Source organism: Triticum urartu, chromosome 5 (assembly GCF_003073215.2).
Source record: "Triticum urartu cultivar G1812 chromosome 5, Tu2.1, whole genome shotgun sequence".
Taxonomy (NCBI): domain Eukaryota; kingdom Viridiplantae; phylum Streptophyta; class Magnoliopsida; order Poales; family Poaceae; genus Triticum; species Triticum urartu.
Genome location: NC_053026.1, coordinates 619450719 through 619558471, shown reverse-complemented (window position 1 = coordinate 619558471; position 107753 = coordinate 619450719). Strand labels below are relative to the sequence as shown.

Below are 107753 nucleotides of genomic sequence, written 5' to 3'. Positions count from 1 at the left end.
TATGTCATAAGAGAGTGCCATAAAAGCTAAAAGGCGGGTTCCATAAGACAACGATTTAACCTACGATGTTGTATTATGCAAAATGTTGGCCAACTAAAATACGATGTCCAAGTGTTAGATGTAGCAGAGATACACATGTTGAGATGGATATGTGGCCACACAAGAAAGGATCGGATCCCGAATGATGATATACATGATAGAGTTGGTGTAGCACTGCCTGAAGAGAATTTTGTCTAACATTGTCTAAGATGGTTTGTGCACATAGAACTCATGCCTCCAGAAGCGTCAGTGCATAGCGGATGGATAAAGAGTGCCGATAATGTTAAGAGGTCGGGGTAGACCAAACTTAACATATGGGGGGAGTATGTAAAAAGAGATTTGAAGGACTGAAATATCACCAAAGAACTAGAGATTGATAGAGGTGTGTGGATGTTAGCAACCCATGTGCAGAACCATGACTTTATTTCAAGACCTTATGGGTTTCAACTCTAGTCTACCCCAACTTGTTTGGGATTGAAAGGCTCCATTGTTCTCAAATATGTTTGTGTTTAAAAAAAGTTATTCACAATTTTTTATAAGTATTAATGTATTTAAAATTTTGTTTAGAAATATAAAAATGTTCTCCGATTAAATAATGTTTGTGTATTTATAAAATATTGTTCATGAATTTAAAAATTCTTAAATTCTAAAAAAGTTTGATTATTTCATAAGTATTTGTGAATTTAAAAAAATGTTCTTGAGTTTTGGTAGAAATGGTGTAAAAAAAGAAGATAACGAGAAAAAATCGTACAAAATTTATACTAGCAGAAAAACCCATGAAATAAAATAAAAATGAAGAAGACCACTAGAACCGAACTGATGGAGATAAGCCGAATGAATATAGGGTAAAAAATTGGCTTGATGGGCCGACCCATGTAGCGTGCGTGGTGTGCGGTTTCCTGACACTTTTCTGGAATGAGCCGGAAATAGGATTCCCCTTGAAAGAACTAACAAGTTTAGGGTATCTTACTCTCGTGAGCCATGTGGCAACTCGAGAGACAGAGTGGGCAACGTGGCAAAACTCTAGAGTGTAATGCCGATGGTGATGACTGACGAGTGCTTGCTCAAAAGGAGTTGTAGGCTGTGTATTGTCGCTTCTAGGAGTTGTGAGTGATGATGCAGAGACCATTGCGGTGGATGGCAAAGCAATGAAGAGCAAGGACTATCATGGAGGCGATGTATGCCATGCTTAAAGGGCACCTTGGACGCCACCTAGGATATATGTGCCTTTGAAGATTAGCAAGACAGGAAGAAGTAGACCGCTGTATGATTTAAGATTCGTGTTCCCATGTGCCATGGCCTAAGTAGAGTCCAATATAATTTGGAAAAATACCCGGTTTCATAGGATTTTTCCATGAAAATTGTTTACAAACAAACTTCATTCCTAAAACACAAACATATCCCCTTACTAAACTCGAAACATGTGACGTCCAGCTTGAACCATAGTATCACATTGTAGTGGAACTCTCCTGAGAGTATTAGTTAGTGTGACAAGGTTCCACTCAACCCACCTATGTTTGGAGTCTCCTCACCTCTAAGAAAACAAACAAAAAATATTAATCACAATCAAAAATTCATAACAAATTTCTACTAAAACCCTTTCCTTTAACGAAAACCCCCTAATGAATCTCTCCTCACTTGAATCTTTGGTATTGTGCTACATTTAGAGTACATTACTACTATGATTTGGCCGACTTAGGGTTCTTTGATATTCTATTGGTTGCTTGGTTTTTGCAATAGAGGAGGAACAATGTGCAAGATGTTAGTCACAACGTGCTGGAAGTCACACGAGCGCCATGCTTGAAACTTCACGTAGCCCCATGTGTGCTACAGTAAAACGGTGAACGTACGTGGACCAGCAAAACAATGGCACATCACCTCGGGTTACAAAATGGACACACGGCACAAGCTTTACCCAGGTTCGGGGCCTCGTCTGTCAAGTAATAAGCCCACTTTTGCTTATACTAAACACAAGTTAGAATGGGGTGCACACTGGTTAGGCATTTGAGTTTGGAGAAATTGTTATTGGTTTTCATGATTCAGAAAGACTTACACTATAGCTTTGGGATTAGCCTTTCGTTAAATGGAGAATTTGCAGATTTACTCTAGGGCTTCAGAAAAGTTTGTGCAATTTGCCTCCATCATTCTAGCCGGGCTCAATTAGCCAAACTAAATTAATTCTAGTGTTAACCATAAGCAATAAAGATTTCATTAGACTTGAATCATGTTAATTAGGAGTTGACCAAAATTAATAGACTTTACCATTACAATTACCCAAAATCAATTAAGCACGTGATCATAATCATTTGCATGAGCTGAAAACTTTTAGGGATTAATCATGACCAAAAAAATTATTAGCATTAACTGAACACAATTAGCATTAAACGTGTTCATTGGGTGCTAACAAAAACACTTTAGATCTGAATCATGAACAATTAGCACCAATGAGCTATTAAGATTAAAATATGGGCTAATTGAGCATCTTTCTGAGATTATGTGATAGAATCAATACCAAGGGGTTACTTTTGAGAAAAAAATTACAACTAGATGCTTCATGTTGTATCTTATGTGATGATTGCCCAATTGAGGATGTTCAACAACGATTTTTTAACGTTCCTTGAATCAAGAATTCTGGTGGAGAATTGGTGTTGACTAGAACAATGGTTTAAATATAATAGACGCTATTAAAGTTGTTAAGAGGAGATATGAACACAAAAACGTTTCATGAAGATCTTAATTGTTGGCTGCCGGAGCATTTGGCTGGAAAGAAACGAACACAACTTTGAGCATATTCCACTCAATATTAATTCATGCATTGAATACTTCAAAGTTTATTTTACTTTTTTTGAGAAGAAAGTTTCTTTTACTTGGTTATGCATATTGCTAGATCCAACTTTAGAGGAGGCATGCAATCTTGTGTTGACTCTTTGCAATTATTTATGGAGTTTGTCTCTATCTGTACATCACCACCATCATTTATAAGAAAGACACGATAGGGGTTTCCCTACTGTTTTTGCTATAGGAAGTGAGATTATGATGGCTATGGTACCAATGTTAACACATCATCTTAGGATTACCATTAAATATGCACTTAATCTTGTGATTAGAACACACCTTATGTGAAAGAATATGGACAAACCAAAATTATCAGAAAATATTAGGGAACAACCCATTGCAGAGACCATAGGTCACCGACAGTAATGATTTTATTGGTTTAGACGTGTAAGGTGTGACCAACACTAACTTGGAAGTGGCGGACATTGGTGAACAGTCTTATCTTGCATCGACACCTCTTTAGGATCGATAGTTAGGGGTGAAACCTACCTTACCGCTTAGATTGTTAGATCAAAATGAGATGGGGTCTAATTCCTTACACATCATGTGCTTAGGAGTCGAGGCGAAACGAAGTCATTGGTTTGGTGCCCCTAGACATGTGTCTGTGTGTGGTCATGCCCCCTAGACAACCCCTTTTGGCAGAACTCCGCCATAAGAGCTATAATCTAGCCACTTATATGTGATTGCAAGAATACCCAATGAGCCACCAAGCCATAGCAACCTCTTGGGGGATTTACAAGCACCACATTGCAAATGCACGAGATCAAATAAATCTAGCGAAGCTATGGATGGTTTAAACTTCACAACTTAACTAAAATGCTCAAATGGATCTCAAAATGTGGCACTCGGCCTCTATACATTATATATCTTGCTGCTATCACTTGCACATACTATTTCATTTGTTATTTTTTCAACTAATCTAAAAAGTGATCGTGTCATTTCGGACATATTAGTTTGACAAATTGGACAAAGATAGAGCATCCACTGTTAGCTCAAGGAACAAGTAGAGCTTCAAGACTTGGAGAAATCATCATTTGGTTTCATGATTGAGAAAGACTGACATTATGATTTTGGGATTAGTGTTTCGTCAAATGGAGAATTTGCGGATTTACTCTAGGGTTTAATAAAGTTGTATGTAATGTTCCTCCTTCATGCTAACTGGCTCAATTAGCTAAAATACATTAATTCTAGTGCTAACCATAAAAACAGAGAGTTCATTGGACTCAAATTATGTTAATAGGAGTTGACTAAAACTAATAGAGTTTACCATACAATTACCTAAAGAAATTAAGCACATGGCCATTTGCATCAACATAAAACCTTTAGGGATTAATCATAACCAACATAACATTATTAGCATTAGCTGAACACATTTAGCATTAAACATGTTCACCGGGTTCTAATGGAATCACTTTAGATCCTAATCATGAACAATTAGCACCAATGAGCGATTAATATTAAAACATGGGCTAATTGGGGTACTAACCGAGATTATGTGATAGAATCAATACCAATGGACTACTTTTGAAGAAAATTTCCACCCAAATGCTTCATGTTGTATCTGATGTGATGATTGCCATGTTGAGGATGTTCAACATCAGTTTTTTGAATGTTCCTTTAGTCAAGGATTTTTGTGGGGAATTGGCATTGACTAGAACAATGGTTTGAATATAATGGACACTATTGAGGATGCTAAGAGGAGATATGAACACAACCATTTCATGGAGATCTTAATTGTTGGCTGCTGGAGCATTTGGCTGGAAAGGAACAAACATATCATTGAGCATGTTCAGCTCAATATTAACTCATCCATTGAATCCTTCAAAGTTTCTTTTACTTTGATTATGCATATAGCTAGACCTAGGCTTAGAGAAGGCATGGATCTTGGCTTGACTCTGTAACTATTTATGGAGTTTGTCTCTATATGTACATTACCACCATCATTTACAAAAAAAAATACACAATAGGGTTTTCCGTGCTGTTTTTGCTAAAAAAATGAGATCATGATGGCTCCGGTACCAATGTTAACCCATTTTCTTAGGATTAACACTAAACATGCTCTTAATCTCATGATTAGAACACATTTTATGCAGAATATTTTTGACTAACCCGGAATTATCAGAAAACATTGGTAATGAGTGGTCAGATGCGTAAGATATGACCAGCACTTACCTGGATCGAGGTGATGGGTGGTGGTGAAGGGTCTAGCTTGCTTCAACACCTCTTTAGGATCCATAGTTAGGGGGTGAAACCTACCTTACGGTGTACTCCCTCCGTTCCGAATTACTTGTCTTTGATTTGTCTAGATACGGATGTATCTAGCACTAAAATGAGTCTAGATACATCCGTATCTAGATAAATCCAAGACAAGTAATTCGGAACGGAGGGAGTAGATCTTTAGATCAAAACGGGATGAAGCCTAATTCCTCCTTTTCTCTCAATTTACGGTGCTCAGGAGTCTGGGAGATGTTGCTCCTCCTTTTCTCTCAATTTGTTAGAACCAAAGATAAAAAATACGGATATGAAATGTACGATGTGGTCTGAATGAAAATGAAACTATATGGCAACTGGGTGTACTGTAGCGCTAGTGCTGCTCTGATTGAAGAATGAAGAAACGGTTTCTTGCTGCTGAGAAGTGGAGGCACTACCCTTCATCGATCGCACATCCGAGCAGCTCCTCGAGGTAGTCCGCTCCCAGGTCCTCCAGTTCCAGCACGCACGAAGCCGATGCAGCAGCTGAACCCTGCAGGCCCTGCTTCCTCGCTGCAACAGGCGCGCTCGTCTGGTTCTTCTTCTTGGGTTTGCGCTTCCTGATGCAGTGCCGGCGCTTGAGCGCTAGGGCAGGTGAGTCCCCCGCGGCGGCGGAGGTGGCGCCCAAGCCCAGCACGTCGAGCGACTCCTGCACGCGGTTGACAGGGAAGTTGAGCACGGCGGCGGGGCCGCGCAAGGCCAATGCGGCCTGGTCGTACGCGAGCGCGGCGGCTTGCGGGGTGTCAAAGGTTCCGAGCCAGACGCGGGCGCCGTTGCGCGTGGAGTCCCGGATCTCCGCCGCGTACTTGCCCCACGGCCGCTTGCGCACTCCGATGAGTGGATCCTGCTCCACCGCGCCGCCGCCGCTCGGCTCAACTGCCGTCACAGCACAACGATGAGTCATGGGCTCGCCGCCGCGCTGGTTGTTGGTGACGTCCTGCTCCTCCCATCCGGTGTTTGTTGTTGGTGCAGCAGAGGCGGCTAGATGCATGACGGCGCTGAGCTGGTCCATGTCATAATCATGGTAGTCAATGCCGCCGCCGCCGCCGAAACGAAGCTGCTGCTGGTGCGCGAAAGAGGAGGAGGACGGCTGGTCGCCGTAGTTGCACGACGGCGAGTAGGTTGACTGGTCATGATAGTGCGAAAGAGGATGTGGCTGAGGGAGGGTGAGGCTGCCGTATTGCTGTGGTGTATAGGTCAAGTCGTTGTAGGTGTAGTCGTAGTGAGGCTCCATGGAGTACGTACTGCACAACCTAGCAAATAAGAAGTATGGTAGGCCGGCCGGCGCTCCAGATCCTTATAATACAGTGGCGCGGCGCGGCGCAGGAGATCGATGGAAGGAAAAGTCGCCGGTCGTTACAAGTACTGAGGGCGTCTCCAACGGGGGACCTCAAATTTCCTATCGCATCTGTCCACGAATAGAGAGGGCCGCGGACACGAATACAGGAGGCTGTTATCTAATGTGAATTTTCATATAAACCGGATTAGGTTCATGCAAACATGAGAGATTTCATATAAACATGACGAAATTCATTACATTTGGCACATATTGCAACTAAAAAGAAGCTCGTCGGGCTCTAGAGTTATATACCTAAATTAAATGATCACCGGCACCCGTTCCCCATGTCCAGCACGGACGAGGAGGGGTGTGTCGGCTCGTCGCCGGCCGCATACTACATTTGGACATTGTTGTTCTCTAGCTGCCCACCGGCAATGGAAACCATCTCCTTCTTCTGCTCTGGCATTAGCCCATCCCAGAGAAAGCTTTGGCACGAGAGGAATCCATGATGGAAGTGGTGCGGAGATGAGAAAGATATCAGAAGCGGATGACTACGGGTATGGCCGGGACAACAGTTTATATAACAATGGTGGACAATAGAGAGACGGACAGGTGGCGTGGGAGTAGCCACCTTGGCAACTGCTTGTCATTATTGTGAGTGGTAGACGGACGGACGGACGTCCGTTGTGTCGCTTCGGATGGAAAAGGCGCATGGGCGAGGAAGGGGGTTTGGATGGGTCAGGGCGGTCAGACGCGGGCGTGACTCAAGATGGCAATGGTGCCCTGAAACCCGCGTCCCTGTGGGTTTTTACCCTATTAGGGGACGGGGATAGGCATCTTTTCATCCCCGCGGGGCTGTTGTTGGGCACATTATACAACCCGACACGTTTCGTGGGTTTACACCCGTTTCGGTAGTCCCCGAACCCGAAACCCGGCAATACCCGCGAAATTACATTATTTTTTTTACCACCGTAGTCATCTTACCCCTGAAATCTTAGAGGCCCTGATGTGTTCACAAGATTGGATTAGAAACAAATATAAAGGTGTGTCTTTCTTTACATATCAACATAAAGTTTATCATTATCATGTTGCAATATTTCATAAGATGTTCATTACTACTTATCTGATTCTCATAGATGCTGACAATGAATAAGGACAAAGCTTTTGGAGTTGTCTTCAAGACATTCAAGAGGGAATGCAGGTGAAGTACAGGTACTTGCAAATTTCATATACTAATCTGCATATTTTTCTCATGTTTAACTTTAGCTTGAGCGAATTTTGATCTTCCCTAGGACTTGGCACTTTGATTTTGCATTGGAAGATTTGAAGATGGTCGTTTGGAGGCTTGGAGATGTGAAAGATGCCATGATGATTCCAACTTTAAAGTGATTTGTGAACTATAAGTTTTATTTTAGAACTTATATAGCTGTTGAACCATCTACTATTGTTTTTTGTTGAAATTTACTCAAGTTATGCAGCTGAAATGTTCTTGTTTTGCTTTTGAAATGTTATTCTTTGTCGCCACTATGTTTGTTTAAATATTTTGATTTTATCGCGGGTTCCTCGTGGGTTCCCCAAAACCCGATGGGTTTAGGGGACGGGCAAAAAACTAGCCCCGCACACGGTGATGGGGACGGGGACGGGTTTGCAATTTTCTCGTGGGGATGGGTTTTGAGAAGGCAAAGCCCGATGGGTTTCGTCCCCGTTGCCATCTTGAGGCGTGACAGTGGTTCAGACGCTCGCAAAGCCTTATGTTTATCTTTGATTTACGGGAGAAAGTACGTTCAAACCATTATACGAATAAATACAAGATCATATTGGTGATTTTTACGGTCCCAACAACGCGATCCATAGTATACGGGCGGTTTGAGATGGCCCTGAGCTCCATCAGGTTTCTTTTCTGTTTCCTCAATGTTATCTAGCTGTAGGATCTAGCGCTGCCCTGCGTGGATGGGAAATTGGGAACACTCCAGCTATGCGCACACATGCATTGACGCTCCCCTCTCCCCCCGTCTCTCTGTCCGCAGATAGAAAATAATTGCAGGTATAAATGGGCGCATGACGTAGGGCGGCTGAATACGACAAACCTGCCAGACGTCATCAAATTACTGCACCTATATACTCCTATAGTACACCGAGTGGTTCTTGTTCTGGGTTTACCAATGACGACGGAATCATACCAAAAGGTGTTTTTTGGCCTTATTGTCTTCCATCTTACTCTCTCTCCGTTTTCACAATTATAAGATGATCTAATTATAAAATGAGTATTCAAAACTATGTAAACGCATTTTAGTATGTTTGTTCACTCATTTTAGTACGTAGTTTATATTGTAATATTTAAAACATCTTATATTTGTGAAAGGAAGGAGTACTTGCTAATGTGATGGTTTTGTACATCCATGGATGCAAAGCCTCATAGGATTAACGTTCCTTTGAAAACATACCGCGTTGAAAATCGTGGCCAATTGACTTGGTGGTACATTAGCATAGGTTTCTCCCATAAATAAAACAAAAGCTATGTCCATCGGAATCGGTTATTTTATAAAAATCATAGTCATTGCCTTGGGAAAATTCCATAACAGCTACCACCACTATTTCCACATTTGCTCTCTTTTACTTAATTTCAACTTTAAATTTCGTAAGTACATACTCCCACCGCTCCATAATATAAGTGCATTTTTTACATTACATTAGAGTCAAAAACACTCTTATATTATGGAACCATGGGAGTAGCTTTTATTTACTTTTTTACTTGTTGCACACTATCTCTTTGCACTTGCAAATTATCTTTTGTTATAGAATTTAGGTAAAGCAAATGTTTGATGTACACAAGGTTGTATCATTGTGATACGTCTTCCACGTATCTATTATGATTGTCATGTTCATTCTACTTCTATAGTACTATCTTTTATACATACTTTAGGCACCCTTTTAGGGGGAGTGAGCCTAGCTTCACTGGTTATGGGAGTGGATGTACAAACCGAATACTTGGGGTTCAAATCCTCACGAAGGCAAATTTAGATTCCTATTTATTCTTGAGGACCAAACTTTCCTGGTACTCACGCATTTATCCTTGAGGACCAGGCTTGGTGCATAACCAAAATTAAAAATCGTAGTAACTCATACTTAAAAGACTATGTGCATCCCTAGTTGGTGCAGAGGCTGGGGAATTAAAAATTGTAGCAAGTGCCGCATGTAATTAAATTGCAGAAGATAAGATTCATGCAGCACATGTATTCCAAATCAGGACATCCAGACGTTTGAGCATTATGAGGGTGATCTTTCCAAGTTGTAGCGAGCTGCTTGTTGATAGCTAGGTAGTTTTCCCCCTCCCCCTCCCCCTCCCCCTCCCGAGTCGCCCCGCGTGCGACCGGGAGGAACCCCTAGCTGCCGCCAGCCGGGTCCCCCCTCCCCCCTCGCTGCCGCCAGAGGGCCCAGCTAGGCGAAGCCTGGTCGGCGGCAGCGGGGAGTCCTTGTCCCCTTGTGTGTCAATCTTGGGGCGGGCCGGGGCAGACGGGTCGGGGGTGCCACGCTTGACGGCGGGCATGGCAGCGCGGCGGAGCGTCGGCGTGACGGGCGTCGTGCAGAGGGGCGTGCCTAGGAATGGGATGCAGTGGCGGCTTGACCGGATCTGGCCCTCCAGGCGGCGCGGATTGTAGGCGGCTGCCTCTACCGTGGCCATCCTGGCTGGTGGAGGTGGTGGCGCAAGTGTGGTGGTGTCACGGCGGGCTGCCAGGGCGTGTTGGTCTGGTTCTGGTCCGGACCCTCTAGTTGCCGCTTCCAGACAATGGCGGGTGGCGCGGGAAGACCCCTCCGATGAGCTTTCCTGGTTGTTGGTTTTGGATTTGTTTGGTGTCCCTCACTACAGGAATCAGCTACTTTGCCGTCCGCCACGGCGGACGGCAAAGGCATGAACGGCGGACGGCAAAGGCCTTTGCCGTCAGCCGCGGACGGCAAAAGGCTCTGGCAAAGTAGGCTTCGGTAAACAGCTACTTTGCCGTCTGCTACTGATGGCAAAGTCTTTGCCGTCCGCCGCAGACGGCAAAGAGAGAGCGGCAGACGGCAAAGAAGGCGGACGGCAATAATTGCGCTGTCAGTCCGTTAAGTGGCTAACGGCAGGCCTTTGCCGTCCGCCGCTGATGGCAAACTTTCTAGTGTCTTTGCCGTCCGCCGTATGATGTCATCTACACGTCACTACATGGCAGGTTCTTTGCCGTCTGCCACTGATGTTAGATACTGCCTCTTTGCCGTCCGCCCCTCTTTGCCGTCCGCCCTTTTGCCTCTTTGCCGTCCGCTGGCAGACGGCAAAGAGGTGGGCCGTTAAGTTTTTCCCAAACGGGCGGGGGGTGGGGGCCACCTTTCTCTTTGCCGTCTGCCAGCTGACGGCAAAGATTCTTTGCCGTCTGCTGGCGGACGGCAAAGATCTGGCGGACGGCAAAGATCTTCTTTGCCGTCAGCCTGATCTTTGCCGTCTGCTTTTTGGTAGCTGATGGCAAAGAGCTTCTTTGCCGTCAGCTAGCAGACGGCAAAGAGCTGGCAGATGGCAAATTAGCTGATTCCAGTAGTGCCTCGTCGATGGGTGCGCGGTTGCTGGTGGCTTCGCGTCACTCTGCTCCAGCTACCGTGGTGAGGCGACACGGGGTATGTGTCAAGTAGGAAGGTTGGTGGAGGGATGAGAGGTGCCGACGTGGTCGGGCCACCCGTCGCCGGCACGGGGGTTTACCGGCCGTTGATGCTTCCGCTCACCAGTCTCCCTAATTCCTCGCTGGAGTGCAGGCTAGGGCCGATCTGACATTGTTCTGGACATAGCGACTACCGGTAGCTTCGTCGGTCGCGGGCTGCCGGTCGGTCCAAAGCCATGGCCTTTGGCTGGTCCGGAGGGTGTCTGGTGCAGGGGCGGCGGCCCTAGCGGCGGGAGACACGTTGCTTGTGGGTGGGGAGCGTGCCTTGGGTGCGGGCGGGCAAGCATGGCCACGCGGGTGGCGTGGTTGTTGGTGTTCGGCAGAGCATGGAGGAGGGGTATGAGTTCTAGGGTTCATTACCTGTCTGGCTGTTGCCTGGCCGATGGTGGTGGCGTCCACGGGCGTGGACTCCTTCCTGAAGGCTCCATCGCGGCCTCTCCTCCTCTCCGTGTTGCTCCGGGTAAGTGTCGGTGTCAAAACCGGCGGATCTCGGGTAGGGGGTCCCGAACTGTGCGTCTAAGGTCGATGGTAACAGGAGACAGGGGACATGATGTTTACCTAGGTTCGGGCCCTCTCTATGGAGGTAATACCCTACTTCCTGCTTGATTGATCTTGATGTATATGGGTATTACAAGAGTTGATCTACCACGAGATCGTAATGGCTAAACCCTAGAATTCTAGCATGTATGACTATGGTAATGAGTATCTGTCCTTTCCGGACTAAGTCCTCCAGTTTATATAAGCACCGGGAGGATCTAGGGTTACACAAGGTCGGTTACAAAGGAAAGGAATCTACATATTCGGTCGCCCAGCTTGCCTTCCACGCCAAGGAGAGTCCCATCCGGACACGGGTGCAGTCTGTTGTTTTAGCATCTTCACAACCCATCAGTCCAGCCCATGGTTAACAGGCCGTACGTCCGAGGACCCCTTAGTCCAGGACTCCCTCAGTAAGAACTTGATCTTCGCGATCGGGCGGTGGCAGCACCTTGGTGTCATGTCCTTCTTGGAGGCACCGTCGAGGAGCCCATGCTTCATCCTTGTCCGGCTTCACTTCTTCACGGTGACTTGTGTTCCATGGAGGTCTCCGACGACTTCAAAGGGTCTTAGTTAGCTTGATTGTAGTTCGGTTGGTGTGTCGGTGTCCGGCACCTTTGTATATGTCTTGGGTGCGTGTGTTATGTGCGGTGTTGTGTGTTTGTATCGGCTTGCTCAAAATTAATGTGGTATTGGTTGCTTTATGTATAAAGCGGGAACCCTTTTTCGTCATAGCTAGGTAGTTTTGGTCCCTAATTGTTCAGCATGCAACATGACGACGAGATGGCATAGAGACTGTCCTTGGCAGAGCTAGTAGAGAATTTTCACTACTAGGAAAAGGGCTATAGATAGGATTAACACTAATGGCGTACTAGGGAAATAGTGCGCCACTATGGCGCACCAGTTGGTGATCTAGAAAACTGATGCGCCACTAGTGATAATTTTTTTTTATTTTTACATACATATTAATGGCGCATCCTACCTCTGGTGCGCCATTACTAGTTCTAACTAGTAATGACGCACCAGATATGAAGTGCGCCAATACTAAATTTTTTTTATTCTTTTTTTGCAAAACTACTAATGGCGCACCGCCTCACAGTGCGCCATTACTAGTTTTAAACTACTAATGGCGCACCCTGTAGAAGTGCGTCATTAGTATATATTTTGATATCATGAATATTTTTAAATATCATGGGCACTTTTTGATATCATGAATATTTTTAAATTTTATGGGCACTTTTTGAATTCATGAATATTTTTTCAAATTTGATGATATTTTTTCATATTCAATATGATAAAATATTGAATATTCATGAGGACACTCGATCTCGATCCCCCTCCATCTCGATCTCGATTCCCCCTCCATCTCGATCTCGATCCCACCCGCGCCTCCTCTCCCCTCTTCATTTTTAAAAAAATAATAATAAAAAAGTGTAGACTACAATTGTTGTTAAACAATAATTATTACTGTTTTTATAAAAAAAATATTACTGTTTCATATTCATATTCATTTTCTAAAAAATTATTACATGCAACAAAAAAAATTACTTATGGCGCACCTCTGGCTGGTGCGTCATTGCTATATATAAAAAAAAGATTACTAATGGCGCACCTCTGCCCGATGCGCTATTGCTATGTAAAAAAAAGATTACTAATGGCGCACCGACCGCTTGTGCGCCATTAGTAAGATTCCTCCTAGCTAATTCCGTCCCTCTCGCCAGATCCCCTTCATCCCTCTCCCTCGCCCCCTAGCTAATTCCCCCCGCTGCCCCGACCCACGCCTTCGCCGACGACCCCCCGCCCCCCCCCCCGCCCCACCGCCGCCGCCGACCCCCTGCACCCTCCCCCGGCCCGCTCCACCGCGGCCGCCGACACCCCGCACCCTCCCCCGCTTTTTGATAATATTTTCAAATAACAAATTTGATGATATTTTCAAATAACAAATTTGATGATATTTTCAATTAAAAATAAAAACAAATTTGATGATATTAAAAAAACAAATTTGATGATATTTGATGATATATTTTGTTCTAGTCCTCATGAAAATAACAAATTTGATAAAAAAACAAATTATTAGATGCAACAAGAAATAATGAAAAAAAGAAGTTACTAATGGCGCACCAGAGGAGGGTGCGCCATTGCTATCAGAAAAAAAAAGTTACTAATGGCGCACCAGAAAATGGTGCGCCATTGCTATGAGTGTTTTTATGGCGCACCCCTCGACGGTGCGCCATTACTAACATTCCCCCCTCTATAGCTGGATACCCGGCCCTTCGCCCGATACCTCCTTCCCTCCCCCTCGCCAGATCCCCTTCCATCCCTCGCCACACCCGCTCCGGCTCCCCCGCGCCGCCGCCCCCGTGCCCCCCGACCCGCGAAGCACGTGGCCGCTGGCCTCCCCACGACCAACCGAGGCGCCCAGGAGGACCGCCGTCGTCTTGCTCTTCGACTACGAGGACCCGGACGAGCTCGGACGCCCTCGAACCACCCCTTCGACGCCGCCGCCGACCCCGACCCCTCCGGCGACTGGCCACGCCCGCCCAGGTACCTCTCCTCCTTCCTCCCTCTCCACCCTTCCTCCCCATTCCCTCCCTCCCTAGTTCTTCTTGCTATATGGATCAGAACATATGGAGCATTACTATTGCTATATGGAGCATTACTATTGTTCTTCTCTGAACCATTACCATTCCCTCCCTCCCTAGTTCTTCCTCCCCATTAATTTGCAGGATCAGAACAAGTTTGTAACAGGATGCTCTACGATGTTGATTAGGTGCATTACTATTGCTATATGGAGCAGCAATTTACTATTGCTATATGCTCTAGTTTGTATCAATGTGATTGTAGTTTTTCCTGTCATCAAGTTTAGTTGATGTTTATTTAAATATAGCTTATATGATCAGCCACTCTATGTATGATTGTGGCTTAAAGGTTCTGGAAGAACGTTTTTCCTTCAAATTCTATCTGGTGGCATTGTCCTAGACTCCCTAGTTGTGTTGTTAATTGTGCTTCTATTAAAATAATTGGGAGTTACTCACTGTACTAGAACTCTGTAGGTTGAATTTTGGTTAACTAATACTGACGTTATGAGAATGTAAGCACCTATTATTGCTACTGATATCATTGGCTCATTGCTGCCTTTGTGCAATGCAGAACTGTTAAGAGTGATTTGGAGGATTCAAGATTCGGTGAAGCTCTTTTGACATTTAAAACTCAGAACTGAAGGTACTTAATAAACTCAAAAGCATTGATGATAACTCTTGTTGCCTAGAAACAGAGGTAGTTTACATATTGCATTGCTGGTGTTTGTTTATGTTCAGAGTTTAAGCATGTGTAGTGTAGTGTAGTGTAGTGAGCTTGTTCTAGTGTAGTGAGGTCTGAACCATTGCACGATGTAGTGTAGTGTAGTGAGCTCTGAACCATGTTTAGTGTTGAGTACTTCAAGTTTACTAAACCTATTCATTTTTGTGGACTTAGTGAACATGATAAGACAAGCCAGATGCTCTATTTTTAATTAACAGTAATCCACGATCAGCAACAGTTTCTTTCACTAATTTTCAGTTAACAACAATCCATGATTTTTTTTCAGCTAAAACTATTCATGATTTTTTGTTGGGTGACCTATTAGATCTGGAATGGAAGCTCACATAAGTTGAGCTGATTTTTGTCCATATGAAAGCAGAGGACCATATGGTCTGTGGCCTTTTCATCCATATGAAAGTAGAGGCACATTGTGGTGCTAGTTTGCTGGGTTTTGTCTCCGACCATCGTGTCGTGATGATTTTGCAGGTACCCCGAGAGGGCCTTGAGTTTGCCGGAATGTCGATTAACTTCCGTTCCGGAAAATTCGGTTACTCCATATGTCTTATTTTCAGCAAAGGTCATGCTGAAATTTTCCGTGAATTTTAGCATGACTTTGCTAAAAATCGGACATATGGGGTACTTGCTACTAATGCATGGGCCGGGGTATCTTAGTGCTTAATTAAGTAGGATCAACTGCCCCGCCATTCTTGCTGCATTAAACCATAGGTGGCAATAGAGCTAAGTGATTAGGCCCAACTTAGAATTCTCGTTAGCATCGATAAACCCTAGATGATAAACCCAACATAGGTGGCAATAGAGCCAAGTGATTAGTGCCAAGTGATTAGGCCCAACCTAGGGTGCCTCGGCATCGATAAACCCTAAATGATGAAAACTTAACTTTGCTTCTATAGGGTGCCTCAGTGTCGATGAGAACCTAAATGATGTACGCTTAGGCTTTTAGGGTGCCTCGACGTCGACAAAACCTAAATGATGAAAGCTTAGGCTTTTAGGGTGCCTCGACGTCGACAAACCCTAAATGATAAAACCTTGGCTTTTAGGGTGCCTCGGTGTCGATAAGAACCTAAATGATGAAAGCTTAGGCTTTTAGGGTGCCTCAGTGTCGACAAACCCTAAATGATAAAAGCTTAGCTTTTAGGATGCCTTGGTGTCAACAAACCCTAAATGATGTAGTTTTGAATTATGAACGTAGGATATGTCATCATCATCATCGGACGACGAAAGGGACGACGAAAGTCTCCCGGCGGAGTGCGACTGGTGCCACGACGATCGAGGTCTGTGCGACATGCCTCACCTGGACGACGATCGGCGCTTCAACATTAAGCTCGAGGAGACCTTCGAAGTTGAAACGGTACACAACGACGACAAGTGTTATTTTCATAATTAAGCATGACTTCAACTATTTCAACGTGTAATTTTCATCTTGTACAATTCGAGTATAGCTTATCCCATGCAAGACGCTATGTCTTGGAGAGGATGGATTTTGAAGACCATGAAATTTCTGAAACAAAGAAAATTCACCTAAGGACTCATCACGATGTGGACTTTGAAGTAAATCTATATAATTTTGAGAGCGTAACCCATTTTGGTTGCAAAAATTGGGAAGCATTTTGCAAGATGTATGGTTTTGATGAGGGTATGCTTATCACCATGGATCTTGGTAATCCTGACATCAACCAAGACAATATGGACATTTGGGTCCTTGTTGATACGCCTCCAGTTCTACCGCTATGTGAGTTTCTCAAACATAGTTATTAGCTAATTTATATTGTTTATTTCAAAATAGTTGACATCTTATTTCCATTGACAGCTTATTTTATTGTTCAAAGAATGTGCGGGAGATGGTAGACAAAACCCACTACACCGATGGCTCCGAATTAACAACTTACAAGGAGAAAAATCATTTGGTCGGATTTTGTACTGACATTGAGAATTACAATATCTACAATCAAACTCCTCAATATTATGGTAAATACATGCCACTAGTGCATGTGTTCAACTACGGTAACTACCATGGAGATACCCTGGTAAGATTTTTACTATTACGACATCCGTGCATCTTTTGCATACTTCTAAAATTAGTACATCATTGCTAACTATGAAGTTATTACTATGTTTTTCAACAGATAATCCCAGAGAATTGTGTGCCTCATATGATGTATCTGAAAGGTAGTGTTAATGTTTTGAACATACAGCCAGGTCGTCCTACGAATCTCAACTGTCCATACGAGATTTCTAAAAGAAGTGGAGACATGAAAATGAAAGGATGGAAAAATGTATGGACAGTCGTAAGGAGCTTCTTGGAAGCAAAAGGAAGCGAAACGCAAGAATTGGAGACAGGATGATCTCCATTCTCCATAATGGAGAGTCAGGGTCTATATTGTTTTATGCTATTTTAGCTTAAATAGGGTATTTAGGTCCTGCCTAATACTGATGATCATGTGCTAAGAACAATTAAGTAGGGTTGGTTCGAAGACTATCAAGATGATGATCGTATGACTTGTTATGAATAACGAGTAGAAGTTGTATGATGATGATTAGTAGGACTTGTTAGGATTAGTATTACTTCCGACAAACTCGATACTCGTGGTCTCGAGACTTGTAATGTTTTATCTTTGTTCGGTCTTTTGAATTCGGAGACTAATATGATGAATTGTATTCGGAGACTAATCTTCTATTGTATTCGATGAATCTGCTGTTGCTGTGTGCTACTGTCTATATTCTGTCAAATAATATATTTTGTAACATGTGCAAAAATCAGAAAAGTAAAAAAATAAAACCTAATATTCATACTAATGGCGCATCACTACAGAGTGCGCCATTAGTATGCCAAGTATACTAATGGCGCATCCATCCGCAGTGCGCCATTAGTATGCCAAAGCACATGGTTAAATATGGCCCCTGGGAGGCACACTAATGGCGCACTGGATGGTGCGCCATTAGTATACCAGATACTAATACTGGTGCGCCATTAGTAAAAATTACTAGTGGTGTGCTACTAATGGCGCACCGGTGATGCGCCATTAGTAGGCAAAACCGGTGCGCCATTAGTAGGCCTTTTCCTAATAGTGTTTATTTATGCTAATCGACCGTGCGGATAGGTAATCTCAACACACTGGATGGTAGCTACCTTACCGCATCTCTAAAGTAGACTCTCAAACCATCCGCATTCATCTTAACTGACTTGTCTGAACATAGTCTTACATCCAACATGATACCCCATCGGTTCGTCGATGCATCAGGATGTCCGTTTCCCCGCAAACTGGAAGTAAACCAAGGGGCTTTGCGGGAGTCAGGACATCCACTGATCCACATGACGAATAAAAATCCACCACGTACCCCTCTCCTCTCGGTCAGATGGCGGAAGGCTGCTGATGCGGTTTGATGGAGGGATTAGCATGGTTGGCATTTGGCGGAAGCCACTAATCATTTTGTTTCAAAAAAAAAATCCTTCCTTTTTTTTTCTTGAAATGCTCATTTGGCGGAAGCAACCAGGCTGGCTACTAGTTCATTTGGTGGAAGCTACTTGCTTCATTTGGCGGAAGCTAGTTAAAATGCTTAAGCAAGCTACTAGTTCGTGCTTCATTTGGCGGAACCTACTTGCTTCATTTGGTGGAAGCTAGTTCAAATGTTGAAGTACTTGACGGAAGCTGTGCTAGCACATGGATTAGTAGTCTTCCGCCAGACAAAAGGCTACTAATTATCGTTGTTATTTTTTAAGAGAATCACATGGTTATTTTCACATGTTTGGCAAAAGATATTTGGCGAAAGGTTATTTAGCCGAGCATGGATTAGGTTTAATAGAAGCGGATATTTGAGGTACAAGGTTGGATGACCGGTTTCCGTATCAGTGTTCGTGGACTGGTCCTCACCTGTCTGCAAACAGATGCAGTGTCCGATTTGAAGGTCAGCGTTGGAGATGCCCTTATGCTTAATTTGATTTCGGACTGGGTGTCATAAGTAACAAAGGGGATCCTTCTCATCTATCAATTATCCTGAATGATTTGACCATGTTTGCGAGTTAAAGTAAATCCTATGGTGTTGTAAAGAAACCATTTAATACTTACATCATTATCTTGTTATCACATGATTTGCATGGGCAAGTGGTCTTCATAACTTTTCGCTTATGAACCTCATATTTTATTGAAATTAGTGCAGGAGACAAGCATAGGCTTGGGCCCAATGATTCCAACAGAAACACCGCCAACTATTTATGGTGGTGAACCCGTGATTGAAGCAAGTTGCCAGGAATGTTTTTACTCCACATGGACGGCGTGATTCTGCGGGTTGGCCCTCCCCAACCGACGTCTTAGCATAGTTTTGTGTCTTCCGTGACTTCACTAATTCTTGATGCATATTGTTGTGTATGTGTGCGTCTCTGATGGTTGTGTGCATCTTAATTATACAGAGATCAAGTGTGTGCTTATTATGTTTGCATTATCTTGGGGTGACATTATGAGTCAATGTCATTTAAGAAAAATAACAGCAGCATCCCCTGCACTAAACCATCATTTTGGTGTAAAGAGGTCATCTTATTTTCTTTCTCTTACTACCTAGCCCTATAGTGATAAAATGGGAAGTCAAAACATCGTTTTTGAGGAACACAATTATCTCTTGAAATATGCTTTATCTCACTTTATAAATAAAGCAGCCACTGCATCAGTACAAGAGGTGTTGTGCCGGGGTGCCAATATCGAGGCCGAGCTTTCGCAACGTGAGGGGGTTATCCTAGGCAGATCTAGATAGTGGATGTGGCGTCTGTCTTACCGCTGAGGAGTGGCTTCAACGCTACGCTCCTACAAGGGCGAGTATGTATTTTGGTGGTAGCGAACTCGCGAGAAGTGCTAACATTGCCTACTTCCATACCATGGAGAATGGATGACGACCGAAGTGCTATATACCGTGTGTGTCTATGGGAAGGGGAGGTTGTTTTGCGGGATGCGAGGAACACAATTACATACGAGTACTATTATTCAGCTTTGAGGGACGAGGCGGCTTCCTCTTGTGCATTGTTATTGACAAGTGGTTACAACACCCAAAATTATGCGGATTAATGCTCGAGTCCACGGGTCGTCGCCGGTCCTTTGATCTTGTCGTCGTCGATGCATGCTTGCCGTGAGTGGTTTCCGCCTTGTTTCGCGCCTTGGCTCGTCGTACATATGCGTCATATCCTGAGGTTTTGATTTAGTTAGTACTAGTAGCGAGTACGGTCTAGTACTACTAATATGATGTACGCTAGCTTATTCAATTTAGGTGCCGAATAACATGATGTATCGAGGCAGGTTTCGACCCACTCCACTTGATACTACCACCACGAGGGCAAGTTGGCGAGTGGGCATTAGGTATACCCACTTGATCACGGATGCAGTTATTCATATACCACGAGCTTGCGTTACCTGATGTACGTGCCCTCTATAAAAGGTGAGGCCAACGTGCTGCTCATCACATCCATTGCTACTTCTCCAAACATCAGCAACCACCACCTAGAGCTACCGCGACCTAGCGAGCATGGCGCAGCTCGTCATGACGGCCACCCTCCTGCCCAAGCTGGCCAGCCTGCTCTCGCCGGAGTACAGCCTCCACCGGGCAGCCAGGGGCGAGATCATGTTCCTCAAAGTCGAGATGGAGAGCATGCAGGCGGCCCTCGTCAAGGTCTCGCAGGCGCCAATCGACCAGCCGCCGGACGTCCAGGTCAAGCTCTGGGCCAAGGAGGTGCGGGACCTGTCGCACGATCTCGAGGACAGCGTCGACAAGTTCATGGTGCGTATACGCACCGACGGGCTAGACAAGTCGCACACCTTCATGGGCTTCATCGATAGGAGCCTCAACCTCTTGACGAAAGCCAAGATCCGCCACACGATACTCACCGATGTCAGGGACATCAAGAGCCGCGTCAAGGAGGTCAGTAAACGGCGTGAGACATACAAGGTCGACACAGTTCCTGCTAGGCCAACCACCACAACCACCGATAGCCTTCGCCAATTAGCCTTATACAAAAAGGCTACTGAGCTCATTGGCACCGAAGAGAAGAGCAATGAGCTGGTGGAGATGTTGAGAAAGGGCGATGAGGCGTCGGCCAAGCAACTCAAGATGGTCTCCGTCGTCGGTTTCGGAGGATTGGGCAAGACAACTCTTGCAAATGCGGTGTATCAGAAGCTTAAAGGGGATTTTGATTGTGGAGCTTTTGTCTCGGTGTCTTTTACTCCTAATATTGAGAAGATCTTGAAGAGCTTACTCCATCAACTTGACAAGAACTGGTATCATAATATCAACGAGTCAAACTGGGGAGAAGCAGAACTCATTACTGAAATCAGAGAATACCTTCGGAACAAGAGGTATGTGTTTATCATGCTCCTTGGATTTTTTATATGTTCTTCGTGAGTTCTAATTACCTCCTTAAATTGATGTTTGTGGTTAAAACGTAAGCTAGTATCCTAACCAACATTTCCTCGGTTACTTACAACTAATTGTGAGCATGTTCCTCGTAAGGCTAGATGTTTAAGAAATCAAATAAACAGCACGGGTAGTTAAGACTAATGGCCTATATGTAATCATGGTCGTTTGTATCATTGGCCGCAATATTATTCGTATTAGTCTTTCAGGCCAAACCGATATGAGCCTACTAACGTCTATTTTGAACCTTTGTGTGTGCTAGGCTAACTGTAACAAACATTGTGAGAACATAATTTACATAACTATGTACTTCTTATTTTTGCTAAAACCATTAGTATTGATTTAACAATTGTATTATATTGTTCTTTAAACACTTTTAGATAATTCTTTTCTAGTTCATCCATTTCCTGCCCCTGTGATCATCTTTTTTTTAATATAATATCATATCCATAACTCCAAAGCAAGTAATCTTTGTACACTAATTCTTGTAGAATTATAATATAAAAAGTAACCTAACTGTTTGAATTTCTACATTGTATTTAATGAATGCTTTCAGAAAGAGAAAATTTAAATTCCCTAAATATTGTGAAATCTTCAAAATTGAAAAATGTAGGCATAATTTATAATATTGTCATGTATTTTCGAATTTTAGGGACAAGTCTCGCTCAAGTCTAGGCTAGAATTGAATACATGTGCTTCTGTTTCTCAACACTTAACATAATTCATTGATTTTATTCTGGTATGTCATGATGTGTTATTAAATTTTACCAAGTGGATCTTAGATGTGTCAAGATGAAAAAAACGGTTCAATAGGTAAATGTAGGAGAATGAGCTACTTAGATTGTAAAAGACTAAATTAAAGTTTAAAATGGGTTATCTATAGCACGTCAGCAACAAAATTACAGGGTAAAATTAGTCACTTGGAACAAGGCTCTTATTGCGTGCCTTGCTAGCCTGACACTTCTAAACCGCACGAATAAAAAAGAATACACTCCGTGTCCATAGTACATTGATATTTTTCTCTTCTGTGGTGAAAGCCATCTGTGAACAAATTTTTGATTCATATAGGTGGTACCGTCACTAAAGTCCTAATTGCACCCTTTTGTATTAACATGTTTTGCTTAAAATATCTCAATGGTGTTCAAATAACGAGAACATATAAAAATACAACCACTAATATATATGATCATTTGGTATTTTCTCATAGGTACATCATTGTTATAGACGACATATGGGATAAATCAGCCTGGAAAAATATTAGATGTGCTTTGATTGAGAATGAGTGTGGAAGTAGAGTAATCACCACAACCCGCATTCTAGATGTTGCCAAAGAAGATGGTGATGTTTATGAGATGAAACCTCTTTCTATTACGGACTCAAAAATATTATTCTACCAAATAATATTTGGAAAGGAATATGAAAGCCCTCATAAACAGTTGATCGAAGTATCAGAGAAAATTTTAATGAAATGTGGTGGAGTACCATTAGCTATCATTACGATATCCAGCTTGTTGGCAGAAAAACATGACAGTGCACACTGGTCCAAAGTGTACCGGTCAATGGGCACCGGGCTGGAAAATAATCCAGATGTGAATGGCATGAGAAGGATATTATATGTTAGCTACTATGATCTGCCTGCTCCTCTCAAGATTTGCTTATTATATCTAAGTTTGTATCCAGAGGATTGCATATTCAAGAGAAAATATTTAATATGGAAGTGGGTGGGTGAAGGTTTTATTCAGCCAAAACAAGGGGAGAGCTTGTATGAAGTAGGAGAGCAATATTTCGATGAACTTATTAACAAAAGCTTGATCCAGACAATGAATAGTAAATGGTATGGTGGTTTTGGTTTTTCAAAAAAGAAGGCAAGTCATTGTCGTGTACATGACATGGTTCTTGATCTCATCACTTGTTTGTCACAAGAAGAGAATTTTATGACAACATTAGGTGGTCATCAGTATGAGTCTTTGCCAGTAAAGGTCCGCCGACTATCCCTCCATACCAGCAAGCAAGAAGATGCCAAGGTGCTCTCTACAATGAACATGTCCCATGTGAGGTCACTTACAGTGTTCAAAAAATCATTTTCTTTGTTGCCACCACTTTCAAGCTTTCCACTCTTAAGTGCATTGGATTTAACCAACTGTAAGCAGGTGGATGATCACCACTCTATGCTTATATGCAGTATGTTTCACCTGAGGTACTTGTGGCTATATGGAACCTATATCACCGAGATCCCAAGAGAGATTGCAAATCTTCAACTTTTGCAGGTATTGGACATAGGCGAGACTGAAATAGAGGAGTTGCCATCAACTTTTGAACAGTTGTGTCATCTGGTGTACCTGCGTGTTAATAGTTGGATAAGAGTACCATATGGCTCTAAGAATCTGAAATCTCTACAAGAGTTGAAATCGGTGATTGTCATGTCTCCATCTGTCCTGATTGATCTGTCTGGGCTGACCGAGCTAAGGTGCCTTGATATGAAAGTCATTGAATGGAACAAGAGTTTTGAGGAGCCCTTCCGTCGCTGTCTATCTGGCCTCATCAATCTCCAAAGCTTAAAAGTAAATGGTTGTCATATCACCGAGGATCCTGAATGTGGAAATTTATTACTACCAGGACCTCAACAGCTTCGTCGCTTCATTGCACCATATTGCAGGGCTTCTTCGGTTCCAAGATGGATGTCCTCACTCTCCTGTCTTTCATACATTGTAATCATGTTGAACACACTGGGCGAGGAGGACCTTCATGTCCTTGGTTGCTTACCATCCCTCCGTCATCTCAACATGGATGTGTGCAGACACACACCACGACAGAGACAAGCATGGCCAGTCATCGGTGCTACTGGCTATCCGTTCAGGTGTCTAACAGAGTTGAGGTACGTTCAACACGCGGAGGTGGTTTTTGCACCGGGAGCCATGCAGAAGCTCCAGATTCTCGAGCTGCATCTCGGAACGCCGGATACCTTGCATCAGTCTGGGTATTTCGATTTGGGCTTGGAGAACCTCTCTTCGCTTCAACAGATAACTATCATGTTGAGTTTTTCTAAGGATCGGATGGGGGAGATGGAGGCTGCGGAGGCGACGCTTCGTAAAGCTCTCGACATGAATCCCAACAAGCCCACGCTGAATAAGGTAACTCAAACTACTACTGGACATCGAATTTTTTGAACTACTACTTAATTTGATCGAACTCTAATTTTTTTTAAAAGAGCTCTAGTTAATTACCTTATGGTTAACTACTAATTGCTTTGAAAAATTTCAATGTAATACTGTTTTACATTCCATATACATCAACTTATAGTTCATGTAAGTACATACACTGGCAGTTTAGGTTGAAGCATGGCACAGCTAAGTCAGTTGATTACTACAGTATAATGTTATTTCTCTACCATTTCGCTTTATTAGGTCACCGGTTGATTACTCATCCTTAAAATACCTTGTCTTTTTTTCCTTCAGTGGTAGTGTCCCTTTGCATAGCGTTGTCGATTCATTTCGAGCTACAACTATCACCGAGGTGTGCAATTTTGGATTTGGCATCGCGCGCAAAGTGTTGCCATTGTTGCTTGAAAGGGTCGTGGTGACGTAGTCAGATCTCCTGGCGATGGTCGTGCGAAGCTGGGTGGTGGCGGTGGTGGTCCGTTGCTGCTCACGGGGGCGTAGTGCTGGTTATTTCCTGGGATTTGATATGTTTGATGTTTTCACCTGTAATAAGTAGTGACCTTGAGCTTTTATCCAATGCTAGCAGGTTTTTGCCCCGTAGGGAATGTTCGAATTTGGGCATCTCTAGCGGGTTTCCTGCTAGTGCACCAACTCGTTTTTCGCCGGCTCGGATTGAAACTGGTGTCGGCGGATCCAGACCGAACCCAGCGCCCTGCGGGGCGCCTGGGGCGCCGGCACAAGAGAAAGGTCGCGTGGGTCCGCCCTTTCGGCGAGTCAAGCGTCTCTTCCCGCTGTTTCATTCCGCTTTTCTCCCACTTCTCTCCCATTCTCTTCATTCCTCCCGCCAATCTTCCGACCGCCTTCGCCGCCATGCCACCGAAGAAGTACGTCGCCCCCCGCGTCGCGGCAACCGCGACCGCCCCCGTCGCCCAGCCGAAGCAGAGGAAGCCGAGGGCACCGCCATCCAAGCCACCGAGCATGACGAACGTCGAATGGAGGGTGGAAGTTCAGCGACGAGAGGCGGTCATCGCCGACCAGCAGAACCGGGCGATCGCCAAGAAGGCCCGTGACAAAGCAGCGCGGGCGGCGGCGGCGGCTTAGGCGGACCAAGCCGAGGCCGACACGACTCGCGCGGGGATGAGGAACCCACCCGGCAACCACGCCCAGTACGCGCTCTGGGGCCAGCAAGGCGTTGGTTCTCCGTCGCCGCAGCCATGGGGATGAACGCCCTCACCGGGCTACGCCGACGAGGATGCGCACGGTGGGTTCAACCCCAACGTCACCTTCCCCATGGACACCCGGCCCAGCGGACGCCCACGCCCGCTTTCACCGGCGTGCAGTACCCTCCATACAACTACTCGCCGCCCGCCTACGCGTCCTCCCCGACGCCCCCTCTCCGCTGTGGCGCGCTGCCCTTCTCGCACCTCGGCGACACCTACGAGACCGAGACCGACATGGATGACATCATCGCGACAGGCTCGGCCGCGGCCGCCGCGTCTCCCGGGTTCGCCACCCCGGACAACACCGTGGATCTGAGCAGCGGCATGGAAGACGAGCTCGACTACGTCTACGGCGAGGAGGAGCAGGAGGAGCAGGAGGAGGAGGAGGAGGAGCCAGCGACTGTTCCGGCGAGGAGGAGCAAGAAGAAGAAGCGGGCGGCCAGGTCCGGCGAGCCGCGCATCAAGTGGGCGTCCAAGGAGGAGGAATGCCTCGCCGAAGCATGGAAAGTCGTCTGCCTCGACCCGACCACCGGCACAAACCAGAGCATCGAGACGTACTGGGAGCGCATCAAGGCCGAGTTCGACGAGCGCCAGCTCATCGACCCCTACTTCAAAGGCGTCTACATGCAGCGCGGGTCGAAGGCGATGGCAAACCATTGGGGGCGTATCCAGGGGGCGTGCAACAAATGGCATGGGATCGCCGAGGAGGTCGCGGCTCGCCCGGAGAGCGGCGCCAGCGTTGAGGATCAGGTATGCCACGCCGGTCTTCCGCCTCTCCTCGCCGTGTGCGCCCGCCAACTGTTTGTTCCTCCGCGCATTTGCTGCGCATGTTCGCCTTGTATCGGCAGGGCAACAACGACGCCGAATTCAAGTACCTCTACGTCTACAAGCGCATAGACATGTGCGAGAAGTGGGTGGAAGTTCGGCACACCCTCGACAAGGCCAAGGAGACCTGTAAGCCGGACGCGCCGACTGTGGACGCGTCAGAAGGGCAGCCGGACGGCAACAAAGGTGCCAAGAAGGGGAAACACGCCGACGCGGCCACGCTCTCGAGTGCAGGAGTCCATCGAGCACTGCCTCGCCGACGCGCAAGCCCGGGCTGTCCTTCGTGAAGAGAAGACTGAGGCGCGGTGGTCGGCGTTGATGTCAAGCAGCGCCATCAAGCTCGACCTACTCCGGACCAACGTCACCATGAAGAAGAGAAACACCGACCTGGCTTTCTTGCTGGGCGGAGCGGACATACTTCAGAGCACCGACGAGGCGGTCAAGGCGTGGTACTTGATGGAGCGGGGCCTCATCCTGAACCAGCTTCCATCGACGACGACGCCCACGCCAAGCCCGACTGATGATGAGGCCGCCGAGAACACCCGCAGCACAGAAGCCACGCCGACGCCGTCCAGCGCAGAGACCCCGCCAAGCCCGCGCACGCCGACGCCGCCGACGCCGGAGGCCGACCTCGCCGTCTGATGCGCACACGCGTCCTTTCTGTTTGTTGTACGCCAAACTTGTGACCGCGTGATCGCCGGATTTGTGGCGTCTATTTTATGAGCGGGAATGATCTATGTTTGAATTTGCCACGGCTGGGGGGCGGCGCCTGGGGGGCGTGGCTGGGAGCTAGGTCACCCCTAGGGGCCAACCTAGCGCCGATTCGCCCCAGGCCGCTCTTTTTCTGCGCCCTGAGGGGCTGAACGGTTGGAGATGCTCTAAGTGTGCAATCAGACAAACATCGGAATATTTCATAGCAAGCAACCATCGGCTTCAAGGTAATGTGACTGGCAGTCTGGCACCATCTTAGTAGTAAGTGGTGTGGGACTGTGAGTGCCATGTACACCGATCGGATGAATTCCTTTTGCAGATAGGGTGCTCAATTTGCCCACTATAATACCGAGAGTTGATTTTCGCTATCCGGCTCCATGGAGCCTGAAATTTTCAAAAAATCAACTACTTAAATTTCATAAAAATCTGAGAATAAATACACATATACTTATAGATGTATATTACATGTGCATAAATTTCATCACAAAATACGTTTTGATGTGAACTGTGCAAAAAAAAATCATTTGTATAATATACTCCATGTAGCTCGAGCTCCATTAGCAATTTCATAAGCTGTTGGAAATTGATCAGGCTCGGCAGAGGTAGAAGAGGTGGTAATCATGGTATCATGTGATGATGCATGTGGGGTCAATGGATGACGGTCGTTAGCAGAAGATGTTGTTGTCTGGAGTTGAATGTACACTGACGCCATTTTTTGTTCCCAACAGTGCATCCTATTTTGACGAGGCCACATCAGGTAATGCCACGCTAGCTAGCATTCAGCTGCTGCTGTCTGCTCCTCTGTTTCTTCAGTTCAGAGTTCTCCACGGTTCCCACTGCGATGTACTCAAGAAAAAACATAGCGCGCTATAAAAAATGGGTCCGCCCCTTAAATTATGCTATTAGCAAAACATTTGTACACTAATTTATTTAACAAGACAATTCTCTACACATTATAACATGCTATTAACGGTGCTATAGCGCGCTATTTTTCTTTCAATGGATGTACTCCCTCCGTCTCAAATGCTTGTCTTAGATTTGTGAGGTAATACCATGGAAACCAATATCCCTCTAACTGGAACGACCAAGGAAAATACGACGCGCGCGCACATCGTACTCACCCAATGTTCACGTTTGAAAAAATGCTGGCATGGCATGCTCCGTCAGAGTCAGACCAACAGGCAACAGCCATGTTCCAGTTATATCTGATTACGCGCAAGTACTCTGACTGGTGTGTGTGATCGAGCTGCGTGTCAATCGCAAGCTTGTGAGACAGAGACAACGGAAGATGTGATGGATGTATCTGTGACATGCAACCTGCAGAAGATAAGATTCCTAGCTACGTACTTAGCTAGACAGGCACCAAATCAGGTCAAGACGTCTGCATTATTAGCTGGGGAGATCTTGACAAGTGTTGACAGCGAGCTTATGTAGCCTAACTGTGACATACCAACTGCCAAGTCCTCTCCCGTTATGATCTGCAGGTGGGTACGTAGGATAGCCTTGGGCAGTTAAGGATGCTGTGAGCAAAGCTCAGTTCCTGCTCTATTTTTTATTTTCCTTTGTATTTGGTCTCTGACCTTCTCTATGTACTTGGCCGTTCTTCTTCAATGGAGTCATGCAGTCATCCTGCTGTCTTTAGCCACAATGGGAGTAACTTTAGCAGTAACTTCAAGTCCAACTCAACAAATTTATGTATGTGGCAATGAGTTAATGAAGAGAGAGGTAGTTGTAGTAACTTAGCTAGTTACTGTAACACCACATGTCCCAATGCAGTATGAGTCTATAACCTAATAAATGAAGCTTTGCATGACACCACACCTATATTACTACTCACTATGAAGGCAGTAACATAGTCTAGAAATATGTATGTGTTACTAGTGTATGTTACTTGGACAAGATGAGGAGCGGGCAGATTCTGCCTAGCTTTGCCAATCGATCGAGCATGCTGACGAGATCCCAGAGCTACGCTATGCCGGCAGGAATGATGCACACATCTCTCTAGAGATCGACCGTTGCAGTTGCAGACGATGACCTCTCGCTGATCCTGAGTTTCTGATCCCATGACGGGACACCCATGGCATCCACCACGCACAACCAAAATTTTGGAGCAAACTGACCCTCACACAAGCATATCAAGAGCGGGTAGGTAGTTTTGGGCCCAAGCTGTTGAGCATGGAACATGAGGACGAGAGTCCTTGGCAAAGCAAGTAGCATGCATGAGGATCCCAACATGTGAAAGTATTCCGCAGGATCGAACATTTCACTTGCAACTAGTGCTATCACATAGAGCTGTGTCCTCCTTTGGTCCACAAATAATTCTGATTTGTTTCTCTCTTTATTCCTCCTGCGTTCTTCTTTTCCAAGATCTATATCTTTCGCTTTATGATCAACTTTTCGTTGCCTATGTAAGCAGACTGCAGATTGGATTGGATAACAAAGAAAATGAGATCATGCATAAACCTTTCTCCGAGAAACAAGATGCGTGTGGACCGTTGAGAAGCGGATACTCCAGAAGAAGTGCATAACACGGATATAAATACTTCGCCGACTTTTGCATGCCAAGACACCTTCTGGCCAAAGGTAATCCAACTCGTTGGGAAGATAATCTAGCTGAATAGACACCACCGCCAAGAAGAGGCATTATATATAGTGGACCGTGAGATGCTCCTTTACGGTGCTTGATTACCCAAGATATGTTGTTTTCGAGAATGATTACCTAGGATATATGACCCTTGTCTTCCTTGTGTTCGGCCTTAAGTGAAGTTGCGCATGCACGTAGTTTTCATGACCTAACCTTGCCTCAAATGCTATTCCACGGCCGGATCGGTCATCAGTGAGCTTATAGCTTTATCACGATTCTTGTTTAAGCAAACATTGGGGGAGGGTAGGCTCCCCACCTGAATGTACATTACTTTGAAAGAATGTTAGGTTTACAATTACGGATGGCTTATTTGGCGTGAGGACAGGTAATCTTGACACTGGGTGATAGCTATCTTATGCTTAATTCAATTTCGGACCTTGTGCCATAAGTAGCAAGGGGGAGGGGGTCATCTACCAGTTCACATGAATGATTTGACATTGTTTGCAAGTTAAGTTAATAAATCCTATGGTGTTGTAAAAAATTATTGAACACTTCCGTCGTTGTCATCTTTTCACATGTTTTGCATGGGCAAGCCGTCTTCATAACTTTTGGCTTCTCGCCATTTAGTAGAGACTCCCACATTTTACAAAAATTGGCCTCAGGAGTCAAGAGAACGATGCTCCATTACGCTTGCAGATTTTGGTAGTGCGGTTCTCTTATGTTGGTCGATATGGTTGTGTAGAAATGTCGTCTTTGCTACCTATTTTTAATTAGCATGCATGAATAGGCTAAAATTGTGCACTTTACTATACTGCAGTAGTACATGAAGAGGGGGAAGGCTTTCTTTTACTTTGAAGATAGCATGGGTTCCCCCCAAGAAAATGAAACAAGGAAAAAACTTTGCTTTCTCATTAATTAAGGAGTAAAATGCATAAGCAAAGGCCCAAGCCAGAATACAACTACTCTCTCCAATCAGAGCCCCTGAATGCTTTGCCTCAGTGGTAAATCACAAACTTGCCTCCGTTTTAATGTTGTGAAGGATAATCCCGCTTCCGAAAGACTCGAGCATTACGGCCGTTCAAATTTCTCACGTTACAAGCATGAGAAGCGAAGTCATTGCCTTCTTAACACCTTCATTTAGGTTAACCATTTCGATCCACCAAGAAGCATGGAGTTGACCTCATGGGAACCATGTTCCGGAGCACCCCTCCCATCCACAACAAATGTATTTTACCAGTCAAGGAAAACCCTCGGATGATCTCTTTATTTTTTTTTGCGGGTGTAGAAATCGAACCCAAGACCAACATTTCGAACACTACATGGTTTGGGGTCATTTCATTCTTCTAAAATATATCGATCGAATTCAGAATTCAACGTGATTAAGTAGGCGGCACTAATGTAAACCCTGGTTAAATATGTCACGCCAAAGCGCTGGGTGTGTGGAAACAAAACAGCCTCCATTTTTTTTCTTCCTTTTGCACATACGAGTATATGCTGGGTTTAGCCTCCCGGGTCGCTTCGAGCGACTCCGGAGGCGCCGCCGCAGCTACCTTCGGAGGCCCTTCCACGCAGCCCCGTTTACCTTGCCGTCGCCGGAGGAGGCCGGCCGCCCGGCGGCGTGGTGTCCCAACCCGTTTTTTTCTATTCTTTCCCCAGGTGATTGCCTTCCGATCTGGCTGTCGTTGTCCCATGCCGCTCGCTTCCTGATTTGTCCATGGCATGGTGTCTCCCGATCTGGCCGTCGTCGTCCCATGTTGCTAGTTTTCCGATCTTTTCAGATCTGGCAGCTAACAGGTGATTCAGGCTGCGATCTGAATGATCTCTATGGCTTGGAGTATGATCAGGGGAAGCACACGGGGCTGGTTCATGGAGGCATATGCATACACATGTGTGGACATGCATGCACATGATCGGCGGCCGCCCAGGTTGCCGGCTAGCTACAACCCATGGTGCTGGCTGTTGGTGTCCACCTAGGACTATGTCATGGGAGATTGGATCTGAGACAGCGGCGGCCTCGCCGTGGATTATGGCCTCCATCAAAAGTTTATGAGAGTTTCATCTCTGCAGATGTGATGGCTGACTTCGGCGGCGAAATGCAAATTGTGGACGATGTCTTGATGCAGAGGGATTGTTGTGCGGTGGCGGCGGGCATATCGCCTGTAGCTACTGGGATCGTGGAAAAGTGGTGGCGACAACACATGAATGACCTCGACGGTGGTGCTACTTGAGCACCCAGTCTAGAGCTCCGGGGTGAAAGCCTTGGTCTCGCCCGTGTTGGGTATACCTGACAATGGCGATGTTTTTACATCGTTACCTTGTTGAAGGCATTGTTCGGAATGCTCGGACTGATTCTTCAGGGTGAAAACCTAGATTCTAGTCTTGGATGGCTGGATCCGGTGACGGTGACACTTGAGTGTCGCTCCCTTCCTTAAGGCGTTGCTGTTGAAGAACGTCGTCGTCCGCGTGGTGTCATGAGATTGTCGGTGCAGATATGGTCATTGTTATAGTTTGCCGATCGTGATCTGATCGCTTGGGGGCTTTTTTCTTTTTTCCTCGCCTACGCATAGCTTTGGTCTAGTATGACTTCGCTATTTGTCGGTTTGTTTTGTGTGCGTGCGTTGGTGTTGGTTGTGTGCATTTTAGCTATGCAGAGGTCGGGTGTGTACTCGTTTGTTTGTATCCTCTTGATGCTTTACTTTGAGTCAATAAAATCCACCCTTTATCGAAAAAATATGCTGGGTTTTACCGGAAAGGAATGCATACTTTGAACAAAAGGGGCCGGAACACTCCCTTTCGACAAATCTTAACCGAACAAGAAATCAAAGGTCACATGACCACACCATTTGTCGACTGAGACGCACAAGAATGGTGTCCTTTCCTGCCGGCAATGGCCGGGGCAGCATCGACGGGCAGATCAAAATAAATACATATCATTTTCTCCTGCAGCAACGCATCATCTCCAGCGTCACCAACCACAGCACGCTCCGCCCCAAGCTCTGTGACCATGCGTGAGGAGAATAATATGCCGGCTCCTGGAACCATTATTTAACATCAGTAAAATGCATATCACGCCGTCGCGCACCGAGAAGAAGCAGAGAATCAGGGCTAGTATTCCTATGCGAAGATGGATGGTCAAAGCCTGCAGGGCTGGTGGGTGATGGTGTGTGTCTGATCCTGCTCAATCATGCATGCAATAATAGACGTAATTCTTTAGCTTCGGGAGTCTTAAGTCTTAACTAAACATTCATGCGTACTCCGTATTATATAGTTCTCGTAATCCTAACTGGCCGCTTCAACATACGGAGGTATATATGTAGTGTACGTACTGGATGTTAATCGCCAAGGAAGTTCACCGTCACTTTCACGTGAACAAGCTAGCAGGTTCAGTGTTCCCTTGTGCAACGTCCGTAACAAGATGAAGCAGGATGGAGCACCCAGCTGATACTCCGCTTGCAGCTCTGGCGGAGCACACGGAGATTATAGTTGACCAGCGGAGTATAGTGTTCTGTTCTGACCTACACAGTTGCACTACGTTCCGTCTGAAGTTACCGAAAAGAAATGGCGCACGCTTCCAACGAGACGACTGCGCATAGCCGCCAGAGCTACTACCTGCTGAACCTGTCGAGATCACCACGGTGTAACAGTCGATCTCCGAGCCAACACGTTGCTGTCAGAGCTCTTACGCCAGGAGATCAGTCATACGATTTGTTGTCATTTGGCGGGCACCAACGCTTTGTCCTTCCCGAGGACCCTGTGTGTCAGCGCCCACAAGGACAGAGCCAGTCATCTAGAAGCGCGAGGTGACGAGGACTCGACTCGTGGGCCAGCAGCCTCGCGGCCCACTCGCGATCGACGACTTCCCCAGTGGCTTGCAGGCCTAAATTGAGCCCGTTAAGGGTGTATGCTGATATATGCGGTGTGTGTGCGTTGCGTGTGGATTGGGAAAGGAGTTGATGGCTTCGGCCATGGCTAGCATGTGGCGTGCGTGAGCTTGTGCATACATTCATGATGAATTAGCCACAGATCTGAGATCAAATACAAGTTATATCCTCACATCTGGTATCAGAGCCGTTCCACCCTGGAGATTCCCCACCACCCACACCACACCAGATTCAGCGAATTGCGACGGCGGCAGGCCATGGAGGGGTTGTCGGCAGAGGGGCGCAACATCCACGAGCTCGTCAAATCCGCCATCTCTGATGATCTTGATCAGCGCCTCAAGGTACACAGCGAATACCTCCTCAAATCCATGACCAAATTGCTCCAGGAATCGACCAAAACCTTGGATGGCCTTATCACGGCACGCGTTGATGGTGCCCGCTCCGAGCTCCTCCTCGACATCGACCAGATCCGCCTGGAATTGGAGCGAGGGGACAAGGCCGACGGTGACGGCCGGATTGGAAGGCCCCCCTCATCAAGCAGAGATGCCGGAGAAGGCCGGGACACGTTCCTTCCTGGAAGGCCCCCCTCATCAAGCAGAGACGCCGGAGAAGGTCGGGACACACTTCTTCCTGATTCTCATGGAGCTGGCAGGTTCAATAAGTCCAAGGCCCATAGCATCTACGTCCCACCTCCGGCCAAGAACAGGCGTGAATTACCTTCTCCTTGGGAGTTTCAGTCTCCTCGTGATCTCATTACATTGGATCAGGGTGAGCAGTACAGTTCAGGGCCGAGAGTTGAGCTGCCGCGTTTCGATGGCTCGAATCCCAGATTGTGGCAAGCGAGATGCGAGGACTATTTCAAGCTATGGGGCACGCACCATAGCCAGTGGATTTCGTATGCCACAGCTCAATTCGAGGGGGCAGCTGCTCGTTGGTTGGAGTCTATACAGAGGAGAACATCGGGGTTACAGTGGACTGAATTTTGCAATCTACTGCAATCGAGATTTGGCCGCAACCAACACCAGAATTTGCTGAGGAAAATGTTCAGAATCCGTCAGACTGGTACTATCGAAGAATATGTAGATCAATTCTCTGAACTGTATGACCAACTCACTGCTTATGAGATCAATTCCGACCCACTGCATTATACCACCAGGTTTATTGATGGGTTGAAACCAGGAGTCTGTATGGCCATTGCAATGCAAAAACCCAGAGATTTGGACATTGCATATGAACTAGCTCTGCTACACGAAGAGTTGGGAGAAGTGTCATACCACCAAGCCAATCCTATGACAAGGAGGAGTTCTGCATCAGCCGGACAGTGTGCTTATAAGTCCAAGAATGCAGAAGAGCGACGGCCATCAGATACTCACAGACCAGCAACAACTGAAGATAAGTGGGTATCCTTGAGGAACTTCAGGAAAGCAAAGGGGTTGTGTTTCATTTGTGGTGAAAAATGGTCCAAGGACCATCAGTGCAAGTCTACTGTACAGTTACAAGTTGTTCAGGAACTCATTGAGCAACTACAAAGCCCTGCTACCTCTCTGGATGAATCTGACAGTGATACTGATAATTTGATGATGCTATCAGCAGCTGCTGTAAGTAACAGTGCGTCGAAGTTGTCCCTCACCTTACCAGTACTTCTACAAGGTGTTGAGCTCAGGTTCCTAGTTTACTCTGGAAGCACTCACTCATTCTTGGACAGTTCTCATCAGCATGTGCTTCCAACAGTAACTGCAATTAAGGCTGTCTCTGTCAAGATTGCAGGAGGAGGGAAGTTGAGCTGTACACAACAAGCTAAACACTGCCAATGGAGTTGTCAGAGTCAAAACTATGTGCACGATTTCAGAATCCTAACTCTTGGGGGCTATGATGGTATTCTGGGCCTCGACTGGCTAGCCAAGCATAGCCCAATGTACATCGATTGGGAACAGAAATGGCTCTCCTTCCAGTATAAAGGCACTGCTGTTACCCTACAAGGTGAATTACCTGAAGAGTGTGCATTCACTGCCATGGCAATTTTCCAAAACAGCACTGCTGGGAACAGAGAGCAGTTACCAGAGATACAAGCTCTATTGGACAAGTATGCTGAGGTTTTTGTTCCACCAACTAGTTTACCTCCCAAAAGACAATATGACCACAATATTCCCCTGATACCTAGAGCTCAGCCAGTGTCCATTCGGCCATATAGAATTGCTCCTCACCTGAAGGTTGAAATGGAAAAACATGTAGCAGAAATGTTGCAGGGAGGGTTAATTCAAGTGAGTAACAGCCCTTTCTCTTCTCCAGCACTAATGGTCAAAAAGAAGGAAGAAGGAGCTTGGAGGTTGGTCATAGACTTCAGACATGTCAATGCACTCACAGTGAAAAGCAAATACCCTATCCCTGTTACTGATGAGCTCCTAGATCAACTTGTTGGTGCTTGTTGGTTTTCTAAATTGGACCTCAGAGCAGGATACCATCAGATCAGACTTGCACCAGGAGAAGAGTTTAAAACTACCTTCCAGACACACACTGGTCACTATGAATTCACTGTTGTGGCCATGAGGCTGACTGGAGCTCCTAATACATTCCAAGGGGCAATGAACACAGATCTAGCTCCAGTCCTGAGAGGTGAGGATCCCTGTGCTGTATGTTTCTTTGATGATATCCTAGTTTTCAGCAAACTTCTCAAGCAACATCTCATACACTTGGACAAGGTCTTGGGTATTCTGCTAGAGAAACAATGGAAGGTGAAACTCATTAAGTGTGATTTTGCCAAACAAGAGATTGCTTACCTTGGTCATATCATAAGTGACAAGGGGGTTACCACTGATGCCAGTAAAATCACAGCTGTTAAGAACTGGCCAACTCCTACTGATGTGAAGCAGGTCAGAGGATTCTTGGGATTAACTGGGTACTACAGAAAGTTTATCAAAAACTATGGTGTGATTAGCAGACCCCTGACTGAATTGTTGAAAAAGGGGGCTATATTTGTGTGGACTCCTGCTACTGAATTAGCTTTTCAAACACTGAAGCAAGCTATGATTCATGCTCCTGTATTAGCTCTTCCAGATTACTCCAAGCAGTTTGTGATGGAAACAGATGCATGTGAAGTGGGTATTGGGGCTGTTCTCATGCAGCAGGATCATCCAATTGCATTTGTTAGCAGAGCCCTAGGTCCTAAGAACAGAGGTCTTTCTGTATATGAGAAGGAATACATGGCAATATTACTAGCTATTGAACAGTGGAGACCATACTTGCAATTTCAGGAGTTCATTATTAAGACAGATCAAAAGAGTTTGGTTAATCTGTCTGATCAAAGATTACACACCCCTTGGCAGCAAAAAGCACTCACCAAAATGATGGGCCTCAACTATAAGATCGTGTATAAGAAAGGATCTGACAATTCAGCAGCGGATGCTCTTTCTAGAAGGCCTCATGCAGATTCTCAACTGCTAGCAATATCATGTGCTCAACCCAGTTGGATAGATGAAGTTGTTAGGAGTTACACAAATGATCCTAAAGCACAAGAGTTACGGTGCCAACTGACATGCAACCAGGCTCCAAAGATAAATTTCAGCTGGTCAATGGGTTAATAAAGTACAAAGGTTGCATCTGGGTGGGTAATGACAGCACCTTGCATATCAGAATTTGTCAAGCTTTTCATAACACACCTTTGGGAGGGCACTCTGGTTTCCCAGTTACGTATAAGAGAATTCGTGCTCTCTTGAAGTGGGTTGGTATGAAGAAGGTTATTCAGCAGTTTGTGCAATCTTACTTAGTGTGTCAGCAAGCGAAACCTGAGTGTGTGGCCTACCCGGGACTGCTATCACCATTGCCAGTACCTGCCAAGGCCTGGGCAACAGTGACAATGGACTTTATCTCAGGATTACCTCCTGCAGGCCAGTTTGAGTGCATTATGGTCATCATCGACAAATTTACAAAGTATGGCCACTTTGTTCCTGTCAAACACCCTTACACGGCCCAGAAAATTGCCGATCTCTTCCTGGACAATGTCTATAAGCTTCATGGCATGCCGCTGTACATTGTGTCAGACCGGGACCCTATCTTTACCAGCAATTTTTGGCAAATTTTGGTCAAGAAAACTGGAGATGTACTTAACATGAGCACTGCATACCATCCGGAGACTGACGGCCAAACCAAGCGAGTGAATCAACAGGTTGAGTGTTTCCGGAGATGCTTTATCAGTGCCCACCCCAGCAAGTGGTCCAAGTGGCTTCCCCTGTGTGAGTTCTGGTACAATACTAACTGACATTCAGCTCTCAACAAATCGCCGTTTGAAGTTCTTTATGGACATAGCCCCAGGTATTTTGGGATATCAGCTTCAGATACGGTTGCTCCAATTGATTTGCATCAGTGGTTGGAAGCCAGGGAGGTTGTGCAACAATCAGTTCGTCAACACTTGTTGCGTGTTCAGCAGCGAATGAAATGCCAGGCTGACAAACATCGCACGGAGAGGACATTTGAGGTGGGTGACAAGGTGTTTCTCAAGCTCCAGCCGTATGTGCAATCATCAGTGGCGCACTGGGCGAATCATAAACTTGCATTCAAATACTTTGGGCCTTTCCTCATCCTGGAGAAAATTGGAGAGGTGGCTTACCGGTTGCAATTGCCAGCAGCTAGTAGGATCCACCCCGTCTTTCATGTCTCACAACTGAAGCGCTTTGTGCAACCACAGTACGAGGTACTTGATTCGCTCCCTTGTGCTGATGCTCATCTCCAAGTTCCTGTTAAGATCCTGCAGGAGCGCATTCGGTGATCGGACAATCGTTCCGTGGCTCAAGCCTTGATCCGGTGGAGTGGTGGAGATGCATCTACAGCAACCTGGGAGGACAAGGACTCGCTTCGCCAGTTTTTTCCACGTGCCCCGGCTTGGGGTCAAGCCGGTTCTGAAGGAGAGGGGGATGTCAGCGCCCACAAGGACAGAGCCAGTCATCTAGAAGCGCGAGGTGACGAGGACTCGACTCGTGGGCCAGCAGCCTCGCGGCCCACTCGCGATCGATGACTTCCCCAGTGGCTTGCAGGCCCAGACTGGGCCCGTTAAGGGTGTACGCTGATATATGCGGTGTGTGTGCGTTGCGTGTGGATTGGGAAAGGAGTTGGTGGCTTCGGCCATGGCTAGTGTGTGGCGTGCGTGAGCTTGTGCATACATTCATGATGAATTAGTCACAGATCTGAGATCAAATACAAGTTATATCCTCACACTGTGTCCTGTCCTCTTGGTTTTCCTTTTAATCATTTGTCATTTTGGTTGTCTATTTGACAGGAGAGGAGGCGATCTCAAGGCGTACTAAAAAATAACATAGTAGCTGTACACAAGTTGATTGGATTATTAATTTGGGTAAATCGATTTTTGTTGGAGAAGTAACAGCTGGAGGAGGAAGAAAGGAGGGTTGTTGGAACCTAACCTAAATGGCACAAAAAATTGACTTACCCAAAATAATTTGGTCCCAAGTTGTTTAGCATGGAACATGACGACGAGATGGCATAGAAACTGTGTCCTTGGCAGAGCAGGTAGCATGGACCATCAGAAATTGAGATGCTAATCGACCATGCATGTTAAATTATGCGTGCAAAAGTTGGCCCAACCAACCATGGAGATGCCAACATGTGTATGTATTCCGTGGGAGGGATCGAACATTCACTCGCAAACACTACACCACATATAGCTTGTGTCCTGTTTTGGTCCACCAATAATTCCGAAAATTTCTCACTTTGTTCCTTTCCAAGATCCGTCTCTTACTTTATTATCATTAACCTTTTCTCCCATGTAAGCAGAGTGCAGATTAGACTGGATAACAAAGAAAATGGGATCATGCACGGAGAAATGGCAAACTTTTCTTCAACAAGCATGATGCGTGTGGCGCATCGAGAGGCTGAAGAAGTGCATCCCATGGATATAAATACTTCACGGATTTTTGCATGAAAGATCTTGTGGCTGAAGCAATCTAACTCGTTGGGAAAGATAATCTAACTACACACCACCACAAAAAGGATGCATTATGTATAGTGGACCATGACATGCTCCTTTACGGCAGGTGCTTGATTACCTAGGATATATGACCCTCTGTCTTTCTTGTGTTCGACCTTAAGTGAAGTTGCGCATGCATGCACGTCGTTTTCTTGGCCTAACATTTCCTCATATGCCAACCGATCGGCACCCATATCGGTCATCGATGAGCTAGCTTGATTAATTGTGATTTTGGACCGAGTTTAATATTCCCTCCATCTCAAAATAAATATCTCAACTTTGTACTAACATTAGTACAAATTTATACTAAGCTTGAGACACTTATTTTAAAACTAGGGAATAAGTAACAAAGGGGTACAAATTCTCATGAATGTTGTAATCCTTTTCAAAAATTATAAGCTAATATAAAAAGAATGATTTAAGACTTACGACTCGTCTTCTACTCACATGTTGTGCGTGAGCACGTGGTCTTCATAACTTTTGGCATCTCACCGTTCGTGGCTTCTTTCACATTTTATGAAAATTGATTGCCAAAAATTATTGGTGGTCGATTTTAGTAGGTGTGGTTATTGGTGGTCGATTTAGGTTTGTATTTTGCAGCCGAGTTTAATTCTTATATATTAACTGGTTACAGTATACAGCAATCAGAGAAGGGGAGGGGGGGGGGGGTTATTGTTACTTGGATGATAATATTTGGTTGCCGCCCATGGCCACATTTCTGAGCATCCCTGGTAAGTGGACTATTGGGCCCCAATATTCTAATGACTTTGGAACAGTTTGAGTCATACACATACTCAATTAGGGCATCTTCATAGCCAATACTCAAACCGCCCGCATATATTGGATCGTGCGATCCAGACTTATTGTGTCATTCAACGCGGACTTGTATCGGTCCGTCGAGCGGTTTGGACGCACTTTCTCCCGTAAATTGGAGACAAAATGGGGGAAGAGGGAGCTTTTCGGGAGTCCGGACAGCAGCCACGTAGGACTCCAACACCCGAGGCCCACTATATCACCCGACTCAAACTTGATTGCCAAAGGTTATTGGTGGTCGTTTTTGTAGGTGAGGTTATTGTTGTTGATTTTAGTAGATGAGGTTATTGGTGGTCGATTTAACTTCGTGGGGTTATTGTTATTTGGATAAAATATTTGGTTGCCGCCTAATGGCTGCATTTATGAGCCTCCATGTTAAGTGGACTATCGGGTATAGATATTCTAATGACCTTGGAACAGTTTGAGTCGTGCACATATTCAGTTAGGAGGGTATCTCCAAAGCCGATTCTCAAACCGCCCACATATGTTTAGATCACACAGGTCAGACATGGTGTGACATTCAAAGCGGGCTTGTATCTGAACGCACTTTCTCCCGTAAATTGAAAACAAAGTGGGGGGGGGGAGGGGGGGGGGGGGTGGGGGGGTAGGACTCCAACACCCGACCGAGGCCCACTAAATCCACGAATTTCATATGCGGGAGTGGAGGGAGGGATCTTCTGGCAGCAAGTGCATGAATCGTTTCAGACATGAAAGCACATTGTGCCCTACGACAGGCACATCATCCATGAACGCAATGTGAGGTTGTTGGCGTATCGATGGTACGCCATCCAACCTCTGTCACCAAGTTTTGTGACGTTGTTGGTCAGCTGGAGGCAAGATTGCCATTGTGCGCGGCAGAGGTGGAGATCGTAAGTTTTGCTTCTTCTTGCTCAACTTGTTTAAATCATTCATTCACTCGATATTGCTCTACACATTGTGTAGCCTGTACGTGTTGTCGTGATGTACCACAGGAAAGAGGGGCAGCCATTTACGTACACGCTGTTGGATGAAGCTGAAAGGGCAGTATGTGTGGGATGACATGATCCGTTCATGAAAAAATTGTTAGACATCCGGTTAAATCTCGTAGAATTTGGGACATTGTTGTACTTGCATGCTATGTATGGTTGATTTGTACTATTTCCTATCCGAATTTTGATTATCGACCGGTTTGCATTAATTCTGTCCGCTTAGTTGAAACCTGTCTTGAAATGCATGTGGGTAGTGTTTGATGGCCGTCTTCGGCATCTGTGTCCGCGGACGGATTCTCCCTGTCCATGAACGGATGCAGGAAATTTGTGAGCCAGTGTTGGAGATGCTCTTAAGACATAAATGCAATTTCTATCATTTTTTATGCTTCTTATATGCTGTCATGAGAGATGATAAATAGATCCTAAATTCCTGGAAAAAAGAAAGAAAGAAAAGTATGCCGCCCCAAACCAGCCGGCGCCGGCGCGTGAAACGGTGAAAGCAAACGCCCTTCGGATTAAACTGGTCCCTTTTTGCACATGCCCGGTATATACTTTGAACCAAAAAAGGGTCCCTATCTACACTCTGAAAAATGCTGAGCGAACAAGAAATCCAAAGGCCACTTTGAGCCGCGCGTGTATGCCTGACCAGTCCGTCTATCAGCTGAGCTGAGCGAGATGCACGAGGACGCGTGCGTGCATGGCGTCGTTTCCTGCCGGCAATGGCCGTGGCAGCAAGAGAAGAATGCATCACCTCACCTCCAGCGTCACCAACCACAGGACGCTCCGCCGGTCCGGCGCCCCCTCACCTCATGACCATATGCGAGCGGCACCGGTTGCATCGTCCTGAAAGCAACAAAAATGCATGCCACGCGCGCAGCAAGAAGAAAGAAAGCAGAGGATCGGGCTAGCATTTCTGTGCACGGTCACGTACTGTATGTGCGCCAGGTGATGACGATACTAATTGGTGATCGATCTTGTGTCTGATCCTGCTCAATCATGCACTTGTCGATAAGCATAAAGTAGTAGTTACATCCTCTGTTTCTAAATATAAGACGTTCTGGCGGACTTGGAGATTCTTGCCTCCTCTCTCTCTCTCTCCAAGCAGGGGCGGATCCAGTATTGATCATGGGTGTACATCAATTTTTTCTGCCAAAAAAATCATATATATATAGGAGTATGACAAAAATCGTAGCCTACGTGCTTGAGATACGATATGTAGTAGCCCACTTGTGGCCGACAAGCAAATAGCCCATCGGCAACATGCCTAGCAGTCCACGAGCATAACCAGCCCCTTGAGCCCACAAACTACTTCGCTCGGTCATTGCCTAAAAAAAACTATTGTGCCCGGTCCAAGCCAGGCGAGGGTGAGAGTTCAACAAAGCCGCCGACACCGGACGGGATGGATCCGTGCAGTGCCATGCCCGCCGCTGCAGATGGGATGCTACAGGATAGACAGTTCGCACGGTGGGGATCGATGAGCGGCGCGGCGGCCGCCGCCGAGGTCGTTGAGGGCCGGGGATCATGGGGCACGTCTCGGTCTTGTTCCAGCTGCCAACAAACTCAATATCCAACCCTAAGGTGATTAGGTGAAGCCCCTCCAAAGTTTCATTCTGAAATTGCATTTGTTGACCTGTACATGTGTAGCTTCTGTTTGGATTTAGAGAAAGATAGCTCTGTACATGTCATTTTGCTGATCTGATTGATTTCATTAGTCGACCTTCGAATTGAGTAACAGAATGAGGCCACTGTCTTTGAATTGTAGGCAATATAGCATCAGAAAACAAGGGGAAGGCCATTGATTTGAAAACTTTATATTGCCATGAACCATTGGCTTCACTGCTAGGGTGGGATTTTTGTTTTTTGAACATCCAATGTTCAATTTCTGGATCCGCCAATGTCTCCAAGCAGAGGTTCTGAAAGCTATACTGATAGCATGCATGAATACTGTATGGGCTCTGCTTGCATTCATGGGTTAAAATTAGTTTCGGTTAGTTTGGACTCAGCTAACCCAAAAATATCCAAACATGAGGGTTAATTTGGGTTAGATGCATTCAAAAAATCTAACCCACTCAAGAGGTGCTTATTTGGGTTAGTTCTTCTCGGGACACTAAAAAACACATTTTTCTCTCGCTCTTCCCGCCAACAAATCCCTCCCCACTTCCTCGAAGCTTCTTGTCCTCTTCCTCCCTCCCTCTCGCACCGCCCGTGAAGACGCCTTGCCGTATCCGCGCTCCATCTAACCCTGTCATCCAAACACCTCTTTTGCTAGAGTTAGTTCAGGGTTAGAATATAACTCTAACCTCTAACTGAGTTGGAGTATTCAAACAAGGCCATGGTTGTAGAGGAGAAAAATATACTGATACTAGCTCTTGGTTGTAATGCGGCTCCCTGATCGATCGGCTGGCGCTCCGCCTGCAACGCAACGCATGCAATGCAACAGCAATGGCAAGCTAAGGTGGGCCTTCCGATGAAGATTTACGCGGGAGCTGTCGGTCCGTGCCGCTGTTTCTGGGCTACATGTGTATCCTTCGTTTAGCTGGCCTGGCATGGCAGCGACAAGCAAATCCTTTTGCCGAACTTGCGCAGCTGAATCTAGCTCTGGCTGGCCACAGAGCCTTGTGCACACGCTGGGATACGATGCGCACCCTGTGCTGTGCAATCAGAGCTGAGCACGTTGCTGTCAGAGGGATGGGATGGCGACGGGCGCACGTGCGTGCGTCAGGAGATGAGTCATCGGATGCCAGGACGTTGCGTCCAGTGTCCTGTCCTTTTGGTTTTCCATTTTTTTTATTTTTTCTCTCTGAGAAAGGCAAGCGGGCGCTGTCCATCTCAAGTGATGGTAAGAGCCAAAAACAAGAAAAAAACGCAGGCGTTGAAAACACAAGGAAATAATGCAGCAGTCGCAGCGCTGCGCACGCCACATTCACCGCAGCAGCCAAGAGCCTCGGCGGCGGCAGAGGATTTGGCCCATGTGTCACCGTGATCATCGAGTTGGTCTCCACTATCTTGCAGCGGTGGGTGGGGCTTGTGTGTTGTCGAGGCGGCCCGGATCCGGATGGTTCCCCGGCCGATCGATCCACCCGCAGCACAGTGTCCTCGTACCGTCACCACTATGAGGCCAAATTTCGTGTTTTGACCCTTTTCGTATAAAAATTCAGGATCTGATCCTATTGAAAAAAAAATCGGGATCTGACCCTTTCGCTACTGTCAGGGGTTCTGGCGGTAGAGTTAGACATCCTACCGCCAGGGCACCTGGCGGCAGGGTGCGACAGAGGGGAACGGCAACCGTTTGCCCGAGCTGACGTGGATAAGTACCCTACCGCCAGAGACCCTGGCGGTAGCCTGTCTAACCCTACCGCCAGAACCCCTGGCGGTAGGTGGTTGCTGGTTTTTGCCTCGAAAAGTTTCTGTAACGAAATATCGAAGTGCACTGGCGGTAGGTTGTGTGACCTTACCGCCAGGGTCCATGGCGGGAGGGTCATGTGTTTTATGAGTTTCAATTTTAATTGATTGCTTCTTTTCAAAATCAATATCTTTTCCCATGAAAGTATATACTCATTTCTTTTACCAGGAAAGTATACTCATATTAACAAGAACAAATGGCATGAAGTTAACTTAATGTTCAAACTGAATAGATAATGAACAAATGGCATTACAAGAGGCACATAGTTTCATTATTCATCGAGAACATAATTGAAAGACACAAGACAAACCAATAGGACGATTTGCTGATAAGTTCGAAGAGCGGGCATACATCATCATCTTCAGAGCTCCTCGTATGTTAGCTCGGGCCGTGGAGACAGAAACGGCAGCGGATCCACCTGTTCAGGCGGAGGCGAAACGCTGGTCGGCATCCGACCGTTCAAGCACTCCCACCTTGCCCTGCCCGCTGGAGTTTTTGCCTCCGCCCTTCCCCAGTTGATGATATCGAACGCAGATGCACTTGGGGGCGGCATCCTAGCTCTCTCCTCCGCATTGCTCTCGAAGTAGATTCTCCGGCCCAAATTGCTTAGGAGATAGTTGGTGTAATTCTGCGCAACTTCAATGCACGCTTCCCGACGGACACGCAGATACTTGGATCTGCCTCCATCTTTGCCTTCACTTCCTTCCACTCCTTCACGCTCTGCGACCAAGACATGACATCGTCAAGGATCCGCTCTGCCCTCTCGTGCCACCGCATTGCCCTCGTGGCCTCTAGGAGCTCGTCTGAGACAGATCCCACCGGCTGTAGCAGCTCGGGGAAGGTCTCGTACATGTACGAGAGCGGCATCTCTGACGGAATGTGCTGGAGAGGAGTAGGAGGAGCAGGCGGTGATGGAGTCGGCGGTGCTTGCTCCAAGCTTTCGTACCTAAACATATAGATTCATCACACAAAGGTTAATAACCTTGAAAAAAAATCTAAACCTAGGGTTCATCATGTGGTCAAATGCATCATACCATATCATATTTCTCCAACCACATCCAGCATGCATCATATCTCCAATATTCATCATATCATAAAAAAATTTAACACAAAAAATTATGAACTAGGTTCATCTTGAGGGTTCAACATTTGTTCTCCAACTATATCCACTACTTGCATCATAGCATATCAACATGCATCATCATATCACAATAAATTCCTCCAACATGCATCATACCAAAAAAAATCCTCCAAAAATAATATGAACTAGGGTTCATCTTCACATAACCATACCAACTAGTGACTAGAGTTCATATCTAACACAATATAACATCTAGAATCAACCTAAATCAATTCTAGGGTTCAAAATAATTAAATCTTGTGCAAAAAGGGGAGTGATTTGAATCAAATAATGCGATGAATCGGAAGCTATTTGACTAAAACTAATTGAAGGGATCGAAGGAGCTTACTTTGCTTTCTTCGGGGCCATCTCGATCCGCAAAAACGGTGAACAAACGACGAAGATCAGAGGGGGGAGTGGAGGAGATGAGAGAGGGGGCGAGAGGAAGAACTCCTTTGTTCTTAGGGCGGCTGGTTGGGGGGAGAAGGGGGAGGGGTGGGGCGGCCCACGGCTTATAACTGCCCTAAACCCTACCGCCAGAGGTTCTGGCAGTAGGGTTAGACATCCTACCGCCAGGACCAGCGGCGGTAGGGTGGGACGGAGACCGTTAACGCTGCTGACGTGGATAAGTATCCTACTGCCCCAGGTTCTGGCGATAAATGCCTAACCCTACCGCCAGAACCCCTGGTGGTAGAAAAAAAGGTCAGATCCCGAAATTCTTTCCAACAGGGGTCAAATCCTGAATTTTTATGCGAAAAGGGTCAAAACACGAAATTCGGCTACTCGTGTCATCCTGTTGGCTAGGATAGCTAGCCCATCCAGATTCAAGTCATGAAACGACCCGCGGTGCTTAGAGTTCCATTCTATAAAAATATGCTTTCAAAGGCTAGTCCTGAATAATCTTGTGTTTTTTTTTATACTCGGCAACTTGCAACATGAACTTGGTCGGTCCCTCCAAGCCAGGAGAATAATGCCACGGAATATCGCGCACCCACCCACACGCACACGTAGATAGCCCCATATAAACGGTGCCCTACCCCGCTTGATGTGCTCAAGAACGTCCGCTTTCTTTCTTCTTTTTTTTTGCTGCGTCTGCGTGCCGTTCGTTGGCTAGCTCGCAGCTGCACGCCCGTGGCCGTGGCAGACGGCGGTGTGCACAAGCCAGCGAACGGCTGCTTTGACGAAAGCGTGCGGGCGGACGTGGGTCCATCACCTGGCGCACGCATCCGACGGCCGTGCGTGCGTGTAACCAATCACACGGTCAAAAGCTAACCGGCGAGACGAGAGCCTGTCGAAACCAGCACGCTAACGACGTCCCGACTCCAAGGGAACACGTCGCCGTCGGAGGAATGGCGACGGGCACAACGCCAGGAGATCAGTCAGATGGTTTGTTGTCATTTAGGCACACGCTGCCCTCGGTTACATTTTTCCAACCTCCGCTCGAAATTAACCGTCCTTGAAATAGGTGTATCTAAACGCGTTTCATTGTGAAGATACGCTCATTACACTCATTTCACGGACGGTGTTTTGGTACCGGCTGCTTAGGTTAACGGTGCTCCGGTTATCTGAAGTTTGCTGGTTAGACTTACCCATGGCATGCATGTAAACCGATAGCACGTATAGCAGGTTGACCAGCTGAATGGTACTCTCTGCCTGTAGCACTGAGGCCTTTTTCAGTGCTCTATCGTGGATAGGTGCTAAGCATGTCATATAAGCGAAAAAATGACATGACACAACATTTAAGAAGGGAAAAGAGTACTTAGATGACCCTAGGAAGAACCAATGCCAAGCGCGAGAACCTAGGCAAACCACTTGAATTAAACAATTTAACCAATGCATGAAAGACTTTAGGTGCTAACTCATTAGACCTCTGCCAAAGCATTGGTGCTAAAGTGGGGTGCTAAGTGCATTAAAATGCTTAGCAACTAATGTCCCTAATGTACTAAAAAAAACTAATGTCCCTAATGCATTGGTGCTTAGGTTTTGTAGCTAAGTCTCCTCTATTTAATTGTTTAATAATAAAACTCCTTCATGTATTGGTTGGTAGTCTTTTTGTCTAGGTCCACGTGCTTAGCATTAGTTCTTATTGGAGTCACCATAATGTTCTAACTCCTCTTTAAATGCTTTGCCACATCTATGAGTAACTTAGAATGGTAACATGCATATGTTACTAGTCTATATTACTACCTCCACAATGGGTAGTAGGCTGGTCGTAGTGGAGAGTAACTTAGACTAGTGTCATACATATGACACTAGTCTATGTTACTATCTTCATAGTGCAAAATGTCATAGAAGTAGTATCATATATGATTGCATTTATTAACTTATAGACTCAATATTTTTGAAGAAGCGCTATGTGATGGTAACATAATATGTTACTCCAAACACCTCTCTCCTTATTAATATATGTATTGTGTCATGCATCACTGCATTTATTATGTTGTAGACTTATTTTTTCTTGATATGTGTGATGTTACAGTAACTAGCTATGTTACTACATGCCTCTTTTTTTTCATTTATTACATGCCACATCATCTATTTTGCCTAAATAAGTGTGATGTTACCATCTATGTTACTTCCACTGTGGGTTGGAAGAGGTCTGGCGGAGCAAGCTAAGATTACAGTTGACCAGCACTAACTCGGAGCAAGCTAGGATTACAGTTGACCAGCTTTATATTGAAATTAGTACAAAGTTGAATCATCTATTTTGGAACAGAGGGAATATGTCCAAGTGCCGTCTCAAGTTACTGGAAAGAAACGCGCACGCTTCCGACAAGACTGACGATTTCGTGTTTTGACACCTTTCTGAAAGTTAATCAAGATCTGACCCTAGTTTGTAAAAATGTCAGGATCTGACCTTTTTGCTACCGCCAGGATCCATGGCACTAGGGTGTAACAACCTACCGCCAGGGACCTTGACGATAGGAAACGCCTTTACTTCCAAACAGGCTGGCGGTAGCCTGTACACCCCTACTATCAAGGTGCCCGGCGGTAGGTGCGAGTCCATACTTATAAAAAACTTCCGGTAGGGTGTGCAACTCTATTGTCAGGGACTTTGGCAGTAGGCTGTTATACCCTATCGTCATGGATCCTGATGATAAGAAAAAAGACAAATCTTGAAATTTTTGTAAGGCAGGGTCAAATCTCTGAAAATGGTCGAAATACGAAATTTAGCCGACTGACGAGCGAAACACGTTGCTGTCAGAGTACTTACTACGTCAGGAGATGAGTCACACGATTTGTTGTCATTTGCCGGGCACCAAGGCCTTGTCCTTCCCGATCGAGGACGCTGTGTCCTGTCCTATTGCTTCTCCTTTCATTTTTCACACCGTAATTAGTATCTTTTTTGTTGCTTCTGAGAGAGGCGCTGTCAATCTCAATACATGCACAGTAAAACAATTGTGTAGCACGCAGAGGCAGGCGTTGAAAACAGAAAGAGAAACGGCGTGCAGAAGATGGTGTGATCATCGAGCTTGGTAGATAATCACAATCTCGCAGCGGTGGTGGACGTGGCCGTGGGTGGGGTTCCTGTGCTGTCGGGGCGGGATGCTTCCCCGGCCGATGGACCTGCCGCCTGCCGCCATGTCATCCTCCACGCCGGCCACCGGGAGAAGAGACGAGATCTCAGAGAATAATCCCACGGAATATGGGGACTGGGGAGCATGCACCCACGCGACCGATGGACTGCACAGTGCCCTCGTACGTCTCGCCACTAGACAACGCGACGTGAGGTGAGCTTCATCGGTCCCTCCCTCCACTCCACGCCGGCCGGCCGGCCACGGGACTGGGACTGGGACTCGGAGGAGAATAATGCCACCGAATAATATCGGCGTCGGAGCGCACGCAGACGCAGCGCAGGTGGATCCTCCACGCCCCCAGCAAAACCCGGCCCAGCCCCACCCCGCTCACGGTGGCGGTGGCGGTGGCGGGCACGACGGCCGTTTCCAACTCCGGCAAGAAAAACAAAACAGAGCCGTGAGGTGAGGTGAGGAGGAGTCCGGTAGTGAAAAGTGGGCGAGGCGCAACGGCCGGTGGAAAGCGAAACGAAACCCCGACGCCAACGTACCACCATAAATCAATCCCCAGCCCACCAACGCAGCGCACGCAGGCAGCCGACCGAGCCCCCACTCCACCCCAGAGCAGAGCCGCGAGCACACCAGCAAGCAGCAAGCCAGTTACGCTCGACACCGCGGCACTGCTCAGCTCGGCCCCCTTCTCGCTCGCGGGAGCACGCGGAGAGGCCATCGAAGATCGGCCGACCGCCGGCCGGCGAGCGATGTCGAGCCACGAGGCATGCTGCGGGACCATGTTCTGGGTGTACCTGCTGTCCTGCGCGGGGCTGGTGATGTTCGCGGGGCTCATGTCGGGGCTCACCCTCGGCCTCATGTCGCTCAGCCTGGTGGACCTGGAGGTGCTGGCCAAGGCCGGCACCCCGCAGGATCGCCGCAACGCCGCCCGGATCCTCCCCGTCGTCACCAACCAGCACCTCCTCCTCTGCACGCTCCTCATCGGCAACTCCCTCGCCATGGAGGCGCTCCCCATCTTCCTCGACTCCCTCCTCCCCTCCTTCGGCGCCATCCTCATCTCCGTCACCCTCATCCTCGCCTTCGGTGAGGTGATCCATCCACCTCTTCCGATTTTACATTCCGATTCAGCAGCGCTCTGTTTTTCCCCCTTCTTCTTCTTCTTGTTCCTGACCTGGTGATTTGATGGTTCGATGGACCCTGCAGATCATGCCGCAGGCCATCTGCACGCGCTACGGCCTCAGCATGGGGGCCAAGGCAGCGCCCATCGTCCGGGTGCTCCTCGTCGTCTTCTTCCCGGTGGCATACCCCATCAGCAAGGTACTACGCCCAATTTCTTCCCCTGTCTCCTTGCAAGAATCCATCCGGGAGGAGCAACTGCCAATTCTGAGTGCGCGCAGTCGAAATTGGGCTCAGAGTTAAGGCATCCCAAGTGGGCGCCTGCCTGCAACTGCAAGTGGGATGTCGATCATGCTCCCTCATCAAACTAATTTGCCATGCTCATCTAGTCATCAGAACTACCCACACAGGTCAACATGCCCTGTTTATATGAATTGTTTTGTACTCCTACCTACTAGTGACTAGTTGTCGCACTGATTAAAATCTCCGCGCAACGAGCAAGTAATCGGTGGCCGAGAAATAAGGTCCGTATCTCGCTAATGCCAAACTAAATGAACAGAAAATGCACTCCTCTACATGTGCATATGATTGAGTTCTGCTGACTCAGGTTCAGTATGAAAGCATCTTCAGTTTTGAAGAACAGTTTTTTTCTTTAAGAACAGTTACTTGGCAGTTTTACCATTTCCCTGCTAAGTGTTTCTTATATGAATCGGTTATTCTTAAGGACCGTATTTTGATAAAAGAAATGTGAGTTTATTACTACTGACGAACGATCTGTGATCAATCATGTACGTTGATTTTTATAGCACACGCTTAGCCAGGGTAGTTGCATATAGCTTTCATGCCATTTCAGTGTTCTTCCAATGCAAATGATGGGCACTTCTATGTGTGTCCGAAAAGAAAAGAACAAAATGTGTTCCCCCCCTCTTTTTCGTCGATTTTGTATCTTGCTTCATTTATGTTTTGTTTTTCAGCTGTTGGACTGGCTATTGGGAAAGGGCCATGTTGCACTTATGAGGAGAGCTGAGCTAAAGACATTGGTTGATATGCACGGCGATGCGGTCAGTTCTATTTTTATTCACTCTTTCGTTTATGATAAGTAGATGCCATCTTCACTTCTTCAGTCCAACATTTATTACTCTGTTCCAATTTCTCAACTAGTATTATAAGTTGCATACATACTTGTCCTGCAATAAACATGAGCCTTGTATGCATTTTCATTTAAAACAGTTTAAAACTGCAAAGCCAATCAGCACAACAAACAGATGTTTTTTTTTTTTTTGCGGGGAACAAACAGATGTTGGTATAACAGCGAAGAACAAAATAAAAAAAATCCCCGTCCAAGTGCCCATTATGAGTTGTATATATTCAAAGCACAATTTGCATTCATGGTAACTTAATTTCTCTGTACAGCCTTACAGGAATTAATTTACTTTATTTGATTAGTATTTTTGTCTATATTACTTGAAGCCCTGGAAAGTTAGCTCAGGATGATATACTTCGGTTCATTAGATTCTAGATGGCCATGTCATTATACAGCACTATAACCCTTTGTTAGAAACATTGTGACTGCATTTCTATATGTCCCCAATCTCCTCATGGTTCGATATTTAATTATTCTTGAAAGCTAAAGTACTAGGGAGTAGGGACTAAAGTAACTAACTAACTATTGTTGCTCTCCTTAGACAAAGATACAAACTACTACTAAACTATTGTTTTTCTCACTTTGTTCGTAGGCTGGAAAAGGTGGAGAGCTGACTCATGATGAAACTACTATCATTGCAGGAGCATTGGAGATGACTCAAAAGACTGCAAAAGATGCCATGACTCCCATATCTGAAACCTTCTCACTTGACATAAATGCCAAGCTGGATGTGTATGAATCTTCCAATTTATTGTGTGTTTTTATCGAATATATGGTACTGATGCTATTATTTGTCTCTTGATAGGCATACGGTGGGTATGATAATGACCAAAGGGCACAGCCGTATTCCTATATACTCTGGAAGACCAAGCAATATCATCGGTCTTATATTGGTGAGCTCAGGTTTTCATGAATTAATTGCATTGATTGAGAAATCCTATTTCGTTAATTAGGTTTATTCCGCTACGGACTCCATGTTATGAACTCTTAGCGGCATCTTACAAATGGCGAATAATTTTGGACTTGCAGTTTCCAGAGCGGTGTCTTAACAACATTTTGTACCATTCCTCACAATAATTACTGTGAAATCTTAAGATGATTGCGCAACCAGATATCTGAACCTGCTAATCTTTGTTTGGTTTAATACATCAGTCTTTTGATCAAAGAACTGTGGTGAAAACTGAAAATCTCCACTATAAATTCATCACTGCTTTTCGAGTTGTCATTTTCAGAAGAAAAAGAAAAAAGGTTACAGGGGTGGGTGGGGGGCTATGTCGCGTCAGGGACACCTTTTTTCCAAAAAAAAAAAATCTGATTTTCATTTCTGTACAGAACTTCTCCTCTGAATATATGAAAGCAGCACTTCTGTTATTCGTAAAAAAATGTCCTTTTAGAAGCTGACTTTTTTGCAAACACCAGCCTGTGAGTAGCACATGGCCATTGAAAGTTTGTTTTTCAATTATTGTGGAGCTTTCATGATCATGTACAGAGTTGTGTAATGAAGCATAAAGAGTGTAGAAACATGACACCATCCTGAACACCAATCAAGCCTAGCTTTTCCACTTTGAGTGATGTATTATTTTGATCTGCTAAAAAGTCTCTCATTTTAGGTAAAAAACTTGCTTACTTGCCGACCTGAGGATGAGGTGCCCACTAGACATGTTACTATCAGAAAAATTCCAAGGTATCATCTTTTATGACCTTGTTAAATTTGTCTGGTGAACAAATATGATTCTGCCATGCATGTATCGTATGGACTTAGGCGTTTTGGTTGATAATCTATCAGCACCAACACTGAAGCATGTTCAGGAATGCTCTGTATTATGCTGCACATGTACTAATTTAAGATTGTTTTCCTTGCCATAAAAAGTACCTAATTGCATTCCCAGTTTTTTTGTGTGGTTTAAAATTGATTATATTTAATGGCTAGTAGTTCTAAGTTCTAGAAAAAACGGTAGAACAGATGATACAGATTTTGAAGGGGTCAATGTCCTGAGCTAAAACAGAGTGACCCCTTTGGGTAGCGACAAATTACATCAGATTTGAGCAATTTTAATTTTGGAGAGCATACAAGCACTATTTTGCCCCTAAAAAATCCACGCTGTTCGTTGAGGTTAAATTATGTACTCCCTCCGTCCGGAAATACTTGTCATCAAAATGGATAAACGGAGATGTATCTAGACGTATTTTAGTTCTAGATACATCCTCTTTTATCCATTTTGATGACAAGTATTTCCGGACGGAGGGAGTATATGTTATCGAATCAGTGTGCATTATTTGTCTTGTATTCTCATTCATAGTTTTGCTGTGTTTTCTGTACATCAGGGTGGCTGATGATCTTCCTCTCTATGACATTCTAAATGAGTTTCAGAAAGGTCACAGTCACATGGCTGTGGTTGTTAAACGCACTAAAGAAGGAGCATCTGTTGAAAAGAATAACAGTTTTACAGCAGATTATAAAATGACCAATGGACATGCTCATGCTGATGGTACATGTTTCATTCACCTAGTTTCATTATTTGATTATCCTTGTCAACTACTCCCTCTGTTCCTAAAATACTCCCTCCGTCCCAAAATAAGTGACTCAATGAGTCACTTATGAGTCACTTATTTTGGGACGGAGGGAGTATAAGACGTCATTTTGGTAGTTCAATTGAACTACCAAAACGTCTTATATTTAAGAACGGAGGGAGTACATGTCTTTCAAGTAAATGTGTATTATCTTCCTTGGCTGATAAGTTGTGTGTACTCTTAGGTCTGGGTCTGTCACCCTCACATGTCAACACTCCCGGAAGTCGTCGAAATAACAATGACAAATACAGTAAGAAAATTGAAAGAAAACGGGACAACATTCTTGATTTTAACACCGATCCACTTCCTCATTATTCAATGGATGAGGAAGCGGTGGGAATAATTACAATGGAAGATGTCATGGAGCAGCTGCTGCAGGTTTGACTTATTTTTGTTAGAGCCTCTCCTTATTTGGGAAATTATTTGGGGTACATTGTTGCGTGATCATATTTTCAAAACTTAATGATGCCTTTTGGATTTATAGCCTAATTTCATCATAAAGTGGCAAGTTTTACCCATGCCATGTGAGAACGGCTTGCTTATATTGCTTTATTGTATTTCTTATTCTTGACAACATTTTGGTCATCCTCACGAATCTCAAAGCCACAAGTCGTCCTCAACATTAGTTCACGAAAATACAATTGTAGTACTAATTAAGGTGTCATCCGACCGTTAATAAAGCCTAGGCATTGTCCACAGGTTTACAGGGTTATATTGTTTGGCATTTTCTCACATTGCTAACTGACTTAAATTTCTCCCCTCACAGGAAGATATCTTGGATGAGACAGATGAGTATGTTGATGTGCATAACAAGTAAGTGGCTCAGTGCTGGTACTTTGCATGTTTTATTTATTTATTTTTGGCGGGGAAGGTGCTTTGCATGTTTAATTGGTATAGAGGTGTAACTTTCCTTCGTTTCGCAGGATCAAAATAAACATGTTACCGCCAGGCAAATCATTGTCGCCTCTTATATCTCCTAGTGGTGGACCTCTGTCTCAAGGACTAAGAAAGACCCCTATGGCTTCTCCGCTGTCGCCATACCATAATGGCGGCTCCATCTTACGTTCCCCTGCTGCAAACCATGCTCGATCCCCTGGGACTTTACCGACAGCCTTTTCTCCTGGGAGGTCACCGGCATCTCAAACCCCCGTGCGCAGTTCGCCGACTTCAAGTTGGGTGAGTAGTAGCAGTTTTGTATACCAAGTGATGGTTATTCATGATTTTTGTACATGCTTTGTTTTCTTAAGAAAATCCCTTGAAGTTGTAACAACAATCTTTTTCACCTCATCCTACATGCCATGGTCATTGTTCTGGTTCTTCCTTTTACAGGTCTCGAGGAATTCGTACCGAAATCCGTAGAAATGGTGGTGAGAGCTAATGCCAAAGAGCTCCAGGGGCAACAATCCCAGTTGAGATCACTCCCAAGATCAAATGAAGGCATTGAAGAGTGTAGGGGTCAAAGAATGAAGACCCCACAGCTCTCTGCTTTGTTGCTGGTCCTTGTTTATTTATGACTTTCTTGTACATATATATGTGTCCCTTAGCATCTGAACCTGAGTATGGATGAGCTCTCACCACCTACTGTAGACGCCCTTTTTGCCAAACTTGTAGCAATCATTGCAAAAGAAGAAAACTGCAGAGAGAAACGACGTAAAAGAAACGCATTCTGTATGTATCGCGCATCTGCGCATCTGTGCTGGTATTCTTGTTTGTCAGCCGCCATTGTACTCACTCAAACTCAAGTAAAGCAGCTGTTGGTGCTAGTACTGCTGGTGGCTGCCCCCATTTATGTAAGAACTGTACAAGCTTATGTTTCTAATGAGTTTCACTGGCAATACGCATTTTTCTTTTCGAAAAGGGGATAGCCCGGCCACTGCATCATACGATGCACACAACCATTTTATTAAGCAAAAGTAAGTCCAAGTCACCGAGTACCAAAAGGTTTATAGCAAAACACGCCCAAGTCGGTTCAAAATAAGATTACATAGCTCATATAAGATTACGTAGCTCATCCACATGATCTGCTGCTCTGTCTAAACGTCCCAGATGGTTCAGCTGAACGGTTACCCTGTCAGCATCAACGGGATGCGACTGGTCAGATGAATTACTCCCATCCGTTTCCAGGTCCGATGCTAACCCGTCTGCTATGAGTGAGTATTGATTGTGTGTATGTTAGTTATGGTCAAGGTAACGGGCGAATGAGGCAGCAGCAGCCAGCGACTGGGCAAGTACGTACGTAGGTGCGGTGGTTCTGTTTAAAGCGTCAAGTGCTTGTTTGACACGAGAAAAATATCTAAAACTCCAGGGAGAAGGGAGAAGGGAGTGTATTTCTCTCAGACGCCGGGAAAAGAAAACTGAGTATGCGGGCGTGCCAGTGTACCGTAATACACAAAGAAAAAGAGATACGGGAACATGTATTTCATTAATCTCATTGGAGAAATAAAATTACAATATCCCATAAAAAAAGGTGCGCTCCGTGGCCTACTAGCACGGCCAAGCTGGCTGTGGCGATTGTGTGATCTCCTGGTTCCCGGGGCCTCGGAAGGCTCCCGGTTAATTACTCCCGCGGGTTGCTCCGCGGGATACCTCCGATTGAGCTGTGTGGTCGTTTTCGTCGTCTTCGCTTCGCGTTCTCCATGCATGATGATGGCGATGTGTGTGTGTGGGCGGCGGCAGAGCCCGTGTCCTCGTCGGTACACGCACCGCAAGTAGCGTGGCCTTTGCGGTGGCCGCGCTTGCCCTTGCCGTCGTGCCTCGTCGGTCTTGACGGCGTTGGAGGAGTTGTTGTTGGGGTAGCATGGATCGCGCTCGGCTCGGACTTCTCGACGACCAGTAGCTTCTCAGGGTGTGCAAGGGGCTACGCCTTGCGGGAGTAATTGTCGGTGGAGACCATCATCGGTGATGACCGTCGCGTTGCTCGCGCCAGCGTGGCCTGAGTGGTCGACACCCCGTCCCGGCCAGACGCTGAGTCCACGGCAGTCGGCGTAGTCAAAGCATCATCTCACGAGATCATAGAGGAGCGGTGTTGTTGTTGAAGTCGTGTCGCCCTGCAGCCGCGCCTTGTCCTCGGGCGGTGCCAACCTGCTCGGCTCCGGCCTATGAATGAGCGTGACGCGTGTAGCAGCTGCGCCGCGGCAAGGCACCATCTTCACAAGCAGGATACAGGCGCCGTTGTAAGGTGTCATCTTCACGATGTGGCGTCACTTGCAGGGACTCTTCCTTGAGCGTGCGGCGCCACGAATGTACGACGCTGTGACGAGCTCCACCTCTTCTTCTTGAATGATGCAAGACGCGCTGAAGCGAACAACGACCAGCGGTGAGCATGCCACCTCGCCATTGGCTACGTGCATGGCCCATGCATGTGCAAAGGCCACTTACGTAGTGCACTGCCACACATTCAGACGTATTTAATGTTCAGCTTCATTCTTCTATAGCATTTGATGTAGACGAAATCCTCCGGCTGGAAATGGACGGCATGTGCGGCGACCTCCCGAGTACCACGTCCATTGCTTGCTGCGGTGGGCAGCACCACGCCTTAGACGCACACGAGTATGTATCAGGAGCATGCCTTCTTGTTCTTGTGTAGACCACTTCATGATGTTTGGCTGGACTAACGTGACACCATCACCAAGGCACCATCGAGTTCGGGCGAGATGAAGGATAGGCACTACCCCGATGCCAAATGGGATCTCGTTTCCCTTGAAGGAGACGCGAGCAGCACCGTCATGCCACGTGAAGGAGTCGGTGATGTTGACATGGTCCGCGGCTTCGTCCTTCATGGTACCGGCTCGTCGAGGTGGGCGAAGGGTGTGATGGGTGATTTGAACGCCGGGAGGCATCGTGGCGAGCACCATGTCATGGTCCTCGGCGTGATGAAATGGAGGTGAGCAGTGTGATGGCGAGTTCTGCGTCGTCGACTTCTACGGCACCATCTTGATGAAGTGAACGAATGGCCTGACGGAGAACTCCAGATCACCGTCTTCAGCGGCGTCCCTCCAGCGCGACAAAGCGGACGACAGGCTCCATAGAGCGGTGAGGTTGACCTACGTGTCATCGACCTCCAAAGCACCAGCTTGACGATATTGACGGTGGGCAGCGCCGTGGCGTGCCCTGTGTCATTGTGTTCCGCGGCACCGTGTGACGAAGTGGGCGCGAGGAGTGGGGTTGGTCTCCGTGGCATCGGCCTCCATGGCGCCGGCTTGGCGACATCAAACGGTGGGCGGCATCATGGCATGCTCCATGTCGTTGTCCTTCCATGGCGCCTCGTGGCGAAGTGGGCGTGAGTGGTGATGGTGACTTGTGTGCCGTTGGCCTCCATAGAGCTAGCTTGGTGAAGAATCCGGTGGGGAGCACCACGGTTGGCTAAACGGCATCTTCGTCTAGCGGCGATGAGTGGAGGTAGGCCACCGTGGCGTCGACCTCCGTGACATCGACCTTGGTGGCGTCAGCGTCCATAGCGCGGGCTTGGTGAAGATGAGCTCCGGCGACGCGTCGTCCTCATCGAGCGGTGATGAGTAGGGATGGTGGCCACCGTGGCGTCGACCTCCGTGACACCGACCTCGGTGGCGTCAGCGTCCATAGCGCGGGCTTGGTGAAGATGAGCTCCGGTGACGCGGTGTCCTCATCGAGCGGTGATGAGTGGAGGTGGCCACCGTGGCGTCGACCTCCGTGACACCGACCTCGGTGGCGTCAGCGTCCATAGCGCAGGCTTGGTAAAGATGAGCTCCGGCGACGCGTTGTCCTCATCGAGCGGTGATGAGTGGAGGTGGCCACCGTGACACCGACCTCAGTGGCGTTAGCGTCCATAGCGCGGGCTTGGTGAAGATGAGCTCCGGCGACGCGTCGTCCTCGTCGTGCGGTGATGAGTGGAGTGGCCACCGCGGCGTCAATCTCCGGGGCATCGACCTGGCGACCTCGACGGTGGGCGGCGTCGTGGCGTGCTCCGTGTCTTCCTGGCCGAACCGTCGTGACGAGACGAACCGCAGGTGGTGATGACGACCTCCTCGTCGTTCTTTGTGGCGCTGGCTTGGTGAAGACCATCTCCGGCAACGTCGACTTCATCTTCCGGTCCGGCGGCTCCATCTCCGACGGGGTCCGATCATGCGAACATTGCTTTTGGCAACGCTCCTGACCTGTGTGCGTGCATGCTATATGCAAAGAAGGAACAAGGAAAGGGGTGGGTTAGATCAAAGTTTTACCCTCGGGGAAGGTGAGCTTCTCGTCCATGTCACAGCCGCCGAGCTCCCTGTACGCCGGCCTCCTCTCTCCGTGTATGCCGGCTCGGGTGCCTGCGTTCTTCCTCCTGCCGGGTATATGCGAGCCGGTGCGTGAGGGAGTTCCTCTGCAGGCTTGCGTGATGAATGAATGGAGTGTTGCGTGGTGGATGAACGGGTGCTTGAGGTGTTGTGCGATGGATGCGTGCTGAAGGTGTTATGCGATTGCCTTCAGAATGGGTGTGTACGTGAGTCCCCTCTGCGTAGCTAGGTGTGTGTATTTATAGACAGGAGATGGGCGACCCGGCGGATGGAGACGGGCCAAACGTCCCGATTTTCTTGGACTAGATATGGATGCAATCTCCCCGAATCTTATCATCTCGCTGATGTTTATCTTTCTTCTTCTTGACGCGTACGCCTGCACACAGAAAATGAAAACCGTCTCATGCGTACCTAGCTACCTGACTGACGGTGGGCCTGGTTCCTTCGATCGCCACCTTCATGCTTATCTCCGGTGTTTGCTAGTTGAAATAATCACAAGTATTCAAGTACGTATACGCGCGCTTGCCGGCCGGTATATACGGTACTTAAAGAAATACGCATACTATATGTAATCTTGTGGGCGCGCCGTAGATATGGACTCAGCCTTCTGATTGTAACCTGCATGTGTGTATAAGTCTATGCCACGGAGCATCAAGTGCAAGTATACATTGGTTAGTACGTGAGCAAACTCAAAATGCATGCACGTACCATTGCATCGAGAATTGCCTAATGCGTGTGTGTACGTATACACTCAATATAAAACATAGATGTGCATAACTTGCAATTAAAAGAAAAAAAATACATTTATACTTATATCTTCTGAAAATAGTAATCACAAAAATACGTCGAACAGTGCTGACCGGTGTTAGTTTAATTTGGTGATGATAGATGGACTGATCCAGCTAGCACGGTGGTGAGACTAACATGAGAGAAAAATGCACCGTCGCCGTTGAACTGAATAACCGCCGGGCACTGGATAGTGATGGTGGAAGCACGTCAATTTCCCGGCGTGAGACATGCAAATTCCGCATGGTGGTACTAAGGCTCGATTGCTTCATGAGTTGGAAACACAACTCATGGAGGCGTTTTCTACCACGCATGCCAATCTTTCTAGAACATCTGGTACCTTGTTGATCCGGGGCTCTGAACTGTTGGTCCAGTGGTAGACTCCTGCTGGGGCGGGCCCACGTTGCGTCCCTGGAATGTACCGTTCGAGTATTATATTTTAAAGGGTGGGGGAGGCGGCTCGGATAGAGCGGGGTGGAAGGTGACCGTGGAGGTGACGCTAAGGCGGGGGGGGGGGGGGGGGGGGGGGGGGGGGGGGGGGGGGGGGGGGGGGGGGGGGGGGGGGGGGGGGGGGGGGGGGGGGGGGGGGGGGTGGCTAACGCTAGGAAGCCCGGCCTCATGAACTACAAGGGGCCCACTAGGCCCAAAACAAGGAGCAAACCGTAGGACGCGAAGACGACCTTCGTGGCCTCCAAGACTAGAGGGCGGCAGCGCCACAAATCGCATCTACCGCTATGTAAACCCTAGACCACGGCTGCCTATATAAAGGGAGGTCTAGGGTCCTCTTCATCATCTGCCGACGGATATGAAACTCTCGGTAGCAATCTCATACACCATCGTAACCCCTCGTACGAGGTATCCCTCGACCATGAATAACGAAAACCAGCAGGACGTAGGGTTTTACTCTCTGGAGGCCCGAACCTAGATAAACCCCTCGTGTGACCCCAGATCCAGGACTTCTAGCTATGCTTGGACCCCTACCGAGGGATCTAATAGTATTTTGCACCGTTAGTTGGCGCGCCAAGCACGGGAGGCGCCGGCTGGAGACAGATCTTGGATCGGATATTTTTCTGCTCCTGGCGGCCTTTCGCCGGGAGAGAGCCTGAGCTTTGGCTCCCTCATGTTCGCCGCTAACGGGGCAGGCCGGGTCGACATCAAACCGCCAGATCGCCCCACACGCACCATCTACATCGGCAGCATCCCTTTCGTCAACAACGCCCGCGGCAATCTCCGGTTGTGCCTACCACCTATCTGGCACGAAACACGGTGTTAGGGTATATTTCCTCCTTAGTGGTTTTGGTGATTGATGACACAATTCTTTTGCGAATTAATCGTGTGCATTGAGTATTTCAGATAATCTATCATATGACACAAGACGATTCGTGACCTTGGAGATATAAAGTCAAGATGGTTATTTTTCATGTGTTTCTTTTTCGGCGGACTTGAGTTTTGGGAAACCATACTATTAAGAAAGAGTCCACTTTGAGAAAGTTTGGGTGAAATAATCAAGTACACATCTTCTTTTGCACCCACCTTCCATCTCGCTTGATTGCAATTCCATCATTTTTCTAAAAACTTGTCCTATGGCTACCCAGCAGTAGTACCTCTCTGGGCAGCGGTAGTACCACTTGTAAGCAGTACTTCCGTTGATCCTGTACCACATGTACTCAATGGCGGAGACAAGGGGGTGGCACCACGGGCCCTGGCCCCCCCTAACAACATGAATTTACTACTAAATTACTGGTGAATAGTGCTGAATTAGAAAAAAAAATTTACTACTAAACATCTATTTTTCTATGGATTGGCCCTCCCCAACCTATTTCAGTGGCACTTGGCCCCCCTAATCTAAATTTTCTGCCTCCGCCACTGCATGTACTACCGCTTATTTAGGGTGTTCTATTGTCTATTTGAGCTCAGCGAAAGTAGTGCGGCAGTAAGGCTTGCGGTACTACCGCCCCTACCACCGCTGATCTTGCTGTAGCTCAGAATGCTAAGCGGAAGTAGGGCGACAGTGGGACTGATCCTGTAAGCAGTATGTAAGCAGTACTACCGCCCAGACACTACCGCTTATTTTTATGCCTCTGGACTGCTTTGCCACATCGCGGCAGTAGGGCGCGGGCTCTGCTCTACCACCGTTGTACCAAAACGTTTACAGCATCGCTCGAAATAAAATTACATAGTTCATCCACACGATCTGCTGCTGTCTAAACTTCCCCGGATGGTTCAGCTGAACGGTTGCTCTCTCAGCATCAAGGGGATGTGAGTGGTCAGATGAATTACTCCCATCCGTTCCCACGTCCCCGGCCAACATGTCTGTTGTGAGCAGTACTGGTTGTGAGTATTGATTGTGTATGTTAGTTAGGTCAAGGTAACGAGCGAATGTTAGTTATGGTCAAGGTAACGAACGAATCAGGCAGCCGCAGCCAGCGACTCGGCGGTGGCTTTTGAATTGCAAATTTGCCACAGAGGCAGTAGAGTCATTTCGCGTGGTAAAAATAGAGATAAAACATCAAAAATGATTACAGTAAATAAAAAAGTCAATATCATCCAAAGGAAAAAGGAAAGTTGGGCAAATAATACGTATAATCCTATGTAAAGTAGGGCAAACTATCAAATGCCCAACTAAATTGGGGCAAATAATCCAATCTCCCCACCCAATGTTAGTAGTTTAAGTTGGTGATGGTAGATGGACGATGGTGAGACTGACCCGAGAAAACTGCAGCGGAGCGTGCTATCACCGTTGACCTGAATAACCGCCGCTGGATATTATAGTGGAAGAAATTAAGCTTTCTTATGTGGAGTTCATATATCCACATGAAGAAATGCATTATTTTCTGTATGAAAAAGCTTAATTTCTCCATGTGTATAGACATGGGGGCGTTTTCTACCCTGCCAACCCTTCTAGAGCATCTGCCTTGCTAATCTGAAGTTCTCAACTGTTGGTACAGTCTTAGGGCCTCTTTCAAGGCTTCTTTGATTCAAAGGATTTTCTCGAGAATTAGAATCCATAGGAAGTTTTTCACTTTGGTCATTTGAATTGTAGGCTTCAATCATTTGGGATTTTTTTTTCTTAATTCATAGTAAATCTAGCATCTACTCAGACCTCTCAAAAGAGTCCCTAATTTTTTGTTCTGCAAACAAACTCAAATCTTGTACGGTTCGAATGGGTATGACATTCAAATCATGTGTTTTTACAATACTAATGTGAGACAAAGAGGCTCTCTGTGTGTGTGCGGGTGGGCGCGGGAGGGGGGAGCTCAAATGAGAACGTCACATGTGAAACAGAGAAATCCGTGCAACCAATGCTTCCTGTTACTTTGGGATACCTCGGGTTTCATCGAAATCAATCCACTATAATGAAGTCGTGGTGCAAACTGAACCACGGGTTGATTTTGAAGAAATATGATGTTCTTTTCGTGAAATGTGTTCACTTGTCCATTGCTTTCTCATCTAGCGGCCCAAATCAGTTTGATGCATTGGGTGCATAGGAAGGATCTCTCGGCCCGGTTAGATCCGGGTAGAGGGTGATGGTAGTTCGACGGTGTCCGAAGTGGGTCGATGGTGGAGGTGGTGCTGCTTGCAAAGGAAAGGCTGAAGGAGGACGGGGTGGAGGCCGACTGGCGTCAAGATAAATCTTCATGCAACTCACGAAATAGCTAGTCCTATTTCTGGAAAAAAAATATCAGGTGATACGGGAGCTAGGATGCTCCGGTGCTCCAGGAACGTCTCTGCCGTTGGATCCTGGATCCTGGATCCAGTAGTCAACAGGAGAGCTTCCACAATTCTGCAAAAACCCTACAAGAGTGCTGCAATTAAATCTTGGTCCAGATGCTTCGATGTAGACCGTTGGATCCACGGTCCACGGTCAAAAAGCTCCTTGCGAGCATCCAAGTTCCAGTATCACTTGATACACTCCATATTTATGCTTAGAGCATCTGCAGCCGGCGCCTCGAACCCCCCTCATACACCCAGACGTACGTCCCGGCCATTCTTCGGTCAAAAAAAACAACCTAGACGGGCTCCTCAAACCAGTATCAAACGCTCAACCTAGACGCATGGATGTCGTCCGATGCAAAGATGGTGCGACGTGCCCGACGTGCGAGGTATGAGCACGGGATGCGGTGGCAGACGTTGACGAGGCGGAGTCGCATTCCCGGCGCCCCGTATGGTGCACGGACACCTCAGGCACCGCACCCGCGTCGTGGTGGACGTTGCTGACTCCTCCCAAGACGGATCCATCATCGACTTCACGTCCATCGGCACCGTGAAGGTTTCAGACTCTGACAAGGAAGAGCAGGGCATGGGAGACGGCGGGGCCTCAATTCCCGTGAGTCGGTTCGTGTCCTATGTCCTACTCTACATTGTCGACGACCGGCCGCCGGACATGGACATGGCCACGGCGGAGCTGAACACGGCTCCGCTTTAGATTAGGTTTTCCGTGCATGTATAATATGGATTTTTTTTAAATGAGGCAAAATAATTGCCATTTTCATTGATTAAGAAGAAGATAATTGCCCGGTTAATTGACGAAAAAAACGGGCTAAAACCGATACAACACAACCCATATGACATGGGCACCACCGGCCAACCCGGCCACCGACATGGAACAGAAGCCACGACGGCACATGCCAACGGATGGCCACACGCGCAAGCAACCGACTGCTCCGACTTTGACGACGAGCAACACAAGGGAAATATGCAGGACTTGCGCCGAGCGTGCCCTCTACAAAAGACCACCGAATGCCTGTCATCGTCACCACCTGAACTCGCTCCAACGCAGCTCCGACTTCCAAGCAACTACGGAAGAGCACCTCGGACACGCCGGGAAGAACCGACCGCCGAAGACCACGCCGCGACCCAAGCTGGTTGTGGAAGAGAACATCTGAGGCATGACAAGTCACTGTTCACGCGTGCGATGTGGCTATAGAGGACGCGTATCAGATGCTCCGAGTGAGTGCATGCAGCCTTGGGAGCTTCTTCTCAGATGACCGACCGGGCGCTTTGCTTTTGGACTTTGCTCGCCGTTGCTTCTAGAGCGCAAAGACTTCCATGCTTGCAACCCAAGGCACACAGCGCACCCAGATGCCTTCGCTTTCACTTTCACCGAGCAGGCCGGAGCCACAGCTCGTAGCAAAGCTGACACCTTCGCCTTCTAGCAGATAGATCCCAGCGTATCCGGCGCGGTCACCATCGGCAGATCACGAGCCCGCCCCTGTGGCCCGGATCCATACGCGTACGCGCGTCCTCGTCTCCACGCGCACCGCCTTTCCCTCCTCCCCGGCCGGCCTCCCTCCTCCTCAAGTACCAAATCAGCCGTCGCGCTCTCCACCACCACCACAGCCACCTCCCCCTCCCCTCCTTGCGCCGTCGCGTCAGCCTCGTAGCCGAGTCGACGTCGACGACGCGCGCGCCCACCCACAACTGCTGGGCGCCATGCTGCAGGCGGGCTCGGAGCGTGCGGCGCCGCTCCCGGGCGCGGCGAGGCTGTGGGTGCCGGGGATGAGCCCCGTGGCGGCGGACGGGGCGGGGGCGTCGGCCAGGGCGCGGGAGATCGCGCGGAGGCGGGACGAGATGCTCGGCATGCTGCGCGACCTCCCCGAGGCCGACTACGAGCTATCCCTCACCGACCTCGTCGACAAGACCGCCGCGCCCGGGGCCAACGGATGCGTGCCGCCCTTGCCCTTGCCGGTCGAGAGGAAAGAGGCGAGCCCGAGCCCGAGCCCCTTGGGTCTGGCCGAGTCCGGCGGGCAGGCCGAGCCGCAGCCGCAGCAGCAGCCGGCGAGGGCGACGGAGAGGAAGGGCTCCGCCTCCGCGAGGCGGCGCGGGGACGGCGGCAGCGGGGGCGGGAGCAGGAGCGGCCTCCGCAGCAGCAGCGACGGCGTCCTGCTCAACTTCTACATGCCGCGCTCCTTCACCCGCAGCTTCACCGCGCCGCGCCCCGCCCGCACCCCCTCCTTCTCCACCTCCGGCCGGGCCGCCAGCGCCGTCGCCCCCGACGACTGCAACAAGAGGTAATTCACTGGCCACAGAGCACGTACTACTTCCCTAGACATTCCATTTCATGCCACGGAACTCTCGTTCGGTCAATTGCCGCCAGAGCACGGCAGGAAGAAGAAATTCATCCAAACATGCACATGCGCGCGCACAAGCAAACTCATCCATACCAATCTCGAATTCTCGATGATTAATTAAGGTTGGCCTGCAAATCATCCGTCGTGCTCTCGTTTGCCCAGTCGTGGATAGATAATCATTACCACTGGTCACTGGATCGATTAGATGGTGCACCTAGTCATGCATAGGAACAAAGAAGCAAGCACATCGTGCTCTCTGTTTCAGTGTTGACCGGAACAGAGCAGCTGGCCGGCCAAATGAGGGCCGGCACGGCACGACAATTCCCGAGGCGAATGTGTGGGTAGATAGATGCCGGGCACGTCAGCCATGGTGCATAGTCGAGGCCACTGGTGCTGCTGATTGTTCCGCTCGCCGACTGAAAATTATATCCTGGAGTATTAGTTGCAGCTGTGAGGCGTTTGCAGCTAGCTAGTTAATTAGCTTGATCGATCATACCCATACATCTGGGCAACATAGGAGCTAGCCGATAGAGAAACCATTTGAAAGTGACTTGCCAAGGCACCGCTAGCTGATGGTGAGACAGCCAGCCAACCACATGAGCGTGGCCTGCCTGCCGGGTGCAGTTTGCAGCTTGCAAGTGTCGTGTTGCGCAGTGCAATCTGATTACTACTCCCTTAACTAAAACTGTGACACTTAGGGCCTGTTCGGAGTCCCTCCGCTCCACGAGGCCGCTCCCGGAGCTGGAGTTCCGGTTAAAAACTGCAGAGCGAGCGAACAGGTACTTCACAGATCCTGGAATAAATTCCACGCAGCGGGTGGACTGCCGAACAGCTCCTTACTATGAATCGAAGAGAGCGGTACTTAATTAGAAGAATATCTGATCGTGCTAAGGAAGAAAATCTAATATGCGAATCCAGCGTAAATCTCCTTTCGCGTGGAGAAAATCTGCACTTTCATCATGGTTTGCTTTCTTGGTAGTAAAAAAAAATAGTCAGTGCGATGCCAAACAGACTGACAGAGTCTTCTTAACTCTAATGTTTGTGCGTTGCGTTTGGTGGTGGTGCAGGGAGAGAGACGGCGACACGGTCAGGTGCTGGCCGCTGCCGTGGGACCGGCGGTGGCGCAAGTCGAGCCGGCGGCGGCAGGACCCCGCCGCCGCGACGTCCGGCGAGCTGTCGGCGATGCTGACGGCGGCGGACCACTCCGCTGCCGCGGACAGAGTCTGAACACCTTTATCTTTCTTGTTAGGTGAACCATGGTGAGCTCTTCTAAACGGCATCCGCCTCGGAGAAAAGCAAGGCAGATCTACGTACCAAACTACTGTTGAATGTGCACGCGCGTTTCTGCGGTTCTGTACATACGTACGTACGTACTTCACACGCAACGCAATACTGTCTGGTTGTTTAGTTTGTGCTATGAGTGCGGTGTAGGAGTGGCATGGACTCCATGTATCTCGACAACTAATTTGTCTGTACAGCATAGAACAAATATGCTATGGCATTCCCGGGCAGGATCAAATGCAACGGAGAGGCATGCTTTTTATTTACCTGGTTCAGTGCGCAACTTTGTCTGGGCATGTACAATCCAACCCTTAAAACCCTCCCTATACTTCCTGATCACTGCCCGGACCACCCAATCCTCCATTCTCAGCCCATATGTCAAGACGGATTTCAGTATCAATGGCATCTAAACGGCATCTGTCTCTCGCCGCCCTATTGCCATCAACCTTTCCGTGTCCTCGACAGTTGGTTTCATAAGGTACTCCGCTCCAAGCACCTTCACCACGGTGAGTGCACATTGTGCCGTGGTATTCAGGCATGTGGTCTCTCTCATTCGGATTTTAGTATCAATCGCATCTACAGTCTATATGTGGTCTCTCACATCCGGATTTCAGCATCGACGGCGTCCACGATGCTTGCTTATGATAAGGCCCCACTCGCGACGTGTTCTCGGTCGGGCTGCATTTTCTGGATGCACATAAACCTCTTTGTACGCATTGCACAGGCTGAGGAGGTGGCCCGATGCACATAGACCTACCTCTTTGTACACATAATATGAAGTTAAGTATAGGAGCTGGCCTATATTAATATGAAGTTAAGTGCAACAAAGTTTAGGCTCTTAAATTTTGAAGTGCGTCAAGTCCCATGGGAAGGGCTGAGATGGTTACAGTTAAGAGTCTAACCCAGGCATTGGGACAGGGATTTGCTCACACCGCAGCACTGCTGGATGAAGAAACCTAATTAACAAGACGCGCCATCTAGGCTATGTTCTCTAGAATGTATGGCGTCAGAAGAAACCAGCAGTTTCATCATGCTTGTTTTGATAACAACAAGGAGAATGACCCCTGTATACCTGTTAATTTGTTTCTTAAAAATTTGAATGATTGGAATGTTTTGCAGACCAATCCCGTAAGAGTAAGATGATGGAGGCTGGAGTGAAACAAGTGGGTGAGGTGGCTGGAGAAGTGTTCAAAGCAGCTCATGGATGGCGCCTGAAGACTAGGAGAATTCTGGGGTGACCAGTGTCAACCTACTCGGGACAAAAAATGTGTGTGCTGCGAAGAATAGCTCCTTCAACAGCAAACTTGCTTCCTTGTTTTCAGCCTGCCTTTTGATCTTCTGATGCTGAGACATCAATAATGATGTATGCTTTAAAAAGACATGTTTTCCTCCCCCCCAAGTAGGGTGGTGAAAACTGCGTAGGGGAGGAGTTTATGCTGCAGTTTTAGTCGTTTACTTTCCTTTGTAAGATATGGTGATTTCTTTTAATGGAAATCGAAGAGAATGCTCTCTTTTGTCAAAAAAAAAATTGACAGTGCGGTGCTAAGCAGGCTAACGGAGTCAAATATCGTGTTTGTGTTGGTGGCCGGGGAGAGAGACGGCCGCACTGTCAGGCAGTGGCCGAAGCAAAAAAGCAAACCTCACACGTCTGCTCTGTACTGCACGTCTGCGGTGCTGTACATACCTCACACGCCATACGCTAGCCTCCATGGGCGGGCAGGATCACATGGCCGCAGATTATCTATCGCTTTGTCACGTTGCGACCTAGACAAAAAATACATACAAAATGATCAATCTATCCTCTCCTCTGGATCAGCAGCGACATGATCCAGATCTTTTTTTCCAGGTCTCACAACGCAACGCAACAAGCCGAGATCAAAATGGCGTCCCCTCCACCTCAGCCAACAAGATAAGCAGCGCCTGTCCCGGCCACAACCTTACAATCTCGTCCATATCGGATTCTCTCTGCACCGCAGCATTGCTAGATGAACAACAAATCAAACCAGACCAAACGGCATCTACTACGTACATACGCTTGTGGCAAAGAAAGGCGAACAAAGGGAACAAGAAGAACAGACAGACAGACAGGGACATGGGGAAGAACGGACGGACGGACTACAAGAATCCTTTATTTAACACCATTCCTCGCGTCTTATTGCGGAGCTCTGCTGCTCGCCAAGCAACCTCGACCTCAGCAGCTCTGTGTCAACAACAAGGTTTTGGAAAGTGTCATGCTCTCTGTACCTAGCTCATCAAACACACACACCTGTGCAACTGATATATTCATAACAAGCCAACAAATGGACATGCTAGTACTTACATTGGAAACCTTAATCCAAGACTCGAGCGTGTTGATGGCCACCCCGGAGCGCTGCGTCTCCTGTGCCAGCGCGACACCCTCATGCAGAGTTTTGACTTTGCCGCTGACAAGGAGGGACGCCGCGGCGTTCAGAACCTATGGAGCAAAGCAGAAAATGATTCAAGTTTGGCACACGATTGAAGAACTGCTTCCCCAATGACATTTACGCTTAAAAAAAAAGAGAGATCTTCAGGGAAATAAAGGGCGGGCTCATCACGACAAACCATATCACTGCTGGGTAACATGATTTTTACAGGATGCTGAGTAAGCTCAATGTACATCGAGGAAGACGCAATCATATTTCTTCAGGGAGTATGCAAGGTACAGTGTAACTAAAATGAGAGGAGTAAGGATGAACTTACAAGGGCATCTGCAATTGAGCCTCTTTGTCCAGCAAGAACATCCTGGAGAACTTTTGCGTTGAACGCAGGATCGCCTCCTTTAAGATCTAATAATGTGCAGCGAGGAATGCCAAAATCCACTGAATTGTAATAAAATGGAAAAAAAAGGTGAGACTGAAGTTTTTTCTTTTAATAATACCATCACTGCATATTTCACAAGTTAACATAAAGCATGTTCAAGGGATTATCTCCATTTCTTTTATGAGTTCCAAGAACAAATCTTACATGGATCGAAGAGCATTTTTTCAATCTTTCCTGGAGTGACATCAAGGATATATCCAGGCCCTACAAAAAGTTGACAAAGAATCTTCAGTTAGATGCAAAATATATCAGTTTTATGATCAGAAAGCTCCAAGTTAATTTCTCAAGTGGCAATAACAGTAGAGCACCATAAGTACACTAGTATTAAGTGTGTGTTCATACCAAGTGGGCTTATTTCGTCCAAACCCTTCGAATGGACAACCAATGCTCTCTGCATTCCAAATTTCTGAGCTGCTTTAGCCATCTTGGTAACCTATCAACAAAAAAATTCCATGGATTAGAACAGAGTATTACATGTAATGACAACAGTTGCATATAGAGCTTGTCACGAGACTATCTCTATGGCTTCTGAAGCGCTTTCCTACTTACTATTTGCTTGTTCAGTGTCGGTGTATCAGTAATCTTTGTTAACAACGGAATTAACTAGAAACTGAAAAGGAAGAATCACATATTTGAAGGCAAATTCGGTTAGCAACTCTACAACAGATGACTACTGGTTGTGTTTATTTGTTTATCTAATAATATTATGATTGCAGCATATATTAGCTTAAAAAACAACTGTATACATACTCAAGTCCAAAGTTCATAACAACACCGGATGATGACCATGGAATTATGTGGATCATTAAATCATCAATTTAAAAATGGTGTACATAGAACATGCTATGGTTGCTTTTACCGTTTGGTACAAATAGTTACTACAAGAAAATAAAAGATGAATACAAGATACTTACTATGTTCTCATGGTAAACACCAATAACAGCGTAAGGTACCCTTGCTGGATTCAACAGAGGACCAAGGATATTGAAAACTGTCTTTATCTTCAGCTTCTTCCTCACAGGTCTGACAATTTTCATTGCCGGATGGTAATTTGCAGACATCATGAAACCAACACCCACCTCATTGACGCACCGTTTAATACCCTGGTAACAGGAAAGGGAATAACTGATATTAACCCACCAGGTTTTCTTAAGATGCACACACAGCACTGAAATATAATATGTGAGGGGTTAGAAGTTCAAGGACAGCTACCATTCCATGCGTGACTGAAAGAATAAACATTATAAGCAAATAACCGACGTGCCGGTCGACTATGCGTTTATGCAACTATATAATGCACAAAGCTACAAGATCTGGAATAAATATTGCAAAAAAGGTCATGACCAACAATCAACTCCATAGTATGTAGTTTATGCAACTATATAATGCACAAAGCTACAAGATCTGGAATAAATATTGCAAAAAAGGTCATGACCAACAATCAACTCCATAGCATGTAGTTTATGTGACACAAAAGTGGGTGTCATTGCGTATTTTGATTGGTTAAGAAAAGTATGTAGCACCATGCAACCCCAGTTTTTGCCCAGTTGGACCAATTGTGTGAGTAACTTTGAATGTTTGTTTACATGATTTGATAGGTGGAAACCAACATTCAACCGGGAGCGTGTTCCTTCTTTACCAATAATAAGAATACCAAAATAAAGATGAGAGTCAAAGGCCCAGATCTATGCATCCATCTCAACGCATTGATTTATTTAGATGAAAAGGGGGTGTATGTTTGCCTAAGTCACGGTGGTTGGTAAGATGCCCGTGCTACTTTGCAGTACCAACATATAGAAAAGTTCCCTAAAAAAACATACATAGAAAAGTCAAAGCAGCCAAGAGGTGCCTCTGACAGTCTGATTACTTCTCAAGGAATACATCAAGTGATGTCTGATAACAACGGCTGTTTCATCCGACAAGTCGCAATCTATCTCCAGTAGCAGGAGGCACCCCTTGCGGTATGATTTGCATTCGATGTGCTAGCTAGTACAGCATTAGAAATCGATGCACACATACTGTACAGGCTATTAATAAGATATCAGGCACCAGAAAAGCAAGTGCAGAACGGAGGAAAAAGAGCAATCATAAGGCCAATCGGGCAGTACCTCGGGTCCCAACTCGATGTTGACGCCCAGCGCCTCAAGCACATCGGCGCTGCCGCAGGCCGACGAGCTCGCCCTGCTCCCTTGCTGCAGAAACGCACGGGAGAGGACATCAGTACAGTACATAACGCGCGTGTGCAATCCGATACAAAAGGTGGGGGCGAGAAGTCAGAATACCTTGGCGACCTTGGCGCCGGCCGCGGCGGCGAGGATGGTGGAGCCGGTGGAGATGTTGACGGTGTCCGCGCCGTCGCCGCCGGTGCCGACAATGTCGACGGCGTCGTGGAGCCCCTCGACCAGGACGCAGTTGTTCATCATCGCCTTGGCCAGCCCGACAATCTGAAGAACGGCTTGGAAAAAAAAAACCAGATCAGTGGCCGCAGAAATTTCGCTCCATTCCTGGCAGCGTGTCAGTTCAGAAAAAATCAGAGACCTCGTCGTAGGTCTCGCCCTTGGCCCGGAGGAGCACGAGGAAGGCGGCGATCCGCGCCTCGTTCTTCTCGTTGAGCAGCAGCTGCAGCGTCGCCTCCGCCTCGTCCTCGGAGAAGTCGGCCCCGCCGATCAGCTGCTCCAGCACCTGGCGCCGTCACGGCCACAGGACACGAGATTGAAAGGAAACACGGTCAATCACCGAAGGGGAACAGAGGGAGGAGGCATTGCGGCGCGCGCGAACCTGCTCGAAGGTGGCGGTGCCCGGGGAGGCGGCGGGGGCCGGCGCGGCGGCGGGCTGCACGGCGACGCGGGCCGGTGGGAGGCGCCGGGCGGGGGCGATGGGCCGCGCGGCGCTGGGGCGGCGGAGGAGGGGGGAGGGGGCCCCCGGGGCGAGGGGTTTGGGGGAGCAGAGCTTGAGCGAGGCGGTCGCCATTGGATGGATTCGGGGGGTTGGTGGGGGAGAGATCCCGGTGGCAGAGGAGGGAGGCGCCGGCGGCAGGCGGTTTTATATGCGGCCGCCGCTGACTGGGCTTGGATTTTTGTCACTCCGGGGGAGGCCCGCCGTCTGCCTTGTGATCCTGTCCGTCTGCAGCAGCCACGGGAGCCACCCACACCGAGCGGCCTTTTCTTTGACGTGCAAAATATTCAATTGCCTTTTTCTTGCAAAAACCCTCGTGTAAGGGCATCCTCCCTCGAACCACCCCTGAATTTTGTCGTCAAACACAGTCGTGTATCAATCCGCTAAGCAGTCCGGACATCATTTTTCTCACAAATTGAGAAACAGTAAAACGGGGCGAGCTATGCCCCTCCACAGTGATTCGACTTCTTCAGCCGTTGGATTCTGCATACAAATGCACCAGATCGCTCAACTATCCCGCAGTGCACGCGTGAGCCTTTTTTATCTCGCCAGTCCCGAGCTTCATGACTGGCCCATGTCTATGGGCTGCTGCTCCGTTGACCGACTTAGACGTCCTCACATTAATCGGGCCGAGGAACCGTCAACGGGCCGCAGTTTCTCTCTTATGTACGAATTGGGTGTTAATCCGTGGGCTTCTTGTATGCAGTTGTCTCATGGATCGTGGCGCGTGAGATGACGGGTGGCGGCGGCAGGTTACTGGCGACGGCGACAGCGGCGGCAGGCGATGTGGACAGGACGAGGTGCGGCACCACCAACGACTTAAGAGTACGAAGAAAGAAGAGGAGTGCTTGATCCATCTAGCACAACTGCTTAGGAAGAGAAAGAGGGTTGAAGAAGACATGGGATCCAATCCAGGTGTCCACCGTTGCACCATCTGGCCGCAACATCTACGATTTACCAGAGTCAGCGCCTTCCGTCATGGTAAGATTTCGTTATGAATTGTTACTAGGATTCCTGCATGGTACAATTATTTTGTTCTGCTCCAATTAGCACTCATATCTTAGTTTGTGTTGCGAACGTTCCGCTGCCAACTCCCTCTAGATGCCCACTCAGCTCCAAATTAATGGTCTACCAAGTTGTTTTGGGTATGTGTAAGAAAAGCAAGCAAACGACATGAGCAAATTGTACCATGTAGCTTGGTAGTCACATCATGATTATAGATATATATGTTGCTTGCCATCAGAAAAATGCAGTCCACTATGATTACAAATATATATATACACTGCTTCCCTGGAGAACCTGTTTCTATTGTTTTTTGTTTACGGGCTGTTTCTATTGTTGCTCCTTCAATCGTTTGGTTGCGAGCTCTCTTGAGCATTGCTGTGGCTGCCAGCAAGCACTCGTGGCGCCTTAGGCCTCAATTCATTTGTTCGTGTGCTGTGGCAGGTCTAGGTTAGCTAGGCATTTTTTTTTTGCTATTCGATGAGGACGGTTTGTTTTGTATTTTATTTTAGTAAATATTTGTACATTTGGCGATTCACACTATCTTAGTGATGTGTTCATAAACAATGACGTACTCCCTGCCATGTTTAAGAAAAAAATTGCTTGAATTTCTCCAATGTTAATTCAATTGTTACAACGGTGGTTGTGCACTTTATGGCAGTAGGTTAAACATGGAGACGGAGTGTTGTTGTTAATTTTAATTTGCTTCGATGAGAACATAGAGCAAAACCTTTTATCTTATGAATCCTCCTTTGTATTGATGGGTGATGACATTATTTGTTATGGCCTTTCATCTAATGTACTCTAATTCAGATGGAACAAATATTTATAATACCAAGATTTTTATTTTCAAATTTTTATGTCATTTCATTCTTAAGATGAACGGGCGCGGCAACGCGTGCTACCATGTTCTAGTACCGCTGCCACGTAGGACTCGGACACCGCTGCCACGTAGGACTCGGACACCGCCGGCCCACTCAAATCCTTTCTTTCGGTCCCATTCTTTTTCACTCCCCCCCCTCCCCCCCTCCCCCGCCCCATGCTTTGCATCCGTCCCCTCCTGGGTCGATGTTGTCGATGTACTCTCTGGCCGCCGCCCAGGCATTGCGAGATGTCCACAGCCCCCACCCACGCACCCTCTCGCCTTGTACAACGGCATGCTTCACCCAAGATCCGTCTGCAGCCAGGTACCCTTCGCCCCCCTGTCGATGTTGTCCATGGGGGACACCACGCCCGACAGGTGTTCGGTCAAATGTCACTGGGCTTATTTTCGAACTTCATGTCATTTTTAGAGTAAGAAGGATGGTGGGATACTAGGTGAAGGGGGAAGAGTTATTGTACGATGTGTGATTGGCCGTATTTGCGGACTTCATAGGCTGAAGCAGAAGGGAGCCTTTTGGCAGTGCGTGCATGGTTCGTTTCATGCGCGAAAGCACACTGCGCTCTATGACATGCACATCATCCATGAACATGGTGTCAAATCCTTAGCGTATCGATGGTACACGATCCGGGACTGTGTCATGAAGTATTGTGGTGCGATTGATCGGCTTGCGCGTGACGACCATGGAGATCATAAGTTTTTCTTCTTCTTGCTCTACATATTGATTGATTGCTTCATTCATTCACTCATTTGTTGTTGTACGTTGTGTAGCCTGCACGCATTGCCGTGATAAGCTACATGTCAAAGGGCAGACCATTCACGCATATACATTGTTGGATGAAACTCAAGGGATAGTATGTGTGGGATAACATGATTCATCCGCGAACACCTAGTTGAACACACGGTTAATCTTGTTGCATTTGAACTATTGTTGTACTAGACATATTTATATGTTATTTATGGATGATTTGTACTATTTTTTATCTGAACTTTAGATGAATTCTGTCGTGTTTGATGGAAATCGTCCGGTTAGTTGATCCGGTTTGAAATGTATGTTGCTACAGTTGGATGTCCGGCTCCCGCATCCGTGTATGCAGACTGCTCTCTTATGTCTGCTGATGGATGCGATGTCTGATTTGGGGGTTAGTTGTGGAGATGCCCTAACCCATACTTTCTCGCACGCCTACTAGCATTCTCTCCTCATCTCTTCTTCGCTGGCGTTATGGGTCGGAGTGGAAGGGAGAGGGGCTCGATTGCCTTGTATATTTCCTCGAAGGCGCTTCTCACTCCTTGGTGCTAGTTGATGATTTGCAATCTCATGTGTCAGAGTGGTTGGTGGCATGGGGGCGTCGACGACCTAGCTTTGTGTCTTGGGCATGAAAGGTGGTGGTGTTGGCGTCGAAGCGTCTACGGGAACGATGATGCAGGAGCGAGGTCGGAGACACGGCAATGATCGAGGGTAGTCGGCTCTTCTATGGCGTGTCCGCGGTATCGTCTCGGCTTGTTTGTTGCTATGAAGTCTTGCAATGACGAGCAACATGTGGTTCATTGGGTGATCTTCTGCGGCGCTAGCCATGCCTAGTTCTCCCTCGTAGTTCTCAGTCAGAGTCAGAGTAGCATTTGTGTGGTTGCAAGTCGCTGGGTTCTGGCTTGGTTATTCCTACAACCCCACACGGCCTTTTACAGTGTGGGTTGAGTCGACGATCGCCTACGGTGAAATCAGACTCATGTGCTCAAGATTTAGGGATGATGATGACACATCTAGGGAAGGAGTGATGACGATGATGCTTGTGCATTGCCTCGTCGAGGCCCTCTTTGAAGCGGTGTGCGTGGGTACTGTGGTGATTTTTGTCCGGTTTCCATAATTAACTAGACTATCGGGTTTCCGCTTACATTTACTTAATTAACCGATTTTCGTCTTAATTAATTTTACAGGAATCTTGTCTTTTCGAACAAAAAAATATTACACAGGAATCTTGTCATTTCAAAGAAAAAAAACACTACGCTACAAGTCTCAAATCCCCTAACTGTTGTAGCACGTGCATATATGCTGCTGTTTTGGCCGTTCAAAGTCGAGGTGAGGAGGGAAAACAGAAAAAGCTCGTGTTCGTGGCGACCCGTCCTGCGAGCTCGTTCGATCAACATCAATGGTAAGTTTTTTCCTCGCCTCTTGTACGTACGATTAGGTCGTCCTGGCTGCACTGGAAACAAAACTTTTTTCACTTTTTTATACCCCGTCAAAACAAAGAAAGAAAACGTCCAGCTTTGCTCGTTCCTCTCGTAATTCTTTGCGCGATCGGTTCATTGTGTGCACCGCACCCCACGTTGTCTCGATCCCTAGATGAGACGGCAACTTATCCCCGAGTCTGAGGCCACCCCACCTACCCACTTACCGCATGACATCATCATGAAGATAATCTTTGTTATCTTTGCTTGGAGGGTGAAATCTCATGTTTTATGGCCCCTACACAGAGATGACACGTATATGTAATCGTCGCCTACCCTACGCTTGACTACTGCATCACCGGCACATCATTGACTCGCCGGTGCTGATGAATCCACCCTGCATATGTTCCTCAGGTGCTCGCACACACGGGCCATCTAGGACGTGATGCTCCCCGACGGTCGTCTCCTCGATGAAAGATCTCTGTCGTGGCGCACCCTTGCCTGGCATGCCCTCCTCCCCTCCCCTACGATCCTCGATGGCGACTGCCACCCTATTGGAGATTTTGAAGAGGAAGAACTCATTGGTCTTTCGTCATGATCACCATCACCACCCTTGCTGGTTGCTCGCAACATTGTCGCTAATGTCCTGCTGTGGCACTGGCGATTCTCTCGGTCAATTTACAAGACCAATCTAGATGTTTGGGTTCAAAATTTCTCTGTTGTAGCGTGAGTCTGTGCTAAAAAAAAATCAGTGCTCCCAAATGCTTTTAAAAATAGCATTTTCAGAGCATCGATTTTTCTTCATTTGACACGGCTTTTAAGAATGTGATTTCACGATGAATTTTTACAAGCACCTGAAACTTTTGTCAAAAAAAATCAGATTTTTTTTTAAAAAAATAATAATTTTGTTCTTATTTTAATGTTTATCCAAACTCATCTGGGAAACTCCGCATCCAGAGAAATGGCACTATTCCATTCCATTCCATTTGCGGACGGGAGACACACACGTGCCCGTGCATCACGTACTTTCGTGGCTTGACGGTGATCCGCGAGCGAGGGAGCGGCCGGGTCCAAGGCATACAAGTCCAACGCCGGCTGCGGCGAGGACTGGACTCACTCAACGCCGGCAGCAGTCCGTACCTTTCTTCCCTGCTCCTGCTCGCAGATCGGCGCCCTTCTCCGGACGCCGCCGTCCCGTCCACCGAGTCGCCCTCACGCCTTGCTCTAATTTTGTGCTGCTCCTCCGGCCGTCTCCACTTCCATCTTGGCCCCTGACACGCACGAGAGAAGAGAGCAGCGAGGTTGGTGGCGTGCGTACGGATGCACAACCAAAACTACCGTATGCCGGTACGAATATTCGTGCGGTGCGGTTGGTGAGCCACCGGTTGTGTTGCCGGCGATAGCCCGGCGGGACAGACGTGAAGAAGCTAGCTCGGCGTCTGCGTCGATCCTCTCACCTCACGTGTGGCGTGCACGTGATTGGCGTGCAGATGCTGAGGAGAATACCCGACTAGTACTACGTCATGTGACACACAGATAGTAGAGTCAGTCAGTCGCGGCGATCACACAATGCCATCTAACTTGCGCGCGGTTTCCACGTGGAACGAGAAGCTGTGAAGAAAACACAAGCTTTTTTTTGTTTTGCGCGGGTGAAGAAAACACAAACTTTAGTTCGTCTCCAACCAAACTCGTCGACTGCCCCCTCCGTTTGAACTAAAATCACGTCACTTATTTATGGATGAAAGGAGGCAATAACTTTTTAAACGCTTCCTCATATGCACTGAGCGGCAGGTTTCGCATCTACTACAAAAAAAAGGAAGAATCCACTTCAGATAACCACGTCTCTGTTAGGAAGCGTGTGGAATGGCTGGGAGCTGGGAGTTGAGGCGTGAACAACGATTTGGAATTCCTAGCAAATCCTTCAACTCCTCGAATACGATGGGATTTCACCAGGGGTGGGTGGGAACGACAAGAAAACCAAGAAAAACTTTGTCAGAATAGAGGGAAGACGAGACGAAGGAATCTTTCAATGAGTGTAGCCGGCTGCTCAAATTTGAGCAAGAGGGGGAACTTTTGAGGCTTACCTCCTCAAAAACGAAATCTTTCAAGGAGCTGAGTGTTTTTCAAAGTTTGATTAGAGATGCCCTTACAGTGGAGAGGATCAGATCTAGACTAGATCTACTACTAGTTATATAAGAACAGATACACACAAAATGCCTACTAGGTCCATTCTATACTAGACACGCCAAAACTAGATCGAAATTGACAGCAAACCACACAAAACCAAACCAAACCAAACAGCAAGGAGTCAGTTCATTTCTTTCTTTCATCTCAGCACAGCAGGGCTAATCTAGCCACCGGGTGACTCCATCTTCTTCGCTCGCAGCTGCGAGTACCTCAATGGACACGTCCAATACAGCCTACAGAAATCCCAACCAACAGAAACCAGGGTGTTACAGACAACTAGACAAGTATTTTGAAATATACTCCCTCCGTCCAAAAAAGCTTGTCCCTCAAATGGATGAATCTAGCACCAAGTTAGTGCGAGATACACCCATTTGAGAGATAAGCTTGGGACAAGTTTTTCCGGACGGAGGGAGTAGCAGCATTGTTCTCAAAGCGACATCGAGAATCAATCCATGGCAAAGTGCACGTACCAAGGAATTTCGGCTGTTGATAAGCTTGCACCCCTCCAGCAAGGAGCCTTCCACTTCCAGCACCCAGCCCTCCCAGATATCGAAACTATGGCTTGCAAACACAAACTCCATCTTCCTATTGATCTGTTAACATGTTGAAAGGCGGTTGCATGTCAAGCGTCGTCAACCGAGGGTATCACTATCAGGAAAGATCGCAAGAGAATTTCTATTTCCCAACCACTTTGACTAGCTCCAATGGAATCAAGATTGGGAGACGTATACTTTACGGAAAAAAAAATAGAAATGCACTGGTAGGAATGTGTTGGTTGCATGCTAACTAAGGGCAATCAAGAATCTTTAGTATAAAATTTCAACAGAGTAATTGTGCAAGTAGAGTATTCCTACCCACAAAACTTGAGGTGAAACAAGTAACAGCGACAAAGCATCAAATCCAAAATTATGAGCATACAACACGTGAATGCTGCCTTTTGTTGTTAAGTTCAGATAAAGGCACTTTCTAAAGTCAAACAGAACAGAACAGATTGTGTACATCACCTGCAACAGTTTGCCACCAGCAACAAAGGATCGTAATCCCATCAGATCCTGAAATGTCAATTTGTTTAACCGTTTTAGTACCGAATATGCATCGCACTTGAATAAACTATGAGACTGAACAACCAACAACCAAAATGATAGGGGAACAACTAAAGTCATACCTTGTTTTTGAAAGTGACAAGGAACTGAGCAGCAGGGTCCCTGTTCGTAGCATTTGACACAACATCAAGGATCCAACCACCACCACCAGCAAGTCTTTGTCTTGCAACATGGAACCCTGAATTATCTTTTGCTCTCAAAGCTACAACATAACCATCTTTTAGTGTATCAGGGCATTTTCTACCAAGCACGACAGGTAACTTCTTCTCCGAAGTTATTTCCATTGGGGATTCAGCAGGAGATTTCTGCTTGTACTTTGAGTCCTCAGGGGAAGCAAACCGTGAACTTGAACTTACCACCTGGTCTCTGCCACTCGTTGCATTATCATCATCTCTGCGGAAGGAATAATTACTGTCACTCTCTACAGCAGACAAGTCGTCTGTTTTCTGAGATCTGCGGTGAGCAGGTCTTTTTTTCCCTTTCTTTCCAGAGCGACTACGCCTTCCTTCTGTTCGTGAGCCACTATTTTGTGATGATTGCCCTGGAGCTTGAGATTCTTTATACTGGGATGTGGCTCTTTTCTTTTCATGGTTGAGAGTTAAATGGCTTTCATCAGTCTGATGTTCGCCATCAAAAACTTGTGAATGGTTATCTTTTGTTCCTCTGTCTTGATCATCTTCATTTCCAGCTTCACTAATTTCCTCATCTTCATCAGAAATTGAACTACTTGGAACAACACCATCAAAGAAAAAGGACTGTAGTATTGTGATTGCTTTCTCTCTTATTTCCATCCACACTTCTTCACTATAGTCTGCACTTCGAGGAAGAATTAGAACATTTGGCATCTCCCTAACCTGTAACAAATACATATTAGCCATCAATTTTCCGAGAAACAAGTAATACAGTGATAGCTGTAAAAAGGGGCACCAATTGCCTGCCCTTACTTCACACTAATGGTCTGTCTGTTTGGACAAGAAAGGTCTTGTAGCTAGTTTGTTGTTTCACTGCTACTGTGCTACACATCTTAATGCTATACAAAATGGTCAACTTCTAAATGAAGGAATGTTAAAATAAAATAAATATTTTCTCTTTCATTTTGTTTCAGAGATTCCTCTTCATTGGAGCCATATCAGGAATAATATGGCTTTCGAATGATGATGCAGTTCGATCTTAGATATACTTATTCCAACCCAAGTGGCCATTTACGGACAACATCCATATCATAAGTTTAAATTCCATACCCATGCTTCCATCCATTGTGGACCTTCAACACCATCCAATGCACAACCAGCTATGGTACCATCAAGCAAGAGTTGTTTGAGCGCACAGTCATCTATAAGTTGGCAACTACCAGTGTTGACAATGAATGCTCCTGTGGAATTTAAAAGAAAAGCGACTCACTATTTTAGATCTCAGAGTACTGAAAGTGCTATAAACTTATAATGCAACAAGCAGAACAAAAAAAGAAGCAAGAAAAATCGTACCAGGCTTAATGTGTTGCAGGCAGTCCCCATTAAGTATATGCATTGTGTCATTTGTTAATGTACAATGCAGTGAAACAAGATCACTTGCTGCCAACAGATCATTGAGAGTATCCATTCTCCTAGCAGCAGCAGGAAATACAATGGAAGGCCGCCGCTTTTTCCCTTCAGCCTTCAAAGGGCACGATACTGGAGTTAGAAAAATCGAAATCCGACCAACAGTATACACCCACCTATGCGCACTTGCAGGAGTGTGATTTGGAAAATCACCACAGTTTGTACCAATTTTGCATAAGTTACCAGTGTTTTTCATTTGTACTTCCCAGGAAGGAAGAAATTGGTAGGAACCTTAATAACTCAGCAACTTAAGACTAACAGTAGTACTAGACTAGTCAAAATCACAGACGAATGAGAGCATTAATCTCACAGCATTCCAGCCTCATATCATAACCTGAATGGTTAGTGAAAGACTGACTGCGAATCATCAGAAAGCAATTCCTGAAGCGCAGGAGGGAAGTTGCAGATCGGGCGCTTACCAGATAGCGCGGGTCGAAGTAGAGGACGCTCATCCGGAATGCGAGGCTGCGGGTGGCGAGGCAGCGCGCGGCGGCGGAGCGGCCGACGATGCCGAGCACGAGGCCGCGGCAGCGGCGCATCCCGCGGCAGAGCGGCTGGACGGAGCCGAGGCAGCCGGCGGCAACGGCGGCGGGGGAGGAGGAGACGTGGCGCGAGAGCAGGTGGGTGCGGCGGAGCAGGCCGAGGAAGAGCGCCATGACGGTGTCGGCGACCTCCTCGGCGCGGTTGGCGTCGACGTGGACGAGGCGGAGGCCGAGGTCGGCGGCGGCGGCGGCGTCGGCGGCGCGGTCGGGGGAGCCGAGGCAGAGCAGGAGCTGCCAGGGCCGGAGGCGGCGCTGCGCGGCGCGCGGCAGGTAGGCGAGCGACGGGAGCAGGACGGCGGCGGCGGACTCGACGCGGCCCGAGCCGACGGCGGAGAGGGAGACGTGCTCCACCCCCGCCACGCCCGCCAGCAGCTCCCGCTCCGGCGACGGGTCGTCGAGGCAGTTGAGCGACACCACCAGCGGCAGCCCCGCGGCGGCGCCGGCCGGCGAGTGGGCCATCGTGGGCCCGCGGGCGCCGGAGAGCCGGTCGGATCGGGGGGCGGGGAAGCGCTCCGGCGGGGGCTTTTGCTTTGGTTTGGGGGAACGGATTGCTGCGCGACGCGCGACCTGTCAGAGAGGGAGGGGGGGAGAGGGGTGGGCCCGGGCCCACCGGTTCACGAGGCGAGCGTGGCAACCGCCGGATTCAATTCAATTGTGTGCAGATCTCACTGCCGTTCCGTTGCATCCGTCGCTGCCTGTTTTGGTGTACCAAATTTGCGCCAGCACCTTTGCTGCTAGCAAACGCCTTGTTTTTCTTTTCCATCAAAAAAATTCGGTGAAAACCAGGTTATCACGAAAAACATGCCAAAAACCTATAGGGAGTGCTACACGTCAGTCGGCGGCCTCGCAACCAACCTGTGGTAGGACAGGACAGTGGTATCCCCGGTCCATCAGAGTTCAAGTCATACATTTACATTGGTGCTGGCATTTTCCTGAATTTATTTCAGGCCTTCCGGCGATGTGCATTCAGTGGGAGAAGGTGCTCCCGTCGACTAGGAAGGCGTATGTGGCAACTTCATGAATCTCAAGATGATGTGTCGGCTCCGTCTCTCGAAGGTGCTCGTAGGGATAGGGTGTGTGTGCGCTTCATAGGGATGAGTGTATGATTGTGTACGTACGTACTTGTTCGGAAAAAGAAAGATCCCCCGCCTAACGAGCCATTAATTTAACGCCGGATGGTCGTCAGACGAGCTTTGCAACAAGGATGCTGCTGCACTCGGACATTTGCAACAGAGTTCATGTTACAGAACTTTTGCAACATAGGTATTCGTGCAGAATCTTTTTGCACCAGAGCTAATGCTGGAGATTATTTTTTGTCTTTACCTTTTATGTGGTGCTATGGGAGAAAATTATACAACATCACTGGTGTTGCAGAAATCTGTCTTGCAGTAGGGAGGATGTTGCAAGAAAAAAATCCGCCGTCGTACGCCGTGATCTCCCATCGTATGATGGTGAGGGAGGAGCAGCGCCGCCCGTCCTTGCCATCGCGCCGCTGCCGACAAGTGTCGGGACCTCTGACCAAGTCACCTCGCCGCCATCCTCCTCTCCGATGACGAGCACACCAATGAGCATGCCGGAGCACTGCGATCACCGACCACCGACTTGTTGCAGAAATTCCGACGACCCACCCTACAACACCCACCCATGGTGAGGCGGTCTCCCGCGAAATCCAACGACGACCTACACCACCCGAACATCCTTGTAGCGTCTCCTTCAAAAGAGCCCGGCGACGACGTGGTTTGCAACAAAGGCCGAGTACGGAAATGATTCTGAAACATGGGTCAAGTTGCAGGAAAGTGAAGTGGCGGAGGTTGGCTCCCGACTGTCTGACAATGAAGATTTGACGGGCACGAAGGTGGTTGACGCGGGCAGGTAGATCTGTCGGGTGAACACAAGCGTTTTCCAAACTATATTACAATTAATCTGAAATTTCTAAAATAAGAAGTAAATTTGGGAAGGTGATGTTCTACAAGCACGTAAAAAATCAAACTTGGGATCGATGTCATCAAACATGTATGGAAGACCCCAATTCAAGGATGATTAGTGACAAATAGTACAACACTAGGGGTGGATCAACGAGCTGCTCGGCACGTTAAGACTAGGCTCGTTAAACTTAACGAGCAGAAAAACTCTGCTCGGCTCTGTTCGTTTGAAGCTCGTTAAGCTCGTGAGATCTCATGAGCACTCGTTCACAGACAAGACTATGTTACGGCCTACTAAATGAGTGTGTTGGTGTGTTTTATAAAGTAAGACGGTGACTACAAAAGGATGTGCACTAGTTAATTTGTTGCCTCATATGGGCTAGGTTGTGTCGATTTGATTGAATAGATGGTCTGATGTGCTATAAATTGTCGTCATAAGGTAAAAATGCGGTGTATTGTATTAACGAGCTGCTCGTGAAACTCGTTAACTCGTTCGTTAAGCTTAACAAGCTAAAATCAATGATTAACTCTGATCATTAAGAATCGAGCTACGAGCTTAACGAGCCGAGCTATCGAGCGCTCATTAATCTCGTGAACTACCAGCTTTTGGTCCAACCCTATATAACGCCACTATTCATGCACAGTTTGTAATTTTTTTTCTTCGCTCCCAAATGCACACTACTTTGAACTTCTAACTTCACATGTTTATCAGACAACTTCTTTCCCAAACGTCTTTTAAATACTTTTTGAATATATCGAAACATGGTTCCCGTTAAGTCTTTAGTGTAACTTGATTTGCATTGGAGATTTCCTCGTTTTCCAGGTGACAAACGCCTTGTGCTGTGCCCCCTTTGCTCATGTAACTAGTAATCGATAAGGATGAGTCTTACCAATTGGTGTTTAGATGAGCTCTAGTTCATCTAGTTATGAATCCGGGTAGAGGTAATTTCGCACAGAAAATGGGCTCGAGGTGTAGAAAAATGTCCAGAAAATATATAAAACCTCCGTGTAATATGAAATAGTAGTACAATACACTGATTTTGCACAAATCTTCACATCTCTTGCTATTTGAAAAAGACGTAAGGTTGCGAGTCAGTCCATTCCTCCTTCGTCAGACCCTTATTTTATCACTACTCGGTTTTCCCACTGTTTTCCTTGAAAACCGCCGCAATGCCCATCACTTATTGAATTTCCAAATAAAATATATTTTCTTTAGTAAGCCAATAAGTACTTACCAAATAAGTATTTTTATCAATATTTTTACACAATCGTATTAATACTGATAGGTAAATCACATACTAACATATTAGAAAATTTATACATTCCTGTAATACACAAACAATTATCTATTTTTAAAGATAAAAGTACCTAAGGCTCGGCTATGAGAAATCTTCCAACCGAAAACAAAGGCGAGAAAGGCTATATGTTTATAAACCAAATAGCTATTTAAAAATAACATCCGGTCTCAGATGTAACATCAAATCTTTTAGGAAAATATTTCAATCAATAAAAGGATTAGAGCATCGAGCATAACTCCCGATGGGAAGGGATCAAAAGAGGAGACGTGTCAAATTGACATTGAGACATGGTGATGGCTATGATGGATAAGTTATCGATTTTTGGATTGATTTATTCATGAATAAATTATGAACATGTCATTAACAGTGTTAAACTCATATTGATATCTTATCATGTAAGCATGTGCTGCGTATATAGCAGATACATCTACGTAAATAGCTAGTACGTTAACCACAGAAATAAACATGAGGGGGATGAACAGATCATACCCTCCTATCGGCCAAGCCATAGTCGCGATGGTGATTGTATCCTCGGTAGCCTTCTTCTCGGACTCGGTCTGACTCACGATTAGTGGCTAATCACACGGGGTAGCGGACGAAGACGAACGGTGGCGAGCAGCCGCGTATGAGACGCTCCTCAAAAACCTAATCCCCTTCTCCTAGTGCAGGATTGCAAAGGACAAAGGTCTGGAGGCCTGCTCTCCCATATAGCCGTGCACGTGGCGGGCGGGATGGGATCACCGAAAGCAGCAACGAGTGGAGCGCCGGTGGGTTGTGTGTGAGGAGGCAAATGCGAGCTGATGTGGGTGAATGCTAGGGTTGTTGATGCCTCCAATATATTAGGGTTGTGGTAAGAAGACGTGGGCTCGACCATGCTCGAGTAGACAACAATTCATGATTTGACGTTTCGGATTCGTAGCGCGTTCGTTAACAATCGTAATTAATTACTTCATCTACCCCATAATGTAAGACATTTTTTTATTTTAATGTAGTGTCAAAAAATATCTTACATTATTGGATGGATGGAGTACTAATTAAATTTTCGTTTCTAACCGGCAAAAAATAACTACACACATGACATAGGCTTGAGCTCGGCTCATTCATGAAACATGACGCAAGTGAGGTGAGACGGGTGGCGGAGGAGGAGCACGCAGGAACCACTTTTATTCTCATGCTTCAATAACATGTGAAATAGAATCCTTGTACGCCTTGTTCAATTAAACCTTCGCTCAAAGAGATTGGAGAGGATTGAAGGGGATTTAGAGAGATTTAGACCTCTTGGGATTTAATCCCTCTTAATCCTCTTCAAATCCACCTCAACCGAATAAGGCCTTAAAAAGGTCTAAAACTTTCTCCACTCCTGGGATAGCATTAAACTTACATTATGGGATGGATGGAGTACTAATTAAATTTTCGTTCCTAACCGGCAAAAAATAACCGCACACATGACGCAAGCAAGGCGAGACGAGTGGCGGAGGAGGAGCACGCAGGAATCACTTTTATTCTCATGCTCCAATAGCATGTGAAAGAGAATCCCTTGTAGGCATTGTTCAGTTAAACCTTCTCTCGGGATTTAAACCCTCTCAATCCCCTTCAAATCCATCTCAACCGAACAAGGCTTTAAGAAGGTCTAAAACTTTCTTCACTCTTCAGATAGTATTAAACTTTGACCACCTAGTCATGACACCTGCATGGGCCTTTAGAGTTTTTTTTTCTGAAATTGTTTTATGGGCCTAAAGCCCATCTATATAACAAGCTAAGGCCGGCGATTTACACGCTTGGTGGGGTGTGAGAGGGCAAGGGCATTCAGTCTTTACATACGAGCCTCCAAGAAAGCTAGGGCAAAGGGCATTTTGGTCCTTGCATTTGAATCCGACGAAGAAAAACTTGGACAAAAATGAGGGACAAGGGTATTTTGGTCTTTACATATGGAATCGATGAGAAAACCTAGGGCGAGGGTATTTTCGTCTTTTCACGCTAAATCGAGAGGAAAAATTGACAAGAAAAGCTAGGGCAATATATATGTATTGCAAAGTAAACGAAGGCAAATCGTCGAAATCCAGTCAAAATCATCAAATCTCAAAATCAAAACCACTGTTCCCCGTCCCCATTTTTTTCCGGGCATAAACACGGGGCTCGTCCCGTGCTTGCTCGCCGCCGCCGGCGGGTCGTGGCGAGGCCGCCGCCTCCCCGTCTTCTGCTTCCCCGCCGCTGCCACCCCCTTCGCTTCTCCCCCCGCGTCCGGTCTCTGTCGCGGGCGCCTCCTCATCTCGCTTCTCCGCCGCCGGCGCGGCCTTCTACCCTTTCCGTGCTTCCCCGCCGCCACCGCCGCCGCCGTACCCATCCAGAGCGACGGACCTCTTGAGCGTCTGCAGATTCCTTCCACTCTCGGTTTGATTAGGTGCAGATTTGGTGCTCCTTAGTGCTAGTTTGATTCCCCGCTCATGAACTGTTTATGAATATCCTTGAAAATTGTCGGACTTGATGCTTTCTTTTGAACTAAATTACAACTGCCTGCTGACATACCAGTGTAAACTGAATACAAGCGAATAAGTTCGCTGTTTTCATCCAGCAATTCTCCTAGTTAATTCCCACCAGGGGGGTGGGGTGGACCGGGGGGTCCGCACATGGGGTTGGGGGGGTGGGTGGGGGGGGTGGGGGGGTTGGGGGGGGGGCACCATCTAGAATTCTAGATCCACTGCTGTCACCCATTGGGCACTAGGGCACTGTTTGAGTTGGATGTACTTATAATTCAGTTATGCACCCTGATGGTTGGAATTGTACCAAAATTATGTATCTTCAGTTGATCTTTCGTATCTCTGTGACGTTCATGCACTCTATAGGGCGGTGTTTGGGTTTTGTGTAGTTATAATTACTGTCATGCTGGAGAGGACTGTATTTGTCAAAAATCTTGATGCTGCAATTAGTTGTATATACTATGATTTTTGTTAACATTTGATCCCTTTTGGGCAGGGCTTGGAAGGTTTGTTTGGTCACACTCTCAGCACTGATTGGTGGAAGGTGTTGTGGTTCTCTGTTGTCTGATATCTCGCTCGAATCCATAGTGAGAGCGTGGCTGCTGTTCGTACCTTTTTGAGCTGTGACGGAATGGAGTGCAACAAGGATGAGGCCCTTAGGGCGAAGGAAATTGCAGAGAGGAAGTTCCAATCCAGGGACCTGCAGGGGGCCAAGAAATTCGCCCTCAAGGCCAAGGCTCTCTTTCCGGATCTCGAAGGTATTGTGCAGATGATCACTACCTTGGATGTTTACCTTACTTCGGAGGTGAAGATTGCTGGTGGGAAGGACTGGTACTCTATCCTTTCCGTGGACATGTCGGCAGATGATGAAACTCTGAAGAAGCAGTACAGGAAGTTGGTGCTTCAGCTCCATCCCGACAAGAACAAGTCAGTTGGTGCTGAGGGTGCTTTCCAGATGGTTCAAGAGGCATGGACCGTGCTGTCCGACAAAACCAAGAGAGCGCTGTTTGACCAAAAAAGGAAACTGATTGCAATGCAACAGAAGACATCTCAATCAAATAAGACAAGTGCAGCCAATGGCTTTGAACATTTCGCAGCCAAAGCACCCGCTTCCAAGGCAAGTGCAAACAAAGAAAAGACAGGATCAGCAACATCTGCAGTGCGCCAGCGCCCGCCCCCGCCCCCACCCCCACAGCGCCCGTCTCCACCCCCGCCACCACAGCGGCCGCTTCCCTGCCATCAGGCTGCTGCTCCAGCTCCACCTCCAGCAGCACAACCTACATTTTGGACCTCATGCAACAGGTGCAAGATGAATTTTGAATACCTCAGAGAGTATTTAAATCGCAATCTGCTTTGCCCTAGCTGCCGCGAGCCATTCATAGCAAAAGAGGTTCCGATGCCACCACCTGAGGTTGTTCAGGCAGTACGTGATTCAAACATCCGTGGTGCAACTCACGATGCAAGCACTGGCAGAAAGTTTCAGTGGGGTCTGTTCTCAAGGACAGCTGGTCCAGCTAGTGCTACTGCATCATCTGCTGCTGGTGCTCAAGCTGCTAATATGGTTCATCAGACGTATGAGAAAGTCAAGAGAGAGAGGGAGGAGGCGCAAGCTGCAGCAAGAAGGGAAGAAGCTCTTCAGAGGAAGCACAATCCTCTAAAAAGGAAAGCAAATGTGTCCGAGAATGTTAACCATGGAATGGGTGATGTTGCATCTGGAAAGAAGATGAAAACTGTGGGTAACGATGCTGGAGTTGGTTCTTCCTCCATTCTCTCAGGTCCATGGGCCAATTATGTTGGAACGCCTGGTGGAACTATACCATTTTCAAGCAACAGTGGAGCCTTTGAGTTTCAAGGTGCTAATGGTGTGATACCGAATTGGAGACCCAGGCCTTCTACTCGGATCAGCGTAACTAGGACTTTCTCTAAGAAGGATATTAGGAGCATTTTGATTGACAAGATGAAGAGCAATTTGAGGGAGAATCTAAAGGAGATAAGAAGTAAACCACTCCAAGTTACAGTTAATGGAAAAGCTAGCGAGAAACATGTGGTTAACGAACATGTTGAGGGTAATGAAACTCTTGCATCAGATGATTCTACCGCAAACAAAGATGTCTCTGCTGATCCAGAGGAGAATGGTTCTTCTAATAGCGCAGATGCTGAAAATGAAGATGACAACACTTTCTCCTATACTGTTCCTGATCCTGATTTCCATGATTTTGACAAGGATCGTACTGAGGAATCTTTTCAGAGTGATCAAATTTGGGCTTCATATGATGATGAAGATGGTATGCCTCGTTATTACGCATACATTCAGAAAGTTACCTCCTTGACTCCATTTAAGGTCAAAATAAGTTATCTTGCATCGAGGACAAATAGTGAATTTGGACCATTGAATTGGGCTTCTTCTGGCTTCATAAAGACATGCGGTGATTTCAGGATTGGTAAATACGAAACCGTAGATATAATCAATATGTTCTCTCACCAGATAAAATGGGAGAAAGGTCCACGTGGGGTGGTCAAAATTTATCCGCGGAAAGGTGATATCTGGGCTTTGTACCGAAATTGGTCCCCTGACTGGAATGGAGATACTCCTGATAATGTGCTTCATGTTTATGATCTGGTTGAGGTACAGGATGATTATGATGAAGATAATGGAATTTCTGTCATTCCCTTGATTAAGCTCACTGGATTTCGAACAGTTTTCCAGCATCATCAGGACCGGGATGCCATCAAGAGGATTCCAAAGGGAGAGATGTTTCGGTTTTCACATCAGGTTCCCTTTTACAGGATGTCAGGGGAAGAAGCTCCAAATGTCCCTAAAGGTAGCTTTGAGGTAGATCCAGCTGCTATCTCTAAAGAACTTCTTCAGGGAATCACTGAAACTGTGAAGGAGGCAGAGGGAACTTCTAAATGCTGATTAAAACAGTTGATGCTGACTCGGTTACGCCTTTGTTGACCTGCCGTTTTGAATCAAATATTTGTTGACATCTGCTAGTTTCTATAGTTTCCTAGCCTCTACTACTTTTGACTATCACCTTTGTATACAGTTGTTGGTCTGGGGCTAGCCATTCCTAAATCATCTTGTATGGCATCTGGGCATGTGTCTTGTCATCTCAAAACTTAAACAGTGATGCTGATAATGTGAGTTAGAGACATAGTCATTTTGTATGTCACAAAAACTTGGAAGTGCTGATACTTCTACAATATGTTGTTTTATCTCTAGCTGTATGAGAATGAAGGTTTTGCTATTTTATCTGGTTGCTCAACATACCACTTGGTTAACATTATGGATGGTTTGGATCGGTACTCCACGAACATCCTTTTCCAGGTTGTTACCAGCAGTACTGATATTTGTGGCCGAACAGTGTATCACAGTATTGTTTTGTCCTTATTGTCAGCGAAGTTTTTCCCTTTTCTGGAGTTTTCTTTTAATTCTTTTACTCCCTCCGGTCCATATTGGTTGTCGCAGCTTTAGTACAACTTTGTACTAAAGCCGTGGATCAGAGGGAGTACTGCTAACCAAATCCTGAATGGCATTAATATTTGGACATATGAAGAAGAAAGTTCTTTGCAGAATATCCGCTGTTTGTTTTCAGGTATGCGGACTGTCCATGTAATGCTTACCTACAACCTTTTTTGTGGGCAAAAACATGTACTCATTAGATTCACAGCTTATTATGTACAGATTGCCTCTTCTGGACCTCACAGCCGCGATCTATAATGCCCCACAGCTGCGGTGTACAACCCCTCCTATTTCCAGAAGAAAAGAGTCTGGCAGCAATCGAAGGCAGAACCAGTTACTTGGTGAGCCTCATGGATGATGCACACTTGTGGAGAGTGAGCAATCAAGCATGGTTCAATCCTGAGGTGTCATTGTGGTTGTGGAAACTGAGGAACTAAGCAAGGTTCTTCAACCTCAGTTGACCTTTGTTGACAGTGAGTGGCCTGGCATGGCTAAGTGAAGCAAAATCGGTTCTTATCATAACTGCGCCCAGGGAAAGTCAAGGTATCAACTGTCATTTACTCATTTTTCTCCTGTCTTCCTGCATTTGCACAATACCGTTTGCTTTTCTTCTGACGTCCTTGTCTTGAAATATACTTTAGCTATTGTATGTCTGCATAAGATAGTATTACTGTCGATGTGAAACTTTTCCGCTGGAACTACTGTTACTATTAGACTTAGCAAAAACTTGTGTCTTGCTTGGCTTGGTGTACTTGCATTTATTTCATTATTATTAGTAAAATAGCGCGTCTGCTGAACTAGCCTATGTATTTTTTGTTATAAAGATATTGGAATATGTCCTTTTTGGCAAATTCCCCTTAACTTTACTCGAAGAACATTTAAGAGTTGCTGGTGACATAGCCCTTTTAGGTCCATATCACCAGGAACAAGAATCTCTGTCTTAAAGGAAAGAATGTAAGCAAAGCCAGAACGCATCGCATTTCCTTCACCCAAAGTCGAGATGGACATGTGAGCTTGTGTTTGATCTAGCTCCGGATATACTGCTTTGCATATATGGACTCAGGTGGAGCTATGTGGACCAAAGGGACTTTAGATATTTCCTAGGTACAGTAGTATGTTGCGCCAACGGTCTCTCGTCTCTCTGTTATCCGATTTAAGCTTTAACAAGCTATATGTAAGGTCATGTCTTACTGTGTGCCTTATGAAGGCTAGTTTTCCATTATCACGTGCTCACCATAGAGGCGCAAAAATTAATAAGCAATTGAACGGGAAAATGGGTGGAAAGCCTTGTGTGCTTACAAAGTGTTTGTACCGTGTTAGTTGTCTCTTATATTTCCGATGACCTACATTGATCTGATAATTTACTGTCGGTTAGAGGTTGAGGCAGGTCTAACATCAGCTATTTTTGATGGCAACAGAACAGAGTATGGATGACGCATCTCTGGCCTGAGCACGACATGATCCAGGCGTTATCTAGGTAGGGTTGGTTATCGATCCTCTGTGATAACATTTATGTTCCCTGGATGTGAGTATGAAATCTGCTTTTTTTTTATAACAGGCGAGTATGAAATCTTGCAGGTTGTTGGAATAGACTGCCCTGACGGTGAGGGTCGGTCAAATGCGGTCTCGATTGGTTGCCCACGGACACACTTGTCGGTCGGTTGCTACTGATTTTATCTTTCTTATTATTTTCATTTCTGATTGCCGTAAACCATGAAAGGAGTACCCGTCCATTCATCTTAATGGTTCTACAGTGGGTTTTCAGTAATGAAAATCGGAAGGGGGAAGCCCTTCTTTGATCAAAAATAATAATTCATAATGGAGGTTCGGGATTTGCATTGGATTGCGTGGCTATGGTTTGTTAGTGAATGAATGGCTGTGGTCCATCTTATAGGCTGGTACCAAATTGTTGCATACGGCCAGGCTCAAGTTTGAGCCCAAGAAATTGAAAAATCTGCAGACACAGCACATGCACATTGGCACATATCCGTTCATTTTGAAATGGCAGCAATCCAGCCAGGGCTGGAGCACGGCACTCTCCTTGTTCAATGGCGTTTCATTTCATTCAAGTGGACTGATGTCAACTCTGGATTGCATCTAGCGTCACGTTGATTAGTATCGTTAATTCGTTGGAGGTCGATCGGGTGGCTAGCGAACTAGCATTGCCGATAGAACCATGGCCTCCACTCCAGGCGCATCCCCGTGCCCGCTCGGCCGTCTTGTCCCCGCCGGAAGAGTACGCGGACGTCATCTCCGCCGTCGCCCAGGCCGGTCGCCCCACACACTGCAAGATCGTCTACGTTTGCAGGTACGCCAATTTACGCCAATTTTACACAGATGGCGGCACCTACGCCTTCTCTGGGGAAGCATGCCAACGGCCCCAAACATACCATATGGCGAGCAGAGCCGGCCCGGGGAGGGTCCTCTCCTCTTCCCGCGGCACGAGGAGATGCTGCGTCGGCAATGCCAGGGAGCTGGCGCGGCTTCTCGGAGCGCTGCTGCCGAGGAGGCGGCGGGGCTGCCGGCGGACTCGTGAGGCTGTGCAGCATGGGCATGGAGACGCTGAGAGGCATCGGCGCCATCGTCCTTCTCGAGGAAAGGGAATGTGACCGTATGCATCGTTCTGATGCAGAGGCCGGAGAGTCCCCTCTTTTCGAAAAATAGGTGAACCATGTGACGAGGATCATCTTCTAAGTGTTAGTCGTGAGTAATCTACTCTTCTCACAAGTACTGGGAGCCCTCCTCTAGCGACACGGGGGCGCCCCTGTTCGCACCGCCGCTCCCCTCCCTCCCTCGCACCCAGTCTCGCCGCCACCTGAGGAGGCCGCCGGCAAAGGCCGCGCGCGCTCCGGGGATGGTGGCGGCGAGGCGCTTCTCCTCCACCGCGCAGCCACCGTTTCGTCAGAGGAGGGACGACAGGCTGCATCAGATTGGATTGGGCGCCTGGCCTCGGAGGTGGGCGGAGGCAGCGCCCGTCGGCGTCGTCCCAGTGTCACTGCCAGCCAGTCCCGGCCCCCTGTGTGCGGCGGCCCGTTGCTGCTTGCTCGGGCGCTGCTGGTCTGGGACGGGGGCGGATCTGGGGCTTCCTTCCCAGATCCGGTCGGTGTTGGCTGGGCCGCCAGGTGGGGTCAGCCGGGGAGGTGGTGTTGCTGGGTGGTGGAGGTGGGAGTGGTGGAGGCTGGTGGCGGTGGGTGCTGTTGGTGGTGCTTGGTGGACTGCTGCGCCGGTTTTCGATCACCCCCGCCTTTGGTCAGTGCTATGGCGTTTCGGATCTGGTCTCCGGCAGGTGCACGGTGGCGCGCGTGGGGCGTGTTCGTGCTCCTGATGTTTGGCTACAGCCCGGGACCATGGTGGTTCCTGGCCTCGGGCAGCGCTCCTCTGCTCCTCGCCGGCATGGTGCTCGGTTAGGTTCGGCGGCTCGCGCTGCGTCCGGTGGCCCTGCGTTCGGACGGCCATTGGTGGTTCTAGTGCCTAGTGCTGATGTTTGGCCGTATGCGGTTTCCGCGGGGTGCGGTTGGCTGCGACGATTCATGTGCTTCTTCGTCTCGGAGGGGCCCGATGGTGCTGGTGGTCAGCTATCGTCTTGCTGTAAGTATGTGCTCAAACTCCGGGTGAGAACCTTGCATCGACTATGTCGATGTCGGCGGCAATGGTGTCTGTGGACATCGTTTTCCTCGTAGGAGGTGTCGTTGCGGAGCTCCAGCACCTGCAGTACCTTGTTTTGTGGTATCCAGGTGAAAACCTAAGATCTGGCTTCTCGGATCGGATGGCAGTCTTGTGTCCTTGTCGGCACTACCTCCCTGGAGGCGTCATCTTGGAGACCCAAACGGTGGCTTCTGTGCCTGCGTGTGGTTGAGGGTGCAGCGTTTGGTGGTGGTGGTGGTGGTGTGGCCAAGTTGGGAACAGTCGGAGGGTCCAATGGTGGTGGTGGTGGTGGTGCGACTGGCTTGGAGTCGACGGTGGTTGTTTGGTGATGTTCTTTGGGGTTTGGTGGCGGTGCCTTTGGTGCCGCAGGGCGGCCATCTGTTTCCCCCTCGTGAAGGTGTCTCGCTATGCATGCTCAAGACTCTCCCTTGGCGCCCGATGTATTGCGGCGAGCGTCGTGCTCTTGGTGATGTCTTGGTTCATCTTTGCTTTTTGATGGCGCTAGATGCCTCCCCAAATTGTTAATCGTTCCGATCTTCCGTGGCGGGGCACCCAGTCAAGGTTCGTGCTTTTCGCACTCGTTGGTTGTGGTTGCTCCTCAGTTGTGCCGTGGGGCTCGGTATGCACGCAATGCGGTGCGTTAGGTTCCTCGCAAATTGTGATCCCTCGACAACACCCCATAACTACTTGTGTCTGCCGTGGTGATGGTCCTTTTAGTCTGCTAGCTAGGTCCCGCCCTTGTTGGGTGTCTTGCTCTTCTCTTCTTCTTGTAACCTTGTTGTACGGTTTTCGGCCCGGTTTCTCTTATAAACGGGTCAACTTGTTTTAGGTTTTCGATCCGGTTTCCCTTATAAACTGGATCACTCTCCTGGCATTTTGGCCACTTTGAGTAATATATTCAGGTGGAGGGACTCCTCCCCCGGTGATTCTCAAAAAAAATAAAAAAAAATAGCGCCGGCGATGGCACAGCGCTTCGACGCCATTGTGGAGGAAAAGCTTCACGGGTCGTCGGGCTTGTCTTTCAAGTCTTGACCCCTTTTTCAACAACAAAAATTAGGGCCCACTTGTTTCATTATTATCACGGACTAGCACCTCAATTTTGTCAAACTCTGGTGTTATTATTGTTTGGTTCAAGAATTAAGAAACCGTAGTAGTAATAAGTTCGGTGAATGAATACATCTCCATAGCTAGTGTGCGTGGGTGGTGCATCTTGATCCTGCAAAGCATCCTGCCTTTGCCTTTTGCGACGCAGAGAAACGGACCGTACGCATTTCTCTCACTCTTGTGTCTAACAAACACGACAGCTGCCTAAGAACATGAAGACACAACCACAACAACACATTCGGCTCAACCGTGTGTACAAGTAACGTGGAAGGGGAATCAACTTGTCACTTTGCGACACACTGCCAAGACATGGAATGGGATGATGATTGATGAATGATATTCCCTCTGTAGAGAAATATAAACGGTCTTATATTTCTTTTCAGAGGGAGCACTGTACTAATCGACAGCAGGACATGGCAAAAGTTAACTGTAGCGCGGTGCGTTCCGGAGTTCCCCTCGCCCGATTTAACAAGCAGGTCTTCCCTCTGCTCTTCTTCAAACTAGGAACAGAAATTGGGGCCAGACAGATCCATCACCTTGGACATGTGAGCGCTGCTATGACATGATGACACTTCTTCAAATGCAGATCGACGGCCTTAACTTAACTACACCTTAAACAAGCAACAAGTCAACCATTAACGACATACATAGTTCAACGAGTCAGATGGGCTCATGATGAACTAGTGCATCGAATAATCAAGCGTGCTCAACGGCGCGGCACCTGCCGACTGACCGAGGCTTCTACTCACCAGAAAAGAACCGTGGAGGGAGGAGAACTTACATCGATCGATCCTCACGCCAGCTCGCAAGGCACCCATTGTTTCACTCTCAGGCTCAGCTCGCTAGGAACGGAGGTTGACCACTCCTCCAAATCCGGAAGGGGACCCGTCAACGCGATGTAGTTTACGCTCTCCTTCTCCGAAAGCCTCTTCCAGTTTAGCTGCGATATAGTAGGGTCGTATCATCAGCAGGAGATCATTTTGCACCAGCAGTCGAGAATACACAGTTTCAGTAGTCTGGTAAAAAAAAAAGATTCTTACTTGCCCTGGAAATGCAGAGCATAGAGCCTTGATTGTGGGATTCTGAACCCAGGAGGAAACATCCCCGTCGGCAGCAAGAGATACGGCGGTATCTCCAGCGCCGCAGTTGACCATGATTCGACCATCGGGCATCAGCTTCTTCGCAATCTCTAACCAAGTTTCCACCTGCAACAATGTCGACACCACGGTGAAGACAGCGGAAGTTCGTCGAAATGATGTAAATACTCCGTAAAAGCACCATTCATCAATTTACAATTCTCGGATGTGCTGTTTGTAGAAATATGCAAAATCTTTGTGTACCACAGTTCCTCTAATTCTGTTATAAAGATCATTTCATTTTTATGCATTTGCATTTATTCTGGAATGTATAAGTTTTTTATGTCAGCTTTTCAATGCCAATTACATACCAGACCGAACTGAGTATGAGCATTCATTTATACAACATGCTAACAGTTCAAATTTGTAACCACCATGAATTTATTTGTGGTGGAGCTATGGTGACCATACCACAATATGGTTCTGTTGTGTTGTGAAGGGAGCACGAGACATATATAATACTGAAAAACTATAAACTCTAAATGCTAGCCATGGTAGAAATACATACAGAATAATAACAAATGAACTAAAAGGGAATAGCAAGGGAGATTTTACTTCCTGTAGCTGAGGTAAGACTTCTCCATCAGCAAATAAATCAACAACAATACCTGCAGACATGAGCTAGGTACCGTCAGGCACGAGCAAGTCAGTTCCCCAAACTAAAAACTTTAAAGCCTCTGAAAAGCCAATTATATGTATTCTATCACCATTTTTTATCACACTGAGTCTAAATTTACTACAGATAATCATTGAAAACTGATTACTAGAGAGCTTGCCATAATTAAATTCCAAGAAGGCAGTAAAACATGCATTATGTTTGCATCAGATAAAATGTTCACCAGCAAATCCTCCTTCGACTGTAGCCGATGGGGAAAGTGCATCGCCAATATGCACTGAAAGTGAACCACCTAGTTCCGTGGTCTTCTCTAAAGTGGACATACCAAAATAATCCCTCGACAATTCAATTACCTGTCATGAAACGATAAAGTTTTTCAGGGTTTTCAGTTATGATCAGGAAAAGAATAAAACACAAAAAACAAGGCTGAAAAACATGAATAGTTGTAATTGCGTAAGCAATCACAGAATAATGGTAATGGATGTTTTCTTGAAATAGCATAACCAACATTACTGGTATAAAAAAAAGCCCAAAAAAATTACAAAAAAATAATGCTGTTCTGACAAGTTTCCAAGACTACCGTATAACTGAAATTGGTAAAATTCTCCAGACATTCAGTCATGTATTCAGTAAACAAATTGAAGGACAGTGATAACAGTTTTCACCGTCGGATCAATCTCCCATCCGATAAGTTCTATCCAAGGCCAAACTTCTAGCATCATGTGTGCTGCTGTCCCAGCACCCTGAAAGAAGCATGTAGAGAAGAAATGAATCACATCTGCAAGAGGTGTGAATAGCTAATTATTTAAATAAGGAGCGCTATGACGCTGTATTGCTTGTCTAAGTAGATCACCTAATGCTCTTACTAGGAATTGTGACGTACAATACTCTATACAAACTCGTTGCAACTGGTTGAATACTAAAGTAGCGCGTAAAACAGCAGATTTTTTTTACTATTTTTTGGATTTTACTGTTCATGTGAGCCCGAGCTCACAAAGTCACTTTGGTTTCGCAGAAACAATGACGTGTATAGAACAGGAGCATGGCTAAGAAATGTCAGAGAATGGATTTACCAAACCTAGAAGTGCAACAGGGCCGCGTGGAACAACGGTAGGTAGGCTGACACACTCATCCTGAATGAAAAAAAAAACAAAACGGGTTATAAGAATTTACATTCAGTGACCGCTTTGAGGGAAAGAAAAATGGTACTATGTAAATACAAGAGGTGAAAGAATAATATATATGATGCCTTCATTAAGAAATTAACCCCTTGCATTGCACGGCCAACTGGCGATGAATGATGATGCCAGCAATGAGCAGTGTTGGAAGCTGATTAAAACTTTTTCTGTGTGATAAAACATATTTTCCGTGCGATGGTTCTACATATGTAACAAATCCTGTGCGGTGAAAACAACTTTTTTGTTGTCATACCGAAAACGTAGGGGTGCATTTATAATGCTAACAGAGCAACAGACCTATTGAAAGCATCGAGCATAAATTCCTAATGCCTACAGCCTACTAGGTGCTCGATAATATGCTTATAACAATTATGTATTCATACCGGTTAGCATGCTTTGTCCATAGACCCTCTTATCTGGCGACCGTTCGCTGGGAGGGGGTGGCATTTGTGAACGACGACAATTTTAATTGGTTGGGGGGTGGTAGTTTCTTTAAAACAACATGGCATTTTCTGGAATGAAGCCATGGCATTTTCTGGAATGAAGACTCAAAACCGCCATCCTCCAAAAAATGTCATGCTGTTCTGAAGAAATTGTCACCCCCTATACAATTAGAACTGCCAGGAAAAACATTGGAAATGTCACGCTCTTCTAGTATTGAGCCTTTGGTTAGGTTGTGAGTTCAAAACTTTGTATTGTGTTTTTGCTATTTTCATCTATTTTACAATTTTTCACTATTTTTATCCGATGTGATTGCAGGTAATTTCTTTGGAAAATTAAAATTTCAATCAAGATTAATCAGATTTACGGATCATGTGGATGCAACATGTGCAACGCTGTTCAAACAGTTTGGGATGGTCCGAGGATGATATTTCATCTGTTTTAAGACTGATAAAATGCAACGATGTGTTGTTTTAAAATGTCTTAAAAAGGCCCTAGCTTTTTTAAATACAAACATTGGCTCTAATTTTCAACTTGTATTTACCTCCATATCTTTGATAATTCATGATGATTAGTATAAATACATAAAAATAATTGAAATTAATATGAACTAGAAAGATGTTGGTAAAGAAACAACAAGAAGGTGGACTAGAACTTAACACCAAGGCACGTCAAGATCCAACACTCTAGGAGAGCAGTGACCACACGATCCACCGACCTCCTCTATGGTGTCAACATGACCGTCACCAACAAGGTGTATCAAGGTGGACCACCACAATGCCATTACTGGGGAACAAAACTCTTAACCCTAAGAGACCTAACTTTAATGCTGCAACACATATATGGGTCACTCCGCACCGGAGGAGGAGGGGACTCGTGGCTTTGTCGGCGGGGAGTAGGTGGAGCGGTGGCGGCTATTGTGGTTTTATGGAGAGGGATATGGCTACACAACCTATATCGTTCAACATGTCATGACCGGCGAAATAACGTCGTGAGAACCAGAATGACCTCGTCAATCTCAAAATTTCTCCTTCCGAGTAGGACTGGACACTATGAAATTTTGAAATAAAAAACAAAAGCAACCTAAAGTTTAAACATAAATGTCTCACCCCCGCAAAAAAAAACATAAATGTCTCTTAAATTGGCTTTCGTTGGTTTAATTCAGTTAGGAAACATCAATGTACTTGATATATATTATAGAAACCGGACCGTACCATACATCAAAGGAGAAAAGCTAAAACTAGCCTTAGTGGTTTTTAAGCATATCGACTATCCCCATCATCAAACTAGTAAAAACCGGTAGAACCGTTCGATTGATAGTGAACCAGGCTGTTCAATCTCCATCCACAAATATCGCTCAATATTTTTATTTCGTGTGGGAAATATATGGGTAAAAACTTTTACGAACGAAAATAGTAAAGAAAACACGTCAGCTAGGTTTCCTTATCTGGCCTGGACCATGTGATTTGGAGGCGTTTCCGTTTTCTTTTTTGGAAATGGGGGCGTTTACTTATGTGGCCTGAGGTAAGAGATGACCGGCTAAGGCAAATATATTTACAAGTGTTAATTTTCTCAACTGTTCAGATATTCTATGCCCTCTACTACCTCCCGTGAGGTAAGAGGGGCCATGTTAAAACAGCTCTACCGTCATACGTTTTGTCAAGAAAAGAAAAGAAAAGAAAAGCTCTACCGTCATACGAGGTATATACTCATATGATGGATGTAGAGCGGTAATCTAAAAATGTCGGCTCATGCATCCAAATTCTGTTTAGATTAGTACCCAGTAGGAATTGGTCCAGGCGCTCTTCTTGGGGAGAATGCTGTGGATGTTCCCTGCACGAGACAACCAAACACGGAGCTCGAACTCACTCGATTCAGAAACCAACACCAGTCCAAATCGGCGAGCAACCGGTGACACGTACGGGTGGGGTCGAGGACGAGGTAGCGGTTGGAGGGCGAGTCGATGACCATGATGACCTCGTTGAAGGCGGTGCGGTAGGAGGCGAGGAGCACCAGCTCCTCCTCCTCCCCCTGCTGCTGCTCGGCGGTCGTGGCCGCGACCTCGTCGGGGGCGCAGCGGAGCCGCGCGAGGGAGCGCGGCTGCTGGACCTTGGCTTGGCGGCCGCGGTGGAGGAGGAGGAGGCGGGCCGGGGACAAGGTTAGCGGCATGGTGGCCGGCATTGCTCTTGCTGCTGCGGGATAGAGCTGGGGCTCGGCTCCTTGTTAGTGTTAGCTAAATATAGTTAGCTGTCCCAAGATCAAACCTAAGTGGACCGGAGCAGCTGCACGAGGACTCCAATCCTTATATAGGAGATTACTACAAGGTGACATAGAGCGGCAAATTTTCGTGTTTTGACCCTTTTCTGAAATCTATTCGAGATTTGATCCTAATTTGATTTTTTTTCGAGATCTGATCATTTTGCTATCGCGAGATTCCATGGCGATAGGGTCTAACAGCCTACCGCCAGGGACTGTGGCGGTAGGAAACATCGCTACCGCCAACCGGGCTGGCAGTAGCCTGCATAACCCTACCGCCAAGGTGCTTGGCGGTAGGCACGAGCACGCACTGTGTTCAATACTTAGAAGATTTTTGGCGGTAGGGCATGCAACCCTACCGCCAGGGACCTTGGCGGCAGGCTGTTATACCCTATCGTCATGGTCTTTGGCGGTAGCAAAAAGATCAGATCTCGAATTTTTTTTAAACTAGGGTCAAATCTCAAATAGATTTTAAAAAAGAGTCAAAACACAAAATTTAGCCACATAGAGCTGCACGTGAGCAGCCAGCACACATATTGCTAGAAGCTAATACTATAACCGGTAAGGTATCAGCCTTGCCGACTTCCTATATCAGGATATTTCTTCTCTCCAGATATTTGTGCACTGCCGACATGCATGTTAGATATTTCCAGCAATCAGTTCACTGCTAGATGCACTTGCCAGGCAACATGATTATTTGCAACATTTCATGCCTTAATCGTGTTGCCTATCTTTGATATCTTGTATGCCTATTCGCTCTCTTATTTGCAGAAACTTGGGTCTGCCGAGGGGTTTAGTGAGAGATACCTGCTAACTGGCCATCTTTAGTTGAGACGCACTTTGCCTCGATTTTACCATCTTCCATGCACTCATGTATGAAGTTGTACCTTGTGTCGATGTGCTTTGCTTCTGTCGTGATAAACCGGATTCTTGCATAATGCAATTGCTGATTTGTTGTTCACCCTGAGCGTAACCTTGCCATCTGATTGGGTTTTCAATTCATTAAGCAGTCGTGCAACCCATATGTTTCTTAGTTGGTGTTTCCATGTAGCGACTCACAATTCCAACCGCATAAGCTATGTATGGTCTTGTATTCACCAAATATCAAAGGCCTCCAACTACACTGCGGTAGTCTGTCTAATCAACTAGATGCCTCTCGCTTGATTTACTCAACTTTAACCTCGCCTCTATCAGTGTCTGTGACGTTGCAAGTAGCAAGCCGACACTTCTTTAATATTTTTGCTGCATAAGATAATTGACACAAGATAATTTCTTCATCTTTCTGTTTTACCTCAATCCCCAAATAATAGCTTAATAATCCGAGGTCACTCATGCTGAATAATTGCTTCATCTGCATCTTGAATTTTGCAATTTCAATGGGTGCTCTCGTTCCTGTGATAATCAAGTCATCCACATAGACACCAACTAGGAGACTTGTATCACCAATAATTCTCTTGTAGACAGCATGCTCAAGTGGGCTTCTCTCAAACATGAGTGGCACTAGGCCTTTATCAAGTTTTGTGTACCATGCTCTTGGTGCTTTATGAAGTGGATATTCAATTTGGGTCTCGGGTCCAGCACCGCTTCGATGCTTGAAGATAGTGTGCTGGCCTACAACTTCACGCAATCACGCATTAATTCTGGGTCATGAGAATCTTAAATCGTATATCTCCAACTATTATAAACAACTATTCGGGCCTTCGGCAGAGAGCACGGTTTTCCTGAATGAGTCTGTTATTGGAGATATCCCTCAACTTAGGTCAGAGGAAAATGAGATCCTAACTGCACCATTTATCGAGAAGGAGGTTCTAGATGCAATATCACAAATGAAACCGAACAAAGCACCGGGACCAGATGGGTTCCCTGCGGAGTTCTATAGAAAATGTTGGCATATTATTAAGGATGACCTTATGCCTATGTTTCACGATTTTTTTAACGGGCATCTAGAACTATTTTATCTTAACTTTGGTATGGTTACATTATTGCCAAAGAAAGAAGGAGCGATTCGTATCGAGCAGTTTAGGCCGATATGTCTTCTGAACATGAGTTTCAAAATATTCACGAAAGTAGGGACTAATAAACTGACACGGATCGCCCATTCAGTGGTGCATCCTAGTCAGACGGCCTTCATGCCTGGGAGGCACATCCTAGAAGGGGTAGTCGTTCTCCATGAAATGCTCCATGAAATCCATTCGAAGAAGCTAGATGGGGTTATTTTCAAAGTGGATTTTGAGAAGGCATACGATAAAGTTATTGGCCTTTTCTCCAGCAAGCAATGCGCATGAAAGGTTTTAATGAGATACGGCAGAACCAAGTGGGTTCTCTAGTCCAAAAATGTAGTGTCGAAATTAAGGTCAACGATGATATCGGTCACTATTTTCAGATTCATAAAGGTTTGAGACAAGGGATTCGATGTCTCCCCTCTTATTTAATATAGTGACGAATATGTTGACCGTTCTTCATCTAGTTGATGGGGGAGTTTCCATTTTACAATATGCGGATGACACTATTCTTTTCATGGAGCATGACATTGCAAAAGCTCGGAACATGAAATTAGTTTTATGTCTCTTCGAACAATTATCGGGGCTAAAAGTCAACTTCAACAAAAGCGAATTGTTCTGCTTTGGTCGGGCCAAAAAGGAGCAAGACACATATAGACAATTGTTCGGTTGCGAATTAGGTTCTTTGCCCTTTAGTTAATTGGGCATACCAATTCACCATCGCAAACTCTCCAATGAAGAGTGGAAATGCATCGAAGATCGAATTGAAAAGAAGCTTAGCTGTTGGAAGGGAAAGCTAATGTCGTATGGCGGTCAGCTAATGCTTATTAAGTCAGTACTCTGATGTTCCTACTATCTTTCTTTGAGGTACCCAAAGAGGTACATAAGAGACTAGATTTCTTTCGATATCAATTCTTCTGGCAGTCAGATGAGGCCAAGAAGAAATATCGCCTAGCACGATGGGATATAGTATGCCGACCCAAGGATCAGGGAGGTCTCGGTATGGAGAACCTGGAAATTAAGAATAAATGCCTTATGAGTAAATGGCTTTATAGGTTATCAGTAGAGAATGACGATATGTGAGCACAAATATTACACAATAAATATCTGCAACCGAAAACTCTTGCCCAAGTCACCACGAGGCTGAATGATTCGCCATTCTGGAAGGGGCTTATGAGAACGAAAGACTTGTTCTTTCGTAGGACCAAATTTCTTGTTGGCAATGGGATGACAACAAGAATTTTGGGAGGATACGTGGCTAGGGGAGACAACATTAGCCATACAATATCCAAGCCTTTATAATATTGTCCAACGTAAGGAAGATTATGTAGACACAGTATTACAATCGGTTCCCTTGAATATTCAGTTTAGGAGATCTTTAGTTGGGGAGCGGTGAAATTCATGGATGCATTTGGTACGGAGATTGATGGATGTTCAATTATCCGACCAACCTGACTCATTACACTGGAAGTTGGCTAGAAACGGAGTGATTACGGTAAAATCTTTTTATTTGGATCTCATTAATTCTGGCCCAATCCCGAGATCTATTCATATATGGAAAGTTAAGGTTCCCTTGCGTATTAAAATCTTTATGTGGTTTGTCCACAAGCAAGTGATCCTAGCAAAGATAATTTGTTAAAGTGACGATGGGTAGGCAGTTCACAATGTTGTTTTTGTGATCATGATGAAACAATAAAACATCTCTTCATAGACTGCCCTCTCGCCAAATTACTTTGGCGAAAGATTCATATAGCCTTCAACATCTTCAGTTAGCATTGAATCATTATTTGGGACGTGGTTAGCTGGCATGGACCATACTACCGTGGCTCGTATTCGAATTGGAATATGTGCACTTATGTGGGCTATATGGAACTGCAGGAATGATATGATTTTTAATAGACAACATATTTTAACCTTCTTGCAGGTCATCTTCAGAGCTACGGCATGGATCCGTACGTGGTCCTTACTCACTCCTATGGACTTCAGGGAGCCATTGATTATTGGGTGCAACCAATGGAAGATGGTAGCACGGGCTATATTCAACCGGTTGGATGACCGTCGCATAACAAGATAGGAGTCTAGGGCCCTAGTCCTTTAATTCATACCGGTTGTGACTTTGCGTTCTTTTATGTCTATTTGCTCCTTTTGCGAGCTGTAATATTTTGAATACTTTGTACTTCTTTGAGCTTTTAATAATATGACGGCATGCATCATTCACATGCAGAGAGGTGGCTACCGTGGACATCGAGGTGGCCGGGGTGGTGGCCGTGGGAGGTTTCGTCGACAGCCTCCGCCCCCGGCTGCTGTTGACCATGCGGCGACAGCTGTTGAGACAGATAAATGCTCAGTCTACTGATCTTACTAGTCAGGCGATGGATGTGGTAACGGCCCTGGCTAATGTTGAGGTTCCTGTGCCTGGGGCTGTGGCTGAGGCGTCTGACAGGTCTGATTCTGAGAGGGCGGCCAAGTGGGCGCGCAAGAAGGAAAAGATGCTCTGTTACCGGTGTGGTGAGAAGGGCCATTTTATTGCAGAGTGCGTGGCAGAGCTGTGTGACTCGTGTGGCAAGCCAGCACATGCTTCGGGAGAGTGCCCGTTATTGCGTGACCAGGCTCCTGCTCTGACTATGTATGGACTATATTGTGCGGAGCTTTTATTCTTCGAGTCCCTGGTCGCGAGGGAGATTCCAGAGGAGACACAAGGCTTGACTACCGGGATTGTGAAAGCAATCCAGGGCGAGGTGACTGAGGCTCAGATTATCCGGAGGCTTCAGGAGTTGGCACCGGGTGACTTCCAGTGGGAGCTGGTCAGCCTCGAAGCTAATGTTTTCAAGGTGGATTTCCCTTCTGTGGAGGATTTGTAGAAACTGCCGAGCTTTGGCTTGTGTAGAGTTCCTGGTACTAAGTGTATTTTGGAGTTTCACGAGTGGACGAAGGTGGAGCCTAAAGGAAAGCCACTTACTGTTGGAAATATGCCCTAGAGGCAATAATAAATTAGTTATTATTATTATATTTCCTTATTCATGATAATCGTTTATTATCCATGCTAGAATTGTATTGATAGGAAACTCAGATACATGTGTGGATACATAGACAACACCATGTCCCTAGTAAGCCTCTAGTTGACTAGCTCGTTGATCAATAGATGGTTACGGTTTCCTGACCATGGACATTGGATGTCGTTGATAACGGGATCACATCATTAGGAGAATGATGTGATGGACAAGACCCAATCCTAAGCATAGCACAAGATCGTGTAGTTCGTATG

The 107753-nt window shown here is 46.8% G+C and overlaps 8 protein-coding genes across 15 annotated transcripts; 4 read left to right on the top strand and 4 right to left on the bottom strand.

The window, feature by feature from the left end:
• Positions 1 to 5518: 5518 nt before the first annotated feature.
• LOC125507290 (ethylene-responsive transcription factor ERF094-like) lies at positions 5519 to 6358 on the bottom strand. The gene has a single exon (XM_048671918.1). The coding sequence runs from the start codon at positions 6356 to 6358 to the stop codon at positions 5519 to 5521; it is 840 nt and encodes a 279-aa protein (XP_048527875.1).
• A 14038-nt stretch (positions 6359 to 20396) lies between these two features.
• Positions 20397 to 28195, top strand: LOC125511319 (disease resistance protein PIK6-NP-like). 4 transcript variants are annotated; one of them, XM_048676662.1, is made up of 3 exons: positions 20397 to 21272; positions 22538 to 24461; positions 27973 to 28195. In XM_048676662.1, exons 1-3 carry the CDS (start codon positions 20446 to 20448, stop codon positions 27985 to 27987), a joined length of 2766 nt encoding a protein of 921 aa, XP_048532619.1. In that variant the 5' UTR covers positions 20397 to 20445; the 3' UTR covers positions 27988 to 28195. The 4 variants fall into 4 exon arrangements, with proteins under 4 accessions (XP_048532619.1, XP_048532618.1, XP_048532620.1 ...); XM_048676661.1 differs by having other exon boundaries at positions 27836 to 28195; XM_048676663.1 differs by lacking the exon at positions 27973 to 28195 and adding an exon at positions 24786 to 25053.
• Positions 28196 to 49836: 21641 nt separating this feature from the next.
• On the top strand, positions 49837 to 56182 carry LOC125511318 (DUF21 domain-containing protein At2g14520-like). 2 transcript variants are annotated; one of them, XM_048676658.1, is made up of 11 exons: positions 49852 to 50602; positions 50718 to 50831; positions 51605 to 51691; positions 52367 to 52506; positions 52580 to 52667; positions 53385 to 53458; positions 54100 to 54263; positions 54530 to 54723; positions 55112 to 55158; positions 55269 to 55521; positions 55675 to 56182. In XM_048676658.1, exons 1-11 carry the CDS (start codon positions 50264 to 50266, stop codon positions 55702 to 55704), a joined length of 1530 nt encoding a protein of 509 aa, XP_048532615.1. In that variant the 5' UTR covers positions 49852 to 50263; the 3' UTR covers positions 55705 to 56182. The 2 variants fall into 2 exon arrangements, 1 of the variants encoding a protein (XP_048532615.1); XR_007284946.1 differs by lacking the exons at positions 55269 to 55521; positions 55675 to 56182 and having other exon boundaries at positions 49837 to 50602; positions 54146 to 54263; positions 55112 to 55159.
• Positions 56183 to 65550: 9368 nt separating this feature from the next.
• Positions 65551 to 68004, top strand: LOC125511317. The gene is made up of 2 exons (XM_048676657.1): positions 65551 to 66397; positions 67525 to 68004. The coding sequence occupies exons 1-2, from the start codon at positions 65820 to 65822 to the stop codon at positions 67682 to 67684; spliced, it is 738 nt and encodes a 245-aa protein (XP_048532614.1). The 5' UTR covers positions 65551 to 65819; the 3' UTR covers positions 67685 to 68004.
• Positions 68005 to 69611: 1607 nt separating this feature from the next.
• Positions 69612 to 73716, bottom strand: LOC125511316 (anthranilate phosphoribosyltransferase, chloroplastic-like). Its single transcript, XM_048676656.1, has 10 exons — positions 73358 to 73716; positions 73118 to 73261; positions 72862 to 73023; positions 72688 to 72771; positions 71494 to 71682; positions 70922 to 71012; positions 70724 to 70783; positions 70460 to 70578; positions 70059 to 70193; positions 69612 to 69938 (listed from the first exon to the last, which is right to left on the bottom strand). Exons 1-10 carry the CDS (start codon positions 73547 to 73549, stop codon positions 69930 to 69932), a joined length of 1185 nt encoding a protein of 394 aa, XP_048532613.1. The 5' UTR covers positions 73550 to 73716; the 3' UTR covers positions 69612 to 69929.
• Positions 73717 to 79602: 5886 nt separating this feature from the next.
• LOC125511315 (C-terminal binding protein AN-like) lies at positions 79603 to 83527 on the bottom strand. The gene is made up of 7 exons (XM_048676655.1): positions 82830 to 83527; positions 82297 to 82465; positions 82054 to 82184; positions 80875 to 81666; positions 80714 to 80761; positions 80180 to 80302; positions 79603 to 79942 (listed from the first exon to the last, which is right to left on the bottom strand). The coding sequence occupies exons 1-7, from the start codon at positions 83409 to 83411 to the stop codon at positions 79868 to 79870; spliced, it is 1920 nt and encodes a 639-aa protein (XP_048532612.1). The 5' UTR covers positions 83412 to 83527; the 3' UTR covers positions 79603 to 79867.
• A 4691-nt stretch (positions 83528 to 88218) lies between these two features.
• On the top strand, positions 88219 to 91902 carry LOC125511313. Its single transcript, XM_048676649.1, has 2 exons — positions 88219 to 88573; positions 89146 to 91902. Exon 2 carries the CDS (start codon positions 89281 to 89283, stop codon positions 91564 to 91566), a length of 2286 nt encoding a protein of 761 aa, XP_048532606.1. The 5' UTR covers positions 88219 to 88573; positions 89146 to 89280; the 3' UTR covers positions 91567 to 91902.
• Positions 91903 to 97166: 5264 nt separating this feature from the next.
• LOC125511314 lies at positions 97167 to 102508 on the bottom strand. Of its 4 annotated transcripts, none has more exons than XM_048676652.1 (9): positions 102155 to 102508; positions 102013 to 102065; positions 99687 to 99746; positions 99279 to 99356; positions 98837 to 98966; positions 98553 to 98605; positions 97902 to 98066; positions 97611 to 97801; positions 97167 to 97472 (listed from the first exon to the last, which is right to left on the bottom strand). In XM_048676652.1, exons 1-8 carry the CDS (start codon positions 102411 to 102413, stop codon positions 97655 to 97657), a joined length of 945 nt encoding a protein of 314 aa, XP_048532609.1. In that variant the 5' UTR covers positions 102414 to 102508; the 3' UTR covers positions 97167 to 97472; positions 97611 to 97654. The 4 variants fall into 4 exon arrangements, with proteins under 4 accessions (XP_048532609.1, XP_048532611.1, XP_048532607.1 ...); XM_048676654.1 differs by having other exon boundaries at positions 97167 to 97466; XM_048676650.1 differs by having other exon boundaries at positions 97643 to 97801.
• Positions 102509 to 107753: the final 5245 nt, after the last annotated feature.

Excerpts from the sequence above, each read along its gene's own strand:
- LOC125511315 (XM_048676655.1), bottom strand. The coding sequence starts at position 83,411 with ATGGCCCACTCGCCGGCCGGCGCCGCCGCGGGGCTGCCGCTGGTGGTG. Across the intron at positions 81,667-82,053 it reads CACAATGGATGGAAGCATGG|GTTAGGGAGATGCCAAATGT; the intron begins GTATGGAATTTA and ends TATTTGTTACAG. Across the intron at positions 80,762-80,874 it reads TTGTCACTTTCAAAAACAAG|GATCTGATGGGATTACGATC; the intron begins GTATGACTTTAG and ends TTGACATTTCAG.
- LOC125511318 (XM_048676658.1), top strand. The coding sequence starts at position 50,264 with ATGTCGAGCCACGAGGCATGCTGCGGGACCATGTTCTGGGTGTACCTG. Across the intron at positions 52,507-52,579 it reads ATAAATGCCAAGCTGGATGT|GCATACGGTGGGTATGATAA; the intron begins GTATGAATCTTC and ends GTCTCTTGATAG. Across the intron at positions 53,459-54,099 it reads ACTATCAGAAAAATTCCAAG|GGTGGCTGATGATCTTCCTC; the intron begins GTATCATCTTTT and ends TCTGTACATCAG.
- LOC125511314 (XM_048676652.1), bottom strand. The coding sequence starts at position 102,413 with ATGCCGGCCACCATGCCGCTAACCTTGTCCCCGGCCCGCCTCCTCCTC. Across the intron at positions 99,747-102,012 it reads CCTGGACCAATTCCTACTGG|GATGAGTGTGTCAGCCTACC; the intron begins GTACTAATCTAA and ends TTTTTCATTCAG. Across the intron at positions 98,067-98,552 it reads TCTTACCTCAGCTACAGGAA|GTGGAAACTTGGTTAGAGAT; the intron begins GTAAAATCTCCC and ends ACATTGTTGCAG.
- LOC125511313 (XM_048676649.1), top strand. The coding sequence starts at position 89,281 with ATGGAGTGCAACAAGGATGAGGCCCTTAGGGCGAAGGAAATTGCAGAG.
- LOC125511319 (XM_048676660.1), top strand. The coding sequence starts at position 20,446 with ATGGCGCAGCTCGTCATGACGGCCACCCTCCTGCCCAAGCTGGCCAGC. Across the intron at positions 21,273-22,537 it reads GAATACCTTCGGAACAAGAG|GTACATCATTGTTATAGACG; the intron begins GTATGTGTTTAT and ends ATTTTCTCATAG.
- LOC125511316 (XM_048676656.1), bottom strand. The coding sequence starts at position 73,549 with ATGGCGACCGCCTCGCTCAAGCTCTGCTCCCCCAAACCCCTCGCCCCG. Across the intron at positions 70,579-70,723 it reads AAAAATGCTCTTCGATCCAT|TGGATTTTGGCATTCCTCGC; the intron begins GTAAGATTTGTT and ends ATTACAATTCAG. Across the intron at positions 70,194-70,459 it reads GCTCAATTGCAGATGCCCTT|GTTCTGAACGCCGCGGCGTC; the intron begins GTAAGTTCATCC and ends TTTGCTCCATAG.
- LOC125507290 (XM_048671918.1), bottom strand. The coding sequence starts at position 6,358 with ATGGAGCCTCACTACGACTACACCTACAACGACTTGACCTATACACCA.
- LOC125511317 (XM_048676657.1), top strand. The coding sequence starts at position 65,820 with ATGCTGCAGGCGGGCTCGGAGCGTGCGGCGCCGCTCCCGGGCGCGGCG. Across the intron at positions 66,398-67,524 it reads CCCGACGACTGCAACAAGAG|GGAGAGAGACGGCGACACGG; the intron begins GTAATTCACTGG and ends GTGGTGGTGCAG.